Source organism: Haliotis asinina, chromosome 14, assembly GCF_037392515.1.
Source record: "Haliotis asinina isolate JCU_RB_2024 chromosome 14, JCU_Hal_asi_v2, whole genome shotgun sequence".
NCBI lineage: Eukaryota > Metazoa > Mollusca > Gastropoda > Lepetellida > Haliotidae > Haliotis > Haliotis asinina.
The window spans coordinates 30422368-30554092 of record NC_090293.1 but is presented as its reverse complement, the minus strand read 5'-3'; the positions used below and the strand labels follow the sequence as shown (position 1 = coordinate 30554092).

General features: G+C 38.5%; 4 protein-coding genes across 7 annotated transcripts; 2 read left to right on the top strand and 2 right to left on the bottom strand.

The window, feature by feature from the left end:
* Window positions 1–10162: 10162 nt before the first annotated feature.
* On the bottom strand, window positions 10163–54222 carry LOC137261471 (TNF receptor-associated factor 6-like). 2 transcript variants are annotated; one of them, XM_067799223.1, is made up of 7 exons: window positions 53998–54222; window positions 26548–26909; window positions 18905–19061; window positions 16096–16257; window positions 15718–15789; window positions 13908–13985; window positions 10163–13519 (listed from the first exon to the last, which is right to left on the bottom strand). In XM_067799223.1, exons 2-7 carry the CDS (start codon window positions 26796–26798, stop codon window positions 12413–12415), a joined length of 1827 nt encoding a protein of 608 aa, XP_067655324.1. In that variant the 5' UTR covers window positions 26799–26909; window positions 53998–54222; the 3' UTR covers window positions 10163–12412. The 2 variants fall into 2 exon arrangements, with proteins under 2 accessions (XP_067655324.1, XP_067655325.1); XM_067799224.1 differs by lacking the exons at window positions 26548–26909; window positions 53998–54222 and adding an exon at window positions 23505–23583 and having other exon boundaries at window positions 12267–13519.
* An 8179-nt stretch (window positions 54223–62401) lies between these two features.
* Window positions 62402–71584, top strand: LOC137261613 (Rieske domain-containing protein-like). Its single transcript, XM_067799390.1, has 3 exons — window positions 62402–62633; window positions 66429–66608; window positions 67943–71584. Exons 1-3 carry the CDS (start codon window positions 62588–62590, stop codon window positions 68170–68172), a joined length of 456 nt encoding a protein of 151 aa, XP_067655491.1. The 5' UTR covers window positions 62402–62587; the 3' UTR covers window positions 68173–71584.
* Window positions 71585–74398: 2814 nt separating this feature from the next.
* LOC137261618 (uncharacterized) lies at window positions 74399–86645 on the top strand. Of its 2 annotated transcripts, none has more exons than XM_067799396.1 (6): window positions 74399–74645; window positions 82219–82330; window positions 83526–83641; window positions 84390–84475; window positions 85273–85449; window positions 85828–86645. In XM_067799396.1, the coding sequence occupies exons 1-6, from the start codon at window positions 74569–74571 to the stop codon at window positions 85935–85937; spliced, it is 678 nt and encodes a 225-aa protein (XP_067655497.1). In that variant the 5' UTR covers window positions 74399–74568; the 3' UTR covers window positions 85938–86645. The 2 variants fall into 2 exon arrangements, with proteins under 2 accessions (XP_067655497.1, XP_067655496.1); XM_067799395.1 differs by lacking the exon at window positions 74399–74645 and adding an exon at window positions 77283–77424 and having other exon boundaries at window positions 85828–86639.
* A 10329-nt stretch (window positions 86646–96974) lies between these two features.
* Window positions 96975–129054, bottom strand: LOC137261472 (proton-coupled zinc antiporter SLC30A1-like). Of its 2 annotated transcripts, XM_067799225.1 has the most exons (9): window positions 128663–129054; window positions 119600–119791; window positions 118959–119187; window positions 116580–116777; window positions 112059–112200; window positions 110030–110073; window positions 105442–105521; window positions 105005–105187; window positions 96975–98737 (listed from the first exon to the last, which is right to left on the bottom strand). In XM_067799225.1, the coding sequence occupies exons 2-9, from the start codon at window positions 119774–119776 to the stop codon at window positions 98468–98470; spliced, it is 1323 nt and encodes a 440-aa protein (XP_067655326.1). In that variant the 5' UTR covers window positions 119777–119791; window positions 128663–129054; the 3' UTR covers window positions 96975–98467. The 2 variants fall into 2 exon arrangements, with proteins under 2 accessions (XP_067655326.1, XP_067655327.1); XM_067799226.1 differs by lacking the exon at window positions 128663–129054 and having other exon boundaries at window positions 119600–119797.
* Between the last annotated feature and the right edge of the window lie 2671 nt (window positions 129055–131725).

Sequence of the window (131725 nt, the reverse complement as noted above, 5' to 3'; positions counted from 1 at the left end):
CCATAATTGTAATAGAGTGTCCAAGATGGTCAATGGTGACGATGTGTCCAATATGGTGATTAGGGGTGCACAAGTGTGGCAGAGTGTCCAATATGGTGATTAGGGGTGCACAAGTGTGGCAGAGTGTCCAATATGGTGATTAGGGGTGCACAAGTGTGGCAGAGTGTCCAATATGGTGATAGTCCATAACTGTGACAATGTGTCTGATATGGTGACTGAGTGGCAACAATTGTGACAGTGTGTCTGATATGGTGACTGAGTGGCAACAATTGTGACAATGTGTCTGATATGGTGACTGAGTGGCAACAATTGTGACAATGTGTCTGATATGGTGACTGAGTGGCAACAATTGTGACAATGTGTCTGATATGGTGACTGAGTGGCAACAATTGTGACAATGTGTCTGATATGGTGATTAGGTGGCCACAATTATGGCTGAATGTCCAGTATGGTGATGGAGTGGCTACAAATTTGACAATGTGTCCAATATGGTGATTGATTGGCCAAAGTTGTGACAATGTGTCCAATATGGTGATTGAGTAGCCACAAATATAACAATGTGTCCAATATGGCGATTGAGTGGGCACAGTTGTGACGAAGTGTCCAGTATGGTGATTGAGTGGCCACAATTGCGACAGAATATCCAATATGGTGATTGAAGGCAATAGTCGTGACAATTGTGACAATATTGGTGATACTGATTCAGCAATATAAGGGTCATCAGGACATAAGAAATGGGCTTCACACACTGCAACATCTGAGGCATCCAACCAGTTGACCTTTGGCCCGTGTGTGAAAAACATTTCAGGCTATGGATGCAAGGTTTTATTTTGAAATTAAACAAACAAAAACAAGAACACATCATCAACAGAATCACATTTAATCAATTTTACCCTATAGGCAGCACAGTGAGTGCATATATACACAATCAATGAATGGCTAGAACAAGGCTAGTATGAGGCTAGAACAAGGCTAGTATGAGGCTAGCACAAGGCTAGTAGAAGGCTAGAATAATGCTAGAACAAGGCTAGTAGAAGGCTGGTGCAAGGCTGGTACGAGTCTAGAACAAGGCTAGTGGCTGCAGCAGATACTGATGGGTAGAAACAGGGGAATTCAACAGTTCATATCCGAGTACTGTTTTATTATTAATGACAGTAGTAATCACTACTTTGGAACATAGCTCCACTTCTTTTAACCATCAGTATACAACAAAAATATACAAAGCTACACATTCCAGAACAATGCAAAAACTAGCACACTTCGTCTATATATGACAAACACATGAATGAACAAAGGCAGCATTGGCACCCAATGATGGGAAACAAGAGAGGCATTTTAGAACTTGTAAAGATGAAGGAAAACTCAGTTCTATGGATAGTCAACTAATTGCAATGATATTGCGATATTTTGATGTAGATGCCAACACCACTATCATAACTTGCTTGATAAGAGCATTAGTATCTGCACTGAAACGTAGCATTGATTGCAATATAGAAGTTCCCTATCCACAAAACTTGGTTTTCCTTCAGTAAGTCTTGTATTGTTTTACTTAAAGAGATACTGTCAGTGCTGAGGCGTCACTTAGAACATTCATTAATTGTCCACATTTAGACAGTTTCCTTCAAAACTGCTAAGTCTCTTTGTCAAAAGCACAAAGCAATGTTAATACATGAGAAATCTTAGGAAAGGATTTTCCAGAATGTACAGATATGACAGAGGCATGCGAACAGTAAAACAAACACGTCTCTGGTTTTTAGTCAAGTTTTTAACTAGAAGATAAAAATGCTTAGTTTTGTGAGATTTCATTGTTTTTAAAAAGTTGCGCTTCTTTTGTTGCTCTGTATATTATTCTAAATTTTCATTGATATGACAAATAATTCTAACCTCTCCCAGTCAGTGATCTAAAATCCAAGATTTATAACTTCTGCACACAGGCGCCCACCGCAGGTCTGAAAAATCGATAAACTAAGTCCCGGTTTACTATCCAACCCCCTTACTATGTAACCTATAAAGGTGCATCACCAAATCATGGTGACGTGATCGAAAACAGGACAATTTTGCACTCTTCATTGAATATATCGTATTTTAAAAGTCTCACGAGTATCAGAAGCTTCTACCCACATTTCTGATGTGTGGGAGGCATGTACACAGGCCTTTCGAGAGGATGCACTTGTTGTTTTTTATTAAATCACCGAAGACCGTGTTGCTGTGGCGGATGTATACAAAACTAGATCGTCAGCGACATGCTTTAAGACCTCAGGGAATCTGACTGGTTAATAATGCAAACTACGACTTCACATGGGTCAAAACACTGGAGTGCGTTTTGTACTCAATAGTGTTAGCCAATCAGATCCCCGGACCTAGTTTTGTATACTTAAGGCACAGCAACTGACGGTCTTTGGCGATTTAATAAAAACAACATGTGCATCCTCTCGAAAGGCCTGTGTACATGCCTCCCACACACAACGGAAATGTGGACAGAAGCTTCTGATACTCATGAGACTTTTAAAATATGATATATTCAATGACGAGTGCGAAATTGTCCTGTTATTTATTTATTTATTTATTTATTTATTTATTTATTTATTTATTCTCAGATTTCCTCCCACAATGCTATTCTAAGCAGGTGATGAAAACTGGAAACTGGAACGAACACTTCAATATTCCTGCATTTCTTGATTTGTTTCTCTTAGTACAGTGTATATGAGAACATCACTCTAATAACAGAACCACATAAGGAAAATTTATGACATAAGGGATTGTCTTGCACTTCTTCAATTGTATGGCTTTTTTGATATCCTTGGTCACTGGTGAGTAATCATTAGCAAAAACTGAGTAATCATTAGTAATGGTTAAGTAATCATTAACAGTTGTGCTATCATAAGTAAAAGATGTAATTAATATGCATAACAGAATTGGTACCAAATTTCAATCACAAAATGTTACTGATTTAGCCACATTTGACTATGAGTACACATTAATACATTTAAATTTATAAAAACAGATTTTGCTGTTTTCTTCTTCAAACAGTCAAATGAATAGAGTTTCATTTTAAAGGAAATTTATGTGAGATTAAGAGGATTTAGACCTTACAAAGCTTACTATTCATTTTAACGGCTAAAATCCTATATCTAGGACTTCTCAGGGTCTTTCTGACCTTTGGGTTGAAACTGTACGCTGTTACTGCAGTACAAGGCCTTCAATTCCATCCGATTCTAAATATGAGAAGTTACTTCCAGGGAAATATCGTCCGTCTAGCAAAGAAATGCATAGTTTTTGATAAAATGATTAATTTCTGGACATTTTAATTGAGGTTTAATAAGGTTACTAAAATGTTGGCACAAAAACCGCAAATACAGAATTTTTTGATTGCATTACAGTATACTAAACCGTGTGCAAAGTACTGCAATTCTACTAATACCGCGGTGCACCATTCCACCCAAGTTGAACCTGTGGCCTGATTCAATCTACGAATTTGCCAGTGTTACCCAACTGAATGAATCAGGATTCACAGATTCAGTAACAAGGGAGAGCATTCATTTCTGTGTCAAAAAGACAGGTTCATCTCACATCTCAACACGATAAACACATGTAACTTTCTCACCAAATACTACTTAACATGTCTTTTTTCCCCACAATCTAATGTAATTTGCATAAATTGACGTTAATTAAATGATTAATTAGTCAATTAATTAAATTCTGTTTCAAACAAAAATATTTACCAGTTCACTGAATGGTCTATCTCAGACATCTAAGAGGTCATCTTCAATCCTCCAACAAAACCACCAAGCACCAAAGCTACATTGGGATATAGTCTCATGCACATATTGGGAATTAGTGATTGACATATGTGCGAGTATATTCCGATAAAGTAAAGAATCAAAATTAGAAACTAATAAGGTAAAGAGTTACTTTCAAATAAGGTATCTGAATGCAAATTCTAACTATGGCACCACCTGGTCATTACTGACCATTAGATACTTCGAAATATTTCTGTCAGCAAATAAAATGCTGAGAGGTACAAAAGGTATTCTCATGAAAATATTTTTGTTGGTCAATGCATTTTCACAATAGCAATGTACCAGATATATCCGAATGACCTGTAAATGGTCAAATCTGGACCAGACAATCCTGTGACTGATGTCATGAGAAATAACCAAGACACCAGTTGGTTATCCTGGGCAACATTCTGTCCATGATTCCTACCTATGAACAAACATATAGCCATGTTACATCCTTACAATTTGCTGCTTTCAATATTTATTTAGTCCTTTGGAGAATAATGTCTTGCAAAATAACTAATGACAAACAACCAAATGTCTACTACCAAAGTTGTCAGAATATGTGAGGTTTAATGGATTTTAAGTAATACCAACTTTGAGGGTAGACATATTACTTGTATATCAACCTGTATGAAATAATTACTAATAACGATGATGATGATGATGATGATGATGATGATGATGATGATAAAGTGTTGCAACAGTGGAAAGAGGACCAACCAAGCAATTCTGAAATCCATCCCACGCTGACAAACTGCCGACTATTTTCAACAAACAATAATTAGCACTGACTATGGTATTAGGAAGAAAATCCAAATGACTTTGACCTCTGACATAAGTCAGGCAGATAAATCACACAACCTAACAAATAAAATCGAATATCTCAAGTGAAAGATTCCTTATTCTAATTCCAGTTCTGATCTTGACATCAAATGCAGCTACGGTAACACCATATGATACCACATCAACATCCGACAATCCTAAACATAAAGATTAACCATGAAGCACATAACAATCCAAGAGTCCAATGGCTCTGGAAAGGTGTATCAAGCACTGAACATAAAACTGTTTCACAGCAAGAACTCCTACCGAACCATGACTTTACATAGTTACGCAACTCCGCTGAAACCGTCAGGGACTCAATGCATAAGGACTTGAGCAGACAATGCTGTATTTGGTGTTTGCAGTCATGGTTTTGGATGGCATGACACATTCAGTGACCTTGACCTCCACCATGGGCCAATCACATGCTTGGGTAATGATATAGAGGAGGAGTTTGTGTGATGAATAGTGAATAAGTGAGTTTAGTTTACGCCGTTTTTAGCAATATTCCAGCAATATCACAACTACTAGGCTACCCGACTGCCCCTGTGAGAAATTGGCTTGAAGCACCCTTCACCTCAGCCAATCAACACTGTAACCAATTTGATCAGACTCAAGATGCTTACACAGGCCAGGTACCAAGCGAACATTTAATTGAACAGTGTACAAACTTTAGAGATACTTTAAAAGATATTAAAGTATTTGATCCTTCAAAAATAAAAAAAAAATATAACGCTCTCACTTTTTATTCCAATTGTACTCTTACAAACAAACCACAAACACACTGTGTATGAAACATATTGAACAATATTACTGAATAGACAAGCTTTATACACAAACAGGAAGACAAAATGTCCAAAGTGAAGTAGTTGAAACAGTGATAGCTTGAGAGCGTTTGTTACATGTCATCAGAGAAAATAATTCATGTTCATATTCATGTCCTGTTTGTCTTGAGATGTAAGCATGCAGCACTTGTATAGATGCATGATTTGATATGAAACTTGCCATGCAGGTAATGAGGGTAGCATACAAAAATCATGTACAACCCTGGTTATAACCATGTACCTAATTGCCTGTGTTGAGGTGGTGAATGGTGCCAATTCTAGAGGAATGTTCACCTTAGACTTAAAGGGGCACTGATGCGGAGCAATTTCCGTGGACTGGTGTAAACTTTTGTTATTGTTTTTCTCCCGTGCGTACCCGGATGATATCCCAGAATTCGTGACTGGTCCATGACCTCTGCTGCGCATTCCGTAAGCGCAGTTGATAGTTTACTTATAGACAGATCAACTTAGGTGAAGTCATTTTTACTTCATAACAAATGTATTATGAAAACAAATGAAACACTTTGAAGGTTAATCATCTGCCAGTGGTAGAAATGGTAAAAAACTATTAGGACGGAAAAATAATGAAGCCAATGTACGTCTCTATATTTTGTCTCATAACCCTAATTGGTTTATTGTCATATTTGTATGATTCTGAAAATTAATAAAAGAACACACGATCTGCTTATACTCATAGTAAATTTCTAACATAACAGCAACATTTATACATTGTATAGATTGCCAATGTGGATCCTATTTCACACACATACGCGATCTAGTGTGTGTTTTCTGTCATACAGATTCTGCTGAATGCTACAACAAATAAATTAAAACAAAATGCAAATAATGAATGTAAAACAGACTCATTTTATAGCAACAATGTCAGGCTACTACCTTGTTCAGGAATGTATCCATCAATATCCACGTAAAAGAAATCGTATTCCATTCATCTGCAGCTGGTAAATAATCCTGCTCTGTGTTGCGTGTCTTACAACTGTCTCATTTGCGAAAAAGTAACACATCGTTTCACGTCTTTCGTTGGTGAAAACCAGATAAACCTCTCATTGGTCTCCCAAGATAGCACACCTGGCAACTAATTGTATGATGTCCACTATTCTAAGTAATTTAGTTAACCAATAATGAGTAATCAATCAATCAACGCAAGGGTGGTTAATTCTTTGAAGGGAGGATGCTGTTTTTGCACTCACTCTTTACGACAGGGTGTAGTCATGTACACACACTGCCTTTTGACAAATCCGCTAGAAGATAAAAGTAATTAATCAATCAGTGTGTTATCGGTTAATCCTTTGATCGATGTTTGTTTTTGTAACTCAGCTGATAAACCCTCTTGCATCACTTACATGCACATATTACATAACATACAATACATTTGCCATTACAGACCTTAATTTATAATGTTGAGTATTTACTCCAGACAGGAGAAATGCCAAATGGGAACCTTTGTTGAGTAACCGAAGTGGTGCTACTACTAATTATACCTGTTATAAATTCATTAATTGACCATCCAGAGAATGATGACAAATAACATGTGTAGGTTTACACCATCAAACGTGAGTTACAGCAAGGAGGATGTAATCTCTGTGTCGCATGCAGCCTGAAAACACTTATGGGCCGAAACTGTTTTGAGGATACCAACGGAATTTCGTTACATAAGGAATACACACAGGCATTTGCTGTGTACTTGGGTAAATAGGTGAAATAAGGGGTTTTTTTACGTAAGAAAATTTTCAGATTTCTCTACCAAAGGCAAAGTCATCGTTTTTTGTTTACGAATTCAAATAAATCAACTGTGTGTTTTTATTATCATAAATAATAAACCATTGTAGTTACCATAGCTACCAAAGTTTACGTATGATATTTGCTATCACAGCTGAACCAACACTCAAAACTACCTATATATATAAAGCTTTGCAATCTTCCGTACTGAAACAAATGGCTTGCTACGTGCCTGTAGACATCATATTTTCATGTAACATGATTAAATATCGAGGTTAAAAACACAGAAATAGGATCAAATTGGATCAGTAACTATACCATCCAAGCATCCGAAAAGAACTACACTGCTGGGATATTTGGTTACGATCAGACAAGGAATACCATGGATATTTTTTAACAAATGGCATATGATGGGCATCCGGCCTCCTGACTGTTAAGGTGAAGAAATTTTGCTAATATGGACAGGAGCCCAGTTCCTTTGTCCGTCACGGTCGAAGGAGCGGGCGCTGACCAATTTGCGGTTTGGTTTCGTAATTCGACCGTTGGTGAGAAACATTATTCGCTCTGCATCAGTGCCCCTTTAAGTCTTAAACAGATCCATTAAACAAAATTACAAAGCAAGTCCAACAAGTCTAAACAAGTTTGGGATTATTTATTTATTTATTTATTTATTTATTTATTTATTTATTTATTTATTTATTTATTTATTTATTTATTTATTTATTTATTTATTACAAAACAAGTCCAAAATGTCTTAATTCTAGGATAATTTTATGAATGAATGAATGAATTAGTCATTAACTTTTTAATATAAATTCATTAATTAATTCTTTCATTTATTCATTTTTTAAAACTTATTTATCTATATAACAAAAATGCCAGTCCATGATTATTTTACTACAAACAGACATGAATTTCTTGTCTGTGACAGAACATGCTTTCATTTAGTCCCTCAAAAAATACTTTTTCTCTCTGACAATACAGTGGACCTAAAACGATTTCTCAAGATCCCAAAACATATTCTCCCTGAAAATCCTGCATTTCCAGTGGATGTTTTTAGTGTCTGAAAAATATAAGCAAATTATACATGTCTACATTTTCCAGCATTTCTGAGAACACTGATTATAGAACATGAAATGGTAAACCAAGTACAAGATCCATTCAAGCTTAAAACAGCTGAGAATATGGCGGCAACAAATGAACTGATTATCCTTCAGAAACAAACACACCTGTTGTTCTGGGAGTGCAATGTGATCAACACATCACAATGATTACTATTAACAGTAATTGTTTTAAATAACTGACAATCACTAATAACTGACGATCACACACAGATACAAAGATCAGAGAGTTAGTTCAATCTCCTTATCCTCACAGAAAATATATGTGATCATCTACTTTTGAAATGGATATTTTATGACTACATGACACACAAAACAGATCATGAAAAAGCCCCTATAAACTGTCTTTCTACAGCAAAAAGCAAAAGAAACTCAACAGAGGCTTTGTGTCATGTTCATAAATAGAACACATAAACATGAACGCTTACTTTTAAGATGCTATTTTTTCAAAACTTGCATTTCGTTTGCTGTTCTTTATACTTTAGCCTTAGTTTTATGTCTAGTTTGATCATATTTTCTCAACATGCAAATATTACCATGAACAGAAAGTATGACATATCATCAACTTGAACATAGCTGACAACTGCACACTATTTTGAACAAACTTGCCTCACTTCTGAAATGATGCTGATTTTGTGGGCCTAAGATGGTCCCTATTCTACCAGGACCTTGCATGCAAAGCTAGAAGCAAGGACAGAGCAGACTATTCTAGTGCAGTAAGCAAAGTGGATATGAGGCAAACATCTTAAGATTGTGTGATTACAAGAATAAAATAAAAAGATTACACACTTCTGGGAATTATTGCCCAGTAAGCATAATACAAAGAATTGCTATGGATTTCTATGCGTTTCATTATCAGTGTTCAACACACATAGTAAAACCTATGGACTGTTCTTTAACTCAGAAGGTACAGAGTTATGCTTGGTCAAAAGCAACGTATTTACCCATGCAAGATAAAATAAATCTTGACTGAAAACAACATCTGTGTACAGTGAAATCCTGTTAACCAAGACACTACCATCCTCAATGCAATCAGATTTTGTGGTAGCCTCCCCAGGGAGCTGAGAATGAAAATCATGTGCACACTGATTCAGTGGCTGGAAAAATAGTATCTATCATAAACAAGACACATTTGAGCAGTTATGTCTGCTATTCAGTATATATAATATAATGTTTTCCTACTTGTCCTCTGTACATATATATTTGTTAGATTACACATAAAAAAGTCAGTTAAAAAAAACCCCTTACATGTACATATTCTCGATTTTCTAATTCCAGACAAGATATCTGCAATCAAATATTTAGGAACAAAATACACATAAATGCCTCAATTGAATACAAGTGTGGTCAATTTTGAGTAGACTAAGTGCATAAGGAGTCCAAAATCAGGCCCGAATATGTATGGCCCTAACTTAATTACTTAAAAAGGAATGGAATAACCCGGAACTTGTTTTCCCTAAATCCAAGTCCAATCAGCAGTCTAAGTAAACTTAGTCTCAGTACTTTTCGTTACACTCCACCACTGAGTCTAACAAAACCTTATGGGAGGTCGCGTCAGGTAACCTTTGAGATTGACCAATCAGAACACAGCTTACCAAATCGTGAAAGTGCACATTCGCACATCCCTTATGAACTTTTTATCTCGAAAAGGTTCGTACCCGAATGATTCCGAATGCTATTTAGCGTACGATCGCTTCCAGGTGATGCACACAGCGTACATACTGCCATGACAACGGTGAGTAAACAGTCGTTGAAAATAGTGTTTTTGACAATATTCAAGGATGTTATCTTGCGGAAATATTAGCTAATGCTAACCATGTCAACAGAAACCCAAAAGCGTATATACTGCAGGTCAAATAACTGTGTTATATGCTGATTTTTGTTTGTGGAGAGATCTGTGTCGGTGACCTGAATATTTTGAAAGTCCCTCCGATCCCTAAATAGTAGCCGTTGTCTGATTGGTTAAATCTATTTAACCATCTCGCATTTGTTTGGACTGCCACTGGTTGCTCAAAGGTTACCTGGCGTGACCTTCTACTAGGTTTTGTTAGACTCAGTGGTGGAGTGTAACAAAATACACTGAGACAAAGTTTACTTAGACTGGTCCAATCAGATGTCTCTGTTTGTGATCGTATCTTACATAGTCTGATGTGTTCAATCTGCCTTTTTTTCTTCACGTAATAATATAACGAATCCTGACTTTTCTCAGTTCAAAACCTGTTTGCAGAGACCTGGACACCATGCAGTCTATAAGATATATATATAGAGAGAGAGAGAGAGAGAAAGAGAGAGAGAGATATGATACACATACCACAGGGGTTCAAAAATATGTTGAAAAGTCACTAGCCACAGGGTAAGTGACTTCAAGAAAGTAACTTGTACTGACTAATTTTCCTTTTGCCCTGATTTTATGACACCATGCTTGAAGTTAGTGTTTATTGGCTATTTATCGAAGAGTGATAATTTCACTCTCTACTAGCTCTACTTTATTATTGCTGCGAAATTTAATAGCTTCATTATGAGCAGACATGAAATGAAATCTAAGATTATTTGCAGTTCGAAGCCACAAGTGGACATTGTCTAGTAGTCCACGGACAAGTAAGACACCATTATTTGATTGCCCGAAATGAAAACAGACTTGTCCTGATGGGCGATGGGATTTTTGAACCCCTGATACCACATAAACATGTCACAGAATTTCACTGTACGTACACCATCCTCACAGATCAGGGCTATGAGAAAATGACATATTCTCATAGCTATGAATATACAATCATCAAAAGGTTTTGAATCTTACACATGCTCCTCATTAGAAAAAACAAAGCCAGTGACTGACAACCATGAATCATTGCATTCTGCTCATCTTGGTATACTTCCATTTTCTATCACTTCATTTCTTTCAGTTTTTATTATGTCTGGCTTTCAAGACACATCATACAAATCAATAATTGTTAATGGGCTCAGGAATCACAATTTGCTGTACTGGATAGTGTCCCCTAGCTGTGCCAGGATCTGCTATTTGGGCTAATTCACCTTGAACATAAGTGGTATTGTGTCACTTGGCTTTCTTCAACATGAAGCTGGCTTCTTTTACACAAAGCCAGCACTCCATGTACAGAGGGCTGTCACACTCTATAGGCTCAAACACCAATCAGATGACATGCCTTCTGCAGTCTAAATCATCCAGTTCATCAGCATCTAAGCTAATTTGAAACAGCAGTAATCAAGCTCTATCACATAGATCATTTCAAATAAAGGTGAACATGCTACAAGTCTGAAATCAAACAAGCAATCACTGAATTCCTTAATACTGACAAAAGCTGCATAATCAACAGTTCTAAAAATTAAGGGCGACCCTAGGTTCTTTGAGGTCTGCAGTGATACTATTGGAGTCTGAAGTCCATTGTTTAAAAACAGTCAGCCCTTTGACCATTCCAGATCTTATTTAGGGCACATATTTTCAAATTAAACGGATCCTTAAAGTCTGAAGTAAATTCACATACTGTTGTAAATGTTGCACAAAAGCTGCAGTTCTTTAAATAATATTTGTTTCGTTGTTCATTTAAGATTTGGAGATATCTACAGGCACCACAACATAAGTCGAACATAAATTTGTCACTACACTGTGTTTCATGATATTTGTGACTATGTCACCTTGTCACTATTGGTTTCACTCAACTTTAACTCAAATATTTAGCCTCAAGATATTAATAAGAACCTGCATCCTCTAAAATCAGAGGGTCCTGATGGCAGCAAGGCACCATCATACATTTCAAACACAGCTAGTCCCCTAAAATTCTTTCAGATTGAACTTTTTAGTTATGATCTCAAAGGTGTCTAAATCAAGTTTATATATAATTTCTGATTACAGACATCATTGGAATATATAGATCTTGGGAATTCTTATGTGTAAGTATCATTCTTGTCATCTTCATAAACAAACAAACATAACGAACAAAATAAAATAAAGAACAACCCCAAAACACATCAAGTGTTTATCCTGGATTAGGACCACGCGGTCCATCAACCTCAATCCCCGATACATAGACTGAATCTGAAAAGAGGTGCAGCATCCAAGTCAACACCCAAAAAAGTCTGAAAACACAGGATTATATAGGAACCCTCATCACGTTGCTGGGATAACTTGAGCTTTAATGATAAGCGTATCATTCCTAACAAAGTCTGCGGTATCCAACACGCTTAAGGCTACAAATTCCATATATCCAAATCCTTTGTGATTCCTTGGTGTGACCGGTTTTTGAAAAGCTGCCAAATTGGGTTTGGCAATAAGAGTCTCAGCAATATGATTTCTGAGCTCACATATTGGATTCTGATCAATCACTGACAGAACAATCCGGCCTGAAAATGGCCAGTCGAGAATCTCGTCCCAGTCACCTTGCATGAAATGTATGAAGATTGAAAGATGGCTTCCTTTGGCTGCATCCACACCATTAAGATTAGCTCTGATACACAACTTGTAACCATAGCAGTTGGAATAGAAAGAAGGACTGTGCAGAGCGGTGTTGATGCCCTGTTCTGCTTCCTCTCGGAGCTTGTGGTAATTCTTGATCCTCCAGTAGAACTGTCCATTGCATGCCCGGCCTTCAAACTCCTGCACAGCATTGTCAAGGTAACGCAGTTTGTACTTCAATTCCTTGTTTGTTTTCTCCAAAATCTCATTCTTTGCTTTGATTTCAACCAGCTGTTGGTCATGACGGGCCAAACTTTCATCCTGGTACATGTTCTGGTTTTTGAGACTCTGGAGTTCTAGTCCTGATGCCCCCTGCAAGGACAGAGCACCCTGTACACCCTCGGCATCAGATGGTTTTGAGGTATGGCTAACATGAGCACCTTCTAAAGTCTCGTTTGATGGCTGTGGAAGTGTATCCGACACACTTCGATGAAAATGAAAAGGATCAAGGCTAGTTTTCAAGGGATCCAAGCTGAACTGTTTAACTGACTGTCCGTCTGGTGTCCGAGAATCTGTTATGTTTGAGCCATGACTGTGATCTTGCATGGAGAGGCCTTGGAGCTGGCTGATGTAACTGCCCATGGCTGACAGAGAAGTGGACACTTCCATCGGGGTGAGTCCGCCTGATAGCACAGGGACTGAGGTTGGGGAGATGCTCTGGATCCCAAACTTGCGGAGAATGGTGACCACACCGTGACAGAGCATGCGTTGATGTTCGACTGTGGCATCCACATAGTGTTCTTGCTCCATTTTCCGCTCAAACTGAGGAAACAAATCACCATTAACTGTTATATTCAGTGGACAAGAACATCACATGCTCTCAGATTCATTTCTCTAAGAAGGAATTCAACACTTGGGAATCTCAAAACTTTGGGTGAAAATTTCTCAAAAACATTAGAATATCTGAGCCAAGATCATTTTGAAGTGTTAAGTGGACCAAAAATGTTACAATTTCTGAGTCTTGAAATACCAAGATCAATAACAATAACAATCTGAAAACACATGGATATTCCAAAAGTAACAGTCAGAATTCATTAGCTCTCCCCCAAAAATTCTTCACAGGACACTCATGAGAAAAACATTTAAAGTCAAAAACAGGAAAAGGAATACATATTGTTGAACAGCACTGTACCAGAATTGAAAGACTTACCTGAGCAGAACATCCAAGAGGTCCGAAGTCGCAGGATATTGGATAATTAGGACAGTCCTTCTCATGATGTCCGCTGAGCTGCAAATACAGACCATGTTATTCAAGGATGTTCACTATCAACCATGGCATAGGGGCTTGTAAACTATTGGCAAGGTGCCACCAAACTCGAAGCAGCATAACACAACAAGGCTACATCCTTGAATATGATCCTATGTGATTGGCAGCCAGAACACAACACAAGGAGTTACAGGATGTCCTGAAGTGTTGCTTGTATGTGTATGTAGTGGTGTTGAAAACAGTACCTGTATGCAGTGGTGTGGCATGTAGAATGTGTTCAAAGTTGTGAGGCATTCAGCATGTGTATTTGGTGGTGTGGCAAGTAGTATATGTATGTGGTAGTGTGGAAAGTAGTAAGTGTGAAATATTGTGGAGCAAGTAGTATATTTATTTGGTAATGTGGCAAGTAGTACAATGTATATGTACTTGGTGGTGAGGAAAGTAGTATGTACATGTCATTCTATGATGTGGAAGTGATGGTGTGGCAAGTAGTATGTGGATCATGATGGTGTGGCAAGTAGTATGTGGATTATGGTGGTGTGGCAAGTAGTATGTGGATTATGATATGATGATGTGGCAAGTTATTTCAAGCATTGCACAACATTTAAATTCACATGACAGCGACACATCGTGGTTTCCCTTGTCATGGTTTGGGAATCATACTGCAGCAAATTATCTCAGTTTAATTTGATTGGTCAAAATTGGTAAGTAAACATGGTGGCACAGAAACAAATTCCAAGTTTCTTTCAGAAACAAGGCTATGCCTCAAAGACGTGTAAACAGTCAAGTGATCAAATTTCTGCATGAATAATAAACAAACTGCTTACTAGCATCACTCATTTGTCTTGTCATAGTCACTCTCCAATAAATCCTATTCACTACTTCAGTACATGTTGTCTAGTTTTTCTCCTACTTTACTGAAAAATAAGAAGTACACACTCCTGGTGTTGAAACATTATCTGGAGCCCTTTATATACTATGTATATGGCTGTATCAGAGGTTTAATATCCATGAAAAAAATATAAAATGGAGTATTACATGTCTGTGCATGATAAATGCATGAATTATTAAGTTTATGCTGTAATTGAATAAATATAATTCTTAAGCTACATGAATCCATCCGCACATCAGATTCTGTCAGCCAACTGAAACAATCTATTAGTGTGTGAAATAGTTTCCAATGTTTGCTACCTAGCTGGGTTAGCTATGCCTGAGGATACTAGATCACAAAATAATTCAAAAGTCTGAAATCTGAACATAGACAGTAAGCAAAATATTACAAAAATAGATGAGAATAAGATATTTTCGTGTTTCATCAATAAGCTGTAAATACGATAAGCTGTAAATATCATCAGGCCATAATCGTGCATGATTTAAAAGTATATCAGAACTTAACAGGTCAGAGACTGTGATGTATTTACGATATTACCCCATGAAAATACTGTTACCAATCAATAGGCCAGTGGCTATTTCACATGATCATGTAGAAAGCAGTATGTATACAGGATGTGATAGTGGGCATGTGAGAGTACGTATTAAAGTTACAGATACGTATAGAAACTGCAACTGTCTCCACTTACAGTCAGAGAGGTTTTATGCCACTTTTAGCAACATCACAGCGGTGGACACCCGATGTGGGCTTCATGCATTGGACCCATGAGGGGAATTAGACCTGGGTTTACAGTGTGATGAGTGAATGCTTTAACCACTAGGCTACCCAACTGCCTCTTTCACTAAGAGAATCACAACTCACTGCTTGCTTGATGAAGCCTCCACCACAGTACTGACAGAATACCTGCACGAGCGGACACTCTGTCAGATGATGCTGAAAGGAAATACCAGGGGGCACTTAGCAAATTAACTGTTGAATGTCATATTTCACATTACATAAAAAAAACCCAATTAGTGCCAAATCAACATCATTGTTTAATTTTCAAGCAATGGAGAACTGAAAATGTCAAACATTTCACTTTTTTTTAAAAATTGTTTTGGAATGAGTGAGTGATGTTTTACGCTATATGTCAATATTCCAGCGATATCACAGCTGCCAGTTGATATTCAAGTCAGACTAAGATAGGATAAGATCAACAAACCAGTTATTTTGTCCCACCTTGTTTCAAAGTTATCTCACCTCCATTTCTTCAGCAGTGACATCCTTCTGACAATTTTGGCACTGTAGGATTCTGCGACGGCAGTTGAACTGTACATGGTTTGGGATATCTCTACGGAGGAGTATGTCCGTACATCGATTGGGACATGGGACTAGGGCCAGGGGACACTGATCTGTATGTTCCTAAAAATAAAATAAAATGAAATGAAATGAAATGAAATGAAATGAAATGAAATGAAATGAAATGAAATGAAATGAAATATAACACTAAAATAAAATATGACCCTAAAACACAATAACTTCAGACTCTAAAATAAAATGATGTTGCTGAAATCTTGCTAAAACTAGCGTAAAATAAGACTCGGTCAGACAGTCAGTTTATCTCTCTATGCTGTTACCTGAAGTCTTTACCTATAGCCACAACACTTTATTCAGGTGCAAGCGAAAATGAGAGAAGTTCTGAAATCGATTCTTGCACTTTTCAGCTACTGTCAACACGATGAGTTAACTTATACTTGTTAGTATCATTGGTTCTTGGCAACGTATAATGTTTATACTGACGTGAGTATAAACAGAAAGCAGATATTCAGTAAATGTATACTGGACAAAACTCGTTAGGGATATATGTAAATGTTGAAACTATGAATAATGATCTATTTATTCACTAACACACTGATGAAATATCAATCATAAAAATACCAATATCCCTAACATATTTTGTCCAGTATATACAACACTATGAGGGTATTGTGTAAACATCTAAAAATTGAGGATATCATGTAAGTATTTAAAAGGAAAGTCAATATTTGGCAAATATATAAAAAAGTATGAGGATATTGTGCAAATATAAATATTCCTAGGACAAATATATGATAGACCCAACCTTACCACCCCAAGTGCATATCTTGACCATGCTGAACACCATGGCCAGTGCTTGTCACCACCCATTAGACCACATGGTTAATACCCATGCAGGTTGTCCATGAGTGAGTGAGTGAGTGAGTTTAGTTTTACGTCGCACTTAGCAATATTCCAGCTATATGGCGACGGTCTGTAAATAATCGAGTCTGGACCAGACAATCCAGTGATCAACAACATGAGCATCGATCTGTGCAATTGGGAACCGATGACATGTGTCAACCAAGTCAGCTAGTCTGACCACCCGATCCCGTTAGTCGCCTCTTACGACAAGCATAGTCACCTTTTATGGCAAGCATGGGTTGCTGAAGGCCTATTCTACCCCGGGAACTTCACGGGTTAGGTTGTCTATGAACATGAGGACAGTTTCAACAGTGGACAGAACCCAGTATGGCTTTAGTAACCTGTACGTTCTGAGGCTACTTCCATATCAACAAGAATTTTTGAAGAGTGAGAGGTGTCATATTGATTACTGGGTAAGACCGTTTACTGCTGCTGAGAGATCCTATAAGATGGGGACTTTTCCAGCATTTGGGCTTGGACTATATGAAACGAATGAGGACAATGTGCAAATATTTAGAGTGAGTGAGTGAGTGAGTTTAGTTTTACGCAGCACTCGGCAATATTACAGCTATATGACGGCGGTCTGTAAATAATTGAGTCTGGACCAGACAATCCAGTGATCAACAACATGAGCAACGATCTGCGCAATTGGGAACCGATGACATGTCTCAAACAAGTCAGCGAGCCTGACCACTCTATCCTGTTAGTCGCCTCTTGCAACAAGCAGCAAATATTTAGAGATGGATTGAGAGAGTAAGTTTAGTTTTATGTCAGTTTTAAGCAACATTGCAGCTATATGGCAGGTCTGTAAATAATCAATTCTGTACCAGACAATCCAATGATCAACAACATGAACACTGATCTACGCAATTAGGGCATACAAAAGAATGAGGATATTGTGCAAATATTTAAAACGATTGCAAAAACAATCTATACTGGTCCTACACAATAATATTCACATTGCCAAATCTTCAACAGGAAATAAAGAGCTCCTAAGAGTGGCCTAAAGTACACTACTTCATTACTTTCAATGACCTTCACATTTCCAAAAAGACCCTAGAAATCAGCAATTGGGGGTGCTCTGATCTAGTGATCAACGTGATTTAAACCCATGTGCCATGTCATGTTAACTTGCGATGGTCATGATGGGCAAACGGGCGATGGGATAACCTAAGGGTTTAAGCATTCGCTTGCCATGTTGAAGACCCGGGTTTGATTTCCCACGTGGATAAAATGTGTAAAGCCCATTTCAGGTGTCCCTAACTGAAAAACGGTGTAAAAATATCCCTCAACATTGGCAAATGAATGGCTAAAAACATCACGTCACTGGACGCAGAAAATACATGAAACACTTACACAATGCATTGATGTACTTGGATCTATGTATTTGTCAGTGAATGAATATTGTTTTAAGAAAACAGTGAGTGAGTGAGTTTAGTTTTACGCCACACTCAGCAATATTACAGCTATATGGCGGCGGTCTGTAAATAATTGAGTCTGGACCAGACAATCCAGTGATCAACAACATGAGCATCGATCTGCGCAATTGGGAACCCATGACATGTGTCAACCAAGTCAGGGAGTCTGACCACCCGATCCCGTTAGTCGCCTCTTGCGACAAGCATAGTCGTTTTAAGCATACAGCAATATCATGGAAGGGGACATCTGCAATAGACTTCACACACTGTACCCATGTGGGAAATCGACAGGTCATTGACCACTAGGCTACCCCACTGACCCAGAGAGCAGAAAGGATCACAGGCATTAATCAGACAGTACACTGCCATTGTGCATATGAAATTTAACTCAGTATTTTAAAAACGAAGATATCCTTGAACTTTGAATATACCTGAACTTTCTTGAGAGTGGCCAGCACCTCACAGCCTTGTCTTGAATTGGGACACTTTACTTTGAAGTTAAGGATTTCACGTTTGGCAAAGTTGTCAGCGAATAATTCCCGCTCGTCGATCCGTTCATTGTCAACTGGACAACGGGCCTCACCCTCCCTGTAAAAACAGCAGAAAATGGACAATAAGAATCAAAAGAATGAAATTTTCCTTGACACCATAAGAAAAATGGCTCCATACGCACTCAGTGTCCTGAAAATAATGATTAAGCAAGCGATAAATTTGCGTAACAATCATGATCACTTCCTTGTGGTAAAATTGGAGATACAGCCCAGATGTGGATGAGACAAGTCAGCTCAATTCTAAGATGCATTTGTTTCTAAGCAATTCCCCAGCTGTATGACATCAATAATTCAGTCTAGACAAGATAAAGATGTGATTAACTGGGTGAGCATCAGTCCAGGCAGTTGGGACACGATGACATGTCAACCAAGTCAGTGAGCATGACTGCCCAATCCTCTTAGTCACCTCTTTCAACAAGCATGGGTTGTTGAAGATCATTTCTTATCCAGATCATCACAGGTCATATAACATGGTTACCTGAAATACAATTGTGGTGAACCTGGATTCAATCCCATATCATATGTTTCTGGCAAACCCATGATATGAAACTCTACACTGTAAATTTGAGCGTCTTATTGGGAGGTGGGGAAAATGTGGATAAAGCATCTGCTTGTCACACCAATGATCCGGGTTCGATTCCCCACATGGTTACGATGCATGAAGTCCATTTCTCATGTTCCTGCCATAATATTTATGTATAATTACATATTATTATGTTTTACGTTATTTCATATTTTATGTTTTTATTTATGTATTACTACTCGCCCGTTGAAGATACTACAGTGTAATATCTTCACGGCAATATTGCACTAGTGTAATACCGCTTGACCTATGACGTCAAAATGGTTCAAAGTTGTGATGTCACAATGCTAATGCCGATGTCGCAATTTTACTAGCCCCTGCTTGACTCGCGGAAACCTGAGAGTGGTCACACTGTAGGGAATTTTGCGGCAGTTTCAGTCAATTTATGGTGGCGAGTAATAAACAGAATACTAAACTCGCTTCTGTGAAATATCATTTTTATTAAACTCGTTACAGATTTTGTATCAAACTCGCTTTCGCTCGTTTGATACCAAATCATTAACTCATTTAATAAAAATGGTATTACATTACACGGATGGTCGTTTAGTATCCTCTATTTATTTTTTTTTCAAGATCTGTGACCCAAGGTAAACTCCTTTTAAGGTAATACAGTATTGTCTGTCTGACGTCTGTCATTCTACAGTCACTAGTTCTTCAACACTGAATTAATTAACGGTACACATACACACAAAATCTGCAAAATTCAAAAATATCCATCAAATATTTCCTGTTCTTACATTCTGAAGGGATGAAACCTTGACATCAAACAGGAAAATATTACCTTATTAGGAGAGGCAAAATATTTTTTGTTAACAGTGTTTTGATATGCTAGGAAATATGGTACACGTGAATTTTAGTTGATATTTACATTTCAGTGTTTAGAATGATCATTATAATGAAGGGTAAACAATTGTCTGTATAAATGAAACTGACGTGACTGCATTGCATCAACAAGGTGTCTGAATTGCATCAACAAGGTGTCAGTATTGTATCAAGGTAGGTGACTGTTGCATCAACAAAGTGTCTGCATTGTTTTAACAGTGGTGTCTGTATTGTATCAACAAGGTGTCTGTATTGCAACAACAGTGTTGTCTGTATTGTGTCAACAAAGTGTATTTAATCAAGAAAGGTGTCTGAAATGCATCAACAATGTGTCTGTAGTGCAACAACAGGTGTCTATATTGCATTAACAAGGTGTCTGTATTGCATCAACAAAATGTGTCTGTACTGTGTCAAAAAGGTGTCTGAATTTCATGAATAAAGGTGTCTATAGTGCATCAACTAAGGTGTTTGTATTGCATCAACAAGGTGTCTATATTGCATCAACAAAGTGTCTTCATAACATCAACAAAACTGCCTGTTCTGTTCATGGAATGGCCTTCAGATGAACTCTCTGGATAAACCCTGTGGGACAAGTGGGACACTCCTCAATCATTATCTAGGCTGCCAAAGTATCTTGGCCATCTCGTATATCTGCAAGAAATCACTTCCTCATTGAGCTACAAGGTGACAATAAACCAGGAAGTTGACAGTACAAGGTGACAGTAAGACATTGCGGTCTGGGAACCTTTTTGTAGCAGAGGAATAACACTTTTTCTGGGTTTCCATTTCATTTCAATGGCAACGAAATCCAAAGATTTCTAACTATAGCTTCCTAAAATATATGACATGTACTGAATCATTTTATAAGAATATTTCTCTCAGAAAATAACTCCATGAGTTTGATTGCAGATGTTTCTGATCATTGATTGGGACAGAACAGTCTTTTTTAACGAATTATGGATTCTTTTAACCAAACTGGCTGGATGGAGATGGGAAAAATTGATTGTGTTTAAACCAAAATCAAGAAAAGAAAAGAAAAAATATGCTCAATTGAATTTACTTGATTCAAGTTGCATCAGGTGACATGAAAAGCTATTGAAAGGTGCCAGGAAAAAAAACCTTGGAAATGTTGAACATTTTATACTGTATTGGATAACAACCATACTCACAATGAAAACAGTTTGAGGGAGACAATCAATGACAGAGACAATGATGGAGACACTTGATGACAGGGGCAATGATGGAGATAAACAATGATGGATACAATGATGGAGACAGCTGATGACAAGGACGATGATGGAGACACTTGATGACAGGGAAAATGATGGAAACAGTTGATGAGAGGGACAATGATGGAGAGAGAGTTGATGACAGGGACAATGATGGAGACAGCTGATGACATGGACAATGATGGAGAGAGAGTTGATGACAGGGACAATGATGGAAACAGTTGATGACAGGGAAAATGATGGAGAGAGAGTTGATGACAGGGACAATGATGGAGACAGTTGATGACAGGGAAAATGATGGAAACAGTTGATGGCAGGGACAATGATGGAGACAGTTGATGACAGGGACAATGATGGAGACAGCTGATGACAGGGACAATGATGGAGACAGCTGATGACATGGACAATGATGGAGAGAGAGTTGATGACAGGGACAATGATGGAGAGAGAGTTGATGACAGGGACAATGATGGAGAGAGAGTTGATGACAGGGACAATGATGGAAACAGTTGATGGCAGGGACAATGATGGAGACAGTTGATGACAGGGACAATGATGGAGACAGCTGATGACAGGGACAATGATGGAGACAGCTGATGACATGGACAATGATGGAGAGAGAGTTGATGACAGGGACAATGATGGAGACACTTGATGACAGGGACAATGATGGAGACAGTTCATGACAGGAACAAAGGTGGAGACAGTTGATGAGAGGGACAATGATGGAGGGAGGTTGATGACAGGGACAATGATGGAGGTGGTTGATGACAGGGACAATGATGGAGACAGTCGATGACAGGGATGACAGTAGAAGACAGGGACAACAATAGGAACAGGTGACACCTGTCAAGCAATAATGTAGACACAGACAACCAGGCAAACACCTGTTTGACAGCAGGTGTGCTGCACACCAAGGATGTTCTTCAACTTCCTGATTGGCATGAAAACAAGCCAGACAGGACTGACAACATGAATCCAGGAAGGAAAAGAGGTAGGACAAAAACTGACACAGCTTAAATACTATCTCATCAATCATATTCTAGGACAATTTATTTTTATCAGCAATTCCATCCCTGCTTGAAAGATCAAATAACTTCATCAAAATACATAAATATTCCTGAAGGTGTGGCAAAAGTCTGGTTTTCATGGTGTGGTTTATAAGGTTTCCAATGTAATGCTGCTTCATGAATATCAAAGAGCTTCCATATCATGTTAAACGCACTATTCACCATGTCATGTTATACTTATATTCATCAGTCTCCATGTCAAGTCATGCTTATATCTACTAGTCTTCATGTCATGTCATACTTACATCCACCACTCTCCATGTCAAGTCATATTTATATCCACTAGTCTCCATGTCAAGTCATATTTATATCCACTAGCCTCCATGTCAAGTCATATTTATATCCACTGACCTTTATATATGTTATACTTACATCCACTAGTCTTCATGCCATGTAATACTAATATCCACTGGTCTCCATGTCATTTAAACCTTATATCCACTAGGACGTCATACTTATCTCCACTAGTCTCCATGTCATGTCATATGTATATCCACTACCCACCATGTCATGTCATACTAATAGCCACTAGTCTCCATGTCATGTCATACGTATGTCCACTAGCTTCCATGTCATGTCATACATATATCCACTAGCCTCCATGTCATGTCATACGTATATCCACTAGCCACCATGTCATGTCATACTTATATCCACTATTCTTCATGTCATGTTATACTTATATCCATTAGCTTTCAGGTCATGTCTCCTTATATTCTCTAGCCTTCATGTCATGTAATACTTATCCACTATCCTCCATGTCACGTCATACTTACATCCACTAGCTTCTGTGTAAAGTAATACACATTTTCTTTAGCCTCCAAGTCAAGTCATCCTTATTCACATCAAATGTCTTCAATGTCATTTAAGTCCAAACTGTATCGAAATGCACATAAAGTTTCAACAATACTGTATCAACACTACAAACTACTGGCATGTCACTTCCTGAATATATTCCAGGATTCCTATTGGCCCAAACGACTCGACCAATGAGAGGAATGATCAAGTATGCAGACGGAACATTCTGGTAACCCAGAAGAACAAACCACCTGGTGCCACATCCGTCTTGCTGATTGAAGGGGGCACTTCTAACAACACAACTTTGACCAATGAGAATACTAGGCCCTTGACATCCTGTTATAGTGGAACGGACACAACATAAAATTATCAGAGCAATTCTTCTCAGGGTGTTCACATCAACATGAAAATCTTTGGACAAACAGGTAAAGGGTTCACTGTACAGACCTCGGCCCCGTTTCACAAAACTCTTGTAAGCCTAAGATCTCGTAACTTTTCTCGTAGCATTTGCACCTCTTATGTTACACTATGACAGGTACAAGAGCTACGAGAAAAGTTACAAGATCTTAGGTTTGCGAGAGTTTTGTGAAACGGGCCCCTGAATAACAGCAATCAACAAGCCTCATCGATCGATTCACCAAACTGCCACCAGGTGGGAAGCACCTTTAGATAGATGTCACTAGCAAAGTTCAACCAACTAAAAATCTTGCTTGTCATTTTATTACTCAACTCCGGGTTCAATTCCCAACCTGAGTACCTATTACTGGTGTCCCCCGTCATGATATTCCTGGAATATTGCTATGAATGACATAAAACTAAACTCATTCCCTCAACTACTTCACAATGTTTCAGCTGTCCTTGGAGTACAAAGACGTTAATAACCAAGTCAACATGTCAGACCACTCAGTAACCATCTAACTAGTAGGGCTGAAATGGCATTCCGCAGTATTTTGTTTTTGGTTTGATCCACCAAGTTCACTTTGAAAATATGGTAAGTTCGGTTGTCGTAGCAACAATATCTTATCTTATCTTAAGCACAATGCCTACGGGATGTCAGCACAAATATTCCCAGTAACTAATTCAAGATGGCATCTACATGTAGCTACCATTTCTGACGTCTGTTCTACTATTGTCAACAACTCATGCTAATAAGAATTGGATGAACAAGATTGTGTAAGGGCACATTCATTTGGGTCCCAATTTCAAGAGGAACTTTAACCAAACTGACAGTGCCTTTCCATGAAAATGTTTATCCTAACAAATTTTATTATTAATGAACTGAACCGAGAGCTGTGTACCGCCATACGTACCCACCATGGCATACCATGCACCCATGATAAGCAGTGTAGGACATACACATATGTGAGAGTGTAGGCTAAGTCAACCCAGTCAGAAAGCCTGACCATCCAATCCTGTTAGTCGTCACTTATGACAAGCATGGGTTACTGAAGATCTAACCCTGATCTTTACGGGTAGCTGACTGAAGTACAAAATTTGAGATTCCAACTATGAGTTATACAAGTATATGATTGTCTATACCTGGAGAACACTGTCATGGTAATTAGTTTGGACAGTCTTAAAACTTAATTAGTCTTCAGCTGAAGTTACAAAGATGACTTCAGCTTAAGGTAAATTATCACAGTGAGTGAGTGAGTGAGTGAGTGAGTGAGTGAGTGAGTGAGTGAGAGAGTGATTTTAGTTTCGTGTTGCTTTCAACAACATCATTGCTGGGGACAACGGCAACTGGATGCACACATTGCACCCATGTGAGGAATCAAACCTGAATTGTCAGCGTGATGAGCGAACACTTAACCTAGGCTACTCTCCACCCCTGGAATCTATCATAGATCCCACTGAATAAGCAATAATAAAATGTAATATAATTTTTAAGCAAATGTATTAAAAGTAAAAAGGAAATGAGATGAGAGATTCTGAACTGTGGAATGATTCTACAAAGACATTCAACATCCTGTACCTTTATAGAAGAGTTTCATTTTTCGCCATTTGGAGTAGCAAATTACAAAACTTTGTAATAAGGCTTATCTTCAAAATCATTCCCTTTTTCCATGAGAAATCCAGGTCCCTTTACGAAGATCTATCATAAAACATGAGTTCTAGAGGAACACCAGCAATAACCTCCAGAACAATCACAGTATACACTGCCCACTTTACACATGACTAAAAGAATGCTGATAAAGCATTGGTTGAAGGATTAACTAACATGTGCATTCGGAAAACCAAACAGGAAGTTCAATGACCTAGTTCTTCCTAAGCCCCAAACTGTTACTGACTTCCACTGTTCCAGATCAAACACAACAGAATACTTATACAAATATATGAGACCAGTTCCTGCATTGCCGGGCAGTTTCACATGTTGTATGAGTCTCTGCTTTGACAGATGGATGAAAGTTATATTGGTGATCTTATCTAGAAAATCAAACACATAACATATCCAAAAAACAATTTAATTGGCTTTGATAGGCATATGTGTGGTCATTCAGAAAAAAATATTTTGTCTCTTACAGGTAAATCATGGTGGTTTGAAAATACTCAACACTGATTAGATAAACTAGTGACTGACATTGTGAGCATCAGGTATTATAACATGCTAACAAGGTATGATGAAAAGCAACGAAAGAATGATGATAAGCAGTTAAGGTTCAATGACAAGCAATAAAGCTGTGCTGACATGCAATCAAGGTGTGACGACATGCTTTTAAGGTGTGATGACATGCAATCAAGTTATGATGACATGTAGTCAAGGAGTCATGACATGCTATCAAGGTGTGATGATAAGCAATCAAGGTGTGATGCAAGCAATCAAGGTGTAATGTAAGCAATCAAGGTGTGATGACAAGCAATCATGGTATCATGACATGGAATTAAAGTGTGATGATATGCTAACAAGGTGTGATACAAGCAATCAAGATGTAATGACATACTATTAAGGTGTGATGACATGCAATCAAGATGTGACAACATGCAATCAAGATGAAAACAAACACCCCCCCTTAAACTTACCTCAACCATCTTGTGATGCAGCCACGGCAGAACCTATGACCACACTTGGTCTGTTGAGGCTCTCGCAGGATGTGCAGGCAGATGATACACTGATACTTCTCGTCAGGGGTTGGCACAAAGTTATAGTCAAAGCCCTCTGTCGGCTCTTGATACCAATATGCTGGCCCTGACGATGACCCCTCTCCAAAAGACGTGCTATCGCTCCCACTTGGGAATGATGGCTGCCCAAGGTTATCCTCATTTTCATCCATTATCTTCACGAACAAAACGTCCTTGGTGCAGACTCATGACACGCGGCACTCCTAGCAACCACACAATTGGATGAGGCAACATCGAGAGTTCTTTCTGAGCATGTAGGGAACCTGAAACACAACAGTAAAAATGTAAGTACCTCAAAAAGATTATTATCGTTATGATGCTAATATTTCTATAGCTGAAATATCCAGTTCAACCGCTGAAAGGTGCTTTGTTTTTCCTTGATCATTCGATGACGATTTCAAAAACGCATCGTATTTTCAATCTAACCTCTTTGGGTATCATATAACTCTTACTGCCTACAAGGCACACTGATTTAATGTGGCTTTCCCATCCTTACGAGGGACACATAGTGAAAGCGCTTTGTCCAAGTTTGCTGTAGCCACAACTAGGTGTTTTCACATATTCATGTACCATCTGCCAACGGATTTGTGGGTAAATGTAGTGTAAATATTGTTGGAATGTTTCTAAAGGCACCTTAAAACTGACTCAATCCTATGGGCATCCAAGTGTCATTACGTTTCTGCTTTTGTTACTTATCATGAGAATGAGTTGACTTGCTGTTGCATCAAATCAACAAACATCAAAATACCCTGCTTCTTATTCACAGAGATGGCAACAAATACACAAGATATCTGAATCTGGACAATCCCACTGAAAGAAGTAATCCACACTCAAATGTTCTCCTTCTGAACTGAAAAAACATGACAGCCTTTCCGCTCTAGATCTTCATACCTGGGACACCACAGAGACGCTGTTTCCAGGAAAAAGCTCAGACAAAGAAAACATAGGCTCTGGTTCCTATAAGGAACACATAAGATCATCTACATATTTGTAAAGAAGAGGTAATGTTTCATGTCTCTTGGACATCCTCAAGGAATCCTAATAGTCACACACACCTGTCTTTTGAAATCCTGCACAGCTGAAAACAGTGCATCAAAAGCTGCATGTTTATTGGTTTAATTTGGCTAAAATTTGGCTAAGAAAATTAAGCCACATTCACTTTTTGATAGTTGCTTGAAGAAAGCTGCTATCTATACTGTAAAGATAGAGGTTGGGTTTAGTTTTACACTTCCAGCATTATCACAGTTTGAGACACCAGAAATGGGCTTCAAACCTGGGTCTCTGGCACAAAAAGCAAATGCTTGAACCGCAAAGCTACCCCACAAGCCGTTGAGCACTAGTGTTGGGGAATAAAAATCTCACAATTGCTGTTTAGTTCATAAGAACTGATCAATCATTGAAATTAATTTTTTTTGTGTCGGAGTCGGAGTCGGAGTCGGAGCCTTTAGATAAATTCAATCATGACTTGGAATGATTTGTAAAGTTATGAAATGTAAATTTAATGACACTGACAAAAACAACTTTGTGAAAAGAATGCAAACAAGCGTTCAAAAATTGTTTGTGCTCGATTATGAGAAAACATGATTGATTGCTTACTTGTTTAGTCAATGTGACAAATCTCCAGTTATTTCAACTGATCAAATATCCACTACTGAGCACATGAAGTGAGTGAGTGAGTTTAGTTTTACACCGCATTCAGCAAAAATCCAGCTATATGGTGGCGGTCTGTAAATAATCGAGTCTGGACCTGACACTCCCGTGATCAACAGCATGAGCATCAGCCTGCACAACTGGGAACCGATGACATGTGCCAACCAAGTCAGCAAGTCTGACCACCCGATCCCGTTAGTCACCTCTTACACCAAGCAGAGTCACCTTTAATGGCAAATATGGGTTGCTGAAGGACTATTCTACCCCAGACCTTCATGGGTCAAGGAAATTAAGATACACCAGCTCAGTCAATGTGTTGAATGATTTCTAGCTAATCTCCTGCAATATCACTGACAGTTGAAGACTTCATCTTTAATATTTAAACAAACACGGAATCGTTTTTTAAAAAAATAAATATGGAATTATTGATGTCGGTCTCCAGCTTTTAAAATGCCACTTGATTAAAAACGGTAAAGGATGCCTTGTATAAACGATAATAGCAGGATTGACTCCTGCAGACTGGGTTAGAAGTAGGACTTCCAGGATATCCTGGTATTGTGACAGGACACTGTAGCTTTGATAGCAGTAGGATATTGATAGCATACACTAATATGATGTAAGGGTGTCACAACACGGTCTTTGGTCAAAGCGGTGATACCAACACTTTACACTGGTAATGTGTTGTCATGGAGACATATGCTGTCAATGAAAACTTTGTCAAAATATCACTGACTGGCCTACAATACTTTCACAATAACCAAATATATTAGCCTGTCTTGTGTGGCACAACTCCACACCAGAAGAGAAATAAAGGGAAAATGTGACAATTTATTCCATTCCCGTGGGAATGTATCATCTGTATAGATATAAATTACCAGAGCTCCAGGTAATTTTTCAAGCAATTGAGTATTTACTCCCCTGTCTGTATATGGAAGAGTAATTGCATATTTTGAGGACTAACTAGCTATTTGTCTACTCCCACTAGTTTAAAGAATTCAGTTCTTTCATGCAATGTTTATACTTACTGGCTAATTAACACTTATAGATATATGAATAAAAATCCTTCTCAATACTTTTAGTAATTACTGAATAGTTGGCAGCCATTTTTGAACACTCAACATGGAAGCCATTTGTCTATTGCAGTGTCTACTCCTAACAGTGACTATGGCTATAATAGTACATGCATATATAGGCATCGCTTAACATTTGCAAACGCTGTAGTACAGTTCCAGTGCCATGACGAATTATCATATGCAAACCAGTGTAGTTAATTGAGTAAAGTACCCAAGGTATAATATCATAGACCTACTGGGTTTTAAGTGATTCTTATGCATTTTTTGTACTCCCAGATTTGTTGTTAATTGAGTAAATGTGATTTTTATTGCCTAAATTACATAAACACATGCCTGATCTGGAGCTTTGAATTATTTTTTCTCATATGGATAATGGCATTGGCTAGTAGCATGCTGGCAAAATGGAATATCCCCTACTTTTTTTGAGCGGTATAATATTGAACCGAAGTTCCCCTTGTTAAGAGGCATTTAAATCTACTGCGCCGTGGAATTACGTAATAAGATGATCTTGTATAGATGTAGTGTTGTTTAGGTGAGTCAGACCCATGTTTTATTTCACCTCACCTTTTTAACGCTCCCATACTAAAGTGGAGTAATTACTCTTTCCGAAGTGTCAAATATATGGCCAACTTGAAATATTGATACTCATAGTGTGCTGTTTGGTTTGTTCATAGCGATATGTCTCAGATCATTTCTAAACATGCGCTCAGCTAAACTGCATGAGTGATGGTAATTCCTGAATAATAGATGCACACAGTTTCATTTTTTGTGTGCATGTGCATGTGCATGTGATCACGTACTGATCATGCATAATGTAAAATGTCATTGTGAATGCACACTGCATTCTTGAGTATTGCCACAGTACTAACATGCATAGAGTCTTATTTTTCTTGAGGTTGCAGGCCACTGACCCACAGAACACAGGTTAATAACAATAATTTTTCAACAGTGAATGAAAAACGATACATGAATGAGTGTGATACGTGGACATCAGGTTCGTGATGAATGCTGTTTAAATGCAAAAATAAACCACAAATTTTGATAAAGATAAAACACATTTACATTCAGAGGACATCAATTCAATAAATTTACTGTATGTAGGATTACAAACACATATAGGCTTTAAGTATTTACTTCTCAGTACTAACATGCAAACCTCAGTACTAACATGCAAACATCAGTACCTAACATACAAACCTCAAAGATTGCTACATTCAAATCGTTAGTTCTGTTACTTTTCATTGCTAGGACATGTCACCCTTGTCAGCAACAGCATCAGAATATCATTTCATACTGAAATACTTATATATATTCATGGAAACAAAAAAGGAACATCCGAACGTACAAGTGTTTATTCTTTTCAAGAATTTCAGCCAAAGTGCAATACAAAGCTTGTGAAGAAACCAGGAACAGAATGAAGGAGCACTTTCACTTTCAGGTGTTCCCTTATCAGTTTCCATGACAACATATCTTCAAGTGCACATATATATATATTTGGAAAACCTAAACACAAGAGACAAAAATTTACAAAATCATAATTTCTGAATGATAAGAAAAATATTAAATTCCTCCAAATGTACTAAAATTGCCCACTGACCACCAAAACAATGACCATTTAATTATTACAAATATTCTGCTTCCTAAATTGAAATCAGTTTTTTCAACTAGGAAATAAATCTGCTATGTCCAGCTACAAAAACCCTGTTATCTCCAAATTAAACTGATACAAGGGAAGTATAAGTCACTACTCACCAAACCAAGATAAAATGGCTTCCTGAAAATGTTTCACTAGCTGTACAGTGAATAAATCCAGAAAAACATATCAACTTGATCCAGAAATGAAAGAGCAGTGGTGAACAAGCCATAGATAAGTCTGCCCTATGTGTGTCAAACTACTTCCTGGTTCATCTCTGTCAGTATTCAGGTGAAGGTGAACTTAAATGAGCTTTGATGTTCTGGATTACATCTACCTGCTTATCCTCCGTAGCCAGGGAGTTAAATTACCTTATAAGTACTTGCTTGTAATTACAGAATTATATTTTGGCTGGACTAATGAGTCTATGCAGAGGCTAGTCAAGATTGTGTACCAAAATCTACATTCTGTGTATTTCAGGATTTTCTGAACATGTGAAGCATTGATTGTGCTTTTTAAACCAGTTATTTGAGAAATCTTAAGATGCATTTAAAACGTTGAATATGCAAAAAGTTAAAAAACACGCGAGCAGAATATGTTTATAAAAATAGCTTATGAAAGGAAAAAAAACCCAACATCGATTGTTATCAAGTTGTGCTGTTAGTATAGGACTAGTGGTGTACTGTCAGCATAGAATGAGTGATTTTTTTCTGAACATTTTGCATTTCCATTATATTGAAGTTGGTTTTGATTAGGTATGACGTAAGGCAGTACATACTTGCCTAGTAAACTGACAATGACATCTACTTCAGTTAGTAAAATGACTGAAATAACCACATACTTGAAAGCACTGGGTAACAGAAAATGAGATACCCAGTCAACATTCATAATACCCATTTATACTCGGCAGGCCATATGTCAGTTTTACAGTATAGTATTTAATTTACTTCTAGCAATTTAAGAAGTACAAATGTGGCAAAAAAATCCAAACAAACAAAAAACAAAAAAAAACAAAAAAAAGACCCCCCAAAAACAATAAAAATTTGAGTAAGTTTACATTTTTCATAATTAGAATTTAAATTTTTGAGCAGGAAATTTCATTTTCATTTTTTCCTTATTCTTGGAAAATTACACCAGGAGGATCTGCAAAACAAGAAATAAAATTTGTGTGGCCTAAACATAACTGAAGTGAGAGAATTAAAGCACTTTATTAGCCAATGGCAATGGAATGACAAGAAGAATATCCTTTGCTGCTGACATGAAACCATATATCTCCAATGTCAGGTGAAGGTAAAGCCTCATATGGAAAATTTGGGAACAAGCCACCGAACGTCCTATTTTCCTGGGCAGATGCAGCTATATGACGGTGCTCTGTAAACATTCCATTATGGAGCTGACAATCCAGTGATCAACAATAAGAACACTGATCTACAAAAATGTAGCACGTCAACAGCTACATTTTTTATGTAAAGTTTTGTTCAGAATTCACCAATTTTCATTGAATAGATATTTCCATTAATAGAACTAATGACAATAATCTTTTCAATGTTACAAATTTGTTTTACAATACATCAGTTTAAGTGTAAACAAAACCTTCAAGCAGTATGGAGTATTTGCAAAATCTAGTTCAGAACAGTTGACTGAAAAGGGTGGCTACATTTACAGAGGTGAGTCTTTTCATGAGCATGGTAGTATATATCCCAAATGCTCATCTTGTGCAGTCCTGTTCTGTCTTGAACCAGGTACAGAATCAATGTGTATTGAGCTACAACCAGGATGAGCGAAGCATTTATTAAGAGCAAAGTCTTGCGTCTCTAACCCCTTATGGCAGTGCTGTCTCAAGAGTCAACTAGGAAGTATCACAAAAGCTGCTTAAAGGACATCCTATTCATGTTATTCATCTATTAAAAAATGAGGGTGAAGAGAACAAAGAAAGATCTCCCATTCACTATGTTCTTGAGTTTTGCGTCATCGTTACATGTTCCATGTCATCCGGACCTTATGCTAATTCAGTACGTCATAGCCAATCATTTGGGATGAATGTATGACATGACTATAAAGTCTCTGTTGTATACATGCAGTATCATCCATGCATATCGGACAATCCTGAAGAATACAAACATTTGTATGCTCCTCAAGATCTCATTACAAAAAAACGGAATGTGTGTGTGGTGTGTTGCACATAATGGGCAAGATTACACACAATCAGTAAAGTAAATTTCTCGCGAAGTTCTGGTTTAGAATTGGTAGGGTTGTGCACAGGCAAATATACTGTATTGCAATATACAGTGGAAGCTGTCTAAACCGGCACTCATTGCGACTGAAAAAAGAGTCCGGTTTAGACAATGTGCTGGATTGTAGAGCTGATGATAAATGTACCAGCCATGGATGGGACAAGAGATTTTATGCCTGTGATAATCACAAAAACTTGATAGATGTTCCTTTCCAAACATAATGGTTCTCAGAAAAAATATTACAATACATATTGTTCGAAAAGCGTATTGTGGTATACTGGCATACCAGCAACAGTCCTAAACATTTTCAGCATCAAATACAGTGGCGAGGAACAGGATTTATATTTCTTAAGACTGGTGATGTGTGGCACTGTATCCCAACTACGTAAGTCAAATCTCATAATGTGGAGTGAGTGAGTGAGTGAGTGAGTGAGTGAGTGAGTGATTGATTGATTGATTGATTGATTGATTGATTGATTGATTGATTGATTGATTGCGTGTGTGCGTGCGTGCGTGCGTGCGTGCGTGCGTGCGTGCGTGCGTGCAGCATAAAACTTGTACCAATATTCCAGCAACATCACGGCACTGGACACCAGAAATGCGCTTCACATACTGTAGCCATACAGAGAATGGAACCCCCGTCTTCAGAGTGATGAGCGAACGCTTTAACCACTTGACTACCCCACCAACTCTTGTCAGGTCCAGATAAAATAACACAGTATAAAGGTTTCGCATACTTTGATTATTGCTGTGTACAATGTTAAATATGCCAGCAAGATAGCAAGCAACACATGGTAAATCTCCAAACACCCATGGCTGTTTTATGGACTGGATTGTGGTTAGAGCATTCACTGTTCAACCACAGAACTGGGTTTGATTCCTCGCATGGGAACAATGTGTGAAATCCATTTATTGTGTCTGTCATGATACAGCTTGAATATTGCTAAAAGCAACATAAAATCTTACTCACTAACCAGCCACATCATGATGGCTGCAGCCAGCAGTGGTGCACTCACCATGTTCAAGTTATGCCTTCCTGTAAGTTTGTCTGTTCAATGCCATACTCAGAAACATTCCACCTATATGGATGCAGTCTGTAAACCAGGAGTCTGGGCTATGCAAATTGCAATCCAGTGATCAACATCATGTGCATCAATCAATCAGGTGGGATATGCTGACATGTCAACAAAGTCTGCAAGTCTGACCTCTGCATCGTGTTAGTCGCCTCTTATGACACACATATGGGTTACTGAAGATGAATTCCAGCTCGGATCTTCATGAGAGACACTCAAGTACACAAGGGTGTGCCTTGAAACATTGAACAGGATACATACATAATTTGGTACAGAACTGTAACTTACATAGATATTCTTTTGTTTCACTCAAAGTATAAACAGAAATCTAACATCTCTTGTCAACTTGTTAGATGTCATTGAAATGTGAGTCCCATCTGCTAAGCCTTAACACATAACTTTATGCAAGTGAGTTTGTTCAAAACTACCTCTGTTCACCCAGCAGAAAATGGGTACCCGGTGGAATAAGTCATGCAACCACTAACCTTCTAACAGGCAGCTTGGGTTAATCCGGGTAATAATAATCAGATTGTTTGGGCTCTTCAAGCATGCATTGTGCATGGAGTAATGCGCATGATAAATGGACTGTTATTATTATCTGCTAGCATGAGCAAGTTTTATGCCACATTTAGTAATACTCCAGTAATACCATGACAGGGAACAGCAGAAATGGGCTTTAAATATTGTACCCATGTGGGGAATCAAACCTGGGTCTTCACCATGGTGAGCGAACACTTTAACCACAAGGGTACTCCAACCAACCCCCAATATCCTACCACATGCGACAGTAAACAACAAACCAACCAATCAAATCTATAGCATGAGTTACTACTGTATCATAACCAGAAAAAATATGGGACACACAGACTCTGATTCAAGTCATAAACACATGCTTATATGACCTAATGGATACTTCACATTACACTCCCAACCCATTGCAATATTTCTATGGACACCAATCACATGACATCAACAAATAAAACAAAAAAAACATACCTCACTCACAAGTACTACTCAATGGTCCCCCAGTATGAAGCTGGATTGGGTGCAGGAATGTTACAGTGACCTATTTTGTCAGACCAGGAAGTAACAAGGGGGTCACCTGTTTATTACAAGAAGGGGGAACAGAGTAAACACAATCCTGGCGACAATGCTTCCCTGGCTAAAGACACTACTGTACAATGTAAACCCATAACCCTCTCAAGAGAGGACAGCCACAACCACTGGTCTGTTAGTTCTGGACTATAGTCCATTTGCAGTCAGAATGTACCGATGAAGTTCACTTTAAGCAAAAATATAAATCAAAGAAAGTGGAAATAAGATTGCGAATCCTCTTGATTTTACCTTGCCAATTGAACATTTACATCTCAGAATTTCATTCAACATCAGATAAAAGCTGTGTAACAAATGATCATTCATTCAAATCGCTTATTATTGGTTTGTATTACAAAGGGATAAGTGCAATTGCATGTGTGGTATATGGTGAGCATTAACTGAGAACAACCCTTGTGATATAACCAGTAATAGCCATTTGAAACTTTCATTGTTTGTACAACCAGTGCATGAAATATGCCAGACATCTGGGCTGGTAACTTCAAAATGGATTGAACCAGACCAGACAATAAAAAGAAAATAATTCAGATAGGATTTATTTTAAAGAAAATCCAACTTATGAGTTTGTAGAACTCCACGCCCCGATAAGTGTCGCTGTTCAGGTGAAAATATGTCAACACAGAGCTTTGAGTTTGTGATACATTTGTTCAATGTTCAAACAGCAACAGCTCATACTATGTCAAACAAGCCTCACTGACTTTAAAATATGGTGAATCTACTCAGATCTATAAAACATTTTTAAGCGGATATTGGACTAGCCTGCTGTAAATTTAAACTGTCAGTTAGAAATCTTGCTCATGGTGTGGCCCTATTTCATACACTGTTATATAACATAGTTTTAACAGGAGTATTTGAGGCTTACTGCGATAACATCATTGATATCTCCAGGTTGGCTTTTTATCCAATCTGGTGTCTTCGCTGGTATGTTGAGCACACCAATCACAACTCACTTTCAGTTTTTAAATTATCTAACCATTCAAACTTGGCAACACAACTCATGCAGAGGAACTGACAGAGACAGGAGTTCTTGCATGTATGTTTTTAAGTTTTGGACATGACAACTTGTCTGTTACATATAATGATTTCCCCAAAGTCAATCCTTCGCAGCTGCTACCAGTATCTTGTTGACACTCTCAAGCTCGGCTGTAACAGCGACTTAGCTGATTGGCTACTGTGAGAATGCTGAACCAGCAAAGGGAGGTAATAACATTATCAGGCCAAGCCATAGATGAATCCAGGGTATAGTGGACACTTATCAAAACATATACCCTGGAGATATCGAGGAGACTTATCCAAATGTATACCCTGGAGATATCGAGGACTGTGGTAACAGAAGAAATAATGGTTTCGCGGCACTGAAGCTCACCTGCATACAAAGTTAATAGTTTTAAAAAGGACAATAACCCACGGAACAAGAGCCCCTGTAAAAAGTAACATTCAAATAATTTCTCCATAAGTACTACCAACAGATATTAATCAATCGGCAATATGAAAAGAATTTTTTGTGTTGTAAATCTTGTACCTATTTGGGAATGTTTGATTTAAGAACAATTTCTTTAGTTGTAATGTGATCTAAAACATAAAACTTCAACTTCAGTACAAGCATGATCAGATTTTTACAACTGCTGTATCCAGAAAAATCTCGAAAAGGGTCCAGTAAAATATATTTCCAATTGGACACTTTTATAATTTTGGTTTTTTTTCATTATCACTTTAGGATATTTACATAGCGCATATATGCAGTGCATATATGCTCAAGGTGCAGTTTAGTTTTCCCACGATCATTAAATGGCACATCGTATTATCAATCTCAACTGCCTTGGGAACATAGAAATCTTGCAGCCACTAGGTGCTTCAAGTTAATGTGGCTTCCCCTCCTGACGATGTAACCATTCAGAGCTGGGTGGACTGGGACACACGGTCATATAGTTTGCACCTATTAATTTAGCCACCATCTGGTCATTTACCAACAGATTCATGGGTTCTTGTAAGTGCACAGTGAGTGGGTTGTGTATTGTCCACTACCAAACGATTTGAATCATGAAGATCATGGTACCTAGGGCATTATTATTACTACAGGATACGTATATCCATGCACCTACAGCTTGCTCAAGGCTCTGGTATATGGTTCCCTTGATCACTGGATGTCAGTCTCAACGTCACATCGTAATACCAATCTCAACTCCCTTGGGAGTATACAACTCTTGCTACCTCTAGGTGCACCAAATTTTGTTGTGGCACTCTCATCCTGGAGAGGTACCCAATTTACTGCTGGGTGGACTGGGCCACATAGTCACAGTACATTGTCCAAGTTTACTGCACGGTGCTGTACCTGCAACTAGGTGTATGCACGTGTTCATGTGACCACCATCTGGTCATATACCAACGGATTCGTGGGTTCTTTTAAGTTCACAGGGTTGTGTACTGTACACTAGGGGTTGTGACAACACTGAGAGAGTGTGCACACAATGTGGATTCCAAGGTTTTCACGCTCGGTCACAGGTGGGCTTGATTCCATCACCTCAATCTCACTGAATCACTAGCTTGGTGCTTTCATCAGCTCACCCACCGCAACCCCGCATAATACATGTTTAAGTGTGGACTTGTCCAAGTGCTTCATAATGTCCTATTATACGCAAAAACATGTTGCATAGGTGTGTTGAAGAAAGCATAAGAGTTAACAAACTTCTTCACAGATAGCTATACAAAAGAAGTACAAATGAAACATTGAAAAGGATCGGTGTAAAATATTTTTTTCCTAAAATGCCAAGTACTGATTTGTCAAGAAAACATGTGACTTATAGACTGAGAACTTCTTATGACAACTTCATGACAAGAACTCTCTGCTTTGGACTCTCAAGTCATATGACATATGACAAGACCTATGAATACCTGGGTTAGAATTGATCTTCAGTAGCCAATTCTTGTTGCAAGAAGCAAGTAATGGGATCTGATGGTCAGGTTTGCTCACTTGGTTCACAAACATCATTGCATCCCAATTGTGTAGATCGATGCTCATGCTTTTGATCACTGAATTTTCTGGTCGAGACTTATTTAGAGAGCCGCCATATAGCTGGACTATTGCTGTGTGTGGCATAAAACATAACTCGCCTGACCATTTACCTTACACATGGCACTGGTTGCTATAACTGTTTCCATTGTTCTGAGAGGCAATACAACACTGTAGGAGCACACTTCCATCTGGTATCCCATACTTGCTATAGGATCTCTGTCTTCCTTAACCGTGATATTTTCACCTTATGAAGGAGTAGGTATATACTCCGAAACAATTTGTTCCTCTTAGTAATGACACTGACATCCAAAAAACTGTCTTCCTTAAATGTGATATACTTTTTGAAGTGGAACTGCACATCTTCATTAATGAGTATCACATAAGATTAAAAGCTGTGATTAAAAATAGGGCAGCAATGAATTCTCTATGACACTGTATCTTTCTATAAAGGCAGAATAATTCTGAAATGTAAATTTCTCCTAGGCTTTATGATTGATGGTGATGTGTCGTGACGATATGCATGGCTGAATCATTCAAACCAGCCAGAAAACCATCCTTAAATACCTGGAATTATATTTTTAATACATTTGAACAATTATATAGCTTACTATGGCTGTGTTATTGAATATGACAGGCATGCACACAAGCACGTACACCTTTTAAAGTACTTCCCACCCTACACCCACTGGAAAATGACAAAAGACCACAATGAAGCTCATGTTCTGGGTGTGTTTCAGAGAGTTTGCACGCACGCATGCACACACAAACACACACCCTACAAATTCTGGTACATTTTCTGTACAATTATATCTGTGGATATGGTGTGCCATACTCTCATTTTATACATATTTCCATGCATTACAAATCTCCATGTGACAATCAAGTCTTACCTCATTGTATCTTATAATGCCTTTGTTTGGCCAGTTTCACAAGGACAATCTCTACCACTGATCATGATATATAGATGATTCATTAGCACAGCCTTCACCATTACCAGTAACATTCAAGCTGACCAGGATAGTTGTTCTGCCTGAACAATAACATACCTATTAACCTGACCTAGGTTCAGTGATCAAGTAATGAATTGCAGTGAGTGAGTTTGTTTTACCAATGTTCCCACAGGCATGGCATACCAAAATTCCATGACTTTTTCCTGACATGTATGGATTTTTTCCTGACCATTCAAGTCCTTCCCTTCAGCCAGCCCTAACAAACCTTTAAAGATATTTCCTTGGCATATATCGTAAATACAAAAAATTTTCATCAATTTATTACATTTACCAAACAATGATATCTGTAATGAAGAATTTTTTCTTTTCCCTGACTCCCCTGCCACAATGTAACATAACATTCTTAGCTACATGGTGTTTTGAAAGGGTGACTGTCAGACCCTTATATTTCCCGAGGTGCAGGGATTTAGAACGGCCTTACAGTTCCTTACACCCTTTCAAAACACCATGTAACTGATATTATTACTCTTAAGACAAATTTGTTGAATACTTATTGGTCAACAGCCGAAGTATACCAAACCATGTAGGCAGATTTGCCAGGGTGCACATGTAGTGTGTCCCATGACAGATGTGATGGGGGTGTATTGTTCGTACACCTTGGCAAATGTGTTCAAGAAAGTAACTTGTCCTGACTAATTTCCGACTTGCCCTGCTTTTATGACACAATGCGTGATGTTATTGTTTACTGACTATTTATCGAAGAGTGATAATTTCACTCTCAACTTTAGGATTATTGCGAACTTTAATAGCTACATTATGAGCAGGTATGAAATGAAATGAAATCCAGGATTATTTGCAGTTTTAAACAATAAGTTGAAATTATCTAGTAGTCCATAGACAAGTAAGATACTATTATTTGGTTGCCCAAAATGAAAACTGACTTGTTCTGGGCGTCAGGTGATGGGATTTTTGAACCCCTGTAAATGTGAAATCATATTCTGAGACATTTTCTTCATAGAGAGGTTACTTGTCATATCGTCTTACAAACCTCTGCTCTAATCAGTGTCTCTCATGGTCATGGTGCGAGTGTTCAGGATTCGTGACTGGTTGCCATCAGATTTAGTTGTGCAATCAGCAGTTTGTTTCAAAAGCGACCATTCACAAGGCCTCAGTAATTTCCGCATGCTTTGGGAAAGCCAGAACCTCTTACTCTGTGTGATGCGCAAATGTTCCTTCTATACAAAAGTCAGTCATGTAATAGGGGATCAATGGCATCTCCATTGCCTTCGTTGACAAGCTAGCCATTATATGTCCTGTGTGTCACATCAACACAATGCCCTGGCAGAAGAGTGATATTTGTGGTTCCATATTTGCTTGCATTGCTGTCAAGTTGAATCCAATACCCTTTTCGCATGGACCCATTTGCACACCACGTAAATATACATACGTACGCAAATAAAATACACATGTGCAAACTAGTCTATGCGGACACAATTTACACACCATGCAAATTTGCACTGGAAGTAAATTTGCATCTGATTTGACTCAATAAGTGGGTGCAACACATGTTCTGACTGGGAAGGGAGATAATTCGTTTCATCATTTTTTTGCATAACCCTTAATTTCCCTGACCTAAACCCAAAATTCTCTGACTTTTGAAAACATGTCAATATTCCCTGACTTTCAGAATTTTCCCTAATCTGTGGGAGCCCTGTTTACACCACTTTTAGCACTGTCCTTCGCACACTGTACCCATGAGTGGAATCAAACCCATGTCTTCGGCATGATGAGCAACCACTTTAACCACTAAGCTACCCCACCACCCCAGAATGTACCAGGAATGTACATGATGATCATGTGATGGGAGAGATCACAGGGATGGACTAGCAACAAAATGGACTTGCGTGTACACAGGGACACAGAAAAAGTCAAAATAATTTTTTTAATATGTTGATCAAGTAACAATAAATATCTCTGAGTCTGTAACTAGCCAGCCAATGATATCATTTGCAGTTTAATAACTGTGATGATCATGATACACACTACAGTAACAGTGACTGAATTGCAATAATAATATAACATACAGTGGAATCTGTCAAATTCGGACTCGACTGGGACTGAGTTAATTGTCCGAATTACATAGAGTCCGAATTGTCCAATTTGAGAGTTCATCTGACACACACTCGCTCGCAGTTCCATGATGTGAATCCACCATGTCACGCTCCCAATCATCATCACACATGCTTTCTGTGGGGATTTTACTGTCAAAAGAAATGTACTCTTCTGTTGTTACATCTGGATTTAGCGATGACATGAGTCTTGACAATGGAATGTCATCTTCCTCGCTGTCACTTGCGTTTTCGTCTTGGTCGAGGGTCCTGAATCCACATGGTGCAAAACACTTCACAACAGTCGCAACTGTGGTCTCAGACCAAGTGAGGTTTATCCAACTCGCTGCATCCAGCACAGTCACTGACTTACAAAGTTCGCCCACACTCTCACTGTCATCCATACGCGTCAAGAGAACTTTTAGCATGTGTCTTCGATACCTTGCCTTAAGCGCTTGTATTATCCCTTGGTCGAGCGGTTGCAACACAGAAGTTGTATTAGGGGGAAGAAACTTCACATCCACATTGCTATAATCCGAGACTGTTTGCATGCTGATTTTGTACTTTTCGGCAAGGTCTTTCTGTTAAATGGGAGGTGTCGATTCAGCATCTTCTATTAACTTGATCTTAGAAGCCAAGCTTAATGTTGCATATGCACGTCTTCGCTTTGGAGGTGGTTCAGCCATTTTGCTACTGATGAAAAATAATCGAGACTGTTTTCTATTTATAATAAAATGACAGTGACACTGAGTGACACTGAGCTGAGTCCTCTTGGTTGAGTTGTTTGCTTACTGATTAACCTAATAATCCGCTTGAAGTTGGGGACCGCTAATTAGGCCACTCACTCCGCCTCCGGCAGGAAGTCCGACGTAGTCAGCGTGTTTTCATAGTCACTTGCCTTGTCGGGTCGAGATTTTAGTCCGAATTCCGAATTATACCAAGTCTGATTTATTCAGCGTTTATGTAATGATAACTTAACTATGTTCTGCCGGGACCACCACTAAGGTCTGAATTGTAAAGAAAACTGATTTACTCAAGGTCCGAATTTGACAGATTCCACTGTAGTATTATGAATAATATTGAAGTGTCTGGAACCCCTGAAAAATAAGAGTATGAATCCCATGGACCCTCAAACACAGGATGCAAATCCTCGGGTAATCCTAAGATCATCTGGAAATTCACTGCAGGTCACTTGCCATTTGGTATTTAAGTTATTGTTGAATTCCACAGTTCAAAACATGACAAGTGTTTCAGTCATGTATGTCAACATGTTATGCTAGCACCTGTTTAGTGTATTCATTTCAGTACTGTGATGACGGTGGATGTAATGTGTGTATCAGTTGGAAAACTGAGACTTCTGACTGCAAGACAAACATTCTGCAGGTATTGAATGAAGTCAGAAGGAAGATCACAAAAATTGTGAAAAAAACTCCACACTGGGAAAATATGTTCTAAATTACAAATCATAACATAATGTTCAAGAATCTTTTGTACATACACAACAACCATGTGAACTGGCAACACTACCAAACAGACTTTTAAATCAAGTAGTGGCACCAACCAGAGATTCTTGAGACAAACACAGATTCCTGAACCATCCAGAGATTCTTGAAAGAACCACAAATTCTTCAACCAACAACAGATTCTTGAATCAGCAACAGCCTGTTGAACCAACCAAAGATTCTTGAACCAAGCACAGATTCATGAACCAATAACAGATTCTTGAACCAAGCACAGATTCTTGAATCAGCAACAGCCTCTTGAACCAAACAAAGATTCTTGGTCCAACCACAGATTCATGAACAAACAACAGATTTCTAAACCAACAGATTCCTGAACCAACCACAGATTCTTGAATCAGCAACAAACTCTTGAACCAACCAAAGATTCTTGAACCAAAGATTCTTGATGCAACAACAGATTCCTGAACCAACCAAAGCTTCTTGAATCAGCAACAGCCTCCTGAACCAATCAAAGATTCTATGACCAACCACATATTCCTGAACCAACAGCAGATTCTTCAACGAACAGCAGATTCCTGAAAAACACATATTCCTGAACCAACCAACCAAATATTCTTGAACCAACAGAATCCAGAACCAAAGTCTTGAACCAAACACAGATTCTTGAAATCATGGAAATCATCACCAGCTTAGTTTTAGTTCCAGATAACATTCAAATGTGGCACACTTTCCAATGTTCTTATTTGGACAAAAACATAAGCAAACCACGCTGGGTTTTTTTTCAGAGATAACATTCCAGGGATGGTTTTCCTTTAAGACTACAATCGATCCAATATGGTGCCTCAAGGTTTGAAATAGCGAGTGCTTTTAGCAATATTCCCACATTATCACAGCAGGGAACAACAGAAATGGACCTCAATGTGGTTAATCAAATCCAAGGCTTCTGCATGACGAGAAAATACCTTAATGACTGGGCTAACCAACAGTTCCTCCCATGGGGTTTGAAATAATGTCCATCGAGTAAAGTGCTCCAATAGGATACATACCATTGTCTGGCTCATCTGTCCTTATACTCTTACGTGGGTCGTAACACCAGCAGTTATCTCTCATATCTGACCTACATAGGCATGTGATAATTGCACCTATTAACCATGTATGCTGATATTTGCCATTTTATGCATATTAGGCCAAGGAAAGTAAACAATTCCTGAAAAGCTAAACAGACTTTTACAGGGTGGGGCCTGAAAGTGTCAGACACAGGTATTCTGGGATGACCTGCAAATTTTAGAGTGGGTCAGATGGGCTGTTACATTGATGGGGAATATTTTATTTCACGGACAACAGACTTTTTTTTAATTTCCCAAATACTGATGCACACAACTGATCATGAAAATCAAAGGAGTATTGAATGTGCAGCTCCCGTGCTATGGAACAACCTCCCAACCTCCCTTTGTCACTAAAATCTGCTCCAAGTCTACAAACTTTTCGTTTTAATAACGTTGATTGTACTAATTACATGTCCTAAAAACAATTAAAGATTATGGTGGGCTAGACAAATACAGTGATATTAAAATGTGCTAAGTGCAAGGAAATCTGATCAAAATCAGACCTTTTCTGAGGGGTGGATACAGTGTTTTGTGAAAGACAGAGGTGAGGTGAGGTGAGGTGAGGTGAGGTGAGATGAGGTGAGGTGAGGTGAGGTGAGGTGAGGGTGAGGGTGAGGGTGAGGTGGAGGTAGTGAGTGAGTGAGTGAGGGTGGAGGTGGAGGTGGAGTGAGTGAGTGTGTGTGAGTGTGTGTGTGTGAGTGTGTGTGCGTGTGTGCGTGTGTGTGTTACTGTTGTTCTGCAGTCGTAGGCCAAACACACTTCTGAAAGTGATTAAGCTACTAACACAGCATTTCTCATGGGAGAAAAACCAGAAAATGACTGTAGTGCGGCGATACTTGAAAATTTGTGCCTACACCTACTATACCCTGAACATGCTGCGCAAGGAATCCATACAAATAAAAACTCTACTTCCTGGTCTCAAAAAATCCAACCAGCATCCCAGTCATACTTCCTTAACCACAGAGAAAGCTTCTTGTTCAACTGTGTAAAACCAGCTTTGTCCCTGATCACATAAGAAAAATCATATCACTTGCACATTAGTACTGCTACGTAGCATTGTGTAGTACATTAATTATTGAGTATAAAGGACAAGGTTGACAGGTTTCTTTTCAACTCCACCTACAGAAAGGAAATGTGATGCAGTGATTCAGCCATATCTGTGGTGAGGGCCACAGATTCTGAAAGTGAGTTTAGTTTTATGCTACTTTTACTTTTACGCTATTTTAATGAAAGATTTGCAAAAATCTATTTGCCAGAAACAGGGTGTCTTCTACTTCTACTTGGTCTTTGGCTTTTGCATGAGAATGCTCCGGTTCACGGGTTGAGAATTGTACAATACGCAATACGCGACTGGTTTCCAAAAGTTAAATCACCCACCTTACACTTACAGTAAGTTGAGTTTTACGCCGCACTCAGCAATATTCCAGCTGTATGGCGGTGGTCTGTAAATAATCTAGTCTGGACCAGACAATCCGGTGACCAACAACATGAGCATCTATCTGTGCAACTGGGAACCGATGACGTGTCAACCAAGTCAGCGAGCATGACCACCCGATCCTGTTAGTTGCCTCTTACGACAAGCATAGTCGTCTTTCATGGCAAGCATGGGATGCTGAAGGCCTATTCTACCCCAAGACATTCAAGAGTCTCCTTACAGCCCATGTCTAGTACGTAGTAACTATTTCCTGTTCCGGCCAATGAAATCTGCCCTATATAGAAGACGCTTCAAGAATGAGTGAGTGAGTTTAGTTTCACGATACACTCAGCAATGCTCCAGTTATATGATTGTAGTCTGCAAATAATCAAACCTGGACTAAACAATCCAGTTTTCCCAGAATAAAGAGGACATAAAGGCTGCCACAGAGGCATGGTTAGAGGGACAATCTGCAAATTTCTATAAAAGTGGTATTAAAAGTCTTGAAGGACAAATGGAATGAGTACATTGGGGTAAATCAAAATTGTATAGCAAAAATATAAGTGCAAAATGTTTTAAGTTGTAAAATGATGCCCCTCCCATCAATATGCCTGAGGTTTTACACCAAATATGGTGGTTATGGGCGAGTTCAACCATTAGGCTACCTTACTGTTCCAACCTACCAAGAAATGTGTTCTGATTTTGAAACAAAAATCTTTTTGCTACATGTGCAACACATGCAAAACAGGATGAGCTTTTGTCAGAATGCAGATGACACTCCAGTCTTGCATCATTGTGGACCTTGCTCCAAGAAAACTGATTACATTTGTTTGTTGGATTCCTTTTGAAAATGACTCCCCTACCAGTGTTATGGCAGGTTTTGTATGAGTTTAGTGCATGCAGAAATGAAAATATAAATATGCATTCCAAATCTTTGGCACATGAAATTTTCATTAAAACCCGGATTCATTTCAAAATTCCTTTTTTTCATACATATGTTATGTTGCTGTTCTAAGGTACTTTTTTAGCGCATCATACTCTATGTGTCCAAAACATGCATGCAAAATACTTTGGGGAGTTTTATTAATTTTGGGGGCATGAGAAACACAGGTTTCTGCATTGACATGAACCCTGTCTATGCCTGAAACTGATCCTTCTTTCTGGTCTGCAGCATGTCATTCCACTCACGTAACTAGTATGAACACAAATGCAACACAATTTTTAAATGACCTGATTCAGTTTTGTTAGAAATGGACTTGATCATGTTGAGCTTTGTTCAGTTTTCTTTAAGGCACATCTCAGTTTTAAAATACTGCCACTGATCTGATTCAGAATGTGATATATCATCTGCCTTTAATCCACCTGCAGTTTGCCAGCAAAAACAGTAATTGCTCTTGAAAGATGAAAGGAATATGATGTGAAATTTGCATGTGTACGAATTTCATTTTCAACAAACATTTGGAAGTCAACACTAACAATTGTGTGTTGCAAGATGATTGTCAAACCGTCAAAATGAAGAATGACACCCCATGCATTGTGAACATGCATCCCATGTGTTGTGTTCAGGGGTGGTGGTGATATAGAGAAATGGTGGTGCATTTATAAGATGTTTTGTTAATGTTTATAATTTGTATCTAAATTGAAAGTTCAGGTTTCCCCACTTTTTAAAGAGTATACAGAGCTTGTCAATTTGTTTTTTTCTTCTATCAAATCATTGAAAACTCATCTATTATAGGCTTGTAAAATTGAGAAGAGACAATGCTGTCTGTTTTTCCAACCACAGGGCACACAAGAGTCTTGTTTATTCATATCGCAGCAAGTCATATGAAAATTGATGTAACCATGATAAAAGACTCAGTGATAAGCATGCAAAGTTTCCTGAAGTTTCTCAGCAAACATGTACCTTTTACAGACACTGAGTCTACAAACATACTGGAAGGGAGACAACTCAACCATAATTGACTGCAGATTTTTCAAACAGCCATGGTTATTACTCAAAGTCTAGATAACCAACACAAGGATGGACCTGTTTGATACAATTGCAAAATTCCATTCAAATGATTTCAGCCAACTTTTGAGGAAATATGAAACTCTTGGAAGGAAGATTAGGGGTAAAAACATGGTTTCCTTTTTTTTTTTTTTTTAAAAAATTGACTTAATTTCAAATATTTTCCATACTCCAGAGATGTTTTAACGTTGTAGTTGAATGATAGTCAGTGAATTATTCAACATGATTCACTTGATGTGAAACTAAACTTTAAAGCACTATTGTTCATAGCATTGTTTATTAGCAAAGTTATCAGTTGATAAATAGGACTAGGGGGTAGAGCAGATACATAGATAAATAGGACTAGGCTCAGACAACAGCCACACACACAGAGTATATAAAGGGCTGCACAGCTAATGCAGAATGGTCTGATGAGTTCACTTAGAACGAAACCGGTCACCCCCTGCTACTAAAACAAGTGCCTATCCCACTCCGATGGGGCCCACCGTCAGTTTCACAAAGTTATCAGTTGGTTTTCACGCAGATATGTGAGTACTCTCAAGTGCTGTAGATGCTAATAGTACTACTGCTTGTACACAATGTAATAATTATACACAAAACTCCAGTCAGAAACCATTCAGTAGGACCACCAAAACTAATTTTAGTTTGTCATAACTGTAGTTCCTTCTTTATATGCACTTCAGCTAAAATAAACACTGACTTCTACACAAACAAGAACTCATTACACAGTATCTGTTGGTTCCTCATGAAATAATTTACCATAATCAATGAAATAATAATAATACACTATTAATAAATTAGTCACAATTATACAAACTTGAAGCGGGCAATTTGAGCTCATATTTGGAAATTTCAGGTGGTGTGTCTGCTGACTTTGAAATATCGGCACAGAGACTTTATAAAATTGTTGTATATAGTTGTGAAATATCGGCACAGAGACTTTATATAATTGTTGTATATAGTTGTACAATTATCCTGTCTTTGAAACAAACCAGCTAACGAGTCGGATCAATGAATGACATTTACTTCATTAAATATCCGAGACAGAGTTACAAACTCATACAAATCAGGGATCCCGAAGAAGGGAGTCTTTTTACTCCACAGTGTTGAAGAAATTTGACCAACGGCTCAGTAAACATCTAGGAATCTGGGGGAAAGGGAAAGATTCGGGCAAACCTCATGTATCACTCCTCAGGATCTTTTGGAGGGACCTATCTGTCTCTCAATCCACAGAGCATGATACAGCTTTGCAAAATGATTTTTTCAACTTATCAAGCTTTGACAGCCCATGACTAGACTAATGTTTAGTCTCTGAATATATATAATTTTGATATTAACAAATTAACACATATAAATTGAAAAGGAGTCCCAAAGAGACCGGAGATTGAGGAAAGCTAGACTTGCTTAATTTAAGACTTCAGCATTGCTGAGAGGGATTGGAAATAGTGGAAATAATGTGAGACAGACAAGCCCATAACTTTTAATGTGACAATATAACAAGATTAGTCTCTTGACAAACAAGATATTGCAAAATTCTGCAGAGGCCATACAATTTCTGATCTCTGAGCTTTGATCCAAACCACAGACCTCCTGATCTGTGGATGAACACCTTGTCCACATGACTAATCTTGATTAGTGATTAAATAAACTACTTTTAGGGAAGGGTGCCAGAAAGCACTAGGGGGTAGAGCAGATACATAGATAAATAGGACTAGGCTCAGACAACAGCCACACACACAGAGTATATAAAGGGCTGCACAGCTAATGCAGAATGGTCTGATGAGTTCACTTAGAACGAAACCGGTCACCCCCTGCTACTAAAACAAGTGCCTATCCCACTCCGATGGGGCCCACCGTCAGTTTCACAAAGTTATCAGTTGGTTTTCACGCAGATATGTGAGTACTCTCAAGTGCTGTAGATGCTAATAGTACTACTGCTTGTACACAATGTAATAATTATACACAAAACTCCAGTCAGAAACCATTCAGTAGGACCACCAAAACTAATTTTAGTTTGTCATAACTGTAGTTCCTTCTTTATATGCACTTCAGCTAAAATAAACACTGACTTCTACACAAACAAGAACTCATTACACAGTATCTGTTGGTTCCTCATGAAATAATTTACCATAATCAATGAAATAATAATAATACACTATTAATAAATTAGTCACAATTATACAAACTTGAAGCGGGCAATTTGAGCTCATATTTGGAAATTTCAGGTGGTGTGTCTGCTGACTTTGAAATATCGGCACAGAGACTTTATAAAATTGTTGTATATAGTTGTGAAATATCGGCACAGAGACTTTATATAATTGTTGTATATAGTTGTACAATTATCCTGTCTTTGAAACAAACCAGCTAACGAGTCGGATCAATGAATGACATTTACTTCATTAAATATCCGAGACAGAGTTACAAACTCATACAAATCAGGGATCCCGAAGAAGGGAGTCTTTTTACTCCACAGTGTTGAAGAAATTTGACCAACGGCTCAGTAAACATCTAGGAATCTGGGGGAAAGGGAAAGATTCGGGCAAACCTCATGTATCACTCCTCAGGATCTTTTGGAGGGACCTATCTGTCTCTCAATCCACAGAGCATGATACAGCTTTGCAAAATGATTTTTTCAACTTATCAAGCTTTGACAGCCCATGACTAGACTAATGTTTAGTCTCTGAATATATATAATTTTGATATTAACAAATTAACACATATAAATTGAAAAGGAGTCCCAAAGAGACCGGAGATTGAGGAAAGCTAGACTTGCTTAATTTAAGACTTCAGCATTGCTGAGAGGGATTGGAAATAGTGAAAATAATGTGAGACAGACAAGCCCATAACTTTTAATGTGACAATATAACAAGATTAGTCTCTTGACAAACAAGATATTGCAAAATTCTGCAGAGGCCATACAATTTCTGATCTCTGAGCTTTGATCCAAACCACAGACCTCCTGATCTGTGGATGAACACCTTGTCCACATGACTAATCTTGATTAGTGATTAAATAAACTACTTTTAGGGAAGGGTGCCAGAAAGCACGTGGCTAGTAAAATTCCAGTTGGGTCAGTAAATCTCCGCAGTCAATGGTCCAAATGGCTGGCGAATTTTCACTTTTATAATCTTTTACATAGTTACTACATTACAATTTCGAGAGTTAAATATTTTGTTGGCTCGCAACTTTGACGTATAACTAGTCCACCTGCCTAGCAAAATTTGGAACTATTTCGCACATTGTTCCAGGGTTATGACTTGTCATTAGACAAATGAAATATAATGAAAATATGTATATAGGAGTCATAAAATTTATTGAATTAGTGCAATCACTTAATCCAAGGATGGACATCTTGTTGGCATGACCAAAGAGTTATCCTTTGCCAGTGATTACTCATTCAGCAGAGTTCATTTCATACACTGGAAGTACCCCTACCATTCTGATAATTAATACAACAGGAAAGACCAGAAATGAGTTTCCACAAGTGGGGAAGCGAACCCGGGTGTTAATTACTTGGTCACCCCACTGACCCTCTAAAAATTCAGATTTACAGGGAATGCAACGTGTGAAATATTTTTGTGCAAATCAAATCTGTCATGTGCCTTCCAGCTAACTCTGTGCCCAAGATGCTATCAGCTGTTTATTCTCCATGGATAAGTCGTATTATCCCCCATCCACTGTGAGGCGAACAGTCATGCCTAAGACAAAATCTCTCACCTGGGAAGACATTGTAAGTACATTTGTTCAGTGCAGGACTTAAGCTCTAGAAAACGTCAAGAGTTACATAATAGTCACCTATCAACTATTTATCTGATTCTTAATCTCCGTCCTTAACTTTGAATTGTCAAGCGTAAAATTGTCTTCTCAATGAAATGTCTATCCTAGTGAGTGAGTGAGTGAGTTTAGTTTTACGCCGCACTCAGCAATATTCCAGCTATATGGTGGCGATCTGTAAATAATCGAGTCTGGACCAGACAATCCAGTGATCAACAACAATGAGCATCGATCTGCGCAATTGGGAACCGATGACATGCGTCAACCAAGTCAGCGAGCCTGACCACCCGATCCCGTTAGTCGCCTCTTACGACAAGCTGAGTCGCCTTTTTTGGCAAGCATGGGTTGCTGAAGGCCTATTCTACCCCGGGACCTTCACGGGTATCTATCCTAGTACAATGTCTTTCCGTGTCATGATCCATTGCAAAAGGATGTCTTGAGTGTGTCTTTCCTGAGTGATGTTTTGGAACTAAACATGGGACATAGGGGTCAGCATTCTATAGAAAACTGCTTTATGTCTGGTACACGTACAGAATACCGGATACCTACCAGTAATATTTAGTGTAATGTCATCCTGAGCCGAATGCTTACCCTAAACCTAACCCTACACCTTAACCCTCACAAAAGTAAAATCGCTTGCTTTCAAAGATGGCGGAAAGTATCCAGTATTCTGTCGCCTTACCTTATTTCTTAACTGAAACCGGGCTGTGGCAGGAGTCAAACCATTGTTTGTTTGTACTCCATTTAGTATGCAGACACCAATTTGCTTAAAGGTCACATGCAACGTAAAACACAACGTTGCAGATTCTGGTACCTTTCGGTGTGCACTTACCGAAACAAATCATAAAAAATGCCAATTCAACCTATAAAGTTGAAAAAAAACGTGATGAAAAAAAAGCCCGCAAAATCGGAGTTCAAACGTTTCACTAAATTCCCCCCCAGCGCTGGGGGGAAAACTGGTTTCAACAGCTGCGCTGCGCTGCGTCCATAACGCATGCGCAGTGAATAGGCTCGCGGAGCTTGAAACAACATGCATGCCCAGCGTCTGAGGGTGTGAGCAGTAGTCTAGTCTTGGTTGTGTACACAAACAAGTAAATAATCTACTTGTTACGTAAAAACAACTTGTTGATTGTGGTAAGCAGTCTCTGTCACAGAGAAAGCTCAGTGTCTGGTTTATGGACACCCACCTGCCTGTCTGCTAAAGACAACATGCAATACACAGCTTCAATCACTGACCACGTGCAATTTAAACTTAACACCTATCAGACTATATGACATAAAGAAAATATGTTGATTTATGACTCGTGCACCCGAGTCCCGTGTCTGCCACATTATGTAATTAGGCACGTGTGATACACATGACATGTTTTTATGTCTGTGGGTTGTAAACATACTACATTCATTTTTTTTTTCGGATGACTGTATCTGACGGAAACTGGTGCAAACTCTTGTCAGTTTTAAGTCCTGCTTGAATGACAGATTCCAGCCACCCAGTAGTTTACCATCTTTACAGACATGATTTTTGATTGGATCGAACGCAAATTCAGAGAACAGATATTTTCCAAACCCAACATCTCTATATACATTCTTCATGGATAACGACTTCTTTTAGTGTATATAATTTTGTTTGACAACAGTATCTGAATCCATATTGAAACGACGCATCAAGTACACAAAAAGAAGTTGTTATCCATAAAGATTCTTACTTTCTTGTGACTGGCTATACTTCTAAAATGCCAATCAAACAGATCATCTTTCTGTACACACAATGAACCCTCGGCATATCAGCAAATGAAACAGCCAATCGGAAGCTGTCGTTACACTTGAGTGCATATCCACCCGCTATGACTGGGTTCGGTCTCCCGAGGGCTTCGTTTCGGGGGAAGTAAGCCCACGTACAAAATATTGCACTTTTGAATCACGATTGTACACTTATAATTGTGTTTATTTGTTTTTTTAAAAGCAGCAATGTATATTATATGTCATGAATAAGTGATAAATGTGTTTTAATTATGTTTCATTTTTTGGTTGCATGTGACCTTTAAAAATGGCAGGATATAAGCATATCTGCAATTTTGTAGCAAGGCCATTCTTATTTACAAGAGGAAGTAATGTTCAACTTTGTTTTTGAGATACAGAATTTTCATGTCATATGCTTGTGTGAGTTATTCACTCATCTGTACCAAGATTTGTATTGTATCAAAGGAAATGCCCTGAATATGAATAAAATTATGAACTGTCATATGACATGATATGACTAGCAAATAACGTCATGCAGTCATCATTATGGCATCATGGTGCCTCTACATGGATAATATTGTATATGGCTGAACAGATTTGATAAACTATGACACATCATTTTTTCATCACAGAAGTCAATTGTTGAATGGGATCTTCCTGCTGAATGACGTCTGACAAAACTTGGAACTGTAATGAATATGCATTAAACAGAATTCCCTGTGTCTGTATTTCTAACATGTCGTTTGACGATGTACTGCTCACTTGAATTGCATAGAAACGAAACGAAAGTCGCAAATGCAATTATGAAGCTACAAATGATATTGAAGTCATTTTGAAAAAAAAGAATTATCGTATTTCTAAAATAACTTTTCGAAGCACATGATTTAAATTGACTATTCCAACCATACATCAAATGTTTGACGCTAATGAAGGCAGTACACAATTTACAGTTCCATGAATTGACCACACACGCACATATGACTTCGCGGTAAAACACACCTGCTATGTTGAGGAGAACGTGCTTGTCACCTTTCATATGAAAACGACATCAGCGTTGGGCCCTCTGTTGTGAATTTCTGTTATTCCCCCCTTGTCCATTTATGAACCGGGGGGACGATGTCGGGGAAGTCCATTTGAATGCTACAATACACCTCTGGGAAATGTAAAATAAACACTGTACCCTACTTCTCCAAGTTCCTGGTTAACTAGACTGACAAGGTATTTCTCGACTAGTTTGAAAGGGACATAACTCTAAACCATTTCAGGTACTGACGAGATTTCTATTTTTAGAATAGATTTGTAGGGTGTAGGTTGGCTCTACTTGCGTTCATTGTGACTCAGCTTTTCGATCACTGGATTGTTCAGTTCCGTAGGAGCATTTGAGCCAGGTATTCTGATGAATTTAGTGGTGTAACGGCAATAGTAGGTCTAATTATGAAAAAAAACAACCAACCAACCAACAAGTAAATAAATAGAAGGCGCCTCAGTTCGCTGTATACTGGCGGGTTCGAATCACAGAACGCTCTGGGAGCTTCTTGGTTTGCCGGCAGTCCCCGATCGAGCTCACGGGATTTCTCAAACTAGTAGATGTTTAGTGGAGTCCTGCATCACCTTTTACTCTGTCATACACAAGCAAATAGATTCAAGAAAGAGCACGCAAGTCTAGAAAATGCGGCAAGTCCAGATTTCCACATCCTAAAGATCTGAATGAAGAAAGTCTCATGGTTCCTATTCATTACATTATATATTTCTTAACTGTGACGTTTTTTTCTGTAGAATATGTCCATTGCAGACTAGTTGTTAGGCAACTAACTGGAGAACAAAGAGACCCCACCTTATTCTGGGAGTTGGGAGATTATCAATTTGATTCACTTGCGGGGTTGGGTGGGGTCAGCAAATGTAACCATTCTAATATTAACAAGTTATGTCAGTGGGATATGTGCACATTTTTAAAATTTAGGGTACCGCCCACGTTACATATATTCGCATTTGTGTATCTCTCTATCAAAATCAACGTATACAAGATACTACTATATAACATGTTCCCCTTTCCACTGTTGCTAGATTAATACAATGTAATGCACACGAGAAAGCGAGCAGCTGTGTGGTGACGGAATGTGTCTGTGATTCAGACAGACATACAGAACAAGAGACACATATAGAGAGTGCGTGAGTGCGTGCGTGCGTGCGTGCATGCGTAGGGTGCGCACCCTCCTCCTTTGAGTTGAATATTTATCAACTTATCAGTGAAACTCTTTTGAAAACGGAGTGAAAATGAATTGCGCAACCCTTACCAATATCCCAAAGCTGCCAAAGCTGCCTGAGATATTTCTGGAAAGCTGCCCAAGAGAGCGAGTTTCAGCAACGTTCCCGCCATATCACAGACCGTCATAAACGGGCTTCACGCGTCCTCGCGTGACCAGCCAACTAACCTCAAGACCAGTCCCACTGTTCAGAGTCGCTAAACCCATCTTGCACTCCTCCTTGTGTTACATGTGAAACTTCTGATCCTATCATTGATATCTATTTCTTTTCGACAAAGTTACGGTATAATCCGAATATCGCTGACTACAGCATTACACAATATCCGCTTACTGTGTTCCCCTTTGCGCCGAGTGAGTGAGTTTAGTTTTACGCCGCACTCAGCAATATTCCAGCTGTATGGCGGCAGTCTGTAAATAATCCAGTCTGGACTAGACAATCCAGTGATCAACAACATGAGCATCGACCTGTGCAATTGGGAACCGATGACATGTGTCAACAAAGTCAGCGAGCATGACCACCCGATCCTGTTAGTTGCCTCTTACAACAAGCATAGTCGTCTTTTATGGCAAGCATGGGTTGCTGAAGGTCTATTCTACCCCAAGACATTAACGGGTGTCCTTACAGCCAATGAAATCTGCCCTATATAGAAGACGCTATATAATATATACAGTTACATCACTTTTCATACCCATGATGGCGATCAATTACGTTACATTCCCATGTGAATCCTAAATGCACTAGTGTAGAGTACACAAACCTATGCACTTGAAAAATAACCCACGAATCCGTTGGTATATGACCAGATGGTGGCCACACGAATACGTTGGTATATGACCATGTGGTGGTCACCTATGTGCAGGTACAGCAAAGTGCAGTAAACTATAACTATTTGTCCCAGTCCACCCAGCCACAACAAAACTCGTGCACCTAGTGGCAGCAAGAGTTGTATACTCCCCAGGGAGTTGAGATTGATAATACGATGTGACGTTGAGACTGACATCCAATGACCGAGGGGATATACCAGCACCTTAAGCAAGCACTAGATGCTTGGATATGTGCGCTATGTAAATATCCTGTAATGTGATAATACTATCCACATATATACTCTGAAAGACTGAGCACGGAAGACATCGCGAAGTGTTCCTTTACTATCGATACATGATGTACAACGTCGGCTGGGTGGTTGGTTAAACTTCGCAATGGACCCGTGAATCGGTACACTGGGGACATACAAACAAAACATGCATTCATAATATTTTCAAATATTTACTCTCTACCTCATACGGATACACACGCTTCACATCCGTACTCTGCCCTTCACTTGCTGGATGTCGGTGAGAGACTCACAGAGCATATCCCGTAACGTAAGTCGCAGTTGTGATAAAGAAGTTATTTATTCATGAAGTTGTCATTTCGCGTACTGTGCGCTACCGGGATGAGTCTCAAATGGCTCGAAAAGTGTATTTTCTTAAGGTTGATGTGAGGAATATAAACACTCGAATACTGACCAAAGCGGTGTAAAATCGTAATCAGGCGTTTGTTTCAGCACGCGTGTAATACTACACAAGTGAGAGACTTACTAGTCGAAACGCAGTACCAAGCAGCTGTGGCTCTATCGGTAGGGCTGATAAACGTGCAGTTCCTCGTTGGTTTATTGAAAAGATGGATTTACGTACGGGATCAGACATTGTCTACACTTCTTTCCAAACTGTCCTGTATTTGAGAGCATGGAATGCTGCCCAATAAGATTCTTAGAATCAGCTAAATGAATGAAAGCAAATGCGACTCGAAAACATGCGTTATCATTCCTTATCATTAAGTAAAGAAAGTACGCATCCCGTATTTTTTCACTCGCCAGAAACTAGGAAAGACATGAATAAGTCACAATACTAAAGAGCCACATTTGCCAAACTTCAGACGAACAACAGGTAGAGTCACTGTCGACACTTTATTCAAATTCACGTAGCCTAATCCCGTCTGAAAGAGTTCCAAAGAGTACACAAGAAAACAATAAATAGTAAAATCCCAAGTAACACCAAAATTCTAATCATCAGTACGTTTTAGATGTATTTGAAGCATAAATTTAAAGTGATTCAGACTTAACAATGTGGAAAACAATTTCATCACTGTGTCGGGACACCTGCCTTACATGTTTTGCATATGCGTTGTAACGATACCTCATTAATAAGACGAAACGAAATTAATTCCTAATTTTGTACGTACCAGAACGTAATCGGGTTTCCAGCAATTCTTCCTAGCTGCATGATCTCATGTACATTTTCCTTTATGAAATCTATCCAACTGATCACACTGTTGTTTTGTACAGTGTACTAAGATTGAGCTAGTGCGCTTGTACCGCCAGGCGGATATATGATCCGAGCTGCGTAGTTTAGGCTTTTGTGAGATGGAGGTGTGGCGTCCTCGGATACCCATTGTACTAAATCTATTCGTACATAACATGCTCACCAATCGAGGTATGTTTTGGCGTTTGAATCATTTAAGACAAACTGAAATGTTAACAAGGCAATATTTAAAAAAATCTTTTTTACATGTTTATTTTTTGAAAACCCCCGTCTGTTGTATGACTGAAAGTGAAATATGTGAATAGTTCCTTTGCGAAAGTCCATTGCGGGTATTTACGCCTTGATATTATTGCTGGACTTGCGTTTTAAATGAAAAGGAAGATATTATCTTGGGAGTAATGGCCAATATGTGTGGATGGCTACGGGGGTGAGAAGGAGCAGCAGCAGCGAGCGAGAGCATGGTATTAATGCATAATCACCTTTCCGCTGTGACAAGCAGACGAGGTGAGCGTAGCGAGCGATGAGTTCCACCTACTGTGAAGCAGGCTGGAATTACGATTTTTTGGTTTCTGCTGTGAAAGCGGACAACCAGCAGCATAGCGATTGATAGCTTCTCACCCCAAGCAGGCCATACACACTATGACGTTTTAATTCAGCAAAGTGAATAAAGGTACAATGAATATCAATGTTAATACTTCTAGATTTAATGTACACCCAATCAAATAACGGAAATAAGTGAGCACGGGAAGGGAGGGAGGGTTAATATGGTAGTGAGCGACGGTAAGTAGTGTTCGGCGGAGACGCGAGAAGTGAAGCACCGTTATCTGTCGCGTGTTGTGATGACGTAACAACTGATGACGTCATGATTTGACGTAATGTTTGCAGCTGCGCGAGCCAAGGTAATATTTATAAACAAAGGCACGTGGTATAGCCACGCCATCAATAACACAATTTAGCGGTTAACGCTAAATGCTATTATAATGTAGGTATGTATATTACGTACACTGCCTTTTCTTGTGTCAGTGTTGTCAGGGAGGCATAAAAACAGATGCACTTACTCACCTGAAGAAAGGGCCTCGTGTCATTGAGAGGATTGAAGACTTTTTAAAAAATATAAATATTTTGAGATGATCTCCTACTTGAAGCGCTTCACAGTACAATATATCTAGATATGTAGAAGCATTTCAAGTCGGAGGTCGTCTCAACATTTTTATATTTTTCTAAAAAAATATTTAATCCTCGCAATGACACGAGGGCCTGGCAGCGATACCATATTTACGAAATAGTTTGTAGAAGCGCTAGTAAAATCTCATCCACGTGATGGGGTGACTCGTGTATTTGTACATCCTGGTGGACTCGCGAAGATCCGGGTTAGAATTGGGTCGTTAGCAAACATGCTTATGGTGAGATTCGACAAATTCGATTCGATTCGATTATTTCGCTGATATGGTTGATATATGACAATATAATCCCAAATGCGTGGACCAATGCTCATGAAGTCAGTCACTGGATTGTCTGACCCAGACTTGATTATTTACAGACCGCTGTTTTCTAGCAGGAATATTGCAAGTCCGGCGTTAAGCATGGAATTAAACAATCAAAAACAGGCTGCGGGTACCATGTATTACATACTATCAATGCATAGCTGACTTCTCGCTGGCATGTTCCAGGTTTAATCATCCCATACTGATTCCTCTGCTCACAAGACGAAAAGTGTAGTCTTTCCTCAGGGACACATGTTCACATGAATCATCACGTTGGGGTGAGTTCCTGTAAACAGGCTGTAGGTGTCAAGTTATTTTTTATGAATATCGTGTTTACATGTGATACAAATCAAGTGTACACGGACCAGTTCCAGTGTCAACTGAAATGAGATAGTTTACTCCGCAACAATATTTCTCTATCTGAATACTGGTATCTGACAATCCCTTCATTGGCGTGTCCACGGAGATATACCGTCAGCTCCCGTAGCCCCTGTATCCTCGCCATACGTCAACAAATACATGATAAAATACACAAAACAAAACCGAAGCACAACATGAACAATGTTAAAAGAAACACACACAAAAGAAAGAAAAAAAGGAAATGACCAGTCACTTCCTCTCCCAACCCTCATGTAAGTGAATGAATGAATGAATGAATGAATGAATACTGAAACACAACACACACAACAAACGAAAAAAGAGAAAACAAGAACAAAAACAACATCTAACTAACAACTCCTAACCCGAGACAAAAGCCAAAATATAAAAACAAAAAAAGTACAAAACATATCTAAACATTCACTAGCTAATATTAAGAGCATGTCTGTAAAAAGCGTCCTACTACAAAATCATTATGTAGCGCCATACATTATACACGCATCTCATCAATGCAGAGACAAAAGTACATTACCACCTCCTCATTAACAAAGAATGTCAAGGAGAATGTTATACGGGTGTACGGAAAATCCAAATGAGGCAATATATATTTAATGTATTTTACTCTTGTATTCAGACTTACCTGATAACACACGATACATACCTGTGAACCGTGTCATCAAAGGTATCATTAACGTCCTGTTGAAGGATATCATTAAGTCGTCACACCTGTACAACACTTCTACTATTCCGAAGTCAAGTATCGTGCAAACAAGACCGTTACCTGAGTATCTGCTGTTTATAACTCAATGTAAACGTGATGTTGGCTCTCTTGTTCGAATAACGTCGCTAAATGTTTCTTCACGAAGTGTAGGTTAGTGCCATTATAGGGGAATCCCAGATTATTGACCTATTTTTATCTGAGCGCTGATTGGAAGATCACTATGTCGTCAATAATGACGACGACTTTCGATTGCAACATAAGTAGACAAGTAACACGATACCGAAATTATGAATATTTTCGCTAGACTTCCGTGAAGCACATATACAGGCTCTGGGAATGTTAATGTTTATGTTTGGGTACCATATTCATGAAGATGTTTTTCTCAGATATGATGGCACATTTCGTCCAGAGTACCTAAGAAAATTACTTTTTTCGCCGTTCACGCTATTTTGAAGCAACTGAAGTTTTAGTTCTGAACAAGCGACACCAGGATCTTCATCATCCCCGCTTTTAATCAAGTATCGTTTGAGGGTCGGGAATTAAATCATATGGATTGTCCTGACTATACACACTAAGGGGGTGGTGGGATAGCTAGTGGTTAAGGTGTTCGCTCGTCACGCCGAAGACGTTCGAGTCCCCACATTTGTACGATGTGAGGTATTGCTTAGGGCGGCGTAAAACTATACTCACTCTCTGACTGACTATAACATGCTAAGACGGATTACAAATTTAGATTGGTCTTCATCGTCCTGTGCTGGTCGACCCGTCGGAAGTGGAGACTAAATAGATGGGATGTTTAAGATTTATGTGCATATATCATACATATCCTGAAATTGTATAATGCTATTTGCAGATTTACAACTGTCCAAAATGCACTTACAATAACGACAGATGTTATTGTTACCCATGCAGTCTCTAGATCAGTGTGTACACGACTTTCATTCTCAGCTCCCCGAGGAGTACACAACCCGAGCAGCTAGCCAGTTGCTAGGAGGTAAACTGTGACGGGACACCGGGTGTCGCACATGCAAGGGTTACATCTCCACCACCGACCATTGTATTTCACGTATCTTTAACTTTTTTATTATATTTTGAGAGTATTAACCTAATTATTGTATTTCCTTTATGTACAATGTGTTCAAAATGTATTTAGTGTTTCATAGATCAATGTTGGTCGGACGCTTTTATGAAGTGTGTGACATTTTGATAAACCTTTTTTCTTCTTGCATGGTCCAGACTCGATTATTTGAAGACCGCCGCCATATAGCTGGAATATTGCTGCCTGCGGCGTAAAACTAAACTCACTCCTAAAACAGATTATGCCCATGGATTACAGCTACCGGATTTCCTGAGAATAAACGGGTGGTGCTATTGTTGCGTTCACAATGTAGCTTCCATATCGTTATTAAAAATCTAAATAAGACAGTATGACAGTGTGACTGTATATACGCCCTGATGTCAGGTTTGTGCGTTACAAGTCCCAGTACTGGCGGGTAGAAGTGAACCGATTTGCGCTGGCTGTTAATAAAATGCCAAACTAGACACGATGCGTGGCAAATATTGGTTTGTTACTTTAATTGCAAGTTTTAACAACAACTGCATCCCCGACAATGGCCTAAAGAATTTGTTAATCATCTAGATTGTGTCTTCTTTATCTCTGTCTCATTAGGTTTTTTAAAGAACTCGCCTCATTCAGCTTATATTTTGTTTTTCTCAGCGGAATCACCAACGGGTATGCATTATGAATGTGATGTAAATATGCACTAAAAGACAGTGTTATCCAAACATTGCGTGCTTTGTCAGTTGCAAATACAACCAATACAACGGCCAACCAATACTATCAATTTCAATGTACACGCAACTACGAGCAATTGAATACCGGTTGCTCCTTCAAAGTTGGTAATTTCCATTTGTTAATTGACATCTGCCAGTTTAATGGTTAAAGGCGATTAGATGCCGTTACTTAATAAGACGTAATATAGTCCCGAGGGATTTAATTGCAGATTATGATAAATATTGCGACGAAATACAGAGCTAACGATACAGTTGTTGTCTGAAACATAATTGATCAATGAATTTATTTATCTAAAAGATTAAGAGTTAATCTACATATTATAGATTAAATACGCGCTGTGAATTGACTTGGGCGATAATTAAAATCAAAAGGCTGTGAATGAGCGACTGTCGACGCTCGGAAACATTCAGGTCGTTACGACGGGATTTGTCGGCGAGATTTCGGTAAATGCACAACGAGTTGCGACTGCTGGCGGAAGTGACTTCAAAATGTAAACAGTGTCAAGGTCATATTTATGAACGCGCGTGTTTTGACAGTCGCTGAGTCGGTTCGTTTTAACCCTGTCAGTACATTTGACAGCCATCATTATGATGCCACATATATAGATTAGATCACAGGAGACAACAAGTCAGACCCGGATCCCATGGAGGACAAGATCTACATCCCAGTGACCGGAGTACAAGTCTCTGGTGAGTACATGGGTGACAGCCTCGCCATTTGAATGCATTTCTTCTCATGGGTGTAGACTATCGTATCTTTGTGGCGTTACCGGAAAGGTGATTGTAGCAACATACATCAATATCAGACAGAAAACACACGAAATGTCCACGACAATTTAATGACAGACATTGTAGTGATCGAATCGTAAATACATGAATTCCATACAGTTACAGCGTTCGAAATTTACAGCGATACATTAATGTGATTAAAAGTCACTATTTTCAACACAGACTGCCAGATTCTCTAATTCACCCGCACGATAGTGGCGTTAAAATTTAGACATGTTTATGAAATATCTTGCAGGCAAGTACGTTTTGGTCAGGGCTGGCAAGTTTTACATTAAACTAGCCCTGTGGTCTCGCTGATTGTTTTTAGAGCTCCATAGCTGTCATGGTAGTGAATGTCAGTCTGGAGGTGGTCACTGTAAGTAATGAGTGACCCCAGAATCTGTATCCGCTCATTCGATTCGATTCTTATGCCCCTCGTCATCATTTTAGAAACTATACATCATAGAATATGGTTATCCGTTGGAATATGCAGAATGATTTACATGTATAAATGGAGACTGGACAAAACGTTTGAGTACTTACATGCATAATTTTATGTATTTACACAAACTTGCAATTTTATCTTTAGATGGGCCTGTTAATAATTCCAGAAATTTCAACATACTTGCCTTCTTCCAAAAATATGGTTTAATCAGCTGTTTTCAATGTCCTGTATGTTTTGGACAAGTTAAAACGAAATGGTGTTCATCTTCAATTGCATTTTCATTTTTTTCTTTACAGTAGATACAATATCTTTTCTCCCTACCAATATTTTCATAGCGCCTAGTTTCAGTTTTTAATTTATGACCCAAAATTTATAACATAGATAAATATCTAACAGTATTTGAATGTACAGCATCTAAGTATAATTCATATCCAAATTTACATTTAATATTACTATATAGCCGTAATTTACTACTTGAAGCAATGTCATGATGCCAGTTTTGAATAAAACAATCAATTAAACGTTGCTTGAAAAGACTGTAAAATGTACTTTCGTCAACACAGCCTGGGCCACACCAAACATATCCAAACCCATATATAAATAAAACATTTTTAACATGAAACATCAGTTTTTGACACCATTATTACATTGTGATAACAGCAATTCATAGATAGCTTTAAGGATACAATTTGATGTGCTTAGCAGTATGAACCAGTATTTTACAACCCTTAAATACTAGTATCTATTAATATACAAAGGATAACGACCTAGTTCACCATATACAGCCATATTAGTAACATTGTGGTGAACTTTAAGGATATTTTTACAAAATTTTAAATGTACACGTTCAATTTCAATTGCGTTTTGCATACCCCAGACTTCACAACCATAGTGCATAGCAGATGCAACAAATTAATCATACAGACCACGACATGTTTTAGCTGTAAAGTGACCAGCTCTGATGTTATGGAGCAGAACATTCATAGCTTTTAAACCCTTATCCGCTAACATTGTTTGCGTAAGTCCAAAATTACCTGTATATGTAATCATATTACCTAAGTAGTTAAATTCATCTACAACCTCAAGCGGCATAGTATTAAAATGCCAATGTTCATCCTGTTTTAATCTTCGTCTTTTGCGGAAAACCATCACTTTTGTCTTCATACAGTTAACTTGTAGGCCCCAGTCACCACAGTATTCATGCAAACTATGCAGAGTGAGTGAGTTTAGTTTTACGCCGCTTTTAGCAATATTCCAGCAATATCATGGCGGGGGACACCAGAAAATGGGCTTCACACATTTCAGAGAGTGTTCGAGTCCGCACAGTGATTCCGCAAGCAAGATCATGTCATCAGCAAACAATATAAGGAACAGATTAACATATTCAATCCAAAGTCCACTATCAATGTTTTCTTGGAGCATCATTTTGAGATGTTCCATGAAGAAGGAAAATAATATGGGAGACATTACCTCACCCTGTTTTATACCAACAGTAACATGGAAATAGTCAGATTATATCTAACGCATGCTTTAACCTCAATAATAGTCCATATTTCAACACATATTCCCAGGTTATGTAATTTAAGCAAAAAGTCATCTCTGTAGACACTATCAAACGGCTTTATAAGGTCAACAAAACAACAATAAAGGCATTTATTTTCGTTTAGATAGATGCTGACAAGTCCCTGGAGTACAAATAATGCATCCACAGTCGAGTAACCATGTCTGAATCTAAACTGGGCATCTGAAATGATGTTATATTTGTCAACCCATAACATAAGTCTGTTATTCAATACAGATGAAAATACTTTTGCAAAGCAGCTATTAATTGTCTTGCCACGATAATTCGACGTTAAATGAGCGTCTCCTTTTTTTATGCAAGGGAATGATAACTCCATTGGTCCAGGACTTTGGATATATACCAGATGATAAGATTACATTAATCAGTTTACTAATGTCATTGATCATCAGTTCACATGTACATTTGAAATATGGTCATTCATAACTCGGTCTAGTCCAGACGATTTATTATTTTTCAGATTTCTAATTGCTTGACACACCTCTATAGTAGTGATGTCACATTGCAGTTCATCATACAGAGCTTCATTATAATTGGTCATACTTGTTTTCACGGTGTTGTCAACATCGTCACATGATGGGCTACTAAAAGAACCAGCAATATTTTTTAAATGATTCATGAAGTTGTTACAAGAAATGTCCGTTTCATTCATGTTTCTATGTGATTTAAAGTATTTCCAGAATTCCCAGGGCTGCCTATGCCTTAATGCCTTGTAATCTCCTGCACTTGCTCCTTGTAAACTGTCGCCTTTTACGTCTGCACACATGCTTGTATGTTTTCTTCTTCTCACATAGATCGATCCTGTTATCTGTCATATTTTTATTAAATATTTTTAATGCATTCCAGTATTGCAGTTTATGCACTTCACACTCCTTATCAAACCATCTGGATTCCTTTCCCCTAAAAATTCCGTTTTAATCACATTGTTGGTAAAAGTCTTCTCAGTGTATGGTCTGGCTGTTTGCACCAAAATATCGGTAACTCAACTTACAGTTTCACTAATATAATCACCTGTACAGTTCACAATTGACTCACTAATTTCATCCATCCTGTCCTGTAAACTCTCTCTGTAAGACTGTATACTTGTCTTCCCATTTATAATATACTTGTGTCTGGCTCTCAATACTAGGGGTGGATAAACTCCTTTTGCCGGCAATTGCTACAGAGAACAGTGCATGGTCACTGAATTCATTAAACTCCAGTGAAGTAAAACATCTTGTCAGCTGAAAACTGTCCTCTAATACATATAGAGTTCCTGTCGATCGATGTCAGTGCTTTTTGAAACATCAGCTATTTGTGTACACCTGTCTTGTCAGTCACGGAGTAAAATGATACCAGGCTGCTTTTGCACAAATCAGTCTTAGCGCTAAGACGACCTTAAGTCTATGTTAAAGTATGGGAGTTACAATCTACTTATCACTCAGATCGCTTTGTACAATGGCACCCTGGTTGTATCTAAAATAAAAATCTGTGCTGAATATTTGAAATGTCTATATTAATGAACCATATGGGTATGTTAAATGAAAATGAATAAAATTGTTTTAACTGTAGATTACTTAAATTACATTTTGTGACCAAGTAGAATCTCAACTTTTTTTCTATCACAAAGTAATTATTTCAAGTATGACATTGACATTTTTCATTTTTGTGTCAAAAGGCATTGCATATATTCATTTCCTGTTTAAATTTTCAGATTTGTTTGACTGGTCGGATCCAGTACAGAAGTGCAAACAGAAGACAGTTGTTATGCAGCGAGGTCTTGCCAGGCAAACCAGTCAGACAGGGTCTGTTGTTGAGTGTAATGAAGAGAAGATCGCTCTGTTCAGGTATCATCGGCAGGTGTATGCTATCAGGGAACGGTGCCCTCATGCAGGTAACTTGTTGACAGTGTAGACCATACCTGGAAAAACACTACTTTTGTAAGCCCTGTTAAAAGCTGCACTGAGCAATATTCCAGCTATATGATGGCAGTCTGTGATTCTGTAATTAAATGAGTCTTGACCAGACAATCCAGTGATAAAAAAACACGGGCATTGATATATTACATTGGCATATGATGACATGACTGTGTCATCGACATTTCCCTTGTATGAACCATTAGATGAAAGACCTACATTTTCAAGACAAACTGTTTTGTGGATCATACTGATATTCTGTCATCATCAGGTCATATAACTCACAGATAATACACTTACATGTTGAATTACAAATGAACACATAAATTAAGAGTTATTTGAAAACTTGGTTGCAAATATTATTCTCGTTATCTCAAACTATAGGACATGGAAAAAGACAGAAAATACTGTTAGCTTTCTTGAATAGTTTTCTCAACCATGTTGTTCAAGCCTGATTGGCTGATAGAGTGAATGGCAAACCCTGTCATTTTGGTCAATGACAGACTTGAGAATATATGAGTTACAAAATCCATCAGTTATCTCTCAGCATCTCATCTGAACAAGCCGAAGTGATCATCAGCATGAAACATTAGAGGATGTCTAGAGTCATCATAGGCTTCAGATATCTTCTAGCTGCTCCAAACCCATGACGATCTGGGTTGAAATGTTTTCTGCATTAAGCCATGCTTGTTGTAAGAGGCGACTTACGTGGTCATGTGGTCAGGCTGACTTTGTTGACACATGTCATTGTGTCCCTTTTGTGTAGTTCAGTGCTCATGCTGTTGATCACTGGATTGCAAGGTGAAGATTCGAATATTTACTGACCTCTGCCATATAGTTTGATTTTTGCTGAGTGCAGAGTAAAACTAAACTTACTCACTCACTCAACTTGTTCCATTGTGATCAAATTTTAGCCACAAAGTGGAAATGTGTTTTGAATCTCTCGGTACTTTTCAGTCATTTACATGGGAATATGGTAATCAGTGTTTCCCATGATACCGAAAACATACATATTTGGCTCTCAAAATATGTCGATGACTCCCTCTCATGACACCAGGGAGTCATGATGACTCCTAACTTTTTTATGCCAAGGGCAAACACTGATTAAATTTGACTCCCAAATGCATGTCGATGACTCCCTCTCATGACACCAGGGAGTCATGATGACTCCTAAATTTTTATGCTTAGGGGAAACACTGGTAGCAAACTTAAATTAAACTTTGTCATTGCTAGTAAGACAACAAAGTTATATTTGGAAAAAAAAAGAAAGAAAATCTTCAAAATTAAAACATATGTGTACCTTTGTTTCCAGGAGGCCCCCTCCACTTAGGGGACATTGAAGATCTACCAGGAGGAGGGCTTTGTGTTCGTTGTCCATGGCATAGCTGGAGATTTGACCTTGACACTGGACAGGTCAAGATGCCCAAAGGAAGAAAAGTGACTGCAAAAGTGTTCCCAGTGAAAGTAAAACCAGATGGCAGTTTGTTGATTGGTTTTGATAAATTTGCAGATGTCTATTTCAGTATTGAGACAGACTTTTAATGCTGCAGGTTGTTGGTGCTGTATGTGATTGATCATCCTTCATTTGTGTATTCATCGGAGGCATTTAACTTATCATATTTTACTCCTTGTTTTGTCCAGTCTTCTGGATAAGTAAGATGTGATAATATTGCAAGGTATAAATGAATGATAACTTGGCAGAGTTGCCGGAAACACAAAGATTTATTGTTTTGCCTGTAATACTGAAGACTATATTATCAACTTGTGTTAAAGGTCTGCTGTATTTAAGGACACACTTTGACTATTTGTGAAAAAGATTTAAGTCTTATTTCTTAAACACAGTTTACCTTTGTTGTTTGCCATTCTCAGCAATGTTCCAGTTATATGGCAGTGACCTATCCAGTGATTGATATTATGAGGTATGACTCCATGGAATTGGTAGAATCTTACAAACTTACATCTTTTGGAATTGGTGAATCAGACCACCTCATCCACTTATACAGGGATAAACCTAGGATGCGTTTCTGAGGCATCAAAATATGAATTTCCGTTGGCAGAACTTTGGGTTGCTTCCTATGGACTCAAAATATTTGAAAATGCTGCAGCCAAAAATTGCAGGTGTGGCCAAAGCAAATAGAATGCAATAAATATTATCGTTTGCCACAATCATGCTAAAGACTATGAATTAAGCTACTTTTAATCCTCTTTCAATAATATCCTTGATTGGTTGTGGTAACAGTTCAGCCTATGAAAGCGTATGTTTCTAAACATATTTCATTTGGTAACTTTTGTTTTCGGTTTTCGTTCATGATCGTGAATGATCATGTCTCAAGCAAAAGGCATGAGTATATCAAAACAGTTTATTAACATACAAATTAAGTACATACATTTAGCTAAAAACTTGTGTGGGGCATTGGCCGAGGTTTATCCCTACTTGTAGTTTTCTGAGGATGTATTGGAACATTCAAACCCATCATTGGCACATCTGGAATTTGTTTTGTTATTGATAGTGCTTCAAAATAATGTGTTCCAATGTTTACAAAAGTGTATTAATATATTGACATTATAACCAGCAGTGCTGGTTCCAGTTTGTTTCTAATTTTTTAAAATAACACATTATTCAGTTGAAGATTCAAGTTTTGAGCTACAGGTTATTCAGCTTGACCTGGAAGGTCACTACATATGCATGACCTGGGAGGTCAAATTGCACATGCAGCTGGTTGAGTTAAGTTCATTAAATAGGGGGAGCGGAGAATGTTGTTATTGTTGCGTTCATGTGAAACATGCATGAAAACAATTGTTTTAGTTCAATTGCTTTACAGTCATAAGCTATCTAGTTTGGTTTACTAATTTGACAATGTAAAGTCAGTTACTTTCAGAATCTGATTCACTGTTTCTGTTTGCTGCCAAGGAGCCTGTATGGGAACATTAAACCATCTGTAGCTAAGTGTTTAAAGAAAGTTATGACATTGCTGACGGTTTTTATACACTGAGATGTCAAACGGCCACCTTGTCTCGGCTGTTCGGACATGTTGACAATCAGCTTACAGAGGCACACCCCTTCACAATAATGGACCCAACCAGCTGTGACATGACCATGCAATGCATTAGTACATGTATTCACTTGATCACGTCAAGTTGAACAACCTGTATCCATTCACAAGCCTTTGATTTGAGTCCCCCTTGCTGTACAGAGTTGTGTCCATTTTCAGAAACGACTTGGCTAGTCGTGGATTCTGATCTGTTGTATAGTCCTGACTATGAACCTTGGGTCATTTAACCCTATTCCTGTATTTGTTGGTAACTGTCTAGAAATTTATATCCTGTTATGAATATTGGGATTTTCTTCCTATTTCTGATGCTGGAGAAAGGTAGGTAAGTCAGCTAACATCCTGCAAGTTGCTTGCAGAGTTGTGTCCCTTGGACATGTGGAGCCTGTAAAACAGTCTACATTTTACGTTTCTTGGTTTGTCAACAACATACCATTGCTCCTGGCTTACGTAAAATCAGCATTATTTTGGCCTTCCTTCCAAATAAACATATCACACCATGATAAAACTGTTAAAATGTTGTTAAAGCCAAATCACTCATTACTGAAATACAGGTGAAATGGGTTTTCACGCAAAATAATTGTTACCTATGTTTGGCAATTAACTTTAACTAGATATGAAATACTTTGCTTGGGGAATGCCAAGTGTTTCTGGAAGTGACACTGGTCTCTAGTCTTTGAGTATACCTCATGCTGGCATTGTGATGTCCATATTTTACGTTTTTACTATTATTTCTGTGTCTCTCACATCTAATTTTTTTTCACACTCAGCTCTGTTTAAATGGCACAGTAATCAGGACAAATATATTTTTTTTAAACACTCTGACAGTTATAATTACGGGTACTAACCTTGATTACATTCTTTTTACTTTTTTGCTAGGTTGTATATATGCCATACTGCTAATTTATTGTGAAATAATACTTAAATTATTCATTGAAATATGTAATATATCAATGAGAAATATTACATATATTCTTGTGTAAACTGTATGATGTAATGCTATCTGAGATATCTCTGTCACAGTAGATGATGGTTGTTTAAGAAAATAGTATGTTAGTTTTTATGAAATACTGGTAATTTCTAGTGAGCCAAAACACTTGATACCCTCAGAACTATTCTGTTTTTTTTAATATGTTACTATTTCAGTTATTTATGAAAAATATGATTTTATTACTGCTCTCCATATTGAGAAACAATTATAAACATGTCGTCATGACAGTTTTACTTGTCAGTGTTTGTGAAATAAGTGTTGTTTCACTGTTTTATTGTGATTACATATCTTGTATATGTACATGTTAATGCAAGATATACTCTTTTACTGTAAGGGGGCTGAGCCAATCAATTTTAGTTAATGTACATTTAGAACTGGATTTATGAAAGAACTTCATGATCCAGCTAGCTTAATTCTGAGAGATGTGTTGAGTGTTTAATTGTGGATGTGCTCAGTGTGCTAACTATTTTCCAAATTTTGCTAGCCACTGGGGCTACCTATGCCAGAAGGTTACTGGCCCCCCAAAATAATTCACTAGCCCAAAATTTAAATGTACAAACTAAGCCAAAGATTACAAAAATAGATGAGAATAAAATATTGTCTGCATGGGTTTTATTATTAAGCTGCTAATATGATAAGCATTTTTATCAGGCCATAATTTTGCATGATCTAGAAGTGAGTTATAATTTAACAAGACAAAATGACTCCATGAAAATTCACCAGTCAGTAGAACCAGAGACTTGAGTTTTACTGGCCCAAGTGGAGTTTTATTAACCACAGGCTGGTCTATTTCACACACTGGATGCACATATGTATATACATATCTGTGTCTAGTTTTCATTGCTTGCGTCTGTCCCTTACACCTGTATCCAGGTGACATGTATATGAAAATAGATTAAACTGGTCTCAAACAGATTTAGTCTCTCGTTCTTTTATTGGAATTACAGAAAAAATGAAATTCCATTGTGAAAAGAAGTTATTTATGTCACAATTTTCTTCCCTGGAATATACTTTGTAAAATTGTTTCCCTTAAATGTACAAAGGACTGATCACAGGTTTGTTTGTTGTTTAAGGCTTCACTGGCAGATTTGATTTTGGCTTTGGTTGTTTAACGAAACACTCAGTCTTTGTATAATCGAGTATAGACCAGGCAATCCAGAGATCAACAGCTTGAGCATCAATCTATGTATTTGGGAAAAGATGACGTGTCAACTGTAGTGTTATCACTTGGCCAACACAGAACACATCACCTAGAAGCTGTGTTGTTTATTATCCCCTGACCACTACAAGGATACAGACATGAACGCACCACACACATGAACTGCACGTTCGGTTACCACATATGAGGAATGTGGTGACCAGGATATGGAGGCCGGGTAGCTACAGCAACAACATGGTTGACAGCAGACTGACATAAAACTAAGAAAACGGTATGTTCTACATCAACCAAGTCAGTGAAGCTGACGTGTGCATCCAGTCAGTCACCACCAGTGACAAGCATGGGCCGAAGACCTATTGTAACCCGGATCTTCACAGTAGCATCAGGTTTGAATCCATACTGGATATGATCATTGGTATGTCTGGCCCATGCACACATACTGGGCATTGATGGCAATGGCCTTTGTGCGTTTCTCAAATGTCATATTATCCTGCCATATTGAGCATACACATCGTGATTTACTTGATATTGAAAATACGTACACAAGATCTCAGTCGATCATGCTGTAATTCAGGTCATAGGTCAATGTCCACCATTCACGGGTCAATATTATTTGAAGCGCTCGTATAATCTCCCTGCTTCAAGCTACTGTACTCCTACGCTATGCAAGGATTTATCCGAGCACACCAACTGCATGCATAGTCACGACTTGGTAGACTAGCATGTTACTAGCATGTTTATATTCGATGCTAGACGGGACAGTGAGGTAGACTATAAGTTAAAACCTTCGCTCGTAACGCCCAAGACTCAGGCTCAAATCTCCACCTGGGTACCACTTTCTTAGTCCCCCGCCGTGATGTATTGCTCGAATATCGCTACAAGCGGCGTAAAAAGTAAATTCACCCACTCACTCACTCGAATACCAGACGAGAAGAGTCCATGTTTCCAAAGTTGATGTAAACAAAAAGTGCCTGTACATGTATTTGATTTGTTTTTATTTTAATTGTTTACTTTCTTGAGGTAATTAGAGATGTACATGCGTGTTTGGTTTTTTTCAAATGGCGACGTCTTATGTGTGATTCGCTATTCGCTATACGAGGATATGTGAGGATGAAATAACAACTACGTGAAAGTGTTAATTGTACATGCATAATCATATGCTATATGGTCTCTGGCGTATCGTGCTGTCTAAAATCTGGTTTGAATATTGACCTTAGAGTCGTCTGGCATCGACCATGCTGAAATCGTTGTGGTTTTGAGCAATTAATGATATTTATCTGAAAACGCGCAGCGTTTTACCTGCACAAGGCAAAGGAGGTGACACAGAACGAAGGCCACGATACTGCAGCATTATACTCACATTCATACCTCGTTATCTTTCTAATCTGGAACGCTCATGTCTGGTGCCCCCTGCCAGGATATTGCTGGAATATTACTTAAGGTGACGTAAACCCATACTCTCTCAATCGATCACTCACAGTAAACACAGTAAACTGGATCTGTGAGTGAGTGAGTTGGTGAGTATGGTTTCACACCGGTTTTAACAATATTCCAGCAATATTCGGGGGGGGGGGGGGGGGGGGGATTTCACACATCGTACCCATGTGGAGAATCGAACCCGTGTCTTTGGTGAGACGAGCCAACGCGTGAACTACTAAACTACCCCATCGCCAAGTATCTGGATCAGAAAATCCAGTGACTGGCTTTATGAACAGCTACCCACGCCTCTGGGTATACAAGGACACGCACTTGTCAAGGCAACCGAACCTGACCATCCGATTCACTTAAGAGCCTGACGAGATCGTTGTGGGTTTCTAGAGGTCAGGTCTTACCCGCCTGTGGGACTCGTGAAAATTTAGAACGGGTCCTCTGTCATTTCTGCTTGAATAACGCGATCAGGTGGTAAGACTCACTCTTGCCTCACTTCAGCCCCGAAGCCAGCCCAAGGTCTACCAAATATATGCCAACAATTATGTGGAAGTGGAAGTCGCGGTGGCTGAGCGGGCTAGGCGACTGATTAGGTGCTTGACTGTGAGGGTGCGGGTTCGAATCCCAGATGGGACTCAACCAAAAAAAGTACTAAGAAAGTGAAATCCCAAATATGACATATGTTGCATCATAAATTTTACTTTGACAGCCCAGCCTTGTAAACGTAAACAGAGCTCATTCAAAATATCCTCTGAAACAAAGCCACCATCACCCATAGTCTTTTCGCCCCGGTTAACCCATTGTTAAAAACGTGACAAGAAACATGTATTGTAACGGGTTGTATTTACTTGCATCGTCGTCACATCCAATTAGGTCCATATTCACTTGTACACATTGTCCAACACCCAGCGTCTTGTAACCAGCTCTTTAACTCCATATAAAATAATCTCCTCATATGGTCTCTAGTCATGTCAACGAAACACCTCATTGCTTTTCAACCAGCTTGTTACGTATAGTTGGAATCTCCAAAGCCAACAGGCGTTACTAGGGACCCCGTTGTCTCGATGTCAAACCAGTCTAGCCTGCTCTAGTTACCTCCCCTTATCATTCACTATAATACCCATATAGTGAGGCTGTGTTATTCAGTATCGTTTTGTAATTATCGTACAATCACAGCTCAAAATCACCTGAGACAGAAAACCTGCTCGTCGTCTGTGGTTGTTGAGTTGTGGTTTCGAATATTGTGTGTTCGGGTATCTATGCAGAGGTGTTTTCAGGAATTTAAAGAGAATTTCTTTACCCGTTAATGGATGGCTGGAACTGATGTGAATCCCGTGTCCTCCAGTGCTGAATTTCTCCACAGCACCCGGCCCATCATCAATACCAAGTACGTATACCGCCTTTAAGAATCTACAGATAACGATATCAACAGACTGCTGAAATATTGTATACACGTGAAAGTGGCTTGCCGTTACAATCGCATTATGTTAAAGTTAAGATACAGACAAATAACGTAATTTATGACTAACTGCTGTGGTTGCTAGGGAAGTCTTGTAGACGTGAATAAATGACGCGCGTTTTATGGATAACAACTTATTTACATTCTTCCATATAACCTTTTCGTTATCTATCCGTTTCAGAGCTAATTCTTGTTCCTTCAGCAAGTGAAAGGAGACGATAAAGTGACAATAAATATTGCTAATACGAATAAAGACGAATAAGACGAATAATTTTAGCCAAGATCATCAATATAAGCGAAACAAAGGTTATTAAAATATCAGTGTAGAATAAGACAGGCTTTAAATGATTTTTTTAAAGAAAATAGACACAAGAAAAGATACACTTGGAAATTTACAATCCACTTTGTTCAGTGCTGTGTAATGTGAAATGTCGATACTCTTTGATATGTTGTGTGCGCTATCGCCTTGGATACCCGTATTAAATACATCGCATGCTGAAATTACTGGTGTTAAATTTCAGCTACCCTGAAAATTCTCAGCGTATATTTCTTTTGTCAGGCAGTAAAGTTTACATATGCTTCAAAGACAAAGTGTTTTATCACGTATTCATTGATTTTTCGTAGTTACGATAACAAAAACCCACATATGCATCAAAGTCAAAGATCTTTACAACTATAATCGCTGACACTATGTAATAACACATTAAGACATATACTATCTATATTATACTGTTTTAGACAGTATATGCGTGACGTAATACCATATAGATTATTCCACCATTGCGGACTGCTTTCACTTTTCATACACTGTGGTTAATCCAGATTTTGTTATATTTAATCAAGAAATACAAATCGTTCTACCACCATGTATAGTATAATAAAGCACACTTTCACCCTGAACTATTATAGTTAAAACACGAGGACGCATATACTTTGATCTTTCACCGAAGCATCTTAGAATGAATATTATTTTTATGACGCTTCTACTTACGTTATTATCTGTATATATACAGCTCCACATTCAGACATGACGTTTAGCTGAATCCCCCATGACTGAGGTCAACAGACCATCAAGTAGATTACAACCCGTATCGTTACCACTGTAACATAAATCTGACAGTAGGTTTATATACCCACCCTGTCGTCGAGTACTCTTGTATAAGTTACATACACACTTGAGAGGGTTGACTACATTTGCTATTTACTTAGGGATATAAACGCAGCTTGTAAATCAACTCGAGTACCTGTAATAATCTTTCTACTGGCCTAGGCTGACCTATCCAGTTATCTAACTTTTCATATATATCTATGGTGTAGACGAGAATGATTTGTGTTAGTTAAGAATGAAATATTAAACGCTGAACTAGAGTGCACAAATTATTAGTTTTACGGTAATCGCAAGTAACGTATGGGAATCACAACTGATTTACGGTAAATGTTGGGATTAATATTCACGGTTATATGTTCGAGTGCGCTGGTTACGCACTGCGGGCCAGTGTCGGGGAAGCGGAGATGCGACGTTACCAGGGCAACACATAACAGCACTGTAGGATTACGTACGAAAGTGGCGATTGCCTTGTCAACGGTTACGACTGGGTCAGTGCTTATGTACTGAAATTGTATCTGCTTTTACATATTGCTATATGGTCATATTAAAGTTTGTGAGTAGAGACTGTTAGGATTGGGACGGGTAACCCGAATAACCCGGACGGGTAGATAATGAGTTGGACCCGGTCCGTTATGGTCATGCTAGTACTAACAGATTTAACAATGTAATGTGTCATTTTTTCATGATTAAAAAACCGTATTGTCTTTGAAGATGTAGACATAATTACAGTCGCTGAATATAATGCACGGTCAAGAAAGTGAAAAACTCCGAAATTGAGAATATATTGTCATTTCTTACAAATTTGATGTCAGACTCTAACATAACGGGTATCCAGGTAGGGTATGGTATCAGGGAATCGGGTACACACCCCACGCCCCAGTACGAGAGACAATGCTATCTTCAGACCAAAGAATGGGACTTCGATCTGGGATACGATGACACATGTCAGCCAGATCAACGAGCCTGACCACCCGATCCCGTTAGTCTATTCTTACGAGAAGCATGGGTTACTGAAGATTAATTCTAACCCGGATAGTTATGCCCGAAGTGGGTACAATGGCAAGCAATTAAGCAAGTCAGAGACTGGCCGCCTGATCGTTGTAGTCCACTGGTATATTGCCGGGTGGGGCGGTGAACAACAAAACAAACAAAGAAACCTTGGGGAATATTTACAGGTCCCCTCACGTATTTTGAATATTTACGAGTGTGGCATTTTCGTCATAATTCAAGACTATATTTTAAGTTTTAAGTATGTAATGTGCATGAATATCTCCAGACAGAATCCTTCTACATTACACATTGGCGTGTACATTTCTGAAGCACACACAAAAGTTGTTCCTGTAAACTCCGCACAGGCAGGTGATCACACGTTAACACGCTTCCAGTGTTTGTATGGGGTGAACTCCCGACAGGACCCGGCTGAGAACGGAAATCGATTCCTTCTGTTGAAACTGTCGTCTGCACTCACGCGACTGACAAGCAGCTCAGGGGGAATCTTGATAGGCGTGTTATGGAGTTGACAGGTGTCTATGGATATATGGCTGACTTTCCGTCAGTTGGCAGTTTTGGAACGGGTCTGGATCATTTAGTGCACGACAGGTACGTGAGGGTCGGTGGTGGGTGGGTAGGAATCGGGTAGCCTGGTAAGAGCGATGAGCATAGCAACCGATAAAAGACGACGGCGTCGTATAAATAATTTGTCAATGACATAACATGTTAAGTAATCCAATATAGTAATAGTCATTAAACATTGTTTAAGATGGGTAGGTGTGATGGTCGTAATGGACTTTGCATAGGATTGCGAGTTTATCCACATGTAAATGGCAAACGCTGGTTAGCAAGTTAGCTGTTATATATAAAGTAACCACGGTCATGCATGGGTTAAAAAGCCCGATTATTCAAATATGGTGGAAGGAGAAGCATTAATCTTCTTAAGTTCAATACTCAGGTGTGTTTGCTGACTATACTGCTCCTTGGAACCAGGGCTGAATAATACCCAAAGTAATCCCTTTCCTGCAGACGAGATGTTCAAACAGTGACATCCACGTTCTAGGTGTGACTGATGGCATGAATTTGTAAATCGAGCTCATTCTGATCTCAGATGAATGAATAATAAATACCCTCTTGTGAGGTGACATAATAGATATCCTTTCTCTCAGCTGCCAAACATGGCTGATTTTGGTGGGACAAAATCGAAGATATATTTATCGTTCTAATTTGAGGTCAAACGTCCATAACGATTCAGATAACCCTGTAATACTTGACATTAATCACAAAGCTGATAGGGAAGCAAGTTGTAAACGGCTTAACTAATAATATTAAACAATGTATAATTTCTTTATATCGTGATATTTTAACCCCTGTTTACTTCTTTAAACTATCAGGCATTATGTTGTTCAGACGTTAATGTATTTATAGTTTTTGTTTAGACGTTCTAAAGGCAATTACTCATTCTGTAACTCCTACCTCAACTGAACAACTGGTGGCAATATACTTAATATTTAAACGGGTAGGGCCGAGACGACCTACTTTGCAAAACCGGTTATTGATTTTCTTGATCCACATGTCATTTAATATACAGATAGCTGCAGCTGTCTATATAAACACGTAGTTTCAAGGGGGGTAAATATATAAGTGTGACCTGAGTGTCTTCATAAATAAGGGGTTTAATGGGGGCACGAGAGGCTTCCTGTCAAGGGTGTCTACATAAATAAACAACGAGCAATAAATAAACCGTCTGGATCCGATAATCCAGTGACTAACGTGCAAGTCTACGAGCTTGGCCATAATTATAGAGAATGTTGGGAACCTGTATTTTTACGTTAAGTACTTAAAACGATAATTTCTGTAACTGTCAACTTCTGGATTTATATACAATTCTAAAATATGAAAGATCATATAGTCTTAAATGCCCCCCCGGAAATGGCTAGATTTTACAGTTTTTCCATGCCCTACTCCCTGCTCCTTTTGTTAATCTTGCAACCAAGTAGGGTGTGGTTTTGAAAAGGTTATGATGTAAAGGTTTCAAACTCTTCCTAATATATCGGGAATGTACACAACATGCGGAGGTTTCTGTAGCGTGAGCAAGTGTAACATGGAAGTCAATGCAGGGATTCTACAAAAGTTGTTGTTATTTTGTTTTAAAAATAAGAAAGGAAAGCAACGAAATCAAACAAAGCAACACAACATTCTGTTATTACATTATGCAAAATGTAAAATAGTCCATGTAAACCATCCTGCCATCCATTTGTATTTCATATGCTGGGTATCCGGGCCTGACCTTAATATAAGTTTTGTTCTGAAATACCCAGATATTCATTTAAAAAGGTCATTAATATGTCAAACAATAATCCACAATATTTTTTGTGAATTTTGCCTTGTCCAGATATTCTGCGATATTTATTAATATGCACAAAGTACTTTAGATCCTCGATGTGAGAAATCAGGACGAGGGTAGCATGCATACCGAATACCCTTAACAAGCTCTTAACAACAGGTGGTCTCATTCCACGCCGATCGAAGCACTGTTTTTAATCTCCGTTGCCACATACTTATGTATGCGCCTAGCTGTAAAGCCTTCTATGTTTAAGCTCTCGCTGTATGGTTGAACGACGACTTAAGCACGTATTACAAAGAGATTACCGTGAGAATATAGCCTCAGCATCGGCTCCTTCAGTCACTTGGTTCACTGAAACCCCGATAACCCGGACCCCATCTTCCAATTCCCGCTTTCAGGTCAGTTACTGTTTGAAATGCCCATACGTGAACCTAAAGACACATAACAGTATACATGTACACATGATTCGTTAATCTGGAACCTTGCTAATCCGGTGGGTCTCACCTAGAACGATACCATTCGGATTAGCGGGATATCAGTTAACCATGTTCTGTTTTTGTGACATACTTTTCTGTATTCAGTCTGAAGTTTAAGAATAAAACAGTTACGTGAAAATATTAATTCTATACCGTGCACTATTCTGCTCATACCACACGTTCATTATACAACAGTCTCGCTGAATTATCACCAGTCTGTTTTGTTGTTCAGTTCAGTATGCTGTATGAATAGACTTGGCTCTGTAACTTAATATTGCTCAGTCGTTAGGAATAAATTGTTTGGAGATGCATTCTCACGGCAATGCCAAGCTCTTTGAAATGGGTAATGTGATCTTTCAATAACTGATGCAACACGAATAAACCGTGATACACGGTGAATACAAGGTACATAGCATTTTCCTGTCGAGTATATGTAATAATTTACGACACATAATGGAAACAAAGCCATGAGAAAAGTCATGGGGTTGACTAAACCAGTGCTATTGTATGTGCTTTTAATATTTTATTTATTCAGAATTAAAGGCCACGTGGCCAAGACTACAACAGGTAATACAACATTGTTTGGGTGTATATTGTCATTTATTAATATACTGATAATACGTAATAAATGTTAATACATAGAGAATCTCACCCAAGTGTCTACTGATATCAGTAGACATGCGGATGACATCCTATTTATCATCCAAAATCATTCATTAGTGTTCAGTGAAAAATGTACGTCTCTGAACACAGCACTACCATTAGATTTCCAGAGCAGTGACGTCATAGCATTGTCAGGGCATTGTGCAAATTCTACTGTCCAAACGATATCTCCTAGGAGATATCGTCTGATCTCACACAAGCGATATCTCCTGCAGAACACAGGTTTGGATGATAAAATCATGTTAACGTAGGTTTTCCTTCAAGAATATACATATCTCTTTGAGAACATTGATATTTTGTGTCTTCATATTGAAGACATACGTTTCTTCTTCCGTACATAATTGAATGTTTTTGACAGTTTCTGCGTAATTCTTTTGTTTTTGTTTTCGAACTTTTCATTTTGATATGCAAGTTATCGGATCATATGAGTTGTAACAATGACAATACGTAGTTGAGTACCACTTCGTGGCTGCTTCTGCTGCTTGCGCAGTGCGATCATCAGGATAAACACATACTGTCTTTTGTACAAAGTTCTAAACAAGATTCGATAAAACCTTAGATGTAAAACCTAAATTAATATCATGTACAGATATTTTTGAACAATGCAATGAGGTTTGTGAGGGATTATAAGTTACTGTGTTCGTGGGTTTGATATGGACACTTATTATGTGCTCGAGTTAAATTTCAATCGAGAACGAAGATTAAAATGTTTAGAAAACAAATGCTTGATTTTATTTCCTACCGGTGTTTGGTACTGTTCTCCCGGAAATTAAAGTTCTTTGCCACTTATCGATGCGATGCTCAAGCCTGAAAGTGCGGAATTGTTAGCTGACGTCAGCAATTTGCGAAACGTTATGGGGAGCGGCGTATATGTGACGTCACCCGATTGTTGCTGTCAAGACTGCTCCAGGACAAGCATTTTATTGAGGTACCGCCGAATTTGTTTGCCATGAAACTGTCTAGCTAATTTGTTTTCGGTATTTGAAGAATGAACCAACTAAACTGATATGTTGACAGTGCAAGAAATAACACATTTAGTGACTGAAAATTCTACTTGTATGTTTTAACTGCATATGTGTAGGTACGGCGAGGGTGCTCATCTAAATAAGTCGAATATCGAATATGCTACATAGCGCGTCAGAAGACGTTGGCTAGTTGGCTACATGTTCATTTTTTGGTTTATATTACGGTTGCAGTCTGAAAGCATACCGGAGATTAACATTCGTTGTTAACGTTTGGGCCATTTTTTTCATAAAAATATTTCTGAAAGATAACATTCGATGTCAGCTAGTTCTGAGCAAGTATTTTTAACTTCACGGTTGATCAGACAGATAGGTTTATAACAAAATTAGAGCCTTTATGCACCCCTAAGATTTCACTTCAACAGGCGGAACCACAAATTTTGTTTCCTTGTATTTACTTTCAGCAGTGTTAAAGTTAAATGCCATCTTTTTAACGACTTAAATGGCAAAGATCCACGATATATTTGTCCTCTCTCCCGATGTGTCCTCGTTTTATATATAACTTTGGTAACAGTCACTACTTTATTTCTTTTTGTCCAAAGAATATTGTTGCAAAGTTATTGCTTGTTTAAAGTAATTCGAGACATTATTTACACGTTATAATAAAATGTCGTTGTCGAGATATAGGCGCCTTGTAAATACATTTGTACATGAGCCTGTAATAGGCAAACCAGCGACTAAATTGTGAACGATTATCCACCACGACGCCCAATCAACCAAATAAGACACGGTCACCGCCGGATCTAGTTTAGTCACCATCAGCGCGGTGGCGATGACTTATTTGAACACGGTCCCAATGAATTTGTACTTTATGTCACCGATATGTCACTGGACCATCCAACATTATGCTGCGATACAACTTTATCCCATGCTTATGCTTGACGGTATGTTTCAGGACCACATACACCTCCATGAACGAGTGGAGAGACATGGCCCACGAGGGGGGCGTGGCACATCCGGGCGTTCCTCACACTCTCACAGACGCCAGGTGGAGTCAGCTGAAAGATGTAAGTTCATGTGTATGTTGTTTTTCTTAGCTTTTGTCTCTTATTGTTTCTGACAGTCGTATACTGAGAGCAAAAGAAACGCAACTCTAGGTTTTTTTTAAGTTTTTATATAGAAGGCATAAACATGCACGCTTATTTTTAGGAGATTTCAGGTTTTTTTTCAATAACTGCGTTTCTTTTGCTGCTCAATATATTTTCCCATGTTGAGTTGTCGTAATCCATGCATAAACTGATCAATGGCAACGGGGTAGCCTAATGGCTAAAGCCTTGACTTATCCTTCTTTAGAGCAGAGTTTAGTATCTTAAATTGGTCCATGGTGTGAAACCCATGATTTGACTGAAATTTTGCTAAAGTGGAACACCTGCAGCCGCTAGTTCAATTTAGGAAATGACCGAATTTCTCGAGAACTGTTTTGAGTTACTAGTATGCAACGTTCTGGTTTTGCTCCGTTCAAAATGCGGAATAGCATTTCAACACTGATTTGGTTACAAATTGAGTGCTAAGATTGGAAATTGGGTCCTCAGCGAATAACGGCAGAGGGTCAGGGTGGTCGATTATTTAGAGACAGCCGTTATTTAGATGAAAATATTGCTGACTGCGGTGTAAAAAACAATAGACATTCTTATAGGTTGTTCAACTAAGGATATTGTGTCATTATATTAAACGGATGCGGTGACTTTGCAGGAGATTGTTTCTAATGGCAGAATATCTCAGTGATTTTATCAACTTAATTATAACATAATTATGATATTATTTTCTTTTACGTCGTAAATGAATTTCTAACATCTGTAGTATTACATTTTTATATCCTAATCAGTCTACGCCAACTATGAATGACAAGACAATTCATCGCCTGACAATTCACGATTTATTGCTGAAAACGGTGTCGGGCCACACACCAGTCTCCTCGCCATGACACTGCTGCTGCTTTCTTGACGTGTATATGGTGGTAGGTGAGCCATGTGGTCAAGTGTTCACTCGTCAAGCATTTTTACCTGGGGACAATGTAGGTCTCACAAGAGAGAGTTTTACCGTGCGGGTATTTCTGATGTACCCGCACATGCAATAATGTTACACTGATAAGCGACACAAAGCTATACAGACCCACTTGGTCTTGTTGTTTGCACGTTGTTAGTGCACTGCACAAACATCCATTGTACATACCACAAAACTTAATCTTGCGTCTTGCCACAGATCGACTCCGACAGACGCAAGGAGATGGGACAAAAAGCCCAGATGGAGTTTAGACGAGCCTACAGTGATCTCACTTCAAAAATAGCTTACATTCACCCCAACCCCGGCCTGCCCAGGTGTGTACCATAATTAAGGCTATATCCACTGCCTGATGCTCAAGTCGTGTTGATCTGTGTCCATTATGTCAGTCACTGGATTGTCTGATCCATACTGCCCTCATTTTACCTGGAGAATTTTCGAGTGTCGCGTTAAACAACAAACAAACGACAAACAAGGGCTTATACCAGGTTAGCTTGAGGTAAAAACAAACAAACTAAAAAATAACCAGCATACTGAATAAAACACGTGTATGTAGCTACACCATCATTCGTAACAGCAAAACCTCATACTAACATGCACTTTAAAACCACGCCAACATGTTCTGAAAATATAAGCGACAAAACCCATTTCTACAAAGCAAGGAACCTTTGCTGATACTCATATCTGATAGCGAGTCCAAGACAAACGATAGGGTAACAGCCCTTCTGTAAAAGGTGTGTACAGCATACGTTCATACGAATCCGTTGAAACAGTAGCAACATGCTTGTAATATACCACCATAATGATTTAGCCTTTTCTCGTCCATGCCAATTAATCTGACTAGAGTTAATAAGGCATTAGGGTTCCTTTCGACCTAGTTAGATTTTGGATGTCTGGCATATTTTTGAGTGTCAAACTCGCGATCAGGGCACCAATCCTAAAGCGTCCGTAATGTTACGACCTGTCGTAACGCTATACATTTATCACAGACTTATGAATGTCATAGTGGTAGGAACGTTTTGAGAATCGGGTCTAAAAATCGTTTGACGTCTGTCTTTGTTTCAGAACGCGACAGGGTCGTATTGGAGGAACATGGCGTCACATCAAAGAGGTCCTCGGTCACAGTGGCAACAGGACTGTTTTTGTGGATGGTTAGTGGCTGCAGTAATCTGCGGCAAGTGTCGGTGCTCATGCTATCGACCACACATATATTTTTACTGTGACCATAAATTCGATCACTTGTAGGTCGTTATCATTCAATCGTCTATTCTAATTAATTTTAAAAGGGGCGATGGGATAGCGTAGTGGTTAAGGTGTTCGCTCGTCACGTCGAAGAACCGGGTTCGATTCCCCACATGGGTACAATATGTGAAGCCCATTAATTCTGGTGTTCCCCGCCGTGATATTGCTGGAATATTGCTAAAAGCGGCGTAAAACTTAACTCACTTATTTTTAAAAACATAGGGCTGTCTGTTGCGATTGCTTTGTTTTGGGGCTCAACTCGAATTAGGCTACTCATTCATTATCCCATTTAAATCAAATTATAATGAAATAATGCAGCAGCTTGTTGACGTTGCTTTTCAAAGGTCATACATTATTTGAAGAGCGGTTATACGCTAGAAAAAGAAGATGTAATATAACGTCATGATACCTGACAAGACTCTATCATAACCTTGGCAAATACTTTATTCGGATTGCTGGTAAGAAGTTTCTCAATAACCACCTCTGACTGAAACAGTTATTTAAAAATCTTGGTCTCCTTTTGCGAAGCAGCCTTTACTAAGGTTAACTTAACTCCCATTATTTAACATTGAGCTAAGGTTACCTTAGAGCCTGACGATCAGCTTAGTGCTTTGGTCCTTGTCACTCACGCATTCCTGTTTTACCGTGGCAATATAGGCTACAAGTCTACATTAAAAGTGAATTACGACTCACATTTTGTCCACAGGTCTGGTTGGTGTGTACGACAATGAGTTCAACAATTCTCTTCAAGCAGAGATTCCTCATCGACCACATCTCGCAAACCCTTGCTATGCCCCGCTCTCCAGAGATCTGGATAGCTACCACCAGAGGGACCTCAGCACAATGCAGAGATCAGGATACGTACCGTCGTTTGGGCAAACACGTAATACGTTAATCTAAACTACTCTTCCACACTAATTTAAAATCAAAATTAATAACTCTAAAATCTGGACCACGTCATCGGAATAATCTTGTTTAGCCTTCAAAGTCAGGATATATTTTCGTCTTAATTTCAACAAAATGATCGGAATATCCTCAGAACTGAGGGAATTCTTTGTTTACAATGAATCAGACCATTTTTAGACCTTCTCAGTCTCACCCACTAATTATTTTACGTTTTTTCATGCTTACTTCACAAATTTATTTTCACCCGAGTTTCAATAGTTACATAACATTTCAGGACAAAAGTGGGGTGGGGGCGCACCCTTTTTATATCAGATGGATAAAAGTTACTTCATGCGATATATTTTCTCTTCTTCAGTGCCGAAATTGCCGAGAGTAGGGAGGGTATCAAGCTCAGACCCAGATGTACTGCGGAAGATGAGTCTTCAGAACGAGCACAAATACAAGGGAGTGTATAACTACAAATAATGTAATATTGATGGGTATCCACTGGAGCAACCTTACTTGATGTTGCCTTAAGAGAAAATGAAATTACGTTTTATGGTGTATGGAAATCGTAAATATCGAAATGATAAGGGTTTAGCATTGATCACTGACTGTCATCCTCAGTTTCATGTTCGTGTTGGTTAAGATGAAACAACTCGATTTGGGAATATGTCCTCTCTATATATTCAGTTTCGTTAGATACAAATTTAACGGTAGCCACTGAACATTTCTCTCAGGCTGGAACCTCTGGGTGTTACATGTTATTTACGTACATCATATTGGAGTAATCGTTCTGCACAGGACAGTTTAAGACATTTATGTGATCCTTGTTTAAGAAGAAAATAGCAAGAAAATGTAACGCTTTTTGCAACACGTCTGTTCTTTAAATTATTATCCTTCATTATTTCAAGCTGTGATAATTTAACCACTCATGCAAGTCTTTCATTCATGAACAATTGATGGTTGATAGAGAAATAGATACATGTATTGAATTTTTGTGAAACAGTATTATTTATTTATTTATTTATTGAAACAGTATTATGTTTTGTTTATAGTTGTTTCTTCAATGTGTATATTCTATTTATATATTGTTTGGATCCATGTGTGATGTTTCAAAGTCACTATTCATACAGGTATCAGGTTCCAGTTTTATGCGAGTATATTTGTGAAATAAACCCAAGACAACTGTAATACTGGTTGTTTCTTTCTTGTATGCTGTACAGTAGTAGTATAAAATACTAATGTTGCCTTTTTGTGTTCATTTACTTACCACAGCCAAATTATTGCAGCATTTGCACCAAAACAAAGAAATACTCTTGCTGTATTTTCTTTCAGTGCAGGCAATGTATAGCCATATTCAAATGTACTAGAGATCACATATAATTAGGGGCCTTTGCACTTACAATTGCACTTAACAATAACTTCTTTACAGAGTGAGTGAGTGAGTTTAGTTTTACGCCGCACTCAGCAATATTCCAGCTATATGGCTGTAGTCTGTAAATAATCGAGTCCAGATCATATCATCCAGTGATCAACAACATGAGCATCGATCTAAACAACTGGGATACAATGACATGTGTTAACAAAGTCAGCATGACCACCAGATACCTTAGTCCCTCTTAGGACAGGCATGGGTTACTGAAGATCAATTCATTCTTTTCACACTTCATGCTCAAGAAGAGCTCCATGTAATGTAGGTCTCCAATTCGGTGAACATCTAGAAGCAGGTTAACGGCGCTGAATCCTGAGGTTCTAGAATCCTGGTGCTTCAGATGACATGATCACCCCTGTGCCCAAGGACAACATAAACCATATACAATTCATCTATGGTTGAAAAACAACAACAGCATTCATATTTGACTCCTTTATATTTGGCTGTTCAACAAAATCTGTACAATTGAGAACACATTTACACATTCAAACATACAAATAACCTATCTTGAAATGTACAATATAGAAAATATATTCAGTCTCTAAGATCATAAAAACCCATAGAACACATTCAACAGTCACAACATGGACGCAGTCTGGCATCGTCTCATACCCTTGTTTAAAAATATCCCAGCCCACCCCTCCCAATCACCACCTAGATATCAACACTGGTATTTCCTGCGTCTCTAACAGAACATGGAAACAACTCAAAAGAACACATCCAAGTCATAAAACCATCCTTCTAAACCATTAACACACAATCTAAGCGCTGATTATATGGAACTGCCTGAGATTTTTGTTGTTGAAATCTAAGCACAGCAATAATAAGCTCCGTCATAGCAGAAAATAATCCAGTTTGGACTAGACATCCCAATGACTGACATCATGAACATCTATGATGAGTTGGGTCACACTAACATGTATTCACAAAATCACCAAACACAAACACCTGATTTCATCACCCTAATGAACAGGCACAGGTTTGAAGGGACCTGGAATAGCTTACCTCTGACCTGGACTGTCTACTGTTTTATGTATACATAGGACTAAAGACCATCAATGAATATGCTGAAAACACACCCTTGAGACAACTACATCTATGTCAAAGCAAACAGATATTACCTTGTCAAAACTACTAAAATTATTCTTGAGGAATAATTAAACAAGTAAATCATGTACAAATAGTGACTATCATAGCCATACCGTAAGGCACAGTAATATCAAAACTTATCCAGAGCGGTGGACAGTGTGTCACACTGTTGTATATCTCTATGTGTCAATACTCTTGCTGTCAACCACTTGTTTGCCAGATCATGTCTCCAGAAAAGAGCCTTTATTGTCTCATGATTTCAGCACTATAGCAGTTGAGCAGAGGTTTGTTTGGTGTTTCAGAAGACTCTAACAACCATGTGGCAAGACTTTCCCAGACAAATCAGGGTTGGGTAGCAGGAGCATTGACATATGGTGGGGTACAATGACACATACTTAGGGATGATTCTTATTGCAACATTCTTGATCGTCCAGTGTATGATATCTCTATTACAGTTAGTATCCTGGGCTGACTTGCACGAAGCGATCTTAGCGCTACAATGATTTGAACTCCCATTCTTCATCACAGGCTTAGAATAGTCGTAGCGCTAAGATTGTGTTGTACAAGTGGGCCCTGGAACTATGGGCTCCCATATTTCAGTTGTGCTTGAAACGCGAATAGCTAAATCTTGCTGTCTAATTGAATTTAACAGATACTTTCAGGTCTTTTTCGGCTGTCGGGAATGTTGCAGTATAAGGATTGTTTGGGCTAAACTTACTTTAGGCTCTGTCATAATTTGGGCCTAATACTGGACAGATTCAGGAAGTGAATACTGACGATCAAACACTTATTAGGGTTCGTTTGGAAGGAACTGGGTAAAGTGTCACAACAAAATATGAAAGTGCTTTGGGGAGTCAAAGATAAGAATACCCATATCCAGATATGCCAACCCTAATTCTACCATGACTTCAGTAAATACTTGATTGTGATTGGTTAATCAAAGTCATTCAGAGGTATATAATCACGTTATATACCTCTGATTTTCCAACACATTATGTATGATGATTCTGCTTCGCTCAAACATTTTTACCAGGTAGAAACTATTTCAACAGAACAAAGTGAGGTTGCTTCTTGTTTGATCAACAAGTACTGTAACAAGTCATTTGTGCATTGTTATTCAGCACATCAATAACTAGGAGTCTTTCTGTAATCACAGTACCAGTACCACTGATAGAATTAGTTTGGACAAAGCTGACCTTTGATTTGCCCATACCATGTCTTATTTTAAAAAGTTAGGTGTATCTTTTGAGCAATGCACTGAGAAAAGAGTAAACATTATTTCAGTTGGCAATATTGGACACAATTGTAATGTTATGAATACTCAAAGTGACTTAAAATGCATGGATCTAAACTAAAAACCATCAGATTAATTATTGAGAAAGTGTAATCCCCAAACACAACATGTGTTTGATTAATTATTGCCTGTTTTGTTTTGTTACTGGGTATTTTACTGATTCCTGCCATCACACATCTAGAGATTCTATGCCTGTGTGGACATTATGGACCAGTTCACTAAAACAGACACAAGATCGACAAAAAGAAAAAACCACTGAAAATTTAGTTGGGGTCTGGGAGTCTTTTATTACAGATTTACATCAATCGAAAAATGTTCAAAATGAAACAAACCCCTAGAAATCCACAAAAAAATTATCACGTCTGCTATCCATACCATCTGAAAGGAACCTTGACAGGACGTCTGTTCATCAAAACTCATATTCTGTATGTGACAGGAATAAAATACTAGGATCATAACATTGTGCTCCGCTACTCTTACAGACTGCAAAAACTCCAAAATACTTTAAGCTGTTGATTCATTAAGATATAAGGATATTAAATGGGAACACAAGACTGCATTACTGATGGACCAGAAACAGACTACTCACCTAGGTCTACTTGTCACCAAATACAAATACATATAGATCACTTGAGCTTAACATTCTTACCTTCATGACACTGAATACCTCTAAATACCATAATCATTACAAGGTCTAAATCTAGCCTGCAACTGGGAACAAGATTCAGAAGCATGAGTGACTCTAAAGATGTATTTCCACTGATAATTGCATTACAACAGAACCAAGAATTTCAAATATACAAAACATGTTTAGTAACTTTCAGAAAAAACGTTGATTAAAGTTCAACAATATACAAACAAAACATGTAAAAAAGACCCTAATTTTTATTTGAAAAATATCAGTATAAAATACTAATGATAAAATCACAATGATACAGTTAGACATATATACGTTTATATGTTTTGATAAATCTCCGCTAGTACCCTGGATGGACCTACCACTCAGGCTGATAAATATATTACCTCCCTTTGCTGGCTTTTTATCCAATCAAGTGTCTGCACTGTGAAGTTAAGTATATCAATTACAAGGCTTCTATCATAAGTCACTTCTGCTTCTCTTATCTAACTGATAAAACTTGGCAACACAAACCTGGTATCCTGAAAGAGCTGGGAGTTCTTGCATAAATTTTGTGAAGGTTTCAGACCTGTCAATTTGTCTGTAATGATTTACCTGAGCAAACCTTCGTGACTGTGGCTGCCATCTCTATTCATACTGGTATGCTCGTTTGTATGACTTATCTGATTGGCTACTGGGAGGAGGCAGAGCCAGCAAAGGGAGGTAATATGATTATCAGACTGAGCTGTAAACGCATCCAGGGTACTAGTAGAGATTTCTTGGAACATATACCCTGGGGGTTATTGAAGATGACTCACAATGTTTGCTATCATGTTTCCACTGGGTTTAAATATACTCTTAAAAAATAAGAGGGGAACCTGAACTTTGTAGTCCGGTAGAAAGAAAACCCATTCAGGAACGTTACAATGACATTCATCTAGTGTATGCAGCATCATTTCACATTATCACCCCATGCAAACACAATGCATGAGTGGGAGCCTCCTACATGTGTATGGAGTGTCATTATGAATCTTGAAGGAGGTTAGTATTACTCAAATACAGGACAAAATGTTTTTCAGTTAAGGTCCAAATCAAGCCATTCTTAAAAACACAGCCACAATTTAAATGAACTAAAATGAATTTCAATGAAATGGATCTCATAAATCACTTCATTGTAGAACTAAGACTACAAATTTAGCACCAAATAAAGGCAATGGATTTCAAAATATTTTTGTGATTTAGAGTCCGCACTGATCACTCTCTAGTGAATATATATTACCGAACAATACCCACTGGTTTAGGGACTTCCCTCAGTTTTCAAGTTGCAGCATCGCTCTAGTGGAACATAAGTGATGGGACCTATGTTTACAATGTAATGACATAATAGGGTACTGAAAGTTGACAACCATGTATGTCACATAATATCTCACCACATTAGGAGTAAAACGGTATGCTCTAACACAGCAAAATATGTATTGTGGCACAAGGACTTTGGTTTGGTCAGTTTAGGTTTGTTATGTGAGAACTTAGTTTTGGGGAGATAGCAGCACCCATCTAGCAAAGAAAATATAGATTTTGACAAAATGATTTAATTTCAAGACATTTTATAAACGGCTTAAAAAAGTTAATAAAATAACATGAAAATACCCAATTTTTGGATTGCATTTCAGCATACTAAACAAAAGGCCAAATATTGCAATTCTACTTATACTGTGGTGTACCGTTTCACCCCAACACAATATAACTGAGGATTCGACTTTAAGTCAATGATTATTGCGTGCACTGGTGCAGTTTGGTTGCAAAATTGAATTCGAACATCCCTTTTAGGAATCCAGGTTCACGGCAGTTTGAGTAGTGCAATAAATACAAAACTGACATCATCTATGCAGTACTCACATCTTTTGCGCTTGAAGGGGAGACAACCCAACACTCCAACAATCAAAGAAATTGCTTGGGACATATTATATGGATTTGTTCAATCTAATCATTACTACCTCTGTACCCACTCCCTTAGAAAAATAAAAAATCAACAGAAAAATTGTCACAGTTGACAACCATCATATATTTATTAATACAACAATAAGGCCAGATCAATTTTATTTCTTGCCTTACAGAATTTTGTCTTAAGAAAACTTAAAGGCAGGAGGAAAAAATAAATAAATAAATAAAATCACTAGTCAAAGTAATATTCCTTCTATATACCAATAGTATTTTATTTTTGACAATTTATGAAGTGTATATGGTGCAAAATACAATCTAAAAAAGATTTTCTTGCAAGCTTACATTTTCAGGCAATATAAACATTTGGATTTTACTTTGAGTTGGGAAAAACTTATTTTTATTTTTTTTCTTATTCTTGAAAAAATACGACCGATGGATTTGTAACACTGGTCTGGTCTAAACAAATATTTATCAGAGTTTGCAAATACAATCCATAGGCATAAGTTCAGTACCTTCTGAGATATTGCCAACACAATCCATTATATCGAGAACAACATTCATGAATCCGATTCACCATGATGCAAATCATAAACTCATTAAATATTTCGTAAACAGCTTGATAAATTTCTAATCTGGCTAGTAACAACCCTGAGTAGAATATGGAAAAAATAACAGAGAGGTACAGAGAGATTACCAGAGCTCTGGAATTTCTCAGCCATGAGAGGTATACTTTCACATTTCCTGATGAAATAAATCTGTATAAAACTACATTATGTAGACCATGAGTTTACCCCAAAAAAACAAAAAAACAAGAAAAAAAAACAAAAAACAAACAAAACAAAACAAAAAAGAAAAAAAAAGCAGGAAAAAAAAAAGATTCCACCGGGTTTAGTTGTTTGTATGAATATTTTCATGAAATAAAACAATAATGAAGGTCAGTCAATCACATATGTACACTTAAAACTTCTTATAGATAATAACATATGAAATCACAATTTTGATAATAAAACAGGTAAGTGATAAAACAGAACAATTATCATACATATACAACAAATCTTATGGATAACAACTTCTTGAATTTATTTCTCACGACGTTTCGAGGCTTGTTAGTTAAAGAGCTAATAGAATGAATACACGTATTAGACTTGTTTGCTATAACAACTCACTTCCACTTGTATAATGTTGTTATAGCATTATGACATCATAAGCATTGTGACATCAAGGGCAGTTAACAGTAAGCCGTACTGTTCAGTTCAACCTGATGATGGGGCTAGAACAAGCCCGAAATGCCAAGAGAAATAAATTCAAGAAGTTGTTATCAATACGATTTGTCCTGTATTACTATACCAACTTCTAAATGCCTTTGAAGAATTATCATACAATCAAGATATGACCTCCACCAGCTTATTAAAGTTTTAAGGTGACCCTCATACAATTATGCCTACTTTTAATGACACTTTTATACAACTATTATAGTTTACAAATAAAATCAGCCTGAAACAAACAAACACCACAACTAAAAACTAAACTGAAATGGATTAAAACTTTATTTGCCCTCCTTTCTATCTTTGATGGATAAGAGAAGAGATAAAATGTTACACAAGGTTACAAATAAAAATTATTACATATTCAAATATACTACTGAATGTTACATTATGTAACAATATCTACATCATCCACTAAACATAACAAAAAAATAGAATGAAATTATCAATTAAAAAGTATTATGAATTTGGAAAAAAATTATTTCAAGATAAAACTTAAGAGTCTAAATATACTTCATTCAGTAAGCACTAAATCAAACAATATTACAAACGTTTCTGGAAATGCTATGTCAAATATATACATATTTTTCAAAAGTCTTCCATCCTGTCTGACAAGATATTTAGCAGTCAAGTAAGAAAGATCAACCTGGGACACATTTTGGACAGTCTTCATATATATAACATTGCCATACTTAACCAGTCCAAATTTACTGAACAGTGAAATCAACTGAAAATATGAAGGCATTAAAGCTTTAATGGAGAGATTTCAGACTGGCCACTTAAATAAAAACAACCCCCCAACACACTCACACCCACACATCACACTCACACAATACTACCTTGAAAACCTTCTATTCAAAGTTTCCAAGTATTCTACAATTAGTCGAGGTAATTTTCCTTTTCATTATATACATTTCTTTGTTACTCATAACCTTCCCTTTCCATATCTATACATTTCAGCTTCCTTCTATTCCAATATCCAATTTAATTTGGACTTATACCAGATTAGAGCACAAGATGTAGATGAGGTAGCCTACAAACCACTGATAACACAGATGTACAATATCAATGATGCAGTTTCAGTGAGTGAATGAGTGAGTGAATGAGTGAGTGAGTGAGAGTGAATGAATGAATGAATGAATGAATGAATGAATGAATGAATGAAGTTACACTGCCATATTTATGCAAAGTGGTTCATGGCACCTGCTACGTGTACCAATGTAAGATTGCTTAGCATTAAGCGATACAAACACTTTGCTAGCAGAGTCAGCAAGTGCAAACATCACATTTCTATTCAGATTGCCATTCTTTTGTCATCAATGGTAAATAATGTAATACTCAGCTTGTACTGTTTTTTGTATAAATTTCACAAGCTGACAAAAGGTTCTTGCAGTTGACTGGTATACATTAACTTCTCACAACTGATTGATATAGGCTTATTCTAATAGCTGGAATTGTGTTGTATCAGTTTACAGGTCGAACGGTTATTAGTTTATTATTGTAAATATTACTTTCTGAAAGTTCATTCAGAATGAAAACATGAATCGATATAAGGGAAGACATCAATCAAAAATGAAGTTTCATTTGTACAATAAGGACTTGGTGCCAACAAGGACTTAACACTGACTTCCAAGATATAACCCTGCCTCTCACTATATATTAGGTCATCTCCTGTTCTCCCACAAAAACATTTGAGGTTTTGCAAGTAAGACCTTTTCCCAGATTTTACTTCTTGTTGGCAAGACCTCTTTCCAGGTTTTACGTTTTCGTAATTATCTTTTCCTAACTCTATACGAACACCAAAATTCAAATCATATATGAGCGTTTGAAATCAATTGAAAATATTGTTCAAGATTAAATTCAAAGTACAAATGTTTTCCCAATCAAGACTGGAACTACAACTTTAAAATTTGTAGGCAGACGTTACACTTCATGGGCACAGGGCTGTTGAAGGAAGGGGTTGAATTATCTATTTATTGTGACTGTCAATAAATTGATTTTACTTTCGCTTCAGTTATTGTTATGTAGCTTCATTAAATGATCATCTACATTGTAATTATCCATCACTGACGGTATATATCAGAGAGAAAACATTACTCCTCTGAATTGGTAGACAATGTAAAACCATAAGGATCGAGAAATCCCTCCCCCTCTGGTTTTACATTGTCTACGAAAACCTTGCAGCAGTGAATGAAGCTACTAAAAAATGCCAGGAAGCGCGTTTTCACCTAGACCTAAGGTCTACCAAACAGGCTGGTGAAAACATGTGATGCCCACTTATTCAGTGAAGCGTGAAGCAATCTTACAAAAACAAATATACAAATTTGGATTCAGGCTCCCACTCTGAAGGGAACTGATCTGAAACCGTGTCACCATTTCAATCCTTCCCTGTCTAAAATAAGTCTTGTTCAGCTTCATTAAATAAAAACATTCCTGAATTCTGTCTGTCTAGTTTAATTTAACAAAAAAGACAAACCCCAAACCAAAGAGTATCAAAAGCACACTTTCATAAATTGAAAACCGCATTGTATTAATTCCAGTCTTTATTTATTTCACCACTAGGGTTTGACACAACCCCTCATCTTTTCGTGCTGTTCCTTTAGTTGCCACTGCCCCTTTGTGACAAACTGGGAAAACACACAAATACATGATGACTTTTTAAATTTTGTGACAAAACTTATGCACTTTTTGTCTAGAGTTGATCTTTGGGGTTTTTCTTTACAGCACGTAAGTTTGAATCTTCTATGTCTATTTGTTTTTGTGTTTGACTGCAATTTATCCATATCATTTTGTCTAAAATGGACCTTACAAAACATACACATTTAAGACTTCAGCGAACCAAGTAAGCATGGTGGAGATGAACTGTAAGAATCCACTCAGAAAAACTAGGATCTTAATTTTGGATGCACATTTCCTCGAACAGTTAACATTAGTAAGGTGGATATATATTTGCAACAAAGTGCTACACGAACACCTGTGAAACATTGAAACCCTGTATGGCTGTGTTTGGTGATGTTCAGGGTGTTGTTGTGCTAAGTGACCTTAGCGCTAAGATGATTGTAACTCCAATGAATTAACATAGACTTAAGGTAGCACCCAGAATTATACTAATACATCAAGTCACTGTTGGTAAGGTTGTATTAGATGTCCTCGACATGTCTTTGACCAGTAATATCTCAGATGACACATAAAAAACAGAAATAAATGTTTTAACATGAGACTAAAATCCTAAGTAGTGAATGGTTGATTGATTGAGTGAAGATTGATGTTGCATCAGATCAGCTTACCTGTGGGAGGAAAGCATCAACCTATCAACCATTACTGTGATTCCCTGAAGTTCATTCTTGAGATCCTGGGTTGATCAAATTGGTTTCAAAGTCACAACTAGTAATGCAGGAGAGCTCAACTGATTAGGCCACAGACATAAACCTTTGAGCCAGGCTATAATACTGACAAGCTGAGGATCATAATCAGGCATCAAAACTATAATTAGAAGATAATGAAAGCTCAGGGATGCAAGTTAACCTAAGTAAGGCAAGTAAGTCTGCACTGTAAGTTGCCCCATGTAAGGACTGTAAGTCTGTAAGTCTGCACTGTAAGTTGTCCAATGTAAGGGATGTAAGTTTGCACTGTAAGTTACCCTATGTAAGGGCTGTAAGTTTGCACTGTAAGTTGCGCCATGTAAGTTTGCACTGTATGTTGTCCTGTGAGGAATCATGACTTGCCTATGGGATGCAACTGTGCAGACAAAGTTGTCCTGTCTAAGGCTGCATAAAAAAATCAAACGTTTCTTGGGCACACTTTTTTCAAAAGCGATGAGGGCAGGACATTTTTATAAAAAAAATTGATAGAAAAAAAATAGTGATTGGCGGGGGAACACATATTTATTTTTTTTTCTCTCTCAGAAATACAGCTTGGAAAGTTTAGCACGTGTTAATGAGTTGTAGATTCAGTCATACTTATTTTTACAAACACTCATTCCTACAGTTCACAAATGGATGACTCAGACGTGGCAAATTCAAACTTTCTTTTGGAATGGAAATGAAAAATTGTTACACGCACAAATAAAAGTGATGCATTAATGCCCAAAAAACATTTAATCTTTTTTTCATATTTAGCGTATGGGTTATAAATCTGCACTGTAAACTATTTTGTCCGAAGGAAGCAACTCTGTCAGCCATCTTGACTAGCCAAAGGGACACAACTCTGTCTAAGGGATACAACTCTGCACAGTTCTACAACAATGTAATCCCTTGAGTATGAGACAGGATTGTTTCACTACTACAAAAATGATGATGAATATAACAAATGTTTCTCAAAAACATGAAATATTAACGATCAAACTTCTCCATCAATTGGTATAAAATCAAAAACAATCATGCCACATTGCTTGGCTTCATTGATGTTGTCATTTGCTATTCACAGTCATAAACTTTGATTGTAACTGTGTAATGAGTATACACACTGAAATACAAAAATAGCAACATGGTACTGTCCCTAACAATCAACAAACATATTGAGCTCAATGGTAATTATAAGGTAATCATCATCATTTTAAGACAAAACAACAGTAAATCACATTCTGGAACAAGATATCTTCCAAAACCATTACATTATCAAATTATTCAAATGAAACTTTGCAAAGAATTAAACACTATTCAGTTCTTTTACAAGCATGAACAAAGCTGAACCCTAATCATTTGCTATACATGACATCAATGTTAGGGGTGAAAGAGTATGCTCCTACCACAGTTTGGTACTTATTGCGGTATTCAGCTTTCGGTACCTTTTCAGTTTGGTATATGAGATATGCAGAAAAATGACAACAATGGACAACATGAGCCAAATCTAACATTGTTTTGTAACACAGACAAAAGTAAGCATAATTTTAGTCATTTTGAATGAACAACTTATGACTAGATTGAAATGACGCTACAAAGACCGGGAATACTGAAATTTGGATTGCATTACAGTATACCAAACTGAAGACAAAATGTCACCAACGACTTATACTGTGGTTTACCGTTTCACCCCTAATCAATGTCTCAGATTCAGAGAGCTAGTGGCGACTATAATAGAGAGTAGATTCAAACTGCATTTCTTTTAAAATTAATTAACATCATAGGTAAAACCTGACTATGCGTCAGGCTTATCCTTCAGTCAGTTCAGAGCAGTCAAAAGTTCACAGACCGGTAAAAGATAATGCCACTGGCTTACCATGACCTTTTGACCTGATGAGGATACAACCAAACAAAATACTTCTGCTTATCTAGAAGAAATCACCAGCAACAATACATTCCCTTCTCCAGTGCTGTGTGCTGTGGTTCAGAATGGCAGGAATGATAAAAGTCTGTCCAAAGTTTTTTTCCATATCAACTAAACAGTAACGTCTTTGTCGACTTCTTCTTGCATCTGGATTCTGATTGATTTACTTGAGGCCTGGATGGGTTCACTCTTGTCTTGGATGGGTTCACTCTGACTTTGTACAGGCTGACTCTGACTTGGAGTGTGTCTGTTCTTCCCATTTGAACTAGAGTTCTTGGTACTGGCCTTGCTTGTCTTGCCACAGCATGTGTGCACAATACAGTTTTTATCAGGATGGCACTCCATCACACAGCTGGGTTTGTTCTCAAGGCTCTGCCCAGCCTGTAGTGTAATAGAGAGATGAGTGAGGCAGCAATATTAACTTGTGGATGAAAAAAAACCCCAACAAAACATAAAAATCTGTGTTTGTAAACTGTTCATGTGAGTTTATTTTTATGCAGCACTCAGCAAAGTTTCAGCTATATGGCAGGAGTTTGTTAATAATCAAGTCTGGAACAGAGAACGCAATCATCAACAGCATGAATATTGATGTAAGCCATTGGTATACGGCTGACGTGTGTAAACTAAATCAGTGAGTCTGACCACCTCACTGCATTAGTCAGAGTGTGGATGACTTGTAATAAAGTTGTATAGAACAGCATGTACAATGTGAATGAACCACCCTAAGATCTATGTACAAAGTGACCTCCCACCCCCTGCCCCCTGCCCGCTTGTCATGTATAAAGTCAATGACACCCCTCCCTATATTTTTAAGTATGTCCTTAAATATTTTTATGTAGAAAATTACTGACACCCCCCACCTCATATGTCATATTTGGGATTTCACTTTCTTAGTAAAGTACAAATTCTAGTACTTTTTCGGTTGAGTCCTATCTGGGATTCGAACCTGCACCAATCACCATCACACAAAGTCAGTTGCCTAGCCTGCTCAGTCGCAGCGACTTCCACAAAAATGAAAGTCGGACAACTGGTAGTCTAGACTGCGTACTTTGTGTACCCCTCTGATATGTGTAAATTGGCACGGCTCCCACGGCTTATGATTATGCAATGACATTTAGAAAGTGGTCAAATGCAACATGTCATATTTGGGATTTCACTTTCTTAGTAAAGTACAAATTCTAGTACTTTTTCCACTGAGTTTCATCGGGGGTTCGAATATGCACCCTAAGAGTCAGACTTTCATTTTTTGTGGAAGTCGTGGAGGCTGTGCAGGCTGACTTTGGGTGCTGGCAATTAGGTGCCTGACTCTGAGGGTGTGGGGTCGAACTTCACAATATGATACACTGCAGTACACTTTTCGCGAACTGTTTCACCAAATACAATCAGTAATTTTCATGATGAAGTCAAATCTACTAATAACACTTGTAAGTCCTTTATACTATTACACATTAATAGTTTTGTGTTTATTGATCATACAAAAAAAACCAACATAAACAAGAAAATGGCAAATGCCGCTACAGGTGCCATTTCTAGAGTTCCAAACTTTAGCGTGAAGTCTTCAATCTGGAATCATTTTTTTTCCCCAATTGATCTCTTGCATAATCACATCCTAGTCCTAGCAGTGGCCAGTGGCATTGTTTCAAAAGAAAGGAAACAGTAATTTCATTACCTTAACCCATGTGTTGTACTTTCACTATACATATTGAAATATGCAGTAACAGTCAAAGCAGACATATTATTACCCTGGATAACCAAAGCTGCCTGTTAGGTGCCAGAAGGTTATCCCATGACTTATCCCATCGGGTACCCATTTTCTGATGGGTGAACAGAAGTAATTTTGAACAAACTCACTTGCCTAAGGTGAGACCACATGTGTCATGTGCTTCATTGTGGGGCAGGACTGAAGTCCTAGAAACTCTCTGGAGTCAGGCTGATGGTCACCCATCCGAGCACTGTCCGTACCCATTGTTGCTCGACTTCACCTGATTGTGACCTGAGCTTTATGCACAGGACCACACACCACCACCAATCTATTGATAACAAATACATTTTCACACCACCATCAGCAACACTGCTTCACTATCCAGGATGTCACCAATGCTCTCTTCTGGGACTGACAACGATTTGGTAATAGCGGGAGTTTGGTTTGGTTGAGTTTAGTTTTATGACACTTTTAGCAACATTCCAATATTCATGGCAAGGGACACCAGAAATGGGCTTCACACATTTTACCCATGTGGGGAATCGAACCCAGGTCTTCGGTGTGACAAACTGTGTGATATAAACTTTGAGTGGGCTTCTCACTATATATTAGGTCTTCACTTGTTTTCCTAGATTAACCACATTTGAGGCTTTTGTTTTGGGAGGACAGGTTTTACTTTTCGCTAGAAAGACCTCTTCCCAGGTTTTACTTTTCGTTAGTAAGACTGCTTCCCAGGTTTTACTTTTCCTAAGTTTATATGAACATCAACATTCAAATGATTCATGAATGTTTGAAATGAATTGAAAAATATCATCCAAGCTTAAAGGGGCACTGATGCAGAGCAATTTCTGTGGACTGGTTGTTTCTTTTGTTATTGTTTTTCTTCATTGAGTACCCGGATGATATCCCAGAATTAGTGACTGGTTCGCGATCTCTGCTGCGCCACCCATATGCGCAATTGATACTTTAAGTATAGACTGACCATCAGCGATGATGTCATTATTATGAGAACAAATGAAATGCCTTGAAGTTAATCATCTGCCAGTGGTAAATGATTAGGACTGAAAAATAAAGAAGTCAGTGTACGTACATATTAATAGTTTGTCTTATAACCATAATTAGTTTCTTGATAAATTTGTATGCATTTTGAAAGTTAGTAGAAAAAAACCTACACGGCCTGCTCATACTTATAGTGAATTTATTATGTGAATGTAATATCTAACCATTGTATAGATTGCCAACGTGAATCATATTTCATGCACCTGCTAGTTGCGACCTAGTGCATGTTTTCTGTAATACAGATTCTGCTGAATGCTACAACAAATAAATTAAAACAAACTGCAGATAATAAATTTAAAACAGACTAAAGTTCTAGCAACAATGTCAGGCTATTACCTCGTTCAGGAATGTATCCATCAATATCCACATGCAAGAGCGATGCTCCATTCATCTGCAGCTGGTTTATGATCCTGCTCTATGTCTTGTGTCTTTCAACAGTCTAATATGCCAAAAAGTGACACATCGTTTCAGAATTTTTCACACTATAGTCTCATTAGTCACCCTAAGATAGCACACCTGTCAACTAATTGCATGATGTCTACCATCAGTTAGCCAATAATGAGCAATCAATCAAGGGATGTTGTTTTTACACTTGCACTTTACGACAGCGTGTAGTCAGTATAGATTAGTAAACCCACACATATAAACACTGCCTTTTGAAAAATCCGCTGTGCAAGTAATTAATCACTCAGCGTGTTAATCCGGTTAATCCTTAGGTTGATGTTTGTTTTTGTAACTCAGCTGATAAACCCTCTAGCATCACTTACATGCACATATTACATAACATGCAATACATTTGCCACATTAGACCTTAATTTATAACGTTGAGTATTTACTCCAGACAAAAGAAACGCCAAACGGGTAATCCAATTGGGGTTACCACTAACTACACCTGTCATAAATTCATTAACTGACCATCAAGAGAATGATGACAAATAACACATGTAGGTTTATACTATCAAACGCGGGTTACGGCAAGGAAGATGTAATCGCTGTGTCGCATGCAGCCTGACAACACTTATGGGCCGAAACTGTTTTGAGGATACCAACGGAACTTTGTTGTTACACATAAGAAATACACATAGGTATTTGCTGTGTACTTGAGTAAATACTGTATATTACCGTGTATAAGCCGACTCCATAGATAAGCCGACCTCCTAACTTGACCCCCCAAACCAGTGTCAAAGTGGTATGTTTCATACAGACCCCCACATCAGACATCTGCCAGTTAGAGTCTTGGATGTAAAACATAAGTATGCAAAGTGAGAATAATATCTCATAAAGATTATGCTGACCATTATTCTAAAAATCTGTGTTTGTTTTCCGTTCTATATCCACAATAATATGTTAAACCCGACAGAATTAGAATTATAAACTAATTTTCCCTATTTTAATGGAAAAAATTCTCGTACACGTGCATCATCAACAGGTCCATATCATCAAGTTGTCAAAGAACTAAGTAACGATGTTTTGGGGAGATAATTAATCAAAGTGAATAAGCTGAAGAATACAATCAACAAAAGTACTCATAAAAGTTGTCAAATGAACATTATAACTTACTACGTCCACCTTTTTTAAACGATAGATGCACTAAGCTCCATAATGTGTGTACAGGTGGTGGTATGTTGTCTAACATTCAGAATAGCAGGATTTTACTCAAAACTTTCGTCTGAATCTATAACTTAAGTTTACAAAAGACATTTTTCATTGCAGGTATCTGATTGGCTGCCATAGGTCATATGTTTGATTTTGACCGTTCACGATCCTTATAGCAGACTGTGGCAAATCAGCATCACTAGAAAACAGTTTTTATCCAATAAGACTGCATCTTACAAATAGGAAAATACTCTTGGCAAGGTTGATGTTCAGAGCTTTCAAATGATACCTGCCATCAAGCGAATCGCTGCCTCACATGTTATTTGTACAGAATTTTGAAAACGGAGGCATTTGCCCCAGTTGTATCCTGTTACCGAGTGGAAAGCCACTGATATTGGGACAAAGACGACCATAGATATTATTTGAGAAATCTACAGTCATAATTTTCCGATTAAGCAAAAATGAAAATATAAAAGGGTGAAGGGAAATTTATCGCATCGTGGCTCTCAGCTGGGGGATATAATGACATGTTACAAATGAATGTACCTACTCCAATAATCGCTGACTTCTCGAAAGTGCTTGTGCCAACAACAAAACAATAGCAATCGGGTAGCCTATCGCTTGCGTAGCATCTACGAAACAACAGGAAGCAATCACCGCATGTTAAGTGACAGGAAACAGCTGATCTGATTGGCATGTCAAAGGGCGACTGGACAGGATTATAATTTTTTAAAAATTACTATTGTGTGTAAACAGGTAGGTATGGAACTTAATACTGACTAAGGGCAAAATAATTTGAAGTAATGAAAACTGTATACTTCGATTTGTATTTTTTTGATCATGTATAACAAAGTGGCTGTAATCGTCGTAAACTTCCTAGCAGGTGTACTGCTAACCTGTAAGATCGCCCTCACAGGGCACTGACGACCAGAAAAATACTTTCACGAAATTGTGCCTCATAGATAAGCCACCCCACTTCTACTGACAACATTCTTTGGTCCTCAAATTTCGGCTTATACACAGTAATATATGGCAGATATAATCATTTTTTTTCAGAAGTTTTCAGATTTCTCAACCAATTCAAATAAATTGATTATGTGTTTTTACCATCATAGATAATAAACTAGGGGCACAGCTACCCAAAATTACATATGATTTTGTGCTATGACAGCTGGACCAGCCTTCAAAACTATCTAAATATAAAGTTTTGCAATCCATTGGATTGGGTTGCTAGCTACGTGCCTGTAGGCATCATATTTTTACATGACATGATTAAATATGGAGGCAAAAAACACAGAAATGGGATCACATTGGATCAGTCACTATACCATCCAGACATCAGAAAAAAATACACTGCTGTGATATTTTATTCCAAACAGACAAGGAATACCCTAGGATATTTTCAAATAACAGCATGTGATGGTCATCCAGCCTCCTGACCGTTTAGGGTCAAGAAATTCTGCTAATGCAGACAGGAGCCCAGTCCCCGTGTCTGTCACGGTTGAGGGAGCGGCTGCTGACCGATTTGCGGCTTGGTTTTGTAATTAGACCGTTGGCGAGGAACATTATTCGCTCCACATCAGTGGCCCTCTAAGCTCAAATTACAAAGGATTTCCCTAGCAAGTTTTGAACAGAAAGATGCTCTACCGCACTGCCACTGTGCCAGCTAAGGTGGTGGTGTTAAATTATCTACTTATAGTTACTATCATTAAATTGATTTTACGTACGTTTCAGTTATTGCAGTGTAGCAATTATCCATCATTGACAGTATATATGCTAGAGAAGACACTTCTCCTTGGTTTTGGTCGGGAAGACTCTCACAATCTGGTTTTACATTGTCTACCAAAACCTCTGAGGCATGTTTTCTCTTTTACGTATAACCACTAGAATACCCACCGTCCCTGAGTGAGTGAGTGAGTGAGTGAGTGAGTGAGTGAGTGAGTGAGTGAGTGAGTGAGGTTTACGCCGCACTCAGCAATATTCCAGACATATGGCAGTGGTCTCTAAATAATCGAGTCTTGACCAGACAATCCAGTGATCAACAACATGAGCATTTGGGAACCGATGACATGTGTCAACCCAGTCAGCGAGTCTGACCACCCGATCCCATTAGTCGCCTCTTATGACATGCACAGTCGCCTTTTAAAGCAAGCATGGGCTGCTGAAGGCCTGTAATATCCCAGCATCTTCACGGGTACCACCGTCCCTGAAGTAAACACAACCGGCGGGAGAAATGGGGACTATTCTACTGTATTTCCATACATTCTTTGACAGATGAATGTGACTTTTACCTCAATGAATTCTGGTTGAATGGTTGTGGAATGTATTCCTTCATCATGGAAGATTTCCTTCACTTGGTTGGCAAGATACATGTAATCCTCCATATTGTGGCAGCTGAAGTGAGCTGTTGCCACGATGCGATTTCCGGCCAGCTGCCAAATATGCAGCTCATGGATTTCCACAATTCCAGGTAGCTGCAACAATGATGACAGGAATAAGCAGTCTGAATCTCTGTTTAATCACTGCATCCTATATCCTTCCAGTGAGTGAGGTAAGTTTTACACCGTGCTCTGCAATATTCTAGCTATATCAAGGCCTGATAACCTTCGCTTGCAAATAATTATGAGCGAGTGAGTTTATGTTTATGCCACACTCAGCAATATTCCAGCTGCATCACATCTATCTATCAGTACAAAAAGGAATATAAATGTCTGAAATTCAGGGTTACCTTCTCCACTTTTTGTAAGATGGCCTTCGTTTTTATGTGTTTTGGCACAGCTTGAAGAAGAATAAATGATGAATCCTTCACTGAAAGAAACAGCAACAAAAATAATATTTCACTGATACAGCCCATTAGGGTGACAAAAATGCAATTTTCTGAATAAAATTGATTTTCTACACTTACTCTGACTCATGCTTATATCCTCCCTCTATGTGAAGATAGCGGAACACTTGGAATACTTTAAAGTTCCCTTCTAATTGAAGCGGATGTACAATACACTCACCCATCGAGAGAATCCCGTTCCTACCATTACTGTCCCATGACCAGCCATGCTTGCCACTCTCTCCGAATCTCATAAGCCCGACATGAGAATTATTGGGAATTCAGCATGCCTGAGAGAGGCGGTTGGGAGAGTAAGTATAGAATAAGTGTGAGTCAGAATAGGTATAAAATATGAATTTTATTCCGAAAATTACATATTTTGCCTTATCCTGACTCACGCTTATTATGCTCACAGAATCCGACAGAACCAGCAGAGGGTCAGGCAAAGCTGGATTCTGTTGACTGCCATATAAGCATATCAAGTACTTTCCCCCTTCAGGGAACTATAACGGTAATAGTTTGGTCCTGTTTTTCCAACATTCATCTGTGTGATGGGTGGGTCACATGCAGTCGAACTTGTCGTACCTTTAAGCATTCATTGACTGAATGTGATGATATATAGATCAGCTAGTGTCCTGCTGGTGTCTAATGTCAATTTCTAATCAAGACCAGTCACGACCCTTCCTCACGTACAAGTATCTTCATTACGAGTACAGGGTGATAATTACTCATGGAAGCCTGTTCAAGACATGCGCATGGACTCTGAACCATTACACTCCGTAAAACATTTTGGTCTCAAAAAGTGACGTGATAAAAGGAAAAGTGAAACAAAACGCCTTTGTCGAACAAGTGGCCCAGGCTGGCGATGTCCCATAGGTAGTGATTGGCAAACACTGTATTTGATTTCCAAAAGCAGCCCTCCATTATAGTTGATAACAAGCAGCTTCTGTGTACTGTGCTCTATGTAAAGCTCTCACATCGTGTGCACTGGAGGCTTGCGGAGGCTCGAGTCATGCTTCTTTGTAGGCCCTCAGTATAACAGCACTCATCCATACTGAGACAGTGTTGCTGGATGATTCCGTAGGTGTTTCAGAAGATATTGGGATGAATAGGTGCTTGAACTTGTGTCTCCTTGTCTTGCTACGTTGGAGATATACTTTCAACCCTCTGACTGGGCATAATGATAAATCTTGTTTATCATGTGACCCAAGGACTGTAAGATAATGCCGGGATGTGGAATTATCTGTCCGGTTGTCCAAGTAGTTGATTTTTAGCAATAAAATCCCATCTCAGTCCTAGATCTCATGATGACTGGGGTCAAATCATGTGCAATTGAAGTCCAGAACATGTATTTGTGACATCCGGTCTAGTGGCTCGTAAACATCACTCGTAAGGTGTTGCAGGATGTCATTCAAGTCCCAAACTGGAGCCTTAAATCTGCATTGTTGGTTGAACAAGTGTAGTAAGGCGAGTAGTTCAGGTACTTCAGTCAGCTTGATCCTCATTTTCATGGTGATCTGAGTGCCGACAAGTTTGTCGAGAGTGTAGAACCCTTCAGTCCTGAAGAGACCTGAGCAGATCCACACTCGGGCCATCCAATTGGCCATTCTCACTGTGTATTCTATTTCCAAGCATGGATCTGCTCAGGTCACTTGAATTTCAAAGTAACTTATGGCCGATAAGTGAGTAGGATTACCAGCGATTTTGGTGAAAATGCTTGTTTACTGTTGAGAAAATGACATGTAGATGTTGCAATAATCTGCGTTTCCGTAGATGTTTCCAACCTGCGGAATGCCTCAGTCAATAGAATACAGACCGACGCTGGTGCTCTCAACGTGGCTGGAATCAATAAATTAATTTAAAAGGTGAGTTTTCGCCATGAAATTGCGGAGGTTGCTGTTTTTGATGATTCGTGGCGTATAACTTTTGAAATAATGATCTGATTGTGACCATTTATAGCTCATTTTGTAGGGAAATCATCTGGCTTTTGATCCGTTGGCCTCGACGGGGCCTTAAAAATATTTTACGCGGTGACATGTAAAAGGAATGGTTTCTTCATTACATCCCTTTCCTTTTATACAGTACTAGCGTAGGGTCTATACACCCATATGTCTTTCGAACACCGTTTCTAAGCGATACAAGTCCCTGTGATGGTGACCGTCTTTGCCGCTCTAGTAGAACATTGTCGATGTTTAAAGCAGGCTTTGATACAATCGATACGTGAAGTTGGAACAATGTAGAATTGCGTGTGCTTGTTTGGTGAGCAGATGGACGAGTAGGTTCTTCCACTCTGGTAGTTGCAGTGTTGGTTGCCCCATAGTTGATCCATGAGTACTGTAAACCAATCTCTTGCTGGCCCGAAAGGTGTGACCAAAATCAGTTGTTTAATTTTCCTGATGACTTTCCGTAGTAGTACTGGAGTGGGGAATGCATAAGCGTTCAGTCCTTCTCATGACATGCTGAAAGCGTCTGTTGCCCATGTAAACGGATCCAGTACTGGAGATATGAAATTCTGTTGATCCTTGCTTGTTTATGTAGAACGCTACAGTGGAGTTGTTTGCATGAACCATCAGTAGTTTGTTCCTCAATGCTGTCGACCAATGTCGTACTGCGTTGACTACAGCTTTTGTCAATGGACTTTATCATCATTACTTCCCTGGATTTGGTGACGTCCTCAATTCTGTCGTTGAATGCCGTGTGTATGCTCACCTGGGAGCTCTATACAAGGGTTTAGTAAAGCTGTCACCAAAGAAGACACTGGTGGTTGACCTTGACGGCATAGTAAATTCAATCCTGCAGACGTCAAGGCTAGATGCTCCGAAATGAATTGTTGATCCTTTTTCTGGGTGATAAATGCAGAGAAGATCATCTTTTCTTCCTCATTCTCCAGGTTGTTGGACTTGGAAATGAGAGCCTTGTTGATAGCCCTGAAATAAACGAGTCCGAAGAAGGTACGCTGAGTGGTTGTATCAAGATGAAACAGTTGCTTATCCTCCACTTTGTCGGATTTATTGTTTATTGTAGGAGCCTCATTGATGAGCTTGTATGGTCTAGTAGATGCTACTTGTTGATCCTGCGAGCTCATGATCTGTACCTCGGGAAGTAGTAGTGGAGGTTTGTTGTAGATGTGATCTTCATCAGGAGGGACGATCTCATTGCTGAAAGACTTCAGAGTAGTCATGGAGTGATGTTTTAGCTGAGGTCTAGCAGTTAAAGACTCTGTCTTTGATGAAGACGACGATTCTGACGGCATTTTCTTCTGAGATCTAGACGCTGATTCACTTTTATCTTGACCAAGCCCCTGTGGAAGTCTGGCTGATCACTAAAACGAATGTCCGCTGTTTACAACATGTGGTTACAAGACACAGAATCAACCAATTTAGACATGACTAGTGAGAGCCTACGCTGTTTGTCCTCCGCATGCACGAACAGAATACAAATATAATGCAAATTCTGAATCACAAAATTTCTCACAAAGTTCACAGCAAACAGTGGAAGAAGAAATAAGTTTGCATGAAGGACGTACGATATGTGGATTAACCGCTGACAGTGGTAATTTACACTGAGAGCACGATTTCATCAACTTGGACCAAGTCCAAGTTCAGGAACAAAACGTGACCAAAACAGAAGAAATTTTATAAATTTTACATAAAGATGATAATAATTACAATAAAAAAATGTATACAACATAATTTAGATTATATGAATGAAATTACAACAAAATCTTATTGCCGTATCAGGACCCAAGTGTACCTTCAACTGTCCTCAACTGACTCTCAAGGAGAGAGTGGCAAGCATGGCTGGTCATGTGACTGTAATGGCGGGAAAGGCAGGTTCCCGATGAGTGAGTGTATTGTACATCCGCGCCAATTAGAAGGGAACATATATTGATTTCAAGTGTTCCACTATCTTCGCATAGAGAGCATAATAAGCATGAATCAGGATAAGAAAAAAAATCTAACTTATCTTGAAAATTAAACATGGAAAGAACTAGAGTTTTACCCCTTTGCTTCAATTAGAAATCTTTAACTTTCAACTTTTCCTTGAATTTTCAAAATAGCTTTACATACTATGAATTGGTTTCAGCAGTGTAACATACAAATAAGGCAAAAGCCACTTTCTCAAACTGCTCATTGGATCATTTAATGAAAAAAATAAATCTTTCATTCTCACTGTTATCAGAAAAATACTGCACTAACATTATTTTCACTCTGCTTATCATGCTGCTTATCATACTTTCAGTGGGTGAGTCAGTTTAGTTTTACGCCACACTCGGCAATATTCCAGCTCTATGGGGTGGTCTGTTAATGTTTAAGTTTGGATAAGACAATCCAGTGATCAACTGCATAACCATCGCAATTAGGATACGTGACATGCATCGACGAGGTCAGCGAGCCTGATCCCATCAGATCCCATTAGTTGCCCCCGTTAGTAACCTCTGGATTACTGAAGATCAATTCTAACCCATATGTTCCCGGGATGTTGTACTTACAAAGTGGAATAGTTGTACTAATGATGATGATCACTAGCAGGACACTGAAAAAAGAAACGATCATCGCATGAGAATCATGTTGATGGCAGACTGATTTTAATGACCTCAAATGATGCAAGTTTGACACTGTAAAAGGTTTTTTAAGGCTTATGATGAGATTCAGAAATACAATGTACTTCTCAATTAATCATTTCACCTTAAAGACAACACTACTGAATGGCCTTATCGATGGCCAATTTGATTAGAGCTCCTTCAACCTTCTGGACATGAGTGATCGACTTCAGTTTCACGCCACACTCAGCAATATTCCAGCTACATGGCGGCGGTCTGAAAATAATCAAGTCTGACGAAAAAAATCCAGTGATCAACAGCATGAGCATCGAGCAGCGCAACTAGGAACCGATGACATGCGTATACAAGGTCAGCGAGTCTGACCACCCAATCCCGTTAGTCACCAACTTACAACAAGCATGGGTTACTGATGGTCAATGTTCGAAATCGGACCCTCACGGGTTCACTTGGACATGGAGAAAATAAGGAACATTTGTCATCCCTATTGTGAGATAGGATTTGCTACAGATAATCAATTGTAACTTGTTACAGAGGATCAGCTGCAATCTGTTACAGAGAATCAACTGTAATTTGTTACATAGAATCAACGATGATGAAGTCAGTCAACAAATGAGCATGTTAATACAGAGATGCCAACCCCAAAGTGTTGCAAATACATGTAGTAGCTTCAACATTCAAAATTAGTAGTTTGACCATAAAATTAGTAGTCAACTAAATAAACAAAATCATGATGGATTCGTGATGGTCACGTGGTTAAATTACATGTCAGCTTAATGAGAAATGTTCTCAAATGTGTGGATTAACCAAGGTGTCATAGATTGTGAGATTATTTATGCACACCTTCAAACAATTAAGGATATCGTATTTCAAACAAGGCACACAGAAGTCAGTTATTCCAAATTCCTCCATCACTGCTCACAACTCAAACATGATGGAAACGTAGAATTAATCTTAACAGAAATGAAATATCATCATTTGATCCTGGCATTCTGTAAATTTCAATATATCCCATGACAACTTCAAAGTTGACAAACAAAGGAATAACAAGGAAACTCCAACAACAGAACTTTACCATCCACGCTGTGATGCTTGGGAAATAGAACATTAAAACCATGGGTTTTGTCATATCTCAGAAATATCAGCATATATATGAGATGAATACTTCTCACAGCTATAAAATGTTCATAACGAACAACTAACAGTTCCAGCTGTTTTCAAGCCCAAACCCGCCATGTAATCCGTATAACTGCTTTGTTCCTTCACCATATCTTCAAATTTATAGCAACCTTTGTACACCAATACTGACCACTGTTGATTTATTCAAATGAATTGTAAGCTGTATAATAGACTAGACCCGATTCTGAAAAAAGACTCAATTAAAACATGTTGAGGCATTTTGTAGTAGGATTTGGATTTTACATAGTTCTTTAAAAGTGAAATTTTCAAAATCTAGGAAGTGGAGATACGGTCACTGGCAAAAATATTGTGCACACCTACCACGATTTTGACGGCGATTTTGTTTTTTAATTTTAAGGGTCAAAAATACATTTTTCAGCTTGGTATCCTATTTTTTCGTGATCAGCACCCTTTAAATAAGTCAAATAATCTGGATACCAAATCCTACTAAAAATGCCTCTTGCATTACTTTTATCCACAATCGGTCCCCGTCTATTATAGGCCACTAGGCCTGTATTGGAAATAAAAACTGTCCGACTCCTGATTCTTGATGAGAAATTAGAGGCCAATGTAATGCAGATCTTTCATACTAACCACTTTGGTGAAATTAATAAACATGGCCAAAGTGCTGCCAAGCCCAGACACTAAATCAGGCCGAACCGATTTCCGAATCTTTGATTACAGGTCGCTGGCCTGTCAAGGGACATAACTCTGCAGAACAAATTGTCATTCCGTTGACAACAGGGCCACCCATGTGCCAGAGAACGAACATGGTTCCTACCTCATAACAGGATCCACATAATACTTCCAGCCTCCCTCCACAAACCAGATGACGAGGGCACTGATGATCACAATGACAGACCCGAGGGCGTCTCCCAGCACGTGGAGAAACACTCCTCTCATGTTCAGGTGGGACTGAGATACTGGGGAAATCATCATTTACATCTCGCATTATGAAACTTCCTTTAAAAAATTCAAATGTTTCCTAGCCTTTTCAGGGGTTTTACAAACATTATATACACGTCAATGGCACGTTATTATGACAAGGCCTGACCTTGTGAATGATGCCAAGCATAAAAGACATAAAACATAAAATAAAATCTGGGAGATGAATTTCTGTGTACAGGTGCATGAGATTCTTTGAATGTCAGCAAACTGGAAGTGAGTGAGTATGGTTTTATGCCACATTTAGCAATATTCCAGCTGATAAGTATGTCAAGGCACTTAGCAGGACGTTAGTGCTTCCGGTGACAAACTTTCATACCTGGTCTCGTGGTTGTCAGTTGACACTTCAGAAACAATAATCTTTGCAAAAATAGCAAAATTCTGATATCATCATCCTTAAATTTGGAAATTTTAACTATAAATTGTATATATATATACTTATCCTATCTCACGTTATGCATCTCTCTTCCTCTCTTCGAACCAGTGTGGTAGCGTGCTGTCAGCTAAGTTGAATCAAATCTTCTTGGCCTCTGACCATCCGACCTCTGCCCGTGCAATAGAAACCTGTCAATCATCCTGCACACGAGTCCACCTCAGAAGTTGGGTCGACCCTGTCGATCCCATCTGATTGACGGACCAAACGACCGCTGCATTGTCCGACCGTATCATGAGAGGCAAACTTCTTGGTTGCTCTCGCCAATGAGTGATTGCCAAAATTACTGCCCTGAATTCCAAGACATTGATGCAACGCTACAGACACCTTTCGAAAGTGAGGAGGGGTCTCTAGGTACTTCTTCTTGAACACCTCCATGTTGAATATTAGTCTCAGCTTGTCCGAGTCTTTCTTCGGAACCAGAAAAATAGGGGAATGAAACCCTGGATCCACCGGCACTGCCCCTAAAGACTCTATCGCCCACTTCTCCAGCAAGGTGTCCATGGTGACTTTCCACAGTTGTAACTGTTGAGTCTGGTAAGACCTTTGCACCGATGACCTGGTCAGGGGAGGCTTCCCCACAATCGGCAACTGAAACCTGTTGGACAGAATGGATATCATGAATGGATCTTCTAAAATCGTCCAATTCGCCGCATAAACCCCCAATCTTCCTCCCAGGGGAGAAGGCTGGATGGGTACAACTGGAGGCGGAAGAACCCAGTCTGGCTCTGATGTCCTTGAGTCACTGCTTCACTGTCTTCCTGGGGTCAGCCTGGCCAGATTCCCCATTGGGTCTAGGTGCATCACCTGATCGCCTCTGTCGATTTGTACGGCTACCTGTTACCTCTGCCTTGAAAGGATGAACTGACACTTGCACGCAAATCCAGATTGGAGGGCTCATACCGGGCAGAGCGGGCAGACTCCTAAATCTGCAATCTCTGGCACTTCAAAAGCTCCACAGACACCTGCAGGTGTGCGTCTTGGCTCACCTTGCTAGCCACTTCCCTAATAGCGCCGTTGAAGAGCATCCTGCCCGACCATGGTTGACGGAATGGGTCTGTACAAAATCTGTCCTCCCACGACGACAATTACAACGGACCCCTCCTGCGCATGGCTGTCAAATACGAAAGGAAATGTGCAATCAACTCCAAAATGCAGTTGAATTGTTCCTGTATCAAACCCATCGCTGCCCTGATATAAGCTTGTTGGTGCGTAGAAGCATGTTGCAGTGCCATGGATACTCCCATTCTCTTCCCACAGAGGTTACATGTCATATCTTCCTACGAACCTCTGTTCTAATACGGCCATATTTCGCGGTTCTCATAAAATCCCCTAGCGGCAGAAAATGGCAGCTGATTTATCTCCTTTTTTTCTGTCCAATCAGAAAACGTTTTACATCGACTTAGATTCTACTTGACAAATGCAAGCAATGTGGAGAAACAAAAATGATATGACTGAGTTCTGTCTAGAAGAAACATTTGAGTATCCCGTTCTGGAAGAGGTTCTAGTTTTCACAATGCATCCGGAAATTACTGAGATCTTTCCAATGATCGCTTTTGAAACAAGGTCGCTGATTGCACTACTAAATCTGATTGCCTCCAATCACGAGTCTTGAACACGCGCACCATGAAAGGGTCATATTAGAACAGAGGTTACGTAGGAAGATGTGACAAGTAACCACTGTGGGAAGAGAATGGGCTACTCCCTCAGAAGTTGTGAGTACCATGTACAAGGGTGCCAAAATCTTCCTAATCATCCCATCCAAGTGACAAGACCCAAGTCTTCTACCATAAAGGGAGAATAGGACCTCTGCTTCAAACCCAGAAGTGAAATATAATCATCAATTGGCTGGGATGTGATAAACAATGAGAACCCATGGACATGCGCCGCAGACAGGTTGAAACGAGGCGAGGTAAAACCATCCTTAATCTTCCTCAAATTGCTGAATGCTGCATCCAACGAAGTAACCAAATGAGAAATGCATGGCCTAGGAGGGAACATAAACAAACCAAAATCACCTGACTTCATGACAAAAGTAGACAATGTATCATCCGAAGACGTACTACGCTATAATTGCAGTTTGTCAGCGATCCTCACAAGCAGTGAGGACATATCAACCGCATCAAAACTCCCATCAGAACTCAAAGAACCGTCTGACGACGGAGATGGTGTAGCCGATCGCCAAAGTCTAGGAAACTCATGAGATGCTGTAGTCTGTGACGTGGTTACAGGCAATGAGACAGGAGTCGCTGGACCCTGATGCCTAAGCATTGCAGCAACTCACAATACAAAATCATCAAAGTCCATGGGCTGTGACATAACTGCTTCCGATCCCGGAACCCATGAAACTGGTAAGCTAGGCGCAGCAGTCGAATGCAGTACACCATACGTTGCTCCTGTAACACCTGAATACCCCATCGAACAGGTAACTAAAGGTGCCCTCACCTGGGGAATCATTGGAGTACGATCGACGCAAGCAAGCGCTGAGCCATGCTGGTGAATAAACGATGCCCCAGAACAGGTTGTCGATTCACCCACCGGAGGTAAGGTGAACGTTGTCGCATTGTGAATCGCCTCATTGATTCCAAGAGGTTGAGTGAATGCCACATCATGTTGTTGAAATGCTTCCCTGTGAATCGAATCACTCCCACGCTGAGGCTGGGATAACGCTCTCAAACGATTCCCTTTGTCCGACTCGACAAATCGACGAGTGATCTGGAGTGAATCTACGAGTGATCTGGAATTATAACGACCGATGGTTGAGAAAGCACTACCATGCGTGGTGGTGACGAGACTACGGTAGCATTCCTTAAACTCCTCGAAGTCGATGGACGCAATAACTGCCTGAGATCCTCACTAAGATAAGAATCCAATGCCTCCTGTAAAAAGTGGTGGTTGAGAAAGCACTACCATGCGTGGTGGTGATGAGACTACGCTAGCGTTCCTTAAACTCCTTGAAGTCAATGGACGCAATAACTGCCTGAGATCCTCACTAGGATAAGAATCCGATGCCTCCTGTAAAGTCTTCATCTGCCGATCTACATGCAGAACGCTGTGCCACCAACTTAGGGTTGTCTTTTTTTGCTTTTTTAGGCGCTGAAGAACCATCTTCTGCCCTGCGTCTATCTCTATCTGATGTCCTCCTCTGATTCACCCACAGGTACAGATCAAATTCATTGTCATCTAATCCCATACACAAACTACATCTAGATGATCTCTCACACAAGCCAATACAGTCAAAACAAGAATTGTGCAGATCTGCTGAAGAAAGTTGCAGTTACATTCACTACAACACTTGTGTTTTTTAGAAGTATTCTTCTCTTTAGAAACACCCATTGTCAGTCAGTGAATCAAGCTATCAATTCTCTCGCAAAACAACATGTCCAGCCTGTGGTGCGACAAGAAAGAGAATGACAAGTAGAGGACGTCACGTGGTCGGCTGCGTGTGCAGGATGACTGACAGGCTTCTATTGCGGGGGCAGAGGTCGGGTGGTCAGAGGCCAAGAAGATTTGATTCGACTTAGCTGAGTTTCCACACTGGTTCGAAGAGAGGAAGAGAGATGCATAACGTGGGATTGGATAAGTTTAAAAATTAGCCTTCTGTTATGACTGTCAACAGCTGTGACAGTCAAATGTGGTTGTATATTTGGCGATTCGCAACCAGAGCTAGTTTTTGAACATACATTTGTCATCAGAAATCTGGTACCAGAAGAAAACTGGTCCCGTCTTTCTTGTATATCACAAGATTGTTCGAGCAAAGGGAGTGGGGACCAGCTTAGTACCGGAAGTAGCACCTCGCAATACTTACAGCCCCAGGCCCTATCCCACTGACTCCCAAAGTCAAGAGACTCAAGGGACACACCTCTGCACGAGTTGGAATACAAGGGTGTAATCAGTAAATAAATTCAAGCAATGTATACTCACCAACTTTGGGTTTGCTGTTTTCTATCTCTATCTGTATTTCTGTATCACCCTCCCCATCCTGGGTGTTGAGGCCATTGGCGATATTCTGTTTTTCAACAAGTTTCTCATTCTCGGTACTCCTGTCCTCATGACTGTCACGACCATGGTGACTGTGACCTCCTCCAACATGACTGTGACTGGCTCCTCCATGGGAGTGACCTAAGGCAAACACACTTAACTTGGAATAATCTACTCAATTTTACCCCAGATGTTCATATCAGGGCTGCAATGATTTGGTTTGGTTCATCAAAAATCAATTTTTTCTGACATCTTAGTTGTGATTTTCGATAACCATTCTGACTAATTCGATTCAATATTTGAATGCCTATTTAGATCATTTCCATAGTGAGAACATAACTCTGACTCCAAGTTGAGTAGTTTTGAGCACTCCAATGAGGCGAAATGTACTGGGTGATGCCAGGGTCAACATTGGTAGACATCGCCAAGTTGATGATGGATTGCCTGCTTAAAGGGATGATCAGGATAGCTAAATGAAATCTAATTTTTTTTTATACTTGTATGACAAATCGAATCGAAAATGATTGAATCGAGGTCCAATATGAAAAATCTAATCAAACTGAGATTTGGGTTAATTGTTGCAATCACACTGTTAATTAGTTTACATCACACTGTAACATGACCATGACTTACAGTAAAAGCTGACCAAACTGGTACTTATTGGAAATGAAGAAATAATTTCGGTTTAGACAGTGTCGGATTGTAGACCTAATACAGTTACCTGCAACTAAGGTAGAACCAGGTTCATCACTCATACACATTGTTTTAACTCAAGGTTCTCTCAATTACGGCATACATTGAAAATAAAAGACAAAGATGTCAGCTCATATTCACTCATGTTCACATCCCTCGTGAGCTAAAAGGAGTAAGGACATGCTCTAAAAAGTGTGGAGCTACTGGTGCCTCTGCTGTTGGTGTGTAGGAGGGTTTTGATGGTCTTATTGCTGGAGAAGGTGACATCTATGTTGGCTTTGTTTTTTACCACACCCAATGCCCGAGGATGTGTATACCAAATCCACCGTGATTGTGGTGACACATACATCGACGAAACCCTTAGATCCCTCAACACCAGACTGAAAGAACATCAGGCATCCATCAACAAACTTGACCTCAAATCTGCGGTCTCTGAACACACCAGCAAGAATCAGGACCATACCATCATATGGGAAGCCACCAAGGCCCATTCTGTCAAGAACAGCAACTGGCAGTAGAGTAAATTGCAAGAGGCCAAAGACATTAGAAGAAGCCAACCAGCTATCAACTGTGACCAAGGAACATATCCCCCTAGTGCTTGGGACATATTAATATAGGGATAATTTCATTATCATTGCTGCCCATTTCATCCCTTTACATACTACCAATAAGGCCCACTCCCACCTGTTACACGCCACCACTGTAACCACATCAGCTACACCTGGATTAACGCTCCTTGACTTTCCTTTGTCCATTATACCTGCCCCATTATACTCCGCCCCGCCAGTGTTTATCTTCCTATTGTTTATCTTACCAATCATGCCTGGGATAACAACCCCCTGGTTTCCACTCCTGTCCATCTAACAATTAACTACTGGCTTACGTTGTCCTACTGTTGTTGTTTCTACATTTACGAAAATAGCTGGCTGTACTCGATTGTTTCATTCACCTGATGAAGAAGTAAGAACATACTTCGAAACGTCTTCTTCACAATAACGAAGGTGTCATCCATAAAAACTCTTGGCTTCATTACATCCTGAGATTCGGAATTGACAGCTGCTGGATTGCAGCTTATGAATGATGATAAATGTATGGGACTGAGATATAACACTAGTGTTATCAATATGCTGAATTAGACAGCTGCCAGTTTTGAATACTTCCACTGGATTATGCAAAATATTCTGCCATTGTTCTCTGTCAATGATACTCAGTTTACACTAGAAAATCATGCATAAACATCTCAGCAAAATGACCATCACACGTGACCATTATCATATCACACTTCAGTTATGATAGTCTTCGAGCTGACATCACTGTGGAAATTAGCCCCGTCTTTGTTAAAAAATACCTATGCATATTTCTAATATTGTATTTTTTTAATGTCTTTGGTTACAAAATGGACCTGAGACCAAAACTGACAGGTTTCTTCACTTAAATAGGCCATAATGGTGGATACTTTAGACTTTGGAAAGTTCTCTTAGCATTCAGTTTTAAGTTAATATTTATGTATGCCACTCATGACCATATTAAAACTAAGAGAGCTTTGAAAATCTGGGCCCTCGCCCTTAGATACTTTGTTACCTTAGAAGAAAGATAGTCAAGATTGCATCTTGAGTTGTATTTTCTTACCATGTTGATGAAACAGAGCCAGACCAATGAGGTTCACCACGAGACCACAGGCCCCAACAATTAGCATCAACTTGGGGTCATCAATCTCCTCCACCTGGACCAGTCGCTTCAGGGATTCCACCAGGATAGAGAAGCACAGCGCGAGGAGAAACACAGAATTGACAAGGGCCCCCAAAACTTCAGCGCGGATCCAGCCAAAGGTATTCTTCTCACTCGGCCAACGTGCAATCTGAAAAGATTCGGCAAGGGACACTAAACATAAATCTGTTTGATGCACTAATCTCATCACTCAAGTCTTTGAATGGCATTCAGAGTGAGTGGGTGAATATGGTATTAAGCCGGTTTTAGCACTATTTCAGCAATATCACAATGGGGAAACCAGAAATGGGCCTCACATCATTTTACCCATCTGGGGAATCGAACCCGGATGTTTGGTGTGACAAGCGAATACTTAAACCACTACGCTACCCACCATCTGAAATGGCATTTAGAAGTGAAAAACATAAAGAAGAGAGTTTTTATGGATGTCAACTTCTTTATCATAAAGAACATAATGTTTCCATGTTGTTACTGTTATGGCATAGTTAAGGAATAAATATGACTCAGGCCAGCAAACTGAACGGAATGTGAAGGTGACCTACCCTAACACAGGAAAATCCCACAATTAATGCCACCACATCTGACAACATGTGAAAGGAATCTGCCACAAGGGCGATGGAGTTGGTGATGTAGCCTACGATGATCTCCACCAGGAAGAACCCTCCAGTGAGAGCCAGCATGGTCAGCAAGCGACATGTTTTACCTGAGTAGCGACCCATTTCTCTTCTCTGAAACTAACCATCGACAAGAATTACACTTCTCTAGTAGTCAGGTAATCCTGTATAACATTCTACATTTGTCAAATATGATTAGATCTCTTTTTTCCGTTTTGTTTAAGACAGGACCACTCTTTTCACAACATATGAACGCTGAAAAAAAATACACTATGAGGTAATGTGATACATAGCACAAGTATCAGTTACCAAATACAAGAAAGTCAGATGTCAATGCATTACTCAATACATTTTGTTTAACAATGAGAAAAAAACATTATTTGATATTATTATGTAAAGATATTATTATTTGATTAAATCATATGGTAGCTTCCCTAGGGGTTGATAGCAATATTGAGAGAAATACAATACGAGGTGTTTTCAGAGAAATGTGGTGCGACATTGTGCCTTTAGCCATTTTGATGGCAGAGGCCCATATAAGCTGTGTAAAATATGCATAGGAAAACTTCCAACTGGGCACTGAAAAATAATTGTTGCTTAAAACATATGCATGGGGAATAAATTTACAAAAATCACTTATTTGTTTCCATGACAACATTTAAGTGCTAGCTACTATTTTGCCTAGCTTGCATATCTCATTTTGATAAATAGCAATCAAACTCATTGTAAACACTTTCTAAAATGATCATGAATATCTAAGCCAAATAATGAATTAAACTGTTTTCAGGAGCAACAGTTGGTTCGATTGACCCAAAACACAAGTGACTAACAGCTCCAGACCTTAGCAAACCTTGCGTTGTTATGGTAACCTTTTATGTAGCACAGCTGTTCAATTTCCATTGCTCTCATGTAGGAGGGCAAGTACTTTCAGTATCAGTAGGCCTCCCTGATAAGTTTTTCAGATGAGTGAATATTCACTATGTATCATAACTACATCCAAATACATATAAATATGCTTCATCACATGCCTGATTTCACTAACAGTCCTAAATTATGGTGGAAAATTGTAAACAAACAATATTTGTTTTAAAGATAAATAAACAGACTGACTGGAAACTGCGAACTGTTTTGAGCATCCAGCTGCTGTGTGAGGCTGATGATAAGCTTCCTTTTATGCATATTTTAACCACATGCAACCAAAAATATTTGTTTTAAAGATAAGTAAACAGAATGACTGAAAACTGCGAACTGTTTTGAGCATTCAGCCTATGTGAGGCTGATGAAAAGCTTTATTTTATGCACATTTTAATTACCTGCAACTAAATAAACCAAAGGTACTTCCTTAGATTGAAAATTTAATAAAGAGACTTAACAAAAAATTATCTCCAACATATTTTAGACACTTTTCAAGAATATTTAGGCCAGATCAATTTTTATTTCTTGTTTTACCTATTTTTGTCCTCTGAAAACCTATAGGGAAAAGGGAAACATTTTTTTTTTTTTTTAAAAATCACCAGTCAAAGCAGAAACCCACATGTTTTTCAAAGGCATTGTTTTTTAAAGTTCACATTCAATGAGGTGCTTAAAGTACTGATTTCTGACACAAACACTGTTAGATAATTAAGTTTAAAGCCTCTGAAAAGAGATAAATGTGTTTTTTTCATGCAAAAAAACCCCTGTCATGCACAGTTGAAGTTTCACTCCCATGTATCGTCACACTTGGATTTTACATTTCCAGTTGGGAAAATGCATTTATTTTTTCGCTTATTTTTGAAAAATATGGCTGGCAGATCCGTAAAACATGAAATATATTTGGTCTGGCTTTATGTAAAATTAAAGCCTGATTGTAATTATTGACAAAATCTGTCTCAGTTTGAGTGATGAACATACTGAACATTAAACATGCCAATTTAGCTACCTGATTTCCTTTTCCCATTTGTTGAAAGGTATGCAACATAATTCTGGGTGTTTTCTTTCCTTTGTATGTAGGTTTGAGGTTACAAATATGCATTTTGCCAAGTTCATTGGTTTTTTTCAGTTCTTGCAGACAATGCCACACATGAAATGAGTGTGAATATTTCAGAACTAGAATACACCAGAACTGGGTTCGACATAGTGTACCTATGTGGGGAATCTTGTCTTTGATGTGATGAGCAAACAGTTTGACCACAAGGCTTACCCACCAACAGTCAACAGACACTCTAGTGATCCAAAGCAGAGCAACATCGATCAACTGATACAATGACGTGTCTGAAGAAGACCATTTCTAAGCTGGATCTTTACGGCGTCACCTCACACACTGTACCCACTTTGATTGAATATCAGGAATGATACATTCCTATATTCAGTTACTACAGAAATCTGAAATGATAACTATCATAATCTAAGTCCATGGATGTAACCCTTATCAATAATAACATCAACAAAACTTAATGAGACTGAAAAAACTAACTATTATTTACTAACACAAGTCAAGGCAATTGATATAAGACAAGAGAATAATAATCACCTGACAAGCTGATGGAATACACAATGCAAGACCATGATATCCTTCACATTGATGCTTATTGGAGGAATAAGAATTGCAAAACAAATATTATCAAGCTTGAACAGTGTTCTGCAAGTCAAACACCATATTGGGTATTATGCACCATTGGATTTGGTTGGGTCCAGGAGCTGGAGTTCCAGTCGGGTCGATTTAAGGAAATATAACCTACTTGCACAAAGTGTCACCTTCGGCAGTCACCTTGTTGAACCAAACAAAAACAGGCTGCACCTGCTGCTTGATGTAAAATCGTACAAAATGCTTCAGTTTTGGTAAAGATGGTTCAGATTTTGATAAAGACGGTTTAGAACAGTAGTATGACAAAAGAGATCTGTACTTATCTTACTTGGTAAACTTACACGAACAGTAAGTCCTTTAGTCAGTGTTCCTACAATAGTCAGAGTCACTGTTCCAATTTCTTCATCATTCTTTTTTCCATCTGAAGTCTTTGAACACAAAATTTTAACATGCACTGGGTATATACATAAGAGGTTACATTTAGTATTTACGGATTGCAGCAAGTTCTAAATACTCAAATTGAGTACTTCTAGTAATTGGTACATTTTATGCAAAGTATTCTGCAGACATCATCTGACCAACAAAGTCTCTTGATATCTGGGCTTCAGATATGCAGGGCTGTGTATTAGCAAATAAATTGTCTTGCAATATGTTGCAATTCAGTTACTAATGTTATGATATGTATTGCGATATACTGGTTTGAAAGCAAGTAACACAAACTATAAATGTCAATCCCATTTTCTACATCATAAATCAAAAAGATTATATCTTATGATTCTGAATACAGCAATCTCAAAATACATTTTACTGTATTGCAGTATGCTGTTTTGTCATTGAATAACAAATGAAAACATCTGTTGTGAATGAAATCATGTTCACATTTTACAGAAAAGCAAGGTCCCACTGCAGATGTTTACTGTTTTCTGGCATAATAAGCATGTGTATCAGGGGTTCAAAATTGTTTTAAAAGCCACTAGCCACAGGGCATGACCACTCAATCTCTCTTGATATCTTGCTCTGTAGATGTTCAAATGTACAAATAATTTCAAGACTCGCTTTGATATACATGAATGTCTTAGTGTACGAAATATGCAAAAATAGTAATAAAGACACTGCAAAATGAAAAACATTCAAGGAAAGTCTACAGAGAAAATCCAGTGAACTGATGGTCTTGAGATATCTTGCTGACAAGCTTAACAAGCAGCTTAACATCCTAAAATCTTTAAAGTGTCACCATGAATGCAGGTCACATTTTTAAAGGTATTCTTAAGACAGTCCAGTTTGTGCGTCTGTACCTACGTACACACATCATCGTCTGACTTGTTTAGGGCGAAGCGGGGGTATATTATTAGGCTCCCTAAGTCCGTACATACAGAGTAAGATGTACATGTGGGTGGACAGACGAAGCCTAATACCATATCTCCCCGCTTTACACTAAACTTGCAGCAGGGGATATAACATTGGCTAGGGTCATTATTAAGATTTTCCTTTTCAGGCTGTTCCAGCAGATAACCAAACGAAGGAAAACCATGTAGTTTTTTTTTGTTTGTTGTTCTATTTAGAAACTGTACATATTGCATTTGCAAATGTCACATTCCATGTAAAGGATACAACTTCCTACTTTAAAGGGATGACTACTATGCATCAGATGTAAGCTTCCATCAGTCATCAAGAAATATGCAGTTAGTCATGAATTTTCATATACAGAAGCAAGTTTCACGCTTTCTAGTTACTACGACCAATTCCCAATTATTTCAATTAATTGGGACACCACTAAATCCGACAATAATCCAAAGTACTGGCATTTCCATCTTCACTGACACCTCTGATTCAGATCAGAAACTTGTGGGATGACACATAATCGATTTCTTTGAAGACGTCAGCTAAAACAGATTTGGGTTTGGACACTTTTGAGATTCAAGCTTGCGAACTGATGTTTAAACCTTAAAGGATTTCCCTTCTTTCTCTTCTGTTCTAAAATGCTGATATATGCTAGGTTTTCTAATAAGGCAGGGACAGGTCCAGTTTCTACCCAGGTACCCCCCTATTACCCTACCTTACCCAGATACTTGTTATGTTAATTCCTGACATCAAATTTGTCAGAAATGCCAATATATTCTTCAGCTTAGAGGCTAAAATTTCCAGTTTTTCATTTTCTTAACTGTAAATTATTTCTAAATCTTCAAAGGCAGTGCAACCTTTTCATCTTTAAAGAACAAATACACTACATCATCATCAATAAGGCACATGGTCATAATGGGTCCACGCGTTGAGACCAACACCAGGCTCCAACCCTTCACCCACCTATCCCAGGAATCCAGGTTATGCATCCCAAGCCTATTTTCAACCTGATATTATGAATAAGCCCTCCCCAAAATATACTCAGGGCACTGTCAGGTTGATTCTGAATATTGACAGCCCTTGAAAATCAGGATTTCTTTCTCTAATCGTTCATTGGTCTCAAGGAATAAAGGATTGTGCGGTATTATTTATGTGAGTCAGTTTAGTTTTATGCCACACTCTGCAATATTCCAGCTATATGGTGACGGTCTGTAAACAATCGAGTCTGGACCAAACAATCTAGTGATCAACAGCATAAGCACTGATAGGCACAAATTGGGAACTGATGACATGTGTCAACCCAGTCTGCATGCCTAACCACCGATTCTGTTAGTCGCCAAGCATCTCAAGATTTTATAAGATAATCAGAATTATGATGATTAGAATCCCTTTTCAGTAGTTTGTCCTGATGTCTGATATAGAGAAGGTCAGGGTACGATTTAATTCTTATTCACATCCTGCAAAGAGTGCAACGTGGCTTAAAGGTTTGGCTAAAAAGTTTGGGTTGCAGCAGAAATAACGTCACAGGTTCTAAAAAGTAGCATGTGCACTTCTTTATCAATTTTCATAACATGTACTCATAAAACAGAACCAAATCCCACGATGATAATGCTGAATGATTCTGTTTGTTATGTAAATTATTCCTACTTTACTGATTTATGAGTATGCAAGTGTTACTGCTTGTAACAAGTGTGGTAACAACATGTAACAATGTATTTATCCTTGTTACTTACTTCTGAATTAAAACGCACAATGACAGCTATAAGATGTTGGAAGATTTATTGTTACCAGTCGGTCACTGAAGGTAACCTGCACAAGGCACTTTGACATGCATCAGTGCAGATTGTAAATCATGTAAATAGCAAAATCACACCCTGAAGGTAACAAAGAATAAGTATTTGTGTGTTTGATGATTTGTACCACTTGTAAAAAGTCATGATTGTTGGTAAGGTACTTAACCATTTGCACTGTTAACAATTAAAAAAGCATGAACACAGTGATTTATATGGATAATAACTGTCTCTCTTTATGACATTAACAAGCATCAAGGAAGACATTTGGGCTTGTAGTTCTTAGCAACACTCTGTTATCTATTTCAGTTTGGATCTGGTCACTCTCGGTCCAGGTACAGAGGAAATGTACTTCAAGACAAACACTATGCTTGCATACTGAAGAGTATCTAACCAAACTTCTTACTGATAAAGCAACATACTGCACTGGTGAAACTGAAAACAACTTTGTGCACTGTGCAAAAAAGATTCTATCTGACCTGAACACCTTCAAGACAGGGTACGTACAGATGTGCTATGTACAGACAGGTTCCTGAATACAGAATACCACTGTACTGTACATCTTATCACTGACCACACCTTCAAGACAGGGTACGTACAGATGTGTGCAGACCGGTTCCTGCATAGAGTATACTGTTGTACTGTACATCCTACCACTGACCACACGTTCAAGACAGTATGCATACAGATGTGTGCAGACCAGTTCCTGTATAGAGTATACCGTTGTACTGTACATCCAAACACTGACCACGCCTTCAAGACATGGTGCATACAGATGTGTGCAGATCGGTTCCTGCATAGAATAAACTGCTGTACTGTATACCCTATCACTATACACACCTACAAGACAGAGTGCATACAGGTGTGTACACACAGGTTCCTGCATAAAGTATACCGCTGTACAGTTTATCCCAACACTGTACACACCTTCAAGACAGGATGTGTACAGATGTGTACACACAGGTTCCTGCATAGAGTATACCGCTGTACAGTTTATCCCAACACTGTACACACCTTCAAGACAGGATGTGTACAGATGTGTACACACAGGTTCCTGCATAGAGTATACCGCTGTACAGTTTATCCCAACACTGTACACACCTTCAAGACAGGATGTGTACAGATGTGTACACACAGGTTCCTGCATACAGTATACCATCATACTGTATATTCCTACAAATGCAAACCCCTTCAAGACAGGATGTGTACAGAAAGGTGCCTGCATAGAGTATGCCACCGTACTGTATGCACCAACACTGTACACACCATCACCAGTATACCATGGTATACTAATTCATCTACATTTGCAACATTTGATATTTGGATCCAAGTCTGCAGTAAATGTCAAAGTGTAATTCTCACTTTCATCAATCATGTCATAATTAGAGATATCCTGGCCTAGCCGGCTCGTATTTCCTGATAACAGAATAATACAAATGACTGACAGACAGACAGGAGATCCCTTGAATTTCACAGTACTATATGTTTAAGTATATGTTACATATCTCTGAAATGAAGAGAATAATACCTTTGATTAAAACTAATTTTGATGAGAGTAGCTTCTCCTAAAGTTGAATTCCAAGAGTACATAGTTTCAAAACTAAGATTGGTCATCTGGTGGCTCATATGTACACAACATGCAGGAGCTGTGTTGACAATGACCCACACAACTCCACAAAGATATTGTAGTGCTAAGATTGTAACTGTCATACTTTAACACAGACTTACAGCAGTCTCCAGTCCACTACTGATTCTAAGAGAATGTCCAACAAATGTTCTCTGAAATGGTCAAACTCTCAAAGTGGACTCGTCTGTGATTAGGAAGGTATCATTAACAACATCAATCACAGATATTTATTCACATATTATTATTAATCCAATTCATTATTTAATACCATAAATGTATAATAAAACAAATATATTTGATTTTAATTATCCTCAATTGGAGTACTATGAACTCATGAGTTCTGACTACCTGATTCAATCACTGTGGTTGACTTTGATTACACACAGAGCAAACAAATGTTGATGATACAGTTTTAGGATCTTATATCAAGATTATTCAGTCAGTATACTACTAATCATTTTCAGCACAAATATTCCATATGATTACATTGATATTGTTGGATAGGTTTAGGATATCACGCGGGCCTGTAGCTCCAGTGTTAGGGAGTGTTGAATCACACAGACATCGTAAATACTTGATTGATGGCTAGTACAGTCCAGCACCGTTGTGTCAATCTCTGTTAACGTGAGATCTCAGCTGCCTCATTATTTCAAGCTCTTTTAACTCAATACGGATGTCTTGATATTTTGGATGTCTCGATATAATTTCATGGTTCCAACTTTACCCTTTTAATTAGATATCTACCAAAAAAATGGATATTCACCTACCTGTCATAGGTAAATGTCCCTCTGAACTGAGCTTGCTTCCACACATCTAAACACTACTGATAACGGATTATAATTTCAAATCAAAACATTCTCAGAATCTAATGACAGTTTTGTGTAATCATGTGGTTAGCATGTGATTGTTATGCTTGTTGTGACTGTGGGGCTATAAGATGATATCAAATGTATTTTAAGTAAGGAAGTTTATAGCCACAGTCATATGTGATGATATGCCCTTGTTGAATGTCTTGGAAAGATCTGATAACTCTATATTCTTTCTTGGTTCCATGAATATCGAGACAGCAGTGTTCGATTGTATTTAGATCATAGCTATGTTATTAGTGAGATGTATAATCATTCATGTGATCTGAAAGGTAAAAACCTACAATTACTTAAAAGAGTATTATGACTTGTTTTTACAGTTAGTGCTGCTGTATTGTGAAGGTTGGTCCAATGAAATTATCTTAGTCAAGTTAGTGCCTGAAAATCCACTATATGCGGATATACATACATGGGTCCCAATATATGCATATAAGTGATCATATATATTTATGAAGAAGATCTGTATCTCTGAATATGGACATTCTAAATTACTTTCAATTAGTGTTTCTGTGAGCACAAAAACCCGGAATATTCTAACATGACAAAATTCTCCTTACTTCAAATACGTTTTTTCTAATAGAAAGACGTATAACAATTGCAACAAAGTGATAAAGATATACATACAGGCTAGATACCTGTTCAGATTTGATAAAAAAAACCATAACCCGCTGGTTAGCTAACGCTGAACAGTCTAGTGATACGTTGCCTCACTCGACATTCGCTTCGCATATTTCTGCTGCCTAGTAACAGTAACAAACTCAATTTAACGGCGTATCTAATGATAAACAAGAAGTATGTACTCACTGCAGTTTCTCCTCAGAAAATGGCCGAACGTAGTTGAATATTTTGCACACAACTCGCTTTACAACACAATAGCATTACTGCAATTTCCACATTTTACGAGTTCACAATATTGCACTCGACACTTGTTAACTTCAACTTAGATCTGTGTGCAAAAACGGATATAAGACGATTTCCACTGGAGTGCGTCTAATCAGGACACCATGACTGAGGTATTTCAGATTCGCGATCTGAATTGTGTATTTTTTCGTTTTCGGACGTTCCCTAGACTCGAAAATCACCCAGCTGATCTTTCCGGACTCTTTCCGGCTGACACAGTTCTTCTTACAAAGGTCGACTGAGTGATATAACGACACTGGCCGAGCAACCGTCTGTCAGGATATTTCTGGTGTAAACGCCAGTGCGATGGCACGCATTAAAAGAAATACCAGTTTTAAAGACGATTATTGCGGCCGCGCATTTCAGCATACACACCCGTTTTGGCAAGGGGAGGTAATCATTTCCACTTATTTTTTCGAAAACATATATTCCAGAAATACTTCTGGGTCAGAGAAAGAGGTCGAGCCTGGAAGAATGAATATTTTCAGTTGGGAGGTCAGGTTTTGTGTATGCATCTACGCAGTGAAATTAAAACTTTATTGTATTCAGTCAGGGATAATCTACAACTCTCTATATTGTCTCCCTGATTGTAAGTGTTGATTATATGGCTACAATATATGCGCTGCTGTGTCCTTGGCACTGTTCAAAGAATACGAAAGAAGCCGTAACAGTACCTCTAATCCTTCATCCTGTTCACCACTTGTTGACTGGCTTTAGACAAAGTTCTCGCATACGAATGGTGCACGTGATTAACTCGTTTTTGAAATACATAGATTAAATTTTACCTGACCAACAGAATTAACTCAAAATACGTATAATATTTCATCGAAAACAAACTTTTGAAATGATGCTCGCCAACCCCATAAACACAATGAATGAATGGAAAAATAAAAAAAAATATGAAGGAATCATCATCGTCATCGTCATCGTCATCGTCATCGTCATCATCATCATCACTCCCTCTCTTTTCTGCGTCCCTCTCTGTCTTATCCCTGTCTTAATTAATTATCCTCCCATATACACATACACATACATACATCTATACACAGCGTATGTGTTTGCAAACGTTTTACGATAACCGGGTTACCCGGAGTAGATCAGATGGAGTGTGACATGATAACTATGTGAACATGAAATAACAAAGTAATTTTAAACAGACTGATAAATTCACGTTAAGGCTTCTATCAAAATACTTACCCTTTAACTTCCCGTTATCAAGTACGTGAAAAAAAAAAATAAACGGGCTATTTTCTTGTTCAGTCATGCCATAGTTGTGCACACGAGCCAAATATAGCCGTCATTGCTATTTATATCATGCTCACTCTACGTTTCGCTATTGTTACACTATATGACGTCATTAAAGCCTTGTTCATGCAAATGTTGCACACGGACCAAATACAGCCTTATATACGATTTCGTGCACGCTACGCTTCATTTACCCTTCGTGAAGTCCCAGGTAAAATATAGAGATCACATCACAGTAAGGGATTATGATTTCAGGGTTTGTTATTTTCGTCGCACCACTGGGGCATGTTACACAAGTGTGCTTTTCAGCCTCCATGAGAACTTCAGGGTATAGATGCTCTTTTCAAACGAAGCAAGAAATAGAAAGGAGAAAGTGAACGAGTGAGTTTTGTTTTATGCCGGTTTTAGCAATATCCCAGTAAAATCACGGCGGGAGACACCATGTGCTTCACACAATGTCATTGTATCCTGTGAGAAATCGAACTTGGGCCTTCGGCATGACAAGCGCACGCATAAACCATTAAGCTAATCTATCGACACAGAAATAAAAAGAATGGTGTTTGTAAATGGAGTTGCTCTCCATTGTCGGATTTATGTTTAGGAGAACCACCCGGTTCTTTCGTCACGCCATTTCTGGTATCCCCAGTTGTGTTATTGCTGACATATTGCTACCCGGGTTCCATTCCCCGTATGGGTACAATGTGTCAATGAATTTCCGTAAATGACATTGCCATATGAGATGCTTATGTCATTTATAAAATGTTCATGCGATGGAATTGTACATCTGCTCTCGTGACGTTAAGTTAGCGCATTTTTAGTTCGATTCCCCATGACGATGTGTGATGAAATTGTTTTAAAATCGTACTTAACAGTGAGTGAGTTTTACGCCGCACTCAGCAATATTCCATCTATATGGCGGCGGTCTGTAAATTATCGAATTTGGACAAGACAATCCAGCCAGTGATCAACAATATGAGCATCAATCTGCACAACCAGGAACCGATGATATGTCTCAACTAAGTCAACGAGCCTGACTTCCCGATACCGTTAGTCCCGTCTTACGACAAGCATGGTCGCCTTTTATGGCAAACATGGGTTGCGGAAGTCGTGCCTAAGAACATTTCGACGTGCATGCATGTGTATGCATGTGTGGCTGCTTGTACTAGCCCAGACTTAAGCTGGGATTATAGCGCTAGCTCACTGAGATAGCATGCCGCAGTTAAGCATGAATTCTCCACTCCAAGACATTATACTGACTCCGAGTCGACCAGTGCGCCAGGCAGGGACCAACAGGTTCGATATTTTTTTTGTTATCATGCGACAGGGAATCGAACTCGCGATGTCCACTCAAGGGGGGAGGGGGACGCTATAACCACTTCACCAAGGAGGCGGTTGATATATGGGTATTTATATGCCACTATATTCCATCTCACATGCATGCTCAAAGCGCTTCTTTGTAGAACGTATGAAGGCCACTTCTGGAGTTCCTCGCCCTGGTGTTTTTGGAATATTGATAAAGGCGTCGTAGAACCCCACTCACCCACTGGTACATTGTGTGAATTTGACACCATTGATAACATCACGAGAATCAGTTAGTAACGTAAAAAATATGGCATTTATTGTCTGCATGTGGACTGTGAGAGTGAAACCTCATCACCTGATGTTCCTGTGGCTAGTTTCATATTGGTAAGAATTACTGGAACATGGAATCGAGTGAGTCTA

What these genes read in the sequence shown, in the direction of transcription:
- LOC137261613 (XM_067799390.1), top strand. Translation starts at nt 62,588, where the DNA reads ATGGAGGACAAGATCTACATCCCAGTGACCGGAGTACAAGTCTCTG. An exon ending in GACCGGAGTACAAGTCTCTG is followed by an intron (nt 62,634 to 66,428) that starts GTGAGTACATGG and finishes TTAAATTTTCAG; the next exon opens with ATTTGTTTGACTGGTCGGAT. An exon ending in GGAACGGTGCCCTCATGCAG is followed by an intron (nt 66,609 to 67,942) that starts GTAACTTGTTGA and finishes CTTTGTTTCCAG; the next exon opens with GAGGCCCCCTCCACTTAGGG.
- LOC137261618 (XM_067799395.1), top strand. Translation starts at nt 77,336, where the DNA reads ATGGAGTTGACAGGTGTCTATGGATATATGGCTGACTTTCCGTCAGTT. An exon ending in CCCAACCCCGGCCTGCCCAG is followed by an intron (nt 83,642 to 84,389) that starts GTGTGTACCATA and finishes TCTTTGTTTCAG; the next exon opens with AACGCGACAGGGTCGTATTG. An exon ending in ACCGTCGTTTGGGCAAACAC is followed by an intron (nt 85,450 to 85,827) that starts GTAATACGTTAA and finishes TCTCTTCTTCAG; the next exon opens with TGCCGAAATTGCCGAGAGTA.
- LOC137261471 (XM_067799223.1), bottom strand. Translation starts at nt 26,798, where the DNA reads ATGGATGAAAATGAGGATAACCTTGGGCAGCCATCATTCCCAAGTGGG. An exon ending in CCACTCTCAAGAAAGTTCAG is followed by an intron (nt 16,258 to 18,904) that starts GTATATTCAAAG and finishes TTTTATTTTTAG; the next exon opens with GAACATACAGATCAGTGTCC. An exon ending in TCACTGCTGAAGAAATGGAG is followed by an intron (nt 15,790 to 16,095) that starts GTGAGATAACTT and finishes ATTTCCTTTCAG; the next exon opens with CATCATCTGACAGAGTGTCC.
- LOC137261472 (XM_067799225.1), bottom strand. Translation starts at nt 119,776, where the DNA reads ATGGGTCGCTACTCAGGTAAAACATGTCGCTTGCTGACCATGCTGGCT. An exon ending in TGGGATTTTCCTGTGTTAGG is followed by an intron (nt 119,188 to 119,599) that starts GTAGGTCACCTT and finishes GAATCTTTTCAG; the next exon opens with ATTGCACGTTGGCCGAGTGA. An exon ending in GGCTCTGTTTCATCAACATG is followed by an intron (nt 116,778 to 118,958) that starts GTAAGAAAATAC and finishes TGTTTGCCTTAG; the next exon opens with GTCACTCCCATGGAGGAGCC.